General features: G+C 39.3%; 3 protein-coding genes across 46 annotated transcripts in view; 1 reads left to right on the plus strand and 2 right to left on the minus strand.

Moving 5' to 3' along the window:
- The first annotated feature begins 11533 nt into the window (after positions 1–11533).
- On the plus strand, positions 11534–70191 carry FBXL2 (F-box and leucine rich repeat protein 2). Of its 2 annotated transcripts, XM_074900714.1 has the most exons (15): positions 11534–11641; positions 27342–27403; positions 44174–44228; positions 45725–45799; positions 49271–49365; positions 52439–52507; positions 52594–52689; positions 52997–53123; positions 53319–53393; positions 56752–56882; positions 60904–60964; positions 62430–62474; positions 62752–62808; positions 67049–67261; positions 68184–70191. In XM_074900714.1, the coding sequence occupies exons 1-15, from the start codon at positions 11639–11641 to the stop codon at positions 68289–68291; spliced, it is 1272 nt and encodes a 423-aa protein (XP_074756815.1). In that variant the 5' UTR covers positions 11534–11638; the 3' UTR covers positions 68292–70191. The 2 variants fall into 2 exon arrangements, with proteins under 2 accessions (XP_074756815.1, XP_074756816.1); XM_074900715.1 differs by lacking the exons at positions 11534–11641; positions 27342–27403; positions 44174–44228; positions 45725–45799 and having other exon boundaries at positions 49272–49365; positions 52575–52689.
- A 150-nt stretch (positions 70192–70341) lies between these two features.
- Positions 70342–112346, minus strand: UBP1 (upstream binding protein 1). Of its 3 annotated transcripts, none has more exons than XM_074900712.1 (16): positions 111656–112346; positions 101844–101995; positions 94573–94649; positions 91915–92020; positions 91220–91326; positions 89367–89519; positions 89103–89213; positions 88432–88539; positions 81361–81464; positions 80493–80547; positions 80224–80314; positions 76681–76771; positions 75867–75976; positions 74368–74510; positions 73737–73788; positions 70342–72207 (listed from the first exon to the last, which is right to left on the minus strand). In XM_074900712.1, exons 1-16 carry the CDS (start codon positions 111766–111768, stop codon positions 72170–72172), a joined length of 1611 nt encoding a protein of 536 aa, XP_074756813.1. In that variant the 5' UTR covers positions 111769–112346; the 3' UTR covers positions 70342–72169. The 3 variants fall into 3 exon arrangements, with proteins under 3 accessions (XP_074756813.1, XP_074756812.1, XP_074756814.1); XM_074900711.1 differs by having other exon boundaries at positions 80224–80317; XM_074900713.1 differs by lacking the exon at positions 88432–88539 and having other exon boundaries at positions 80224–80317.
- Positions 112347–128793: 16447 nt separating this feature from the next.
- CLASP2 (cytoplasmic linker associated protein 2) overlaps positions 128794–144179 on the minus strand; it is a 166447-nt gene continuing 151061 nt past the window's right edge. For all 41 annotated transcript variants that reach the window (XM_074900721.1, XM_074900728.1, XM_074900720.1 and 38 more), the window contains 9 exons: positions 143935–144078; positions 143425–143531; positions 142468–142621; positions 141607–141835; positions 137074–137267; positions 136123–136251; positions 134138–134344; positions 132241–132357; positions 128794–131176 (listed from right to left, as the gene is read on the minus strand). In XM_074900721.1, the coding sequence (XP_074756822.1) occupies positions 131090–131176; positions 132241–132357; positions 134138–134344; positions 136123–136251; positions 137074–137267; positions 141607–141835; positions 142468–142621; positions 143425–143531; positions 143935–144078 (1368 nt within the window). In that variant the 3' untranslated portion in view covers positions 128794–131089. The remainder of the gene's footprint in view (positions 131177–132240; positions 132358–134137; positions 134345–136122; positions 136252–137073; positions 137268–141606; positions 141836–142467; positions 142622–143424; positions 143532–143934; positions 144079–144179) is intronic.

Below are 144179 nucleotides of genomic sequence, written 5' to 3' on the forward strand. Positions count from 1 at the left end.
ATATTACTAAAAAATACATTTTTAGTAGTGGAAAAATTTTAACACAGGATCTAAAGGCAATTTCACTGCTCTTCCTTCTCTGATCTTTAATTACATTGACTTTCTTCCAGCTTTTCCCACCTTATCCCCTCCTGTCATGACCCTAGTGCAGTGCTGCATTGTCCATCAAACTGTAATAGTTTCTCTTCTGGCCTTTTTCTGAGCATAGGCTTCAATTTCCTGCTTGATCTACACAGTGCCTGGAGAATTGGTTTGTTTTGAAATGAGGTTGGTTTACCACCCTGTACTGTAAATGCCACTCTAAACAGCGCAAACACATATGTTGGTTTGGCTTATCCGTGTCTTTCAAATCCCCAATGTTATGCTCCAGTAAATTTTACCACAGAATCTTTGCAACAGGCACATTCCACCCACCAAAAGCCTAATCCTCTACAAATATGCGCACGCAAACATCTTGTTTCTCAGTATCACTTTCTAGTTCATTTCCGTAGCGCAGAGTGGTCATTCTGGCTGTCAAGTGTCATTTTCATCTGAAAGGGCAAAAAGACAAGCAAAGAAAAACAAATAATTGTACAAAAATGAAGATGGATAAAGCAACTGGAGGTGATAATCATTCGTCAGTGATTTCAGATTCCACAACGTGCAACAAGGGTGTGAAATGGAGATTCTCAGACAACTTCTCAGCTCAGGAAGAACAAATGATGGGACCAAAGTGACTGCTGAGGGAAATTGTTAGGACAGTCACTACCTCACACCTGTCTCACTGAAAAAGAAGCCTGCCTCTCTTCATTCACTACAAGGGAAACACAGGCATCTTGTTTACAGACATAACGCATACGATGCATGTACTTCTGCTGCATCCATTACACAAAGGCTGCAGCTCATCTTGCAATAACCGCAGCCCTAGACTATCTCACCCTTTCTGAGAAGAAACCCCCTTTGTTCCATCCATCTGCAGTACAAGGTGGAACCTTCAGACTCTGGGACCATGTCAATAGAAGAGGTAATGGTGAGTGGAACAGGTAAAGCCAGAACAAAGTGGCATCCCCTTGGCTGGGGCACAGCTCTGTGGAAAAGACTCTGATGGTCCTGGGGGTCGGCAAGCCAAGCATCAGCCAGCAGCAAAGAACATCAGCCCTGGCAGCAAAGGCAGCCAACTGCATCCTGAGCTATATTAACAGAACACAGCCAGTAGTTGCAGAGAAGTTATCATCTCCCTCTGCTCAATGCTCATTAGTCCACATCTGGAATACTGCATACAGTTTTGGATCCCCAGTACAAAATAAATTGGATTAAGCCCAGTGAAGGGCCACCAAGATGGTTAGGGAGGGCTGGAGAGCCTGTCCTGTGGGGAGAGGCTGAGGGAGCACAACTTGTTCCGCCTGGAGAAGGGAAGACTTTGGGGGGACCTAATAGAAGCCTGCCAGTGCCCATTGGGAGGCAGTTGAGAAGATGGAGCTAGGATCTTCACACCGTGGGGCACGATGGGAGGACAAGAGACAACAAACAGGAGATGAAAGAAGAAAGGTTTTTACTGGATATTAGGAAAACCTTTTTCTCGATTAGGATAATCAGGCAGTGGAACAGGTTGCCCAGAAAGATTGTGCCACTTCCATCCTTGGAGATTTTCAAGATCAAACTGGCCAAAGCCCTGAGCCACTTGCTCTGAGCTCAGAGCCAATCCTATGCTGAGCAGCAAGTCAGACAGGATGACCACCTGAAGTCCCCTCCAAACTGAATTATTGTAATTCTAAATCATTATGTGTACTGTCCAGAAAAACAGCTGCTGGAAAAGGCAGATTTAGTTACCTCTTAAATGTTGGTTTCATCCTGTCTAAAATTCTGCACCCAGATGAATAGCGTGTTGCAGTCTGAAAGATTTTAAGCCTCGTCTAAAATCATGGCTATCTTCCCAATTGATAAGCTCTATAGAGCTGATGCTTGAGAAATGTTGAGACTTACAGTGTTTCCATTTGAATTTTTTCTTCCAGCATCCTACCTCCACACCTCAACCTCATTCTGCTGCAGTTGTCAGTGAATGCCGGGAACACAGCAGGAGGATGACTATGGATAACTCCAGTGCAACCATGTAAAATCACAGAGAAAGCATCAGGAAGAGATAATGCTGCAGAATGTTATAAAAGGTGTATTTGTGAGCAAAATGGTTTAATTGGTATGTAAAAAGCTTTCTCTACCTTCCTCACATAAGATTAGCTTGTTTGCTGTCACTTCAGGATTGATACTTTTCCTCAGAACAGAACAGAAGAATATGCTACATAAAGTCACGGTATACATCATTGGCAGTAAAGGCTTAGCATTAATCTCACACTTTAAACAACAATAACTCCTTCTGCTTCTAACTTACTATTGCTTCACCCAGCTGTCACCACTCCTCTGTATAACATTTGTTATTCATCCATCCTCACTCTTCTTCAGATTCTGACTTTTCTCCCCCTAGTTTCAGAGATCCCAAGCCTGCTTATTTTCTGACTGGTTTCTGCCTTCAGTGTTAGCCAGACTGTGTCTCACAGGAAGAGGAAACACGTAAGGCCACTCACCCTGCTGCAGAAAACATACACAATAGATGCAAAAAATACAAAGGCTTGGTAATACTCCTATAGGCGAACAACACAGGAGCTAAGGCATGCTCCAGCAAGTGACCTTAAATAATACATTAATCGGTGTAAGAAAGGAGACACTGCACTTGAATTGACTAGCTGTAAGAATGTGAGACCTGGCACCAAACATTCACGTCCATGGATGCCACTCGCAAATATGCTTCCCCAACTGGCAAGTGATGTTCAAGCTCTTCAAGGAACAACCTGGAGGACTTCTGTTTGATTTCTCCCAGCCATGGGACCTTCATCACTGCAATCATCACGGCAATGTCAGATGGGACCAACAGCAGCTATTCAAGAGGTAAGGGCCTCTCCACACACAAGGTACATGTTTCTATGCCACTTAGCACTGAATGCAAAATGCTCACGGACTTCTGAGAAAATCTTAAACCAGATCTTGATCCACTGATGTCAGTGTCATTTTTCCAATGGACTTAATGAAATTGGGGCCTTGCCCCTGAACTAATTAGTTGTCCCATTCTGTATCTTTTAAAGACTTGCTCTGTTTGAGGTACACTGCGTGTGTATTTGTTGTAATTCTAGAAACTATTTATTCCTGCGAAGAGTCTATCCTCCAGATAATTAAAACAGCATAATACAGGTACCAAAGAAGTATGTATTGCAATGGAATTTTTCTTTCTCTATGAAAGCAGATAGCATTTCACTGACAATTTCTAGAAATCCCTTGGGATTCCTTGACTGTTTCTATTTTTCTGTATAAAGTATAATTAAAAGAAAAGAATAAGTGAAATTCACAGTATGAATTCTTGAACTAATTTCATTGATGTCAGTAGAATTACAGTGGAGATTAATTTAGTTCTGTGACTGTCAAGGAAATAAGCTGTTAAAATCAAGTGATGGATTTTATAAATAATATAAAATATTTTATATTTTTTATATTTATTTTATATTATAATTTATATTTTATATTATTTATATTTATAATATAAAGTAATTATATGTATAAATAAATAAAAATAAAGCGCACCTTTATTTTTCTGGTAATGAAAGGACACAAAAATATGTTCTGTATAGATCCATATATTGTCTTAATAACATATCTGGTCTGAAATAAGTGTGATTTCCCCTTCGTAATTTATTATTCTTCTCACTAATATGCTTATTACAACAGATAGTTGAAGGGCTGCCATTAGGATTTTGTCACCAAATGGAAAGATATTTTTAGATCTCATGTATTCAATGTTTAAAATATATTTCCTACATATAAATGCAGAGATTATGGAAATTCTTTAGAAATAGGGTCTTGGCCTTGTTTTTGCATGTTTTTCTATGTTATTGCACACTTTTTTGGATATGTTATGGTATTTCCAATCAGCCATTAGTAATAGGTTTAGCAGTTGCTTCAACCTCCCTCGAAATTCTTGTTCTCATTTTTATTCCATAGAAGGCAATTTAGGGATCCATCTGCAAACACTTGCTATCCAAAGCAGTGCGTGCTACCATTAACAGTCCTTGTGAAATCAAAGCAGCAAGTACTCTACCTGGTAATGGGAATCTGGAGGATTGGAGCCTAGGCTGCAAATGTTCATTTCATTTTCAGAGGACATTCAGGCAACCCATGTTTCTCTCTACAAGTGCATACCATGGTCTGTAACTCCTGCTTTCTATTTCCAGCACTGCTTCTGACCAGCTGTATGTACTTGAACATAGGCCATACTGTGTCCATGCTTCAGTTTACCTGGACTTAGAATAGGAACAAAAACTGCCCTGTGGCATTTGGGAACACTGTGCTTCATAGGTAATCTGAGAACTAATTGTGCCACTGACAGAAGTACACTGAGGTCTTCAGTGGCAATGAGGCCTTCTGAAGTCCATGAAAGGCAAAATTTTCAGAAAGATCTTACCTTGCTCTTTATTTCTATGTGGGCATCACATCTGTAACTCCCTGATAAGATCCTGATAACGTTAATACTTATGCTTCACTTTGTCCATATAACTGTGTTTACATCTTGAGGCACTTAACTTCAGGCCCCCTAGGCAGTCAGCAGGGAGCAGGTAGATTCTTAACTTCTCATGGGTCATTATAAAGGGAATCTGTTCTTCTAGTTTAAGCAGCTAATTTAGATGCCTAAAACTCAGCTGCGTCCAAAACTGCATTGAAGCAACTGAATACAAGCAAAACAAAAGCCTCAGGCATCTAGTTCAAAGTGGTAATTTGGGAAGGATTTCTCACTGAAAGGAGCAATGACTCTAAAGGAACCAGAAGACTGTATAAAATAGGTATCTATGATATCTCTTTGTCTAAGTTCTCTACCGGGCTCCAGCCTTTTGTTGATGAGCCAGATGAGAAGGACCTCTCTGCATTTAAGTCTAATCCAAAGTCCAATGTTTCACAGTGTTTGCTTTTTCAAAGAATCAAGTACATTTTTTATATTTAAGAAATCACTAATAAGAAAAATGTGATAATGGAAATGGCAGGGGCATGAACTATCTGTTCTGTTAACCAACAGCACGGATTTCAAGTTTAGAGAAAGCAGACACGCTGTCAAGGCATTTGGTCACAATCATTTTCCTTCTCCATTTAAAATTCTAGCATTTCTCTTCTCTCCTGCTTTTATCCAATAAAACTCCATTCGGGTTTCTTTTTGATAAGACAACACAGATGCAATGATTTTTAGATTAACAACTAACTACATTCAAAGGCTTTTATTCACAGTTGCAAACTAACAGTATTAGAAAATTCCAAGACACAATGCACAACGTAGAACAGGTTTACCAAACATAACTTCCAAACTGCAGAATTGTTGGATGCTACCACACACTTAACCTAAATTCAGATTAGGTCTACTACACTTTAACAGTAATTTGAGTGCAACAACTCGAAATTTTTTGTCTGTTGCTTTTATGCAAATAAATATACATACATTCCCCAAAACACAAAGCTCAAGCAAAAATCTTTGCAAAATATCTTTAAGAGTTCGCATTTGTACCTGTTAGTGAGGGGCTTACAAATGTCCAGAAGAAAAAAGCAAAAACCAGAGCAGCACAGTTCATGAGCAAAGGACTTTATCACACTTTGTATAAGGTACATTGATGAATATCCTATTCCATCACTGCTTCTGTCATTCTAATGTTTCATATGAATGCAACAAATGGGAACTCATTCAAAGAAGTATTAAACAGTAAGTTTTATTGAAATTTATTTTGACACAGACAGAAGATTAAGACAGGCAATAAAATACCACTCTACTGGTGAACCCAAGTTTTATTTTTGTTTGCAAGCACACAAATCTTACTACAGTGAATTTTTATTCCTCTAATTTTGACTTCAGCTTTCTGAACATAGCTCTAAATCAAATATACTAGGCTACTGGGGAAGCTATACATGGTCAAACTGCTACCACAAGTCTGTACCGCATGGAAAGTTAGTCTGTATCTGTGAACTGTTGATAGATATACGCAACAGCAGTTAAACATATGTACTATGTCCTTGTCAGGAACGTAAGTCAACTTTCCAAACTTTTATCAAAATAGTTTTCCCAAACAAATATCTTCCAAGGGCAAATGTGATACGAATTTCAACACTTCTTACTTAAACTGGAAATTTCAACACTTCTTGTTTAAACTAGAAAGTGAAACACCATAGCAGAGATCCTTCTGCGTGGCAAATGAAAGTGTGCTCTGAAATGCACTTTAAATGTACCATGTTAGGAGAAGTACATATAGAGAAAATTCTGGAGCTGGATACAGAGGAACATCTATAGCAGCTCTCTGGTTTTGTGCTTACTGAACTACTTCAGCAGGTGAGGATAACCAACCACATAACCACTTACAGGACTGGTGCCATGGCTTATCAAAGTCTCACACACAGATAATAATTATCAGACATTGCCAACTCATTATTATTTGAGTGACTGTGATTAAGTTCAAAGACTTTTACCTGGTTGAATCTTTGTGCTTGCTTTGTATCAAGTAATTCACTGCCACAAAGGTTCACTAATACAGAATTGAGTTTAAAAAGCACCTCCTTGAATTTTTCTAAATGGGAAAATAAAGGAAGGACTAACCATGACCTCTCAAAACGAGGAAAGGTGGGTGTTATGGGAAAGTCTTAGATACAAAGCTGCCACACCTTCTCTTTTTTTTCCTGACTGAAAATACTGTCCAGTTAACTCTCAGAAGAATTCCTTATTTGTCTGTGATATCCTGATCTATGGCAGCATGAGCACAGCCACTGTACAGGGACTACAACCAGGCTGCCATGCGTGAAGATGACCTGGGACATACCCACAGACCTGCACATGCACAGAAGTTGGTGACTTCTGGAAGACACTGGACTAACTGCACAGACATGACAGTCCATGTATGCCCAACTGCTGAGGCATCTCTAAGCTTCCATATATTGCCTGCTTGCTGAACTTGAAGGAGGCCGATTCTTCTCCTGCACTTCCAGTGGCTCCATTTGAAATTCCCCATGTATATATTTCTGCCAATCAATTTTACACATTAGAATTGACAGAATAATAAAAGTTGGTAGAGACGTCCAAAGGTCATCTAGACCAGCTTTCTGTTCAAAGCAGAGCTAACTTGAAGTAAGAGCAGGTTACTCATGGCCTTTTCCCATCACGTTTCAAAGATCTCCAGCAGTGGAGAAAACCACTGTCTCTCTGAGCCCTGTTCTAGTGCTCAGCCGCTCTCATTGCCACGAATCTTCTCCTTGTATCCAACTGGAAATTCCCTTGTTGCAACCTGTGACCATTGTCTCTTATTCTTTCACAAGACATCCTCAAGGAGAGTCTGGCTTCATCTTCTCTACAATCCCTCTTTTAGGCAGTAGGAAATTGCAATTAGATCCCACCTGGTCTCTTTCTCTGGACTAAACAAACACCCAGTCTCTCTTTGCTTGGCATATGCTGCAGCCCTCAAACACTATAGTGCTCCTCTAGTGGACTCTCTCCATTTTGTCAACATCTCTCTGATGATCAGGACCCAAAACTGCTCACAGTACTTCAGATGCAGTCTCACAAGTCTTGAATACAGGGCTATAGTCACTTCCCTCAACCTCCAAGTACTCTCTCGCTAATGCAGTTTTTGTTGCTGCCAGGACACACTTCTGACTCATGTTCAGCTCATTGTTCACCAGGACCCCCAGGTCCTTTTCTACAGAGCTGCTTTCTAGCCAGCCAGCCCCCAGCCTGTGATGCTGCATCCCAGATGCAGGACTCTGAGTCTTTGCTATGTGTCCTGAGATTCCCATCAGCTCATTTCTGCAGCTTGCCAAGGTGCCTCTGAATGACTGCCCTGCCTGGCAGCACCTTACACGCTTCTCACCATCCAAGAATGAGGTGGCTGAGGATGGACTATGTCAGTTTGCCAGGTTGCTGGGTTGGACCCCCACAAATTATTTGGGTAGGGCAGGATATTCCCAACCTATGGTATGTGCACTACCAGTGGTATAAAAGCAACCTCTGAAAAGGCAACGGCACCACAGAAGTACAAATCCTGGCAGAAAGCTAGCATATGCTGGGGCCAAGCTCAGGGAAGAGAAACAGTTGGGGAAGTCTTGGTCTGTCAATACTTACAGGGCAGTACATGAAAAGCTGCGTCAGACATTAAAACATCACCTGCTTATGCTTTAATGTGAACATGTACAGCATACCAGAAAAGTATCCAGAAACAAGATAAACTCCCTTGACCATTTGCACTCATAAAGGCAATTAACAGATGCAGACCTTCTTGTCACAATCATTTAACTTAAGGAAAGATGAGCTCCTTCAGATCCAGTACAGTAGCTTAAAAAGTTAACTACCTACAACCATTTCCCTGCATGCCTGTAGTCAAAGTCCTTCACAGCTGAGCTGTGTTTAACACGATCAGTCTCGGTGCAGGTTAGCTTGAAGCTTACCACCAAATAAGCATCATGAGTCTCTGCTAATGCTGTGGAAGAAAGAGCTATAATAAACAGCTGGGAGTTGTAGCATCCTAAATTTATTGTGCCTGTTCTCTGGGATGTACTTTTGCATAAGCGGGCTTGCATAAAGGGAGATGGGGAAAAGGGAAGGAAAGATCTAACAATTAGCTTGTTTCAAAATGAATCCCTTGAAGTTCCTGGAAATATTTATATGTAGATTTATAAGCACATGTCCACTACTAAGAATACTAACCCACTTTTAGACTCAAGGAAGTTCAACAATCAGAGGACCACTGTAGAGGAAGCTACTACACTGCAAGTTTCCTCCTGCGCTGAAAAGGTTCAGTTACTGCAGCCTGGCAGGGTTCAGAAACGACATATATGGGGAAATCTTCACTGGTTATGGAGTGAAGCTGGGGAAGGCATGAATGGCTGGAATCCAGAAACAAAATTCCTGTCACAAGACTGGGACAGCTTTCTGGAATCTTCTGGGCTGTAGGACCTAACAGCCCAGAGGCCCTGAAGCTGCAGTTTAGCAACAGCAAAGACCTCCATAATCACACTACTAACCCACCCACCTCATGAGTGGCACTTGTGCATTTCCTCTGACAGGTACTTCAACTATTTTTCATTTTTTCAAAGTTTGGTAAAAAGGTAAGTAAGAAGGGAATTGGGTCAGCATTCAGCGGGAGTCTAAAACTATTAGGAGGAACTTCAGACAGTCAAGTTAAAAGGTCAAGCTGTTGAATGTAGCTCTGCAGCTTACAAAATATAAAAAATCATCAGTAATAACTTAATCAGTCATTCTAAAGTGACCAGTGCAAAGGCACTGTCTAAAAACCTAATGATTTTAAAAGAATGCTAAAATTAAAGCTAGCTCGGAATTTTTGGATGGAAATATTTTCATTGTACAATACTGCTGTGGATTGGCTGAAAACGGGACACTAAACATGGATATATTCTCTTAACACTTCAGATGTATATACTGAGACATTCCACAGATAAGAAATGGAGAAGACACACCAGGACGTATACACTGCTGTACACACATTTCTGAAGTCTTATTTCCACAACTGATTGTTTATTTGACAAAACTCAAGCCAATCCGGAGGGTTTTCTTGAGTAAGCTTTTCTTGAATTTTCAAGTGATACCACAACATAGACAAAAAGGCGTCCAGAAAATCAGTAGTGCAGTGCTGTAACATCATTAGCTGGTCCAGATCCAAAGACACGGATTTCAGTCTCTCACATCCTAAACAAATACACAGGTGGCAAATATATGGCTGTCTTTTACTTCTTGGGAGATGAAACGAGGAGCTTTCTTTCCCACAGTCTTTCTATTCATAAAATATTGATTCAAATCTATTCTGTAGTGTTCCTCTTCTGACAGTTTTCAAATGAGAGCTGATGTTAGACCATGGAGGGTCTACTTGCACATTTGTCTTCTGTCTTGCCTCCCTTGCACAAACAGATCCCAGCTGGGCCAATTATCCCAATCTCTCTTCATCAAACATGCTTATTATTTTGCAGTGTCCCTTCTTTTTGAAAAATCTGGTATTTTTTTCTTTGTCTTCAGGTCACTGCAACTTGAACTGATTCTACCTCCCTAAATTTCTTACTTTGCACTGTAGTTACAGGAAACTCTATCACTATCTTTATAATACAGTCCAGAGATTTGCATTGAACTAAAAAAAAAAAAAAAGTATAATGTGATAATCATATATTTTTTTTAATGTGAACCGATAGAATTTAGAATCTGTTAGTCTGGGCCTTCTGCAATTCAGCTGTACATGTCTAGATTGTTTATACATATTTCACATTTCTGAGGCCTTCTTCCCGACTATACAAACCAGATCAACTGTATAAACCAGGTTATTCTCCAAAATCTGGAGAGTAGAAGACAGCAGATTCAGAGATGTGCCAATGAATGGTATGTGCATGTACCAACTATTTCCGTGCGGGTTCTGAGAAAGGATACTTTCGTAAGAAACTATTTTTTACTGTTAATCAAACCAGAATGTTTTCATTCCTTAAAGGAATGAACGCAGCCCATTCCAAATAGCAGACTCATTATTCTACAATGGCCACTTACGCTTCTTAGAAATCTGAAGGACTGAATCAACATAAAACAATACCTGCTGGGATAATTTTTTCTCCCCAATTTTCCCCTTCTCCTGAGTTTTGCATGTGGTATTGTGACTGCTGAACAGATGTAACCTGTAAGTGCGCTATTAACAATATTGTATTTGGCTTTGACAGCGGTTTTACACAGAGGGTTTGCAGAAGCAAGCCGTGCTCTTACTGAGAGCACGCATCGCTTTTAACGTGCTTGGCTCTGACAGACAAGCTTTTGTGGATTTTTCCGTAGCAGTTTAAGATGTTATCATCCCCGGTTATCTCCAGTCGTGGTTGCAATAGCAGTGACGGCACGCTCTGGTCGCAGCCCCTCCCGTTCACCAGGCACCATGTCGCCCGCGGCCGTTCTGCCCCACGTGCCCGGCTGCACCTGGAGGAGCCGGGGGCAGCTACACCCGCGCCAGCAGCACCCAGCAGACCCGGAGGAGAGCACGCAGCTGGGACCGGGGCTGTCTGGCAGCTGCGCCGGCCCCTCCTACGAGCACACGGGCTACTCCAAATCCCAAGGGCCGGCTCCTGCGGGCTCCCAGCGCCTTCCCACAGGGAAGGAAAGCCGCGGGAGCGGCCGGGCCAGGGCGACAGCCCTCCCTCACCGACCTGACAGGCTCGGGACACACCAGGACCAGCGGCCAGGCCGGCCCGCCCGAGGCCGGCTCCCCTTCCCGCCGCTGGCAGCCCCCGGAGATCAGCGCACACCGCACCCGGCCGCCATGTCGCCGTCCTGTCCCCCCGGCGCCACCTGAGGCGGGGGGGCGTGTCCGGCAGCCTCGGGGGCGTGTCCGGTAGCCTCGGGGGCGTGGTCAGGCAGCCGCGGGGGCGGGCCCAGCAGCCGCTGGGGCGGGGCGCCCCGGGCCCACCGCGCAGGGGAGGTGCCGGTCACGTGTTCCGGCGGCGGCCCCGCCCCGCCCCGGCTCCGGCAGCGGCAGCGGCGGCGCGCGCAGGCGTTGCACCTGGCGCCCTCTTCGGGGCTCCCCGTCGCCAGGACAACCGGCCTCGCCGCGGCGCCTCTGCCATGGTGAGCCCGCGGCCCGGCCCGGCCCGGCCCGGCCCGCCGACCCCCGCCGGGCGTGAGGGGGCTGGCCCGGCCGCTCGGGGCCCAAGGGCGGGGAGCGGCGGCGAGGTGGGGCGGGCAGGTGGCGGGGCGGGCGGTGCCGCCGCCGCCATGGGGAGTGAGTGCCGGCCGGGTCGTGTGGAGGGGCCGGGCGGCAGGCGGGCCCCTCACCCCGAGGGGAGGAGGGTGGCGGCCGGGGCAGGCGTAACGTCTGCGCTTGGCGGGCGGGGGGTATGCGGGGTGCGGGCAAGCGGGCGTGCACCGTGGCGGTGCGGCTGTGGTGCTGGGCGTGCGGCCCGGCCCGCCGCGGGGAGCGGGAATGAGGCGGCGGGGCGGGGGGGGGGGGGCTGTGCCGCTCCCCCCTGTAACGGCGGGGAAGAGAGAGTGTGTGTGTGTGTGTGTGTGTGTCTGGCCAGAGCAGGTGGGGCTGAGTGGTCCCTCGGCATAGACCGGCGGGGCGGGGATGTGCCTGCGTGTCTGTGGGTGAGGTGTGGCGGGTGTCTACCGCCGGAGCAGCCATGGCTGGAGCCTTCCCGTGTGCAGGGCGGGTCGGGTGTGGCGGGGGTGTGTTGTCCCCCTCTGTAGCGCAGGAGAGATAACGCGTGTGTGGGGGTGTGTAGGGCGGCCGGGGTGTAACAGAGGTGTGCGGTCCCCATGTATCAAGTCGGGAGGGACCTAACGTGTGTGTTAGTGCCCGGAGCAGACGCGAGGTGCTCCAGTGTGGGTGCAGTGGGGTGCTGGGGTGGGGCACTGGGCTGTATGCTCATGCATGGGCGGTAAACCCGGGTGTGGCCTGGGATGTGTGTGTATAGCAGATGTGCGGTAGGACAGGAGCATAATAATGTGCCTCTGTGCCAGCGTGCGTGTGTGTGTGTGTCTGCTGCGATTTGGGCTTCGGATGTGCGTGTGTTTGTGTCGTGGCGGAGCTGTGACATTATGTGCAGGGACGTGACATGGCATCGTACGTACGTAGTTGTGTCTGTATACTGCTGTCTGCTGTGGGCTTGTGTCTGTGGTGTGCATATGTAGTGAATATTGGGTGTGGCATCATACGTGGATATTTTTATAGGCATGTGTGCTGTGGGTGTGGCAAGGATTATCTGTACTTTTATAGGTGTGTAGCAGATACGGTATGGTATTTTGTGTGTAGAGTGGCTGTTGCTTGTATGTGTAAGTGTGCGTAGCTGTGATGGTTTACTGTGTATCCACAGTTGCATTTATAATAGATTTGTGGCGTGTGTGTGGCGGGCACAAGGTTTACATCTGTACGTAAAGGTGGTGTGTCATGGAGCGTATGTGTGCAGAGGAGGGTGCAGCAAAGGAGGAAGAGTGGTTGAGGTTTGCTCTGTGGGGAGAGCATGTGGGGATGTGATAATAGTGCGTGTATGCAGCGAGTGGCAGGGGAGATGTCCTCTTCCTTTCACAAACATAAATGCACAAGACGAGTAAGGGGGAGAGAGTAGGGACTGGCACGGCATGTTTGGAAAGGGCATTGTTATGATCACTGTTTTCAGCTACAACTTAAGAGTCCGGTACCTTACTGCTTCGCAGTGATAGTTGCACACAGGAAGAAGGGACAGTTGCTAGCCTTTCACATGTGGGGAAATGCAGTGTTTTAAGGCAGAAAATCCTTTCTGTGTATATTTATGTGTGTGTAATGATAGCAGGTTTCCTTTAGCCAGTTCTGGGGAAGGAGCGTTCAGCCTCGCAACAGGAAGGAGCGTATCCCTGTGGTGTAACTTTTCCTCCTTTGCATAAAGACTTGTCCGTACTCCTTCTCTTTCTCCTCTTGCACTTTGCCTTCTGTTCCTTCCTGATTCTAGCCTGTGTGTTTTGAACCTGAGCAAAACAGCCTTGAAAACAATGTGTGGTGGATTAAAAATATGGATAAACTGCAGAATTGCAGTGTGTTTCTAAGTAAAATCATGTTGGATTTGATTTGCAAAGGTTTTAGGATGTATCTGTTGCTATAAGGAGGAGTAAATATCAGTGAATGAGGCTGTGGATGGTGTAGTATGAAGTAAGATGCGACTTAATGACATGTTCTACTTCACATTAGTATTACATCACACATCTTACTCCACTATGAGAGAAGATACAGTATCTTAAATCCATTTTATTCAAGTGACTTTTATCTCATGTTCCAAACTTAGGAAAAATTACAGACAAAAATAATAAAATATTTACAAACTGTTTCACAATATAAGTAAATATAATATTTCCATTTAACAAACTCCAGGTACGGAGTTTTCCTTCATGGTCTATTTTGGCACTTCTGATTAGATGGATACCTTTAGCCGTCTAAACTCAGCAAGACGTAGACTGCAAAGAAGTATTGGATTGTTGCTGTAACTGCACAGATTAAACCTCAGAAATTATACCGGAAAAGCTTTACTGCTCTTCAAATTCTTATATTGGGCAGCTTCTTAATTGCACTGATGAAATAGCGTATTTTTTTTATACTTTTTATATTTTTCAGATATTTTATTCAATGAATGCTTATACTTGAATTGCTCTCTGTTATAGGGTTAGTCCTGTTTAGGTTGTTCTTTCCTTCTTAATAGCTGCATAGTTTAAAATTCAAGAAGGGTGCGGAAGGGATTAATTTTGACCAGTTAAAACCAGACTATTTAGTATAGGGAATACCAGTGTTCCTAAAAATCAGAAGGACCATTAACTTTATTGCTTGCTTATTTTGACAATAGACTGGAATATTTAGTCATCTTCATTAAAGTTAGAGATAACATGGGGCTCGCAGATATGGAAAGTTTAAAAGAAAAGTCAGAATTTCACTGAAGCATGGCAACTATTTTTAGGTTAGTGTAGAAAAGTAGTACTAATCTTGGCACTGTGACAGTATCGATCTGAATGCCAGCAGAAGGCTACACAGTACTTCAGCTGGTTTGTCAATTAGAGATCAGAATAACTGGACTAATTTTATATAAATTGTTACCCTTGTGTAATAGTTCTGGTAGCATTTCTACAGAATCAGGAGTACACATAGATGCGATAATGCTAAGTAGGACAAAACAAGATGAAATTGTGAAACCCAAGAGTTCCCCCTCACAGTTCAGACAGTAGCCTCGAGCTAGTTTAGACAATAGCCACAACATTCACTTGCATTCTTTCTACTAACCTTTTTAGGATCTGTATACTCCATAGATTTCTTCATTTTTTCCCTCTTTATGTTTTAGTGCAATGCAAAACTGTTACAGTTTCTGAACATACTTGAGCCATGTATTTTGGGTGACAGGATTTGAATGTGATAGGGTTGGAGTCCAGCTGTCTGAGCTTTTACAAAACGGCTTTCCCACTTTAACAGGGGGTGGGATATTCCAATTGTAAAGCTTCTGAGAAGGAAGATTGTAAACACAGAATAACCTCTAAATGATGAAAGTCAGAATTGCATTCTTAAAAATGCAGGAAGTCTTAATCCATTGTTACAACAGAAAAAGGTACAAAAGGCATTAAAAGCGTATAATGATGGACTTAAAGTTCACAACATAGGGGTTTCTTCTCTGTCAATTCCATGTTTATTTTTCTGGATTGGGAAACTACTTGTATATCTCTCTTTAAATTTAAACTAGTTATTCTTGAGATTGAAGATTTTTTATTTTTTTTTTACTAGAAGTTTGTGAAGGTCAAACTTTTCTCTTGGGCTAATTTTTCAAAAAATGCATACTGTGCTATGAATGTCTGAAAATCTGTGTCTGTAGTGTGATTCTACAAGACTGCATGAAACCAGATGGATTGTTTTTGTGATGAGATTAATTTCAATTTGAGTACAATCCCTGTGAAATGCTGTGGTGGAAGCTGCCTTAGGTTCTATTTCAGTATGTCTGTGTAGTCTCAAAGTTACTTCAGTGGTCAAAGGGAAGTACATTTCTCAGGTGTTTTGAACTTGGGCTTTTGAAAATTTGAGGATGTACCTAGGGCAGGATTTGTTATTTACCTGGTCAAGAAAAAGAAAGCACAGAATCTGTAAGATGCATGACTTCTGCTGAGTCTAGTGACCTCCCTCCTATCTCTACCTGGTTGTTGTGTTCTGTAGTTCCCCATCCCCTCAAAAAAAACCCAAAGCAAAGCTGCAGTATAAATTTCAGTGTTTAAATGGACTGAAATAATTTCTGTTGGGTACAGTGAGGTAATGGATATACAACAATAGCTGCATTGTTTAAAATACAAGGGCACTTCAGCTGATACAATCAACTACAGCCAGTCTCTTGAGTGATTCCCTCTGGGTTGTTATCTTTGCCTTGGAGGGAACCACTGCACTTGTGGTAGAGGAGGACTGAAACTGGAAATGTGCCATTTTCTGGGCTTGCACATTTATGACTTCTTGGAACCACAAGCTGCTGCTGCGTAGCCCACAAGAAAGTACTTAAAATTTGATATCAAGCTGCTACCCTTAAAATATTGGCCATACTTCATGGTATACTCTCTTTTTGTATCCCAGTGTTTTCCTGTGTTCTCCTTCAGGCAGAAGGAAATTAAGTAAACTCTGTTTTCATTGGATTTGATTGCTGTTCAACTGGTTAACCGGTATGTTCTGTAAATTCAAATCAATAAGGAGACAAGACATCATCAAATCTGCATAAATGTGAAACTCTACCAGTATGTCACGTTTCAAGTCTTCAGAGGTTGAAATTGAGGTCAGAGCTTCACAGAGGAAAGGTATTTCCATATTATAACTTGATGTTATGTAATAGTTATCTAAATAGTAAGGGGCAAAATGTCTGAGTGTACTTGTAGTTCTGAAAATTGTCTATATGTAGTTCTGAAAATTGTCTATATGTAGTTCTGAAAATTGTCTATATGTAGTTCTGAAAATTGTCTATATGTAGTTCTGAAAATTGTCTATATGTAGTTCTGAAAATTGTCTATATGTAGTTCTGAAAATTGTCTATAATCTACTACTTAAGCAAAAGTATCAAGGTTATTTCTGCAGAAATACAAGAACCATACGTTTTGGCAAATACTAACGATTGAGTGTCCAGTTTCTCTTCTAAATCTCAACCTCTTACCTCTCTTGGAACAGTTTGAAAAAGATGGTTTGAAAATGCTACTATGATGCTGTTTCCTTTGAATTAATTTAAAATTGCTGGTTGTAATCATGAAGAGGTACCTAATTTTTGTTTCTTATAACTGAAATCTTTTATTAATTATACACTACATCTATGGTGCGTGCAGCCGCAACACAGATTTTTGTCTTTTTTTTTTTTCTGGTTCATTCTCTAGGGAGATTGCCTTGCAGAGAAGGTTTGCTCTTCATAACAAAAAATTTCACACTTTCTTACTACTAGGAAAAACAGCACTTCCGACACAGTGTTTATGATGCAGATCAAGCACTGCTTTGAAATGGCTTTGTAGAAGCTATAGAGTCGTTTCTGTAATGAACTATGCCTTTTAAGTTTCAAATATATTATTGAAAAGTAGTGTGGGGGGGAGAATTTTTGTTTTGCAGGTCTTTAGATGAAGGGATTCTGCTTCAACCATGCAGTCAGGACTTAACTCTGTAATTTCATTTACAGTTTGGGCTAAGTACAGTAAGAAAAAAAATTGACTTTCTGGATTGCGTGACTAGAGGGAGGACTCTGTCAGTCCAGATTAGAATGTTGCAAACTCCTGGGGAAATGGTCCTGCAGAAGAATCTCCGTGTGCACGTTCTGGGAGGATTTCAAGTCTCCATTGTTGTGCCATTAGTGTGTTAGCTTGCATGCTAATATTGGAGACTGGGAATAAAACTTAGACATATGTCTGGCAGTAAAAACAACTATATGCAGAAGTGATGATTCAGAGGAGGAGTTTTGAAAGGTGTACTCCTAAGGGCTCTTAGGATGAATCTGTGACATGGATTAAATTTGGATGGCTGAGACTGAACATCTATCCCTGACCAGATATTGCTGCATTAAAACAAACAGGAGACCAGTTTCTCTCTCAGACTCATTTTTCAGAAACGTGTCATGCTCTGAATGCTTGACAATGTGTATTATATAGCACAATTCTACAAGACTGCATGAAACCAAATGGATTATTTTTGTGATGAAACAAATTGTAATTTGAGCACAGAGTCCCTGTGAATGATGTGATGGAAGCTGCCTTAGAATCTATTCCACTGTTACTGCTTAGAGTCTCAAAGTTACTTGAGTGGTCAAAGGAAAGTACCTTTCTCAGGTGTTTTGATCTTAGGCTTTTGCAAATTACATTTGAGTCTCTGCTTGATGCTTAAGGAGGGATTTATTTACTTGGTCAAGAAAAAGGGCACAGAATCTGTATGTTACTTAATCTATCATTGTGGTGGGCTGCAGTCAACAACTGCTTCATCCATTTGATTTTCATTTTCTGCCACAGGTCTGTTGATCTCCAGGCCCATAAAGTAGATGATAGGGGTTTCCTTATGTTCCACTTTAAAGTGATTTGTAGATTTGACTGCTAATTAAATGCTTTATTTTGTTGGTTTTTTTTTAAGAATAATGTCTAAATTCTTCATCAGGTATTGTTTTTATTTGGAAGTGCATAATCTTAAAAGAGGCATAATGGATAAATACCCAAGGAAGGAAATATTCAGTCATTAAAATTACCTTTTTTTAAAAAAAAAAAAGAAAACAAACTGAGGAAAAGATTTACCGCTCAATATATGACTAAGAGATGATGAGGATAAAACACTGTCAAACCTGTTTTTTCAGGTGTCTCTTCATGTTTACAGAATATACAGGGATACAATTAACAGCTTTTTTCCAAATTTCTCAGTGTTTAAACAGTAGTTGTTGGATGTTTTTTTAAACACTAGATGTTGGGTGGAGCTGAACCAGTCTCTAGGCATGAAAGGTTAGGTAAGGGGTAGTTTATTTTTCCAGATTTGTTTTGCCCCTCTCTGGTAGTGGTTAGAACAACAAGCTTTAAAAGACAAAGTGTGAACTAGGTGGATCATAACCTGAATGGAGGCTTATTCTTTCATGTAGCTCCTATCTCAAAGGAACATGGGGGAAGCAGAACTTGCAAACCTTTTTTGCAAATAATAGTGCAATGCCTGTTTCTTTTGGTTAGGTATTGGATTGAACCTAATGTTTTCTATCATGCAGGCTACAAAGCGTCAGTTATGTGATAGCAAGTATTGATAAAATGCTGTCTTGCAACTGAATTTTAGGCCTGCAGAGTAATTAGGTCAATCACAAATTCTACAAACCACTGGATTTCTCCTTCAGAATTTTTAACAAGTTAACGTGGGAACTGTCCCACTCAAGTCAGTCTGAAGTGCTGACATGGTACAGAAAAATTTATGCAACTTTGAGTTTGCTCTGTGCATCTTTGGCTTGTATCAGAATTTACAAAGAATTAAATGTTGAAATAAATCCGTGTCACAGCACCCTTAACAGTGCTGGTAAGACAGCAGTTTGTGAAAGTGTGCTTAATGTGTGGGGCTAGTTCAGAGTATTGCTGTCTCTTTGACTTTGTAGGAGATGAGGTTAAGTTCTGCATTAAAGGAAGAACAGCTCAGCTAACAGGTCAAGCTAACCTGTTGGGCTTTAATATCCTGGCTGCTTGCATAATTAAGATATACTGTTGAAAAGGCTTGATGGTGATTTCCAAATATGCTGTTGGCAGTAGGTGACTGCCCTTCTGAAAAACACACAGGAAAGGGTGATACGAGCTATTTGTTCCACTGAGAATGAGCTGGTGTGCTTGAGACAGCAGGCAAGGCAACCTCCGAGCACCTCCCGCTCCACGCCAAGAGGCAGTTGAGTACAACAACCAAAGGCCTTGAGATAGAGTTGTGCAGCTACGGACATCAGCTCTGAAGTTCACAAATGACCTTGATCTATCACCCAGTGAGAACAGGGCCTTGCAGAGCCAGGCTGATGCCCTCCGGTAAAATGTGAATGATGTATGAATGGCAGTGCTGGCAAAACAAGAACGATGGCTCTTCTGGAAGAAAATCAAGGAGCAAAGTGGGCAGTGTGGCCAGCTGCTTCTGCCTGGCAGGTTTTTTTTATACTGGACAGTTGTCACTGGGGAAACTTTACAAGCAAAATGGCCCTATAAGGCCGTAAGTTCAGGCAGCCCTAGGTCAGTGGAAGGCGTTATGGAAAGACAGATGTTCCCAGCTGTATTCGAGCTTGTTCTCTGAAGGTGAACCTTAACTGTTGGAGATGACCAACACAGTAAGAACAAAAGGCTTTCATATGAGGTGTTGGTTGCTTTTGATCAGTCAGTTTGTCACAGCCCTGGAAGAGAAAAGATCCTGAGGAAAGACCAGTGCAAAAGGGTATCTGGCAGCGATGAGGAAGCTATAAGCCTACTAAAGGCAATGCTCTGGTAGAGGGTGTCCAAGGAAAAAAAAGAAGGTAGCAACCATAGCAGATCAGGATGTCTGGGCACAAAGTCAAAGCCTGAGACGAAGCACGGTGAGCAGCTGGAGCATAAGAGTGAGAGCCTGGAGGGCAGATAGTGTCAGTGTGTTGAAATAAAAGACTTTGCCAGTCTGTCTCTACTGTAGACAAGCTTGATTTGAGTTGGGATCACCTTTCAAGGTTCACTTTGGTGTGTTGTAATTTTATTGATTATACAGAAAGCTCTACCATGGGTTCTAATTTAACACCAGTCCTGTGCCATCAGTTGTTGTGTCTTCAGTTCTGTTGGCAATGCATATCCCTTGCCTGTCTAACACTCCTTTTGTTGCCTAGATACAGTTACATTTTGCTACTTGCACGGTGTTAAATGATTCTGTTTGTCTAATGCATTAATTGTACGTTTCTGGAGGGAGCACCAGCATAGCAGCAATGCTCCGACCGTTAGAGAGCACTCTGTAGTGTAACGTGAGATAATATGAAATTTATTGTTAAAGAGGATTGTTTTCCTATCTTCCTCCTTCATTTTTCCGCTGTATTTAAATAGAGAGCTTTTTAGGATGCCATTTATTACTTTAGTGTGCCTGTGAACTGCTTTAGGTGGCAAAGCTGATCTGCTGGCTTTCCTGCCCCTATAGCAAAGGGCAGTTTCAGTAGCATGATGAAGGGGAAATTGCACAGACAACAATTAGGTGTCTTCACTGAGGAAGAGAGATGTGCAGCAAGTTGGTGGGTTTTGTGTTTGGTAACAAAAATCTGCATATCAGGGGAACTGAATAAAACTTTAATTTTGTCAGGATTTTCCTTTAAAACATCTTGTTCTTATGATGCTTATTACTGCGTAAATAATACTAAATAAATACTGTTCTTGCCAGTGAAAACCTGAAAGACTGATGCTTTTTGCATATGCCAATATTTACAGTTTAACTAGGACATTTGTTCTGCCAGCCGTAGAAGGGAAATGTATAGTTTTGATTCTAAACTACTGTCTCCTTTGGTGACGATGACTGAACATTGGGTTTTATTCCTTACTTGATAAATAATTCACCCTTGTTTTCAGTATATATTTATCATCTTGTTTTGCTGATGTTCTTTGGGGTCTCTCAGACTTCATCTTCCCTCTTTCCCAAATCTACATTTACCCATAATTACTTGCTTTAGCACACTACTAAGCAAGGCTATTTTTGAGAGTCTGGGTTTTAATAACTTCTGATTTGAAAAGTTGACATGTTGAAATTCCTTATCTACTCTAATTTCAGTGGAAATTAGATACATAAATATCTCTGTGGAACAGAGCCATAATGGCTGAGCTGCTAACAAAACTGTTTCATCTGTAAAGAAAACAATCCTCTTCAATAGAAGACTGAATGACAACCAAAATTGCATCATTAAAAAACCCTGAGGACTATCAACAAAATTACTGGTATAACCTTATTTTGATCTTGAAATACCAGTTGAAGGGAATTTCTAAATGTTTTAGATAAGCATGATAAACCAGGATGAATATTCCTTTGTTTCTTTGTAGAGAAAAATGAACTTTTTGGAGCATATTACAATTCTTTTTACAGCCAGACTGTGTACAAAACCAGAAATGCACAACTCCATCAGAAAAGATTTCTTCAGCTCAGTAATTCTGGTGAAAACAGGAGAGCTTTATCACTAACTGTTAGACCAGAAGAGGATAATACATGGTGCTTTTAATGGTGGCAAGTTCATTGTGGTGTATGAAGAAGTCATGTTCTAGGACTAGTGGCAATTAGTATGTTTAATAATATGGAAGGGGAAGCAAAATAGGGAGGTTATTCTTTTGGATTTGACAGATTTGCGTAACAGTTACTTTATACAATAAAGAGAGGAGAAAAAAAAAGTGTCGTTGCTGAAGAAATTAAATGTAAGCAAGTAAGTTATTTTTTTGAGGAAATACTCCCTTTTTAGCCCATTATAACCCATCTTTCAAAAGTACATTGAAGATGCTACCAAGAGAGGCCAGTTAAGAAATGTAAGAAATGGCTCAAAATTCAAGTAATAAATACAGTTTTCACTCATGGGTTTTGTTTTGTTTGTTCTTGCAGTTCCTTTAAGAAGGTAGAGATTTTCTGTATCTCCTCTTAAGTTTACAGGAAACTTAGAGCTGGTTTTGGAGTTACATTTATTACATATGTTCAGTTTCACCTATGCTTTTTCCTTGTGCAGAGATTTGTCTGTTGTACTTTGGGCTTTTATATAGTTAAACCCACACTTTTCTAGAGTTTGAATATATCCTGTCACTAACACAGTCAAAATTATTACCAAATGCAAAATCAAGGAAAGAAGAAATATTCTTTCTACATCCCCAGTTTCTTGTTACTTTGTATTATTGTATACAGGTATTTTGAAGGCAAGTCATTGTCAGCACTATCTGTAACTGAAGAAAAATAAATCATGTGAAAATATTATTAGAATATTTCTCACAGCAGTTGAACACTTCCTTGACTGATTGTTTTTGGTGATTTTTTTTTTTTTTTTTATAAATGGAAACAGAGAACTAGAAGTTATGTGATAAAAATCAAGTAAAAATAAAAAGGCTGGCACCGGTTACTTCAGAGAGGTGATACATAAATGTACTCGGGGTATTTATTTCATTAATGGAAGTTTTAAATTATCAGGAAATGTTCAAAGAATAAATATATTATGCTGTTTGCACCTTCTCTTTTTCCTCTCCGCTTGTGCACATTCAAAATCATGTTACAGATCCTCATCTAGAAGATGAGTACTCCAGTCATCTCATGCCTGTTCTTTATTTGGGGGAAAACTAGTATTGAAGAACCTTTGAAGAAGTCCCTCTCTTCTGAGATGCAAATGCAGTATGACTCTAGAGGCTAATATACTTTTTTTCAGAGTAAAAGAATACTTTAAAGAGATGCTTTCATTTCTCTAAGTATTCTTACTCTGTAAGAATAATACTTTATGATAATTATAGCTGATGTGTACAAGAACAGATAAAACTTACTGTTTGAGGGAAAGCAGCTTTGAATCTTTTTGTAGTCTCATCTGTGACTTGCATAGCAGGCATGGTACTTTGGCGGGGCAAGTCGCACACTTCTCATACTCAGTAGTAAAAACTGTATTTGAATTTTTTTTCAATTTTAGCTGTGATCCCTAAATGCAACCATATTGGTCGTATCAGCTGTCATGCATACAAAACAGTTTGTTTAAACTTTGACTTAAAAGTCTAAAGGTATCTCACATAAACATACAGAGATTATAAACTCTTTTCCCGTAAGAGTTTCAAGTTTGGTTGTGGGTTTAGATTTGCAGCTTGACCTCAGTAGAAAAATACTTACTATTCCCAAAAATCTGTGCTATGCTTTGGAGTAATTTGGCCTTTTAATGCAAGAGTTGATGAGTAGTTGGAAATACTCAAGTCTTGAGCATGCACTGTAGCTGTTTGTATTAAATAGTAACTTGCTTATACCTTACTAACTTAAAAGCTGTGTAACCTTCACATGGACATATATATATCCATGTTACTCTACATCTGGGAATCTATGGTGTAAAGAAAGATTGGATGATAACATCCTTTGTACTAACAGAGAGATGGCACACATGTAAACTAGTAGCAGTCTGAAAAGTAGCTTTATTTTAAAATACATACTTACGAATATAAGTGGGAAGTGTATGCTAGGTGATGTAACTTTTAAGGAATTATCTGCAACTATAGAATTATTAAGTTAAAAGAGAATTTTTAGTGGCCTGTGATACTGAATGTTCAGATTCTGGACCAGAATTAATGAGATCTAAGTTCACTTGTCTGTTTTACCACAGACCTTGTGTGCTCTCATGGAGGTAACTTCCTTCTTTGCAATTTTTTTTTTAAACCTGTAATACACAAGAATATTTCCCCACTTTGCTCTTTAGTGATCTTAAGTTCTGTGAGGATGGCATATGTATCTCCTTCTGAATGAGTGCTGCAATAAACAGAATTAGGCCTATGTTTTTGCTGTTCTAAAAAACTATCCCAATATGTACTATTGCTTTCAAGCTATAAAGTGTAAACAGTGAGTAGTGCATAACATTAAAATGGAATACGTGCAGAAAATTCATAAATGTCTGAACTGCCAAGCTCAGAAGCAGTCAACCAGTTCTATAACAGCTGACTGGAAAAGGGGAAACATAACTCTAATTTTTAAAAAGGGAAATAAAGAAGACCCAGGGTATACAGGCCAGTCAGTCTTACCTCTGTGCTTGGCAAGATCGTGGAGTGGGTCCTCCTGAAAACCATGCTGGGGCACATGGAAAATAAGAAGGTGATTGGTGACAGCCAACATGGATTCACTAAGGGCAAATCATGCCTGATGAATTTGTTGGCCTTCTACAATGGGGTTAGAGTATTGATGGATAAGGGAAGAGCAACTGATGTCATCTACCTGGACTAGTGCAAAGTATTTGACACTGTCCCACATGATACCTATCTTTGGATTGGAAAGACATGGGTTTGATGGATGGACCACTTGGTGGATGAGGAATTGGCTGTGTGGTCACACTCAAAGAGTTACAGTCAACAGCTCAATGTTTGAGTGGAGAGCAGTGACAAGTGCCGTTCCTCAGGGGTCGGTGTTGGGACCAGCGCTGTATAACATCTTTGTTGGAGACGTGGACAGTGGGAGTGAGTGCACCCTCAGCAAGTTTACTGATGACGCCAAGCTGTGTGGTGCAGTCGACACACTAGAGGGAAGGGATGTGCCACCCAGAGGGACCTGGACAGGCTGGAGAGGTGGGACCGTGCAAACCTCATGGAGTTCAACAAGGCCAAGTGCAAGGTCCTGAACATGGGTCAATCCCAAGCACAAATACAGGCTGGGTGATGAGTGGATTGAGAGTGGCCCTGAGGAGAAGGACTTGGGAGTATAAATGGACGGAAAACTGACTGTGAGCCAGCAATGTGCTCTCATAGCTCAGAAAGCCAATCGCATCCTGGGCTGCACCAAGAGAAGTGTGGCCAGCAGGTCGAGGGAGGGGATTTTTCCCCTCTACTCTGCTCTCACGAGACCTCACCTGCAGTGTTGTGTCCAGCTCTGGGGCCCCCAACGAAAGAAGGACACGGACCTGCTCGAGCGGGTCCAGAGGAGGCCGCGGAGATGATCAGGGGCTGGAGCACCTTCCCTGTGAGGACAGGCTGAGAGAGTTGGGGTTGTTCAGCCTGGAGAAGAGAAGGCTCTGGGGAGACCTTATTGCGGCCTTCCAGTACTTAGAGGGGGCTACAGGAAAGATGGGGAGGGAGTGTGGTGATAGGATGAGAGGTAACAGTTGAAAACTGAAAGAGGGTGGATTTAGATTAGGTATAAGGAAGAAATTCTTCCCTGTGAGGGTGGTGAGGCCCTGGCACAGGTTTCCCAGAGAAGCTGTGGCTGCCCCCTCCCTGGCAGGGTTCAAGGCCAGGTTGGACGGGGCTTTGGGCAACCTGGGCTAGTGGAAGGTGACCCTGCCCGTGGCGGGGGAGTTGGAACTAGATGGTCTGTGAGGTCCCTTCCAACCCAAACCATTCTGAAACAAATGTTGAAGTACATAGTGTATTTCAGTTTAGAGGCTGAAAATACCGACAGCCATGGGTATTGGATGTAAAGCAGCACCAGAGCAAAGCTGAACCTGTGGTCAGCCATGTGGAACTGCTGAAAGCCAAGAATGTCTCTCTTCTGAAGGAACTAGAATTGTCCTATTGAAATATACATGCGTAGGTGTTTTACACTTTGAATATCTGCAGTCACCAGTCCATGAATAATTGTGCTGCTCCAGTTGCATGAAAAGGAAGTTTGATTAAACTCAGTCCTATTAAAAGTTGTCAGTTTTATCATTCTTGTATATGTGGATAACTGTGCACAGAGATGGTGATTGCAGAAAGTGGCTTTCACTGTTGTGTCAAAGTTGTGAAATGGTAGTATGCAGTTAGACCTGAAATCAGCCTAGGATATAACCAGAAGAGAAAAAAAGGTTCTTGATGGCAGTCAGAAGGACATTTGTGTTTTCTAATCTTACAGTATTTTTTAGAGGGTTATTTTCAGAATTCCCAGATGTGTATTTCTGCTGTCTCCTTTTTTTTTATGAAGACAGCGCCAAGCTTATATTCAGCTTTTTTTCATTCTTTGTTTGATGTACGTTTTTTCAGAACCACTTCTTGTTGAGCTGCTTTTTTTTTTTTTTGACCAAGAAGCAAAGCAAATAGTTACCAAATATGTGATGTGTTGATGGTAGAATGGACAAGGGGGTAATCACCTGATGCTTGAGTCAGGAATAGCATATTCTTAGTGAAGGACAGGGGAGAGATTTCTTCCACATGTTTTTCATGTTTCTGTTTTGTGTGGTTTTCATATTTACCTTTTAGCATGCAGAAAACTCTAGGCTATTTTGGATCTCTTTTTCTAGCTTTTGTTTCTGGTAGTGTGGACAGCAAATGGACTCCATAAAGGTCTTCTGTTTACAGTGGAAGTGATTGCATGTGACTTCCTCCAGTCTATGCTATGGTTCCTTAAATTCTGGTTCACTTTGTTTTTTTTATTGCTGTGTTCCTCTGGCAAAATTTCTGAAACCTAAATATTTACAATAGGCTGTAAGTCTGGTCAATATCTCCATTGTTTAGTTTTTCTATTTAACTGTAATCCTTGTCTCCTTTTGCAGAAATGTTTTCCTATATAGTCTTAGTATTGCCTGCTTTTTTCCTTAGGCATTTTCTTTCAGTCTCTCCACTTTCTTTTTCTTAGGAGATATGGTAGTAATATGGAGTTCTGAGAGAGATGTATTTCCAGTTTTTCTTGCAGCATTTCTTGAGGTGATTCTGTCACATCTGTGGCAGTAAATTCTTTAAATCTTTAGGTTGTTATTTTTTATCCATTTTCACATACCTGGGCCAGAGTATTTACACTGTAGACAGTGAAGGAAGGAATTTGAATAACTGGAAAATGTCCAGTTTGTTTTCTGTCATGGCACAATTTTAGGACTGTGCAACTAGCATGTGTTTGTATCTTGCAGTTGTTAGAAGTTTCACCACTGCCTAAAATACTTATTTATGGGGTGTAAGTGTGGCTTCTGACTGCTTGATTATTAAGTTGCTCCACAATTTTTGTGCAGTTAAATCTTAGCACTAAGGAAGAACAGGTGTATGTGTGGGTGTGGCACTGTTGTGTGTTTTGAAATAATTCTATAGTATTACCAACTAGCATGTGGAAAACTTGACATTAACAGTAATTTAAAAGGATTAAGCACCTAAGTAGAAGATAAAAAGAATCTAAAAGCTCTTTTTCTTGTTGGTCTTTTTAAACAATGTTTTTTCTTTCTGTTTCTAGGTTTTCTCAAATAATGATGAAGCCCTTATTAACAAAAAACTACCCAAAGAACTTCTGTTAAGGTAATTCTACCTAATGTGTTAAGGAGTAAAGACTTGAGGATCATACGCTGCTTATGTGGCTTACAGGCTATCAAGTGCTATTCATTTTTTCTTAAATCTGTTTTGAAACAAATAGTAACATATCTGACTGAATTCTTGTACTTGTCTTTTGGTTAGTCTTGATTTGTTTCAGTGTGTTCAAATGAAAGTGAAAAATGTCATTTAATAGTGATCTTTTCCTTGCATATCAGAAAAAGAAGTGAAATAAAATGTCCAAAAAGCTTTGGTGTACAGAGTAGTCAGCTTTTCCACACTGCACAATGTTTTATCTGTCTGAAGAGCCTATAATCCTTTCTCTAATGTAGTTCACACTCTTCATGTCATGAACTTTGTTATAACAAAATAAAATGTAAATTCAACTTCAAAGCTTTCAAAGAGTCACTGCAGTGAAAAGCGCTGCCTGTTACCATTATTGCCAGTCTGTGTTACATAAGGTAGAACAAACAGGAGGATTTTTCTTAGTGTAGTCACTCGGCTAGTCATAAATTTCATCAGCTTGCTGGTGTGTGAGTAGATCACCTTTGCAGGAGTTGGCTATGACACCAAGACTGGTAAGTTCATCCCATGGTTGAGACATTGATGGATATCTTCATGCTCTCATCTTGTTAAAAGCTGATTTCAGGCAGTGTAAACTGCCAAATGTGGAGATACTGCTTGACTGGGTGTGACCAGAGCTGGAACTGAACCAGCTCAGCCACATCTCTACCTGCATATAGGTTTTGTTACAGCTCACTCTTTTGGAGTGGAGGTGTTCACTTATAATGGTGCACTTACAGCTTATAATGGTGCACTTACAGTGATGGTGCTATTAAAACTGAGCTGCTGATTTTTTCTTAACATACTAAAGAGATGTTTGGGTTAGCTTGTATGTATGTCATTGCTTCTAGTTTAACTTGAAGTGGAAGAATGTCTTAAGTAATGGTATTTTGCATCTTTATCTGAAGAAGGTGCTCGTAAAATATTATGACTTCTTTTAGTGTCTGTACTATCACAGTGCTCTCTTGGTGGTATTAAAGAAGCAGTCTGTTGTTAAAGGAATTGAATTTTAAAAGGGTTTTCATTTTTCTTAAGAAATTTCATATGATGACAGTGTAGTAAGTTAGGCTCATAGAACTGTTTAGAAAATGTGATTAAAAGAGATGTGTCACTGAATGATGCCCTGAACAGAAATTCTAATAACTTTTCTTTGTTGCACTCAATGCCACACATGAACCTCAAGATAAAAGCCAATTTAATATGCTGCCTCCTTAGCAAAGAATCATAACCTGCAAGCACTTCTTTTCTAGCAGTAGGGCACTCCAAATATCTGTGGAAATGACTGTCCTTTTCACTGTTATGGGTGTTAAGTATCTCATTTGTGTAATTCAACATAATTTATTGATGTGCTTTAGACAGTGAAAAGTATCATGTACTGAGATAGTAAAGACATTGTCTTTTGAAAGGACTTGTTGATTATATAGTATGCCTCAGTTTTCACTGTAGAATGAAAATATCTGTGAAACTATACAGATACTAAATTCCTAGATGGTTGTCTATATGTTAATTACATGAGTAGCATCTATAAAATTAATGTATGGAGGTTTACTGTGGGAATTCCTGCATTTAATGTCTAGGTATCAGTTTTTTGAATTGCGTGTTCCCACACCAAATTTGGTAAGTTCTTTAAAATGTTATATAGGAAGTAGTTTATTTGTTTCATTGAGCAGTATGCTTATTCCAACATATATACTATACAGGACATTTTCAGGAACTCAGCAGGAAAAAACCCCATGTGCAAGTAATTGAACAGTGCCAGTAGCTTACCTGTTAGCTCTTGTATTCAGGTTAACTTCTTACAGAGCGACTCAGAGGATATATAGGCTCACCTTGGATTCGACCAGCTGAGAAGGTGATGGAGTTAGGCACTCCCACTATACTATCGTGGCAGTGTTTAGAAAAGCCTTTTGCATGGTTAAAGGATTTCCTGAAGCTGGAATGACACAATAAAATAGCCCAGGCCAAGCATACACAGAACTGATTCAGCCAACCATTTAATTCTTGTGTATGTATATCCTTTTTGTAATTGCACAGTGATCTACCAAAGCAGAATTGCAGCTGTAGCCAGAAGAGTTGATGATCTGAGAAACTGAATTGGGACAAGTCAGCTTTCTCAGTAAAGATCATGACGATCTCATGCTGATTGCTGGGACTTGGGTAATGGTCTGTCCATAACCATAGAGAAATAAAGTCCACATTTCATAACACCCACAGTGCTGTGCTGACCATCAGGGCTTTGGAATGGAGAGGAAGGGGTTGGGTGGGAGAGATGCACTGTAAACCTCCCTTTGAATTTGTGCTGCTGCCGAGACATTCACAAGGCCAGAGGCTGAGCATGTTAGTGGGATGATGGGATGTGGGTCTGAGTTCTCATCCCTACAGAGATAGGGAAATATAGGGGTGCAAACTTGGCTGTCTAAAGGATTTTCCGTAGGGAATTTATGTTCCTGCGCATAAATGCTTTTGTAAGACTAAGCCTGAATGTCTTTCAACACCTAAAACAGTTTATGCTCTTGCTACAACATGTTTTAAAATTGTCTCGCTGTATGGTTATGACATGAGAGATTAAATATTGCTGCACTGAGTGTAATTAATATCCTAATTATTTTTTATATATTAACTATGCAGTCTACCTTTTAATTAAAAGGAGAGTAAACCAGTTGCAGTGGAAACATTTTGCTCACAGTGCCAGAACTGAATAGTAAATACTGTTGAAAATGTCATCAAATGCACTTAGTTTGTTGCTTGCTTATATTGGGTAAGCATGAAACTCTTGGAAAACACTACAGCCCTTTAAAAAAACAAAACAAAACACAAAACCAACATAAAATTTGATGCTTGGAAACAGGGTGGTCAACATCTTGTTACAGATACCTGGAAATTAAATGTAAACACAATTCCTTCTATTGCAAGAATTAGTCTTACTCTCATTTGCATCAAGTATTTAAACTTCTGTAATCTGACTATAACAAGCAATCCATTTTTTTTCCCTCAAATTGAGTAGGTTTTTTCTGATGATAGACTTAGGAAATACTACCACTCTAAAATTTATTGATTTGTTGCTGTATCTGCATACTTTGAAGTTGAACAGAGTAAGCCCTTGGTCTTATACTGCAGTTCTTACCCTTTCTAATTATTATTATTATTAATCTAAACCCAGAATTAGATTGGTAGGTTTAAAGGGCAGTGTCATGTCTCTTGCACATTTTCTACAGAATATCTGCTACACTTGCAAATAAATGACTGAAACCCGTGGCTTCTCCGGCAAGAAGCTCATTTGAAAGGGTACAAAACCAGAGATTATTTGTTCCTTCTCAAGTAGACTCAGATAACTGGGCAGAGGAGGAAGAGGATATCTGACTAATATGGACAGTGGTGGTTTTGAAGAAGACTGGTTATGCTTTGAGGTAGGTAGAATAGCTTGGATGGAGAGAGGGAGGAGTTTCATTTGTAATGGGCATTTATTTCTATTTGTGAAATTGTAGTTTGTATTTTTTTTTCCTGTGGAAGAAATAAGATGCTTCTAAAAACTTCAAACTAAAAGAAAAATGATCACCCCTGTTAGCTGTTGCAGTGCTATTAGTTTGCCAGTTGGCAAGGAACGCTCTTCCCCTCTGCTCCTATATATTACAAGTGAAAGGTTGAGTAAGAATCCTGCAGAGGTATTATAAATCATGTCATTTAAACAAAGTTTTCAAACAACTGTAGCTTTTTTTTTTTTTCTTAGTGTATGCGTTTATGGAAAAGCATCATTTAATTATACAGTACATTAGTTGTGGATTTGCATTGGTGTCTGAAGCTAATAAATTCATATCTATCATCAGAAGAATCAGAAATCAATTCAGAGATAGACTATTGTAATTTTAATGGTAACAACTTTTCCAGTAAGATGTCACAGCCTTGAAGATTATAACATTTTTCTTTTTTTCCTTGTAAATTGCTGGAAAAAATGGATTTTTAAAGTTACAGTATGATTTTGAAGAGCATTGGAAACAAAAATCTTAAGTTTTCAACAACTTCCAACAGCTTCCAAAAAAATTTTTTTGTGTTTTGTGCTTGATAAAAAGTAATAATACATGTTTGCAAATAGAGGGTATAGCAGTACTTTAGACGTGTAGGACAGATGATACCATTTGTTCATTTGTATTTTAACTGTTAACATTCTGTGCTATATGTTTTTTCACAAAAATGGCAAGCTTCAGAAACAGATGTTTCTTCCTTTCAGCCACTTGAACCATTTTCAGTTCCTTTCTGCCTACAAAGTACCAACTTCATAAATTATACCAGAAATGTAGAAGCTATTATGAGTTCTTCTATAAACCATACTTATTGGGTACATGTACTTGAATAATAGACCTTACTCATCAGGCTCAAAGTTTGAGTGTTCAATTGAATTTGAAAGAGGATAAGCAAAGTTTTGGAACTTGAATTGGGAGAGGAACCCAGGAGTTGTGTTCCAGCAGGAGCTTTTCTTGTATGCAAGAATATGCAGCTTGCAAGTTGGCTAATGAAGTATTGTGTATGTTTTCATGTTTCTGCTTTTATTACTGCACACTGCTTTTTACTCAGCTTTTAGTGTGCTCATTATTGTAGAGAAGATGAATTAGTGGAATTAGTGAAGTCAAACAGTATTTGATATATTTGAAGTCATGCTTTACCATCTGTATACTTAGTTGTAGGGGAAATAGAAGAGGAATATAGCAAAGATTACAACAAGAAATTGTCATAATTCCCATGGTATTTCTTAGCTAGGTGCTGTATGTACTTAAATGGCCCACAGCTGCTGTAAAATTTGGCTGCTGTATGCTGTAGCATACGAAGTATTGACTAGTGAGTCAAAGAAATGAAAAATATAAACTTGTGTCTGGAACTGTTCTTAGTTGGTAAGAATTTTGTAAGCAGACAAACAGTTGCAATTATTTTTGAAGGGAGGGAGAAATTCTATCATCTCAGACATGATTAATTTTCCCCCCTTCAAGGATTTGTATAATTAAATAGGGCAGTATTTCACCCTGAGTAGCAAAGACTGCTGTTCAGTGTTTGACAATCTCAGGAAAACATTACAGTTTTATAATGCACATGCAGTCTTTTATTTTGATTTTGGACCATGTTTTGCATCTCTTTGAAGTCGTCTACAGTAGTCTGCCAAGCAATTACAATATGGCTATTTAGAATCAGAAACAACCACATTGATACAAGTACATGAACTGCATTCATACATATTATGAACCAAATTGATTGTATAGAAGTTGCTTATGCAAGTAAAACTTACTTCCTTTTCGCCTATTTACACAAATCTATGGTTTCTGTAAAGGGAAGTCTAATAGTGCCTTGTACAACTTCCATTAAGCAAGTCCTTTGATTTAGCATGCCTGAAATACATCCGTTCAAAGAATTAGTGCAGAGCAGCTACAACACTCCAGTCTCACGCTGACTACTCAGTATAGAAAACTCCTTTGTATAAGAATAAGGGAAACATAGTTTTTAATAAGAAATATGGAGACAATGTTTAAGGAAGCAAGTAAGAACAATGGGACTGATAACAGCATAATATCAAATCCAGACTCATGCCTGTGGAGTCATATGCTCATTTCCAGTGATCCTTCCCTCCAAAAAAGCGATCAGAAAACCAACCAAGCAAGTGATCAGAATGAACCACAGGCACAGTTCACGGCCAAGATAAAGCCTCTGAAAGGTAATTAAATATTTTGATCTTTAACCAGGGAAATAACAGAATTATAATTCCTTAGGACTATTTAAGACTTGGTGGGTGTTTTCAGAATTCTTATGTGCTTTAGCATCGATTGATAAATAACATCACACTACTATTTTCATTCGTCTTAACATGATTTACCCAATGTTAAAATGGATAGTCTTTTAGTTTCCCTGTACCTTCAGCCTTCAAGGTAGTGTATCTAACCTCAAATATACACTGAGAATACAAGAAGTTGCAGTTTTCTGATTAATCAGTTTTTATCAGAAAATTTTCCAATTATTCTGAAGTGGAACTAGGTTTTAAAACTTTACAGTGATTTATCTCAAGTTCAGAACAGAACCTGTGCTCTGATAAAACTAAAGACTCAATAACTTGGTGGTCAGCGTACCCCCTTCAGAATATGGAAGACGTCTCATGTTGACCTTTTTTTTTTTTTTTTTATACTGCTACATGTATTGTTTGCCTGCTTATGAAATTCTTACCAAGATCAACTCCAGATGCAACTTCATATTTTTCAGTACTTTGTCTCACCAGTCAGCACTTCATACGCATTTTCTGGCTTCTTTTTATGAGATGTTGAACATTTGCAAATGATTATATGATCAATTAAGTTTGGCCTTTTGAAATTGGAGGAGGTAGCTGCCATCCTCTATTTAAGATGTTTAAGTGATTTGGTTTTGTTAACCAACAAATAAATGCAAGAGTAAGCTTAAAGCTTAATGTTTTGGGCAGAGAGGTTTCAGATGGAATTCCTTTAAAAATGGGAGAGGCTGCTATAAGAACAGAAGCAGCAAATTGCATGCTGGTGCTCTTGTACACGGTGTTAATGAGGAAGGGGAGATACAGGAATGAAAGGGTTTTTTTTGTCAAGGTGCTGAATAAATCTTTAATGTTTCTGCTTGAACAGTTGGGACTTTGTTATAAATGGGGTGCTTCAGCATTACCTGATTCAAGTATGGACATTATCTCTCAGTAAGAACATGCTTGTGACAAAGGATTAGTCATACTGGAGCAAACAAAAGTAAATAGCAAGCATTTGAAGCAGGAGTAACAGCTAAAGGGGATATAGAAATGACTTACACAATTCTTGGAATCGCATGTTACCATTTATTTTGTTTCATTGTTTTATTTGCTATTAAGCTTCTCGTTAGAATCTGTTCTTTAACTAATGAGGACTTAATTCCATTTAGAACCTTATTTACCTTGAAACTGGAATCTTATTTAAACTCCGGCTCTTGATTAACAAATTCTCAAAGCCAAATGTTCAGAAGTATCAGTGACATAAAGAAGTCATGCTTTTTATATGAAATTTTGGGAGGCAGAGAGGAAAATGTTCTTCCTCATTTCCAGGCAAAAGCTGCCATCAAAACATAAAGACAATTCAAAAGATACTCTAACTCCCTACAAATAAGAACATTTTTCATTTTGTCAAAATATTGATACTAGACAGTTTAAATAAGAATACCAAATACTTACACCTTTTTTTTGCCTGTAACTCTTGGAAGTATTTACAGAAGAGATGAGCTTTCTTATCTGTGTCTTCCTGAGGCAGACACAGGCATCAGGAAGAGAAGTCTTTTGTTCCGAGTCAATCTCCAGGCCAGTAGCAGAGCTACAGGCTAGAGCAAGTCTGCCAAATCTTGGTCCAGCAACTAACCAAAGTTTCCATAACCTTTATGGCTGTAGTGGTCATGGAGCATTCCTAGGCTGCATACCACTAGTGCACTGTGTTATTTTTCCACATCTCTACCTAGCCACTAGTATGCAGGGTGGGTATAGTTGATTTTTTTATTGTTTGGTGCCCAGACTATATAATCCCTTCACTTGTTGGGAAAAAACAGACCACAGGATGGTTGAAATGGCCAGCAGGTTGGATTGAGACACTGGACTGCAAGTTAAACCACTCTGAACTAATTACTAGGCTAACTGCTTTTATTTAGTAAGATGTGTTATATAAGTTGCCAAATCTGAACTTCATAAAATTGCATCACAAAAATAAAATCTATATTCAAAAAATTATGAAAAAGCTGAGGTTGGAAGTAAACTCTGGAGATCTAGTCCAGCTTCCCTGCTGAAAGAAGGGTCAGCTGGAGCAAGGTTGTTCTTGGCATTGTCCAGTGGAGTTTTGAATATCTCAAAGCATAGAGACTTGATGAACTCTCTAAGTCAGCCTGGTCTGATGTTTGACAACACTCTCAGGAAAAAAAAAAAAAAAAGTTCTAAGTGGAATTTCTGTATTTCAGTTTATGTTCATTGCTTCTTTTCTGTCACTGGACACTACTGAGAAGAGCCTATCCTCTTTAGTCCCTCCCATTGGATATTTCTACACACTGATAAGTTCCCCCCCCAGTCTTCTCTTTGGAGGCATGTTCAGTGTGGTGCTCGCCAGAACCCCCAAGTCCTTTTCTGCAAAGCTGCCTTTGAGTCATTCAGCCCCCAGCCTGTATGGGTGCATGAGGTATCTTCCCCAGGCTCTGTCTCCTTTCATGGATTCCTGTCTGCCCATAAGTAGTAATTAATTTCTCATTTATCAGGTGCTCTTCTGTAAATTAGAAATCTTCTGCTGAGCTGCATTTTTCTTTACAGCATTCTGTATGTTGGCTGATGCCCCACCTTCCCCTGCCTCGGCCTCTGCTCTAGATAAGAGCATCTCTAGCTAAAACTTCAATAAAAATCCTGCTAATTCAGCTAGGGAGTCATGAGCTGCAACATGTAGGCTTCAAGAAATTATGGAACGTTGTAGCACATGCAGCACTTATAAGAAGTGATTAAACTGGACAATCCATAGGGCTTTTAAAGTTAGAAATCTAGATTATCCCCCTCTGTAAATACTCCAATTTAGGAAGTCATGAAGGATGTTGTGGAAACATTGATGGGCGTGACAGATGAGTTTGGGGGTGTTGACAGTCCTCTTAGCATACCACCACTTCATTTCTAGGTAAAGCACATGGCATGCCTCATCTTTTTGTTTGAAAGATAGGATTTGGTCTTTAATGAATATTGTCTTGGGAAAGGAAAAAGATGATTTTTGTTTAAAAAAGACAGCAAACTCATAGTAAAGAAAGGATTCTGAAACTTTCTACTTCAGCTTCCCTTTTGAAAGCATCACAGTGAGATTCCAAACTGGTATTATTAAAGATTTAATGATGTTAAATATTAAGATTCTTTTCTTGTAAGAGTTGTTACAGTTTTTCTGCTTAAAATTCTTGTGTCTTGCTATTGTATGAATCGGCATAACCAGTGCAATGAGGCGATTGCTCAAAATTGTTAGGTCACCAGCCATTTTGAGTGAAACAGAGCTAAGCAAGGACGCCGAAACTGATTCTAGCATATATATGAACTTTTGTGAAACATTAGATAAAACCTGTTTCATGGGTTGAACTTTTCTTGGACGCTTACTGTATGTAAGTTTTGTGTTTGGGTCTTTAACTTGACTTCTTAAAGGTTACAAAAACATGACCTTTTAAGCTCCATTACACATCCATAATATCTGAGTAAATATAAATCAGAGGTGCAACAGGGATATATTCATGTGCTGTCTTCTGGATTTCACTTTCAGACTAAAGTTACTCTATGGTTTGTATAATGTAGCTACATCTATCAGCTACGTAAATGACCCTGCAAAACAAATTACCTTGTAATGTAGTTACATACATTCTTTATGTTTGATGGTAAATTAAACAGACCTGGCCCTTCTTGAATTTATTGTTGGGCATTTTGTTTCAAATACTAAAAGAATTAGGTACTGAAAATTTTGCTGTTGTTACCTATGTTCATACTTTACAAATCAGCAATATTATTTTTTAAGGAGTAATATTAAAGTAGTGTATAGGCCATAAAAAGTTAGATGCTGCCCTGTAACTATAAAATGAATTCAGCAGAGCTGATTGTAGAAAAAGCTGACTTCTTTTTCAAATCAAATAGATGTTAGGCATCCTGTAGACAGCTTGTGCTTTTGCAATTGCTAATATTTATGTAAGGATTGTGTAGCAATAAGCATCTTGGCAAAAGAAAAGGAGGTTTGGCTTGTAAAGAAATGCTTTTTGGTGCCATGTTTCTTATTGAAAGACTTGCTATGTCGTTCTGCTGAGAAAGGCATCTTAGACTGAGTAGTTTACAAGTAGAAATTGCAGGGGCAAAAGTTACTGGAAAATTTCGGAGTGTCTCGCACAGTTTCTAGTTTAAGTGCTTTACTTCATGAAGTAGCACTTCCCTAGTAAAAAGGGATTTATTTTAATAATTGACCTGGAAGATCAAGCATTTAATGAGTCAATGAATGTGTGCTTCATGTAGAAAGTGGTGTTTGTGACATGCTACTGAAAACAAACCTGACAGAAATGGGCTAAAAGATACTTTTTTTCTTAATAGAAAATAGTCATACTCCTTAGGCTTTTAATATGCCTCAGTATTTACATTTCCAAGACAAGTATTATTATGTGTTTTTATTGAATAAGGTATTACTGGAATTTACCAATGGAGCAGGTTCCTACCTGCAAAGTTGGTGAAGTTTGGAAGTACACCAACACTCGTATTGTTAATTGAATCATACAGATCTAAATCTATGCATGCAAAATTCTACTTTTGCAGATTACAGCTGTGAATTATTCAGCTTATCTGTGTGTTTTCTAGCCTACATATTTTACTGTAGTGTTTGTACATACTGCTGGACTACAGTTATCAGTGAGATGCCTCATACCTCAGTAGGGTGTTTAGTAAAATGAGGGATGAAGGGAGAAGAGAAACCTTCCACATATAAAGAATTGTAATAAAGTTTTGTATTTACTGAACAGGATGTTTTAGAATAAATACAAGACAGCTTCTACGGTGGTTCTGAGACTTTGCAACTGCATGCATTCAAATGTTACGTGTTCTGAGAGTGGCTAATGCTCTTTTCCCCTGTCACTTGTTAACAGAGTATGCTTGGGCATTCTTCCAGAAAATTCTGAGAAAAACCTACTAAAAGAAGAAAATAAAATCTGTGAATGCTGTACTTTGTCTCTCTGTGATACTTTTTCATGTGTGTAGGCTTTGCTCTTCCGTATTGCATTTCCATTCTAATAGAATGTAAAGGACTTTCATGAGAGTGGGTTTTCTATGCAAGGAATTGTACAAATCAATAATTTAGTCCCTTCCTTAAGAAGTTCATAGTCTAGAATGGGGAAGACATGACAAATTTGTCGTGTGCTTTTTTTGTAACAACTGGAGGGTGTGGTAAAGTTGAAAGGATCTTCTGAGCAGATGGGATGATGGGATGTCTTCAGTCAGGCATTTCACATCCTTATTATTTTGTTTTTCATTCTGATACAGTTTGTCGCCATTCTTTGTGTGCAAAATCACTATAAATATAAGACGTCAAAAATCAAAGTTCTGAAATATTACTGACTTGTGAATGAAATTCTTAAAAAAAACTCTTAACTTACGAAACATTTTAGAAATTATCAGGCATTTATGTCATACCAAATTTTGGGGTTTGGGCCAAAAATTCCAGAAGTCACAGTATATGTGTGTGGTCCTTTATGTATTTTGTTATCCACTTATATCTATCCATATAGTATTGTCACGTCCCGCTCAGATGAGGGGGACAAGTGACTCAGATTCGTAAATCCCCAATTGGAACGGACAACAAGTCTCCAAGTTCAAGCATTTATTAACTACCTACGGTGTACTAATTGAACACATGATAATTGGCTAAGTACAGAGCAAGTTGTGGCAAGCAATATAATATGCTTTGCATTTCTTAATAGAAAAAGGAAAAGAGGGAGATAGAGGGAATGGGGGGAATACAGATCACCGGTCTGGGTTCCTGCGCTGATCCCGCCGGCAAGGGTTCCAGGAGACAGCTGTCTTTTTTGCTGGCATCCATCTTCGCTTCACTGCTCTCTCCAGACGGCCGGGGGGGGGGGGGGGGGCGTGTGCCAGGGAGAGGGGGTCAGAGAGAGAGCGAGTCCTTTCTTCTCCCCTTTGATTTATACCCACTTTCCTTGGGTCCGTCCCCTAGGTCGACCCACAGACCTACGTATCCCATGTACGGGGAGGGGTAAGGTGTTTCATGGGATGATGTAATTAGCATGATCATGTTAGCCCTCGTTAGCATATTGAGGGGCGTTAACTTTAATATGCATTTCATGGATAGTGAAGCAAAGTTCATTCACCGGACACATGGCCCTTGAAATTTGCCCAGGTGCCCCAGAGGAGAGCCGTCCTGTCTCCACAGGGCTCTGTCCCCCAGCTACATCAGGCAGTGTTATCAGCTTTGGCCTCCACAGAATGCACCCTGTGACTCAGAGTTTTGTCTTGCGAGTGTTTGAGGCATTTCTTCAATCAGTCTCAACTTTTGCTTTTCCAGGCTGTTTGTCTTAGTTTCTCACAGGCCTGGTTTCTCGTCTCTCACAAGTATTTTATCAAAATACTTAAAATGAGTAGTTGCCAGGCCATTACGCAAAAGCTTGTTCCTTATGGGATCAAATTTGGAAGGACTTTACAAAGGTGAGAGAGAAGCAGTTTGACTCTTGCATCACTGCGTAGGTGATATACGGTACAATGCTGGGGACTTGAGAGATAGCTGTTTCTTTCCGTGGCTCCATGGGGAGGGACACAAAATATTAAGAGTTCGCCATCTCAGCGTTTGGAAAGACACAGGACAGTATGTTCATAGCACGCAGAAATAATGAAGCGTGTGTGGAAATACATGGGAAGATGATGGAGACTGTAGATCATCACTTTTTGTAGTTGGCACGACCATATAAATTACAGTGAAAATGCCTTAAAATGGTGCTTTAGGAGGTCTGTGGCCCTCTTATGCTAAGTTTTGGTGAGTCTTGGGTATCAAGAAAATTCCAGAAGACTAGAAGAATACAAAACCCGACTGCAACACTTAACAAGGCAAGGGAGAGATGACCAGAAATATCAGCCTCATATTCAGTATGCAGTGGAAAAACTCACCATAGATTTGTTTGATAGAAAATCGAGAGGGAGGAATATAACTGAAAGTTGTTGTGGTTTTCTGGAAAATAAGTGATTGGACAGTATCATTCCTTGAGGATTAAACAATCAAATGGCTTTACCAACCAAAATTGTATGTTTAACTGAAGCATTTGAATTTTAAAATGAAAATGTCAAATGTTAAAGTAGCACCCTGTGTGTGTGCAGTATATGAATGCATGTTAAAGGGATTCAGGATTGGTTAACAGCTGTTGCAACAATCGACAGGTAGGCCAGTAGGCTTTTAATTTAATGCTTTGGAAGTCACTGGAGATAGAAGTTAAAGATGACAGCAAAAGACCTGTAGCTGAAAACTACTGGGAAGAAAAAGCACTCATAAGGAAGTCCAAATAACATGATAAACTGGGATGTTTTCAGTCAAGATTAATTTTACAGATTAATTTTATCTAGATAGATATACAGGACTAGGTAATGCTACAGAAAGAGCTGTGTTCTGGAGCGTGTACTCTCAGAAGAGGATGTGAGTGTGAAATGGGTAAGATAGTGTAAGATTTTTGTCTGGTGCTGTGTCAAAAAGGCTGTTAACGGTGGCCTGAAATGGTTCTGAAAATGCGGGTAGTGGAATCGTACTTTATGTCTGTGTAGAGCTTTGTTGATACAAACAAATTTTTTAACGCTGCACATGTTTCTGATGTCATGAAGAAACATACTGGAAAAATGAAGAATGTGCAGGGGAAATGAGATTGAAAGAACTAAAGTTGTTAAAAAGAGGAATTAAAGATGACATGATAAGTGGCTTTAAAACTTGATGAGGAGAAAGTACTAACTGCTAAAGCACTCTTTAATTTGGTGAAGAAAAGTAGGAAAAAGCATAAAGCTGGAAGTTCGCCTTATTTCCAAGGTGAATGTCTGACATTTTAACAGAGTGATTAACCAGTGGAACAAACTAGCAGAGAAGGTGATGATTTTCCATCTCCTGAAGGTTTTCAAATCAAGAATAGATGCTTTTCTGGAAGTCAGGCTTTAGCCAAATGCAAGTTTACTATAGAGGAGTTGAGGAACTGTGAGCTTGTACAACCCTTTGTGCCTCTGGTATGAAGCTCATGTATTGCTGCGGGTACTGTTAACTTTGAAAGATCTCCAAGGCCAAACTCATGAGGCCTCTGTCCAGAGTGGTATGTGCCATGGGATGAAAAGTCTCAAAGAGCTCTGATTGTTGGTAAGTGGATTCTCCTTCTTAAGCTTGATACAGGATTACTATGGAGAATTTAATAGCTTGGGGTACCAGAAATCAGAATAGATGATCCTAAACTTTACTGTGGTTCTACTAACTTAATTTCCAGTTTCCCTGTAGTAATCCCTGCCAAAGACTTAAGTGGAAATTAATCCTGCTGCTGGCTACATTAGCTTCCATCTATGTAGCTATGGTCATAGAGGATAGAAGTGCTATACAACCATCAGCTGATGTTCGTGGTAGCTTTTTCCACTTCTTAAAATTACAAGTGCCTGTCTCTTGAAGACTTTAAAGTCTTTTAAATACTTTAAATTACTTTAGAGTCTTGTGTCTTGTTGGCTAGTTTCCCTGACTGGGAAGTATTTGCTAGTAGCTCTGTGGGACTGCAAGGAGAGAAGCAAGTGTGTGTTAGTGGTGTGCACAGAAGACTGTACTATAGAGGGTAAATAAATAGAAAAGCATAGAAAAAATGTTTTCAAGCAAGTTGGCAAAATGACTCTTCAGAATTGTAAGAGAATTTACTGGCATCTCTTACCTATCATAGTATTTATTTGCATAATAATCATTCTCATTTTGCTGGGTTATAGAGCATCCTAATGTCGTTATCTATTTTGGTAGGGACAACTTGAGCTGCCTTGCAAGAAAGTTTCTTTTTTAGATCAAAGATTAAGACCTAAAAGCATCATGAATGTTTACACTTAGTAAAATACTTCTCCTTTTAACATAAAATGACCACCTTCAGTTTTGATTTTTTTTTAAAAAGTCACTTAGTACAGAATGGAGTAAAAATGCATACATCTGTTCTGCATTTGATTTTAATTTACTTTTTTAGAAGAAATCATGCATCAACATAAATCTCTTAACAGCAATAAACAATCAAACATGAAGACAGACTGCCAGACATCTCGGAATAGTGGGGGTGTATAAAATACACTTTCTTCAACATCTTATAATTTCTTCTGTTGTTTCTTATTTCAGTAGAACTTTGATACATCACTTCTGAAGCATGTCACGTTCTTCATTTAGGCAAGAGTATTGTATCATGAAATGGTTTTGTCACAGCCCTTCCTTTCTTCATTACAAATAATTTAGAAATCTGTCTTTTGTGCTTCACCTTCTATGAATCTGAGATAACCCTCTGATTCCACTCCTACACTGGTGCTATGAGGAAGCTTCTGCAAGCCAAGAAGCTTTTGCAGCAATCGAGCATAATCTCCACACCCTCATCTTCTGCCCTTTGCCTCATAGCGGGTGGGAAAGGTGACTTCAGGAGAAGGGTTCATGGTGGGTCATTGGTATAAACGCTGCTCTTGAGAGAGAATGCAGCGCTCATCCGAATGGTCCCGTAATCTTGCTGAGCACATTGTGTGCTTTGTGCATAAAATGCTGCTAAGTCTCTTAAAGTGGGCAGGCCTCAGAATGGATGTTCAAATGGCAAAATAGATGCTATCAAAATAAATGCTATCACCAGGGTTTTATAAGTTGTTTCATAGTTTCTGAGAATGTCTGTCCTTCTGTTTGCATGGCTAATAGTTTTTTTGAGAAAATGTATTACTGTACAGCAAAAAAGAGAAAGTATTTTCATGGGTTAATGAAATACTGGAAAACTGATATCTGAAGTGATCATAATAAACATAACAGCCTTCTGGACATTTAAGAAGTACTTTTATTGACTTACATTTTTTGACTCTTACACAGCTAAAAATCACAGCGCCTAAGATGTAGGCATTCATTTTGAGCTCTTGCTTTAGATTTCCACTTGGAAAACAGTAACCAGAATTTTACATGATTAAATTAAGCATATCTTACCAGTTGTTTGCTCTTCAGTGTTAACATCTCACTATTTGATGAAATTATTACTACTGTTCATTTTTCTGATGACTGAAAAAGTCCATTGGCGAGCAGGTAACAGTTTATAAATGAGTTACAGTAACATCTTTCATATCTTTCATTCTCTGTAATAGAAAATTATTCTGGAATAGGATCTATGTTTTCTGCTTAAGCTAATTATTGATTTTTATTTTTTTTTTCTGAGAACATCCTTTGAACCAATTTCATTGTTGTTTGGAAACAGTATTTAGCGAAATTCTTTTTGACAGTGAAAAATTTCTTTCACAAAACTGTTAAAGAGTTGGCAGCCTTGAGGAATTGGTTCCATGATCAGAATAGTAATGCTAAATTTTTGATGGTAGTTTTTTCCTTGTAGAGTAAATTAAAACAAAATTAAAAACAGATAGTGACTGTGTTAAACTTCGTAGTCACTGTGAAACTCCTTTAGAAATTTGAGTCTTTGTTCTTTGTGTTAGTACTTAGATTCTTGAACTCGAATTTATCTATGTACTTTTTATCTATATTTTATCTATATATTATCTATATATTTTCATTTCTTACTCTTTTCCAGCCTCTAAAATCTTCACCTGTATTTGTGTAAGTTATTTATTTGATTGTAGCACAATTAAAGGTATATAAGCTAGTTTCTCTGAATTAAAAAGAAGAAAAAAGTTTGTTATCATTCATACACATTTGGGTAGTAAGGAGGGGGAAACAGAAAATAGGAGGAAACAGAAAATAGGAGAAGCACCTGCTAGTTCTAATATGTTGGTGTTGACTGTATTAAATCATAGCTATGATACTATTCCGTGAGTCTCAGTAAGCGAAATAATTTGGTAAAACACTCATACTGCATTTAACTTGCCTCTTGTATAACTGGTGTCTTTACATAGTACTACATACTGTGAATCCCTGTATTAGTCTGAATTTATAATAAAACATTTTAATTGTCATTCTTTTCCTTTCTTCCCAGAGTATTTTCTTTCTTGGACATAGTTACTTTGTGTCGATGTGCACAAGTTTCCAAGGTATGTATTTCTGCTGGGATTTTTTTTGTTCTTTGGGATGGTATTCTCTTAATTACATGCAAATCATGGGCTTTTGTACAATCTGCTTTGTGTTGAAAAAAAAATCCAATAGTTCTCTCAGTCTCTGTTTATTAAAACAAATAAGCAGTGGGTCCAGTTTTGCAATCAGGTGCGGACTTAGTTGCTATGTACTGGACTTCTGTTTAAAAGCTATGGAAAAGATATCCAGTCGTGTATGCTCTGTATCTGGAGAAAGGATTAAGCCCAGTTTGGCATGATGGCATTTGCTTTTTATAAAGCATGTGCTGTATAACACTATTTCAGACACATTTTCTGCTTAAAATTCCATGTAGCTCGGTTAATGTGCACCATGTGTCTAAGTAGTACATCAATCACTTGCCAAGTACAAAAGGTGTTAAGTAGATGGACTACTAGTAGAGGAAAAAGACACATAGAAGATAATAGAGAAAGCATGCTAAGTAAGCTTTAACATTTAGCTCGTCTTGATTTTTTTCTTGAATTTAAATGAATAATATTCTGTTCCTACATCAGGTGTGCACAATAAAGTATCTTCTTACACAGCATGAATGAACTTTCTTATTTCATTCTTCCTTCCATTAATGAAGATTGGGTTTTGTTGTTGTTTTTTTTTTTTTTAATTGCAGTTTGTTGGTTTTAATGTATATTTAAGTGTGTAATTATTTCATTCCTATGCCCACATCACTGTGGCCTGCAGCTTCAGTAAGTTTTGTGAGTCAACTAACATCAGGTTTTGGTAGAACCTTCAGCTGAAGCCTAGAAAACAGTGGAAGAAAACCAAAGTCACTAAGTTGTATTTTTGTCTCAGAACTACCTGTCAGTTGGATGTGGTATTCTTTTTTCCATTTTTCTGTGTATATTTGTGTTTCTCTGGCTCTTTTATTTTGTTTTACTTTGAACAACTATTGCTTCGACAGTGAAGGACAAATTCTCAAACACGTACATGTAACTTAGCACGTGTAAAGGAAAGGCCTGATTCTAACAGTGGAAAGTCAGCAGTTTTCTGAAAGATTTCTGTTCCTCTCGGAATAGTAACTAGTGAGGTTGAGGAACTGTGGTTTTATTGGAAGGAATCTCATCTGCAGCTACTTTTCTCTACATAGATCTGGTAAAAGTAACTTAATAGACAAATTTACAAAAGCTTTTTTAAAAATGCAGGGCTAAATATGGCTGTGTCCCTGTATGTACTTCACATTCAATTTCTTGCTCTTCTGCATTTTATGGGTGTAAGTGTAATCCATTTAGGGGATCTGAGATTCATTTCCACAAATTCCAGTTTTAACTAGTTGATATTTTAGGACTACTAATACCTACCATTATATATATATATATATATATATATATATATATTTAAATGCTGCCTGAAATTGTGGATTTTGTTATATTTGAGTTGCTGAAATTAAAATGAAGGGTACAGGCAGTGGAGGTAATAAATAAACTGTATTTGTTTTCTGTAGGCATGGAATGTTTTAGCTCTGGATGGAAGCAATTGGCAAAAGATAGACCTCTTTAACTTTCAAACGGATATAGAGGTTAGTGTCTTTTGGGGTTTTTTCATCCCTATGGTGATGTTTGAGAGTGTAGTCCATTTTGAGGATCCCATAGACTGTGCTTGTGTTCATGCATTTTAAAGGCTGAAGTTGAAGATGATAATACTGTGACGGAGCAAATGGAGAACAACTCTGGTTTTGCCTTCTTTTTACACTGGATGAGTATTTCAATTTCGGTTGCCAGCTATGTATCAGATAATTTGCATATATCATACACCTACAGGGCTCTAGAAATTCAAAGCTGCTCATTTCCAGAAAGGGAAGGTATAAATGGTGCCTCTGGAGAGAGCAAGATCCTCGGAATCACTTTCAGGATCCAGAGGATAATTTTGTGGCTGGTCCCGAGCCTCTCTGTGAGGGTGCCATCTAGTGCTGAAAGCTCTCTGAACGCTTGGCTATAAGACTTGGAGACTTGAACAATAAAATGCTGAACAACTTTCCTTACTGCTGGCTTGCCTAGATTTGATTTGGTGTGTATCTGATTACCATTTTATGAACATTTGTTTTATAAGGTTTGAACCTTGTCTGAAATGCTGGTACATGTGGATTAAAGTCCTTTTCATCATATAATGAAAGGATTAGGCCAGTCTTCTCTTCCATAAGAAAAACACGTCTGTATTAATGCTATCACAGATGTGCATAAGAAAATGAAATATGACGTCTGAAAGTGAAGGCAAAAATCCACACGGAAATACAATTCCTTAATTGAATCTGAGCTGCTCTATTATTTGCTGTTTGATAATACAAAATAAATTTAGAATAAAATCATGAGTTTGCTTCTGGGTTTTATGTTTTAGCTTCTTAGTTGCATGAATAAAATCCAGATGGGTTTCATTTGGTATATTTTGCCAGCTGTGGTTCAAACTGTTTCTAAGGCTTTACAGTAATATATAGGGTAAAATTTTTTCACCACTTTTTTAAGATTTTATTGTCAACTCCTCTACTATACCGATGTTAAACATGAGGATCTTACAGAGGTAGGAGAAAGATTTTGGCATCTGCCTCTGTTGAAATGTTTCTAAGAAGACTTGGAGCTTTAATGTCATCTTCTCAGTTGCCTTTAAAAAAGGTTGTGTTACTCATTTGCTAGGAATTAATAAAGAAAACTCCACAGGTTGGTGGTCCCTCAGTTGGTAGGCCTTTTTTGTGTCTGAAACCTTTGTGCTATTTTGAAACAGAGTATTAGATTTTTATGTTTTCACCATGTTTTATGTTGTACCTAGTGGTGTTGCCCTTTGAGATGCTGTGTTTATAGCATGGGGTTCAGGAGAAGGAATTAAATTATCATCCTCTTTTGCTATAAGAAGCTATTGTGGCTTGGAGCAATTCAGTTACTTCGGTATATTATATTTCAGTACGGTTATAATATAAAGCCTTAGATGTATTCATAAGAGTATGTTAAACCAGCAATTAATACATAAAATAGTTTTGAACAAGATACACTTTCACATCCAGTGTCTAAGAACTCTTGTTTTTTTCTTCAGCTGTTTTAGTAACATTTTTTTTGCCTATAGATTCAGGACAGGTAGAAGCTGCTAATTGTATTTGGCATCTTTTTGCTCAGTCGGACTTACTGTTTGGTGATGTTTCACATAGCATTAAGCAGTAATTGGTATGAGAGTATCAGCTAATGAAAAATCAAGTTTTGCAGAATTTTCTGTATTTAAGACCTCGTGGTAAAGAATAAAGTGAGGAGAAAAGACTATAAACGGAAAATGTTTCTTCTCTATCACAAAGATCTTTGAAGATCTTGAAGTTAAATGTGCCTAGGATTTCTTGGTGTGTGGAACCAAATGTAAGGAGCGTTAATTTGAAGAACTAGGTTTTTTGAGTGGCATTGAATTATTGAAACAGCTAAACACATTTGAATCACTTTGTGGGGTTTGTTACATGCTTAAAGAAATAAATGGCTTTGGGAAAACTTACTATTTCTATTTTCTTTGAATAGTGAATTAGAGTTTGGCTTTTCAATATAGATTGAACTTGTGCTATATGTTATTCATTGAAAACTTTATCCTTACAGTAAAGGTATTTGGCCTCTGCTGAGAAATAATTCTGACTAATCAGAAAGCTTTAAAAAATACATAATTTGTTTATATAATGATTTTCAGTTTGTTTGTTTTGGTGTAAATTCTTCTGAGCGATAAGATAAACAATGTTACTTATGGACTAAGAAACAAGCTCTGATAAGAAAATAATTTCACATAGTGCAATCCAGGACTTTGGTTTTAGAGGTGAACAACAAAATGTAAACAACATTTTACTGTTTCAGTAGAATTGTTACCATCCTTCATAGAGAGGAAAACAAAAAAAAACCCCACTGACCTGTTATTTTATAATTTTTCCTTCTTTAAAAAAAAAAAAAAAGAGAGAGTAGAAAATAAAAGGTGCTGTTAGGTGTTAGTCCTGTTTCTTAAATGATCAATGTTGATTTCTTTACCTTCCCTCCCTAAAATTAGACACAGTGGGATGGCTAGTCAGTTTTTGCAGTGTTCATCTTCTTTTTGCTATTTTATCTTGTTTTCCCTACCAAAAAAAAACCCAACCCAGAAAATCTATTTTTATTGTAGTTTAAATAACATTTTTTCATAATGCTACTTTCAGATTGAATATTAGAAGTACTGTGCAATTCTGCTTACTCCTAATGTGTAGCAGAATGCAATTTGTACTGTGTAAATTAAAAGCATTTTGTAGCAAATGAGGGGTCAAGTAGGAAGTTTTGTTTGTAAACTGTGCTTCAGCTTGTGACAAATAACGAGGCATAAAGTCTGTAAGCTTCACAGTGCGAGAAGTTCTTTGGCATTCCCAAGTGTTGTGCTCAGACACCCAAATATATATATATATATATATATATGTATGTATGACACTGAAGACTAGCAGGTGGGCTCCAGCAAATCTTCTGGAGGCAACTGAAGTGACTGGTCCCACCAAGGTGTTGAGCACCTTTCAGTTGCAGAGGTAACCATCCCTAAAGCAGGGACTGCAAAGCAGGACTTAGCAGAGGCTGTAGTTCAGTGACGTGCTAGCCTAAGCATTTCTTTGTGGGTGATTTAAACTTACATGCTGTAGTAGTAACTGTGATCCTTGAGAAACGGGCATGCCTCCCATTCCGCCTCTGGGGCAGTTTTTCAGGTTCCCTACACATCTGACAAAACTTGAAGATTGCTTTAGCATTCTTAAGGGGTAGGTTGTGCTGAGACAAAAAATTGAGCCATGTGTGATAGACTTGAATAAAAAGGAAGAGACAACTAAAAGATTGAATTGAACAGCACTTCAGTGGGAGTGAAGATTCTCAACAGGTAACTTTTTTCTTAAAGTAGCAAAAGAAATTAGAAGAGGTGTAGTTCTGGTGGGGTGTAGCTGGGACTGGTCTTCCCTCCCAGCATTTTTAATTTGCTCAGAATGATATGTGAGAATAAAACTCAACAAAATCTTCCTTTTATTTGGTTTAAGGGTCGTGTTGTGGAAAATATATCGAAAAGGTGTGGTGGGTTCCTGAGACAACTTAGTCTGAGAGGATGTCTTGGTGTTGGAGACTCCTCTTTAAAGTAAGTAAAGTCCTAGATTGAGATATCACTTATTTCCTAATGTCCGGACCAAAAGCAATTACTGTTACATTTGTTTGGATTTCTAAGTACTGGCTAATGACCAGAATGGGATACTTAAGTACTAAGTACCCTAATAATGGCTAAATGAGATGTCAGTTTGAGATCAAAGTATAGCTACTGTTATTTTCTGGAAATGAACTAAGAAATGAGAACTGTGCTTTTCAGAAATGTGTCCTTTTCCTTCATTAGTATTATGTTGTTATCTCTCCATTTTGAAGCAGTTAAAATGTTTTCAGACCTATACTCTGGAGCCCTACAATATTAATTTCATCAAGATGAGTGGTCAGTCAGTTTACAGTTTATTTTCTAGTCTGGACAAGAGGTGACCCTAGCAACAGGAGAAAGCGCAAAGACTGATGAGTGCCTACAAAGTTGGGAAAGGCCTGGGATGCTCTTCCTGCTCTAATATAAGAACAGGCAGGCAACAGGAACATCTCAGAAGTCTCTAAATAGAGACAGTGCCCCTTCTTTACACAGGACATAAATTGAACTTTGCAGTTCCCAAAAGATCGTTGGAATCCATGTAAGCTTTTTCTATATGCAGACTATTTAGCCATATTCCTCTGTGAGTATTTAAACCCAAAGATCCTGCCTCCAGCTGAAGAGTCCTTAAGCCACAAGTACTTTAGGGCTCAAAGAATATTCGGAGGAAGTGTTGGGGTATGGCTTTTTGCAGTTATGCTTTCCTCTGCTATCACAGGAGACTGGGCTTGGATGGTGTTCAGTCTCGTGTAACGTGGCTATTCTTAGGTGGAAAATACAAAGACAAAGGTTTTGTTAAGCAGTGGGCATTAAGTTAGTGTCTTGTGACCTTTAGCTCCGTCTAGAATTTATAAGTAAGTCTAATTCACTGATTTTTGTCTTTAGAGTAAGTTCATACAGCAACTAGTTGAGCAATAGATTGCTTTAGTAACCCAGATGGGCATTGTAGCTTCAGACCCAGAGATTTCCGCAGCTTTCTGTGCCTCTAGGCCATCTCCCTAACTGCTCCGTGGTGTCTCTCCACCTTCAGGCAGTCTTGCCTCCTCAGGGAAAAGTGCGTATTATTACCATCTCCCAGATTACTGGCAACTGCTGTCCAAAAAGAAGTAGCCCCAACCAGAGGTAACTTTTTGCAGTGCTCCTCCAAGTTCCCAGAGCATTCACCAAGAGGCCCCTGTGTCCTCAGTAGGGGAGGGCAGGCTCCGAGAGAGGTAGCAACTGCCATGGGGAGGATGTAGCAGAGAAGGTGGTGGGAAGGGTGTAGGAAGAAAGAGTCAGGATAGTAGGTAAGAGTTTTCCCCCCAGTAACTCCATTTTCACATTTGGTTTAGGCTCCCAGCTGTCCTTTTCAGGACTCTAAGGCTACGGGACTGCAGAGAGGGTTGTGAATAGGACTGAAAATTGTCAGTGGGTTCAGGTATTAGGGGCATTTGAGAAGAGGGGGAGGGCTGGAGATGGGATATTTTGCCCTAGTGATATATTTAGTAAACAGGTACTTAGAATAAGCATAGAGCAGATCAGTGCATAGCATGTGTATGTTGTAGGGATGACACAGCTAGCTGTGCTAGCAGGTTTAGCTACCAGAGTGTTACCAGTATTCCCATGTGCATCCGTAAAAACTTACTGGTGCAGATGGTGGTGTCTAAGGCACTTTAGGAAAGAAGATGGTCACCTCTGAAATAGAAGCAAGTTATGCTGAAATTAACAAACAATAAATGCATGAGCTTTAAGACTTCCCAAAAGGTTAGCGTGAGAAAGGTGGCATTAGTTTTCAGATACTTGTTCTGAAAGCAACTTTTCCTATCAGGCTCTTTTGTGTTGAATTGTTTTCAGATCCATTAGTTTTGTGGGTGATCTTAATTTCTCTATTTATCCTTATTCTACATCAAATTTTGTTTAATAATAGCCGGTTATCGAAGTGGGTATTGGCTATGCAAGTACTGAATGTTTGTGGCAGCTCTCTCAGGACATGCCCCATGCTTGAATCTCAGAGGCAAAGTTTGCTGTTCCTCCAGAGTGTAGAGTCTTTCCAAGTGATTTGAAGAGTGTCCCGATTGTAAATCTCCCTCCAGTACATGAATTTTGAAATAGCTGTTATGAGAATTCAAGTGGAAACTCTCACCAGTATAACCGCTTTCTGGGGTTTTTTCCATTGTTTTCAATCCACACTGGAGAGCCAGGAAGTTGTTACCGGCTGAGTGTGTAGTCGGATCCGTTAACCACGGCAAGCCTCCAGACAAAACTGTTTTTGTGTGTTTCCTCCACCCCTGCCAATAAAATCCATGCAGTTGGAGGAAACATGGGCATAAAAACAGTGTTCTGAAATGCAACACAGCTGTAAATATTACTCTGCAGAGATGAAAAGAAAGTTTATGTAGTTCTTCTGGGTAATTAGTATAATGATACATACAGGCTTTTAGCAGTATAATAGCTCCAATCATCCTTAGAGTTCATACCCAGTAGTGCACACAGATCCATTTTAATTTTTAAAATAATAAATAATTAATTTGCAGTCCACAGGGCTTTCCATTGGTAGTCCAATAGGCTTAGGTCCCGCTTCTGTATTGTGCAAGGTACATTTCTTTTCATTCAATGTGGGTGCAAGTCCCTTAAGACCTACAAAAGGCTTCAGTAATGACATGTGCAAAAACTTTCCCCGGCAGCTTAATATTGAATTGATGCGATATTTAAACCTTTCTGTTTATGCTGTTTATGTTTTTAGTTAAGGCACCTGAAGCAAGTCAGTTCTGGGTTATATTTGCATGACAAATAAACTCCTTGCTCAAGTGGTATTTGAGAGAGAAACACTTGGTTTCAGGAGTAACCCAAGACAGAAACTTGCACTAGCTAAAGTAAGAAGCAACCACTGAGACAGATGTATTTGAAGGGTGCTTTGTGCTTCAAGCTCGGTGGCTTGAAGATTAAGCTTTTTGACTGAGGTGGAAGGAGGTAGGGGACAGAGCGCACTCTAGTGACTGTATTACAGTTTGTGACATTGTATTAATTCTCCAGCTTTTTGTTGCTGTTTTAGGACCTTTGCACAGAACTGTAGAAACATTGAACACTTAAATCTAAATGGGTGCACAAAAATCACTGACAGGTAAGTCAAAGGGGTTTTTTGTTTGATGGGAAAATTTGGAAAAAGAAGTAGCTGAAGGTATTTTTAGTGTGTCTGCTGTTTTGCAGCACGTGTTACAGTCTTAGCAGATTCTGTTCCAAGCTGAAACATCTGGATCTGACATCTTGCGTAGCCATCACAAACAGCTCTTTGAAAGGCTTAAGGTAAGAAGATTCGGTGTTTTGTGTGAAAGAAAAGCTTTTAAATAGCTGTTCAGCATTTAATAAAGTTAAAAGAAGTCAGTGCTGAACCTTAATACTAGTATCAGCACTGGCTGTATCCTGTATCTAGGACTTCTTGGGTGTAGAGCATCATGTTTGTGTGTGGTCTTGTCTCATGACTTTTCTGTGGAGGCCTGGCACAGTCCACTGGCTATCATTAATTTCTAACAGTGTGTTTAATTTGGGTTTCCCACTGTTATGACTATTTGAAGGCTGGATTTAACTTTATGTATTTTTTTAATTCTCCCAGTGAGGGTTGCAGAAATCTGGAACATTTGAATCTTTCCTGGTGTGATCAGATTACGAAGGATGGTATTGAAGCACTGGTGAAAGGGTGTAGTGGACTAAAAGCTCTGTTTCTTAGAGGTTGCACACAGGTACATAACTGCTTGGGTGATCCTTTAGGAATAAAATTTTATTTTGGGTTTTTGAAATCTCCATGAATTAAATAATACCCTTTTTGTTATAGTCTTTTGTTCAATATTACAAGATGTGTACATTCTTTGGGCTGCTTTGCTGTGCTTTTAATTTCTTGTTTCTTTTCCTGTGTCTGATTTAATTGCCAAATACAGTTAGAAGATGAAGCATTGAAACACATTCAAAATCACTGTCATGAACTTGTAATCCTGAATTTGCAATCCTGTACAGTAAGTATTTGAAGCTTCAAAAAATCTCTAAGAATCATAAATCATTTTTGAATGCTAATGAATTGAACTGCTACACACCTAAATAATTCAAGTAGTATCTCTCTGCAGTTTACAGAATTTTGTGTGGAACAGAGGTCTTAAATGAGCTGGCTGTTTCTACAGCTGAGTGTGGGTTTGGAGTGTTTGTTGTTTGTTTTTTTTTTTTCCCCTCATTACATCTTTTAACTGTAGCAAGCTCTATAGAGTAAGAATTAACTGCATTCGTTCAAATCTCATGAACTGTGTATGCACTAAACCATGCAGTTTTACAGGTGTAGTTCTTGTTCTCCCATCCATTAAGATCAAACATTTTGGTCTGTTCATAATTTCAAGTTTTCTAATTGAGCAAAAGCCATATTCTGGACTACATAATTGAGAATAAAATGTAATGGCACCATAATTGAAGATGACTCAGAACCATCTAGGTAGCAGGAGATGGGCATGCTTTTTCAGTAGTAATGGAAGAACACATTAATTTATAATGAAATGGCTGGGAATCATTCATGTACTTTTAATTCTACTTATTAAATTTGCTGTGTTTTTATATTTGCTGCTTTTTTGTTGTTTCTCACGTGACTTTTTAGGAACGGTAAAGATCTCCTTTTAGATTTTAGATATATTTAAGTCATTCTTTGTCTGTAAATAAGCCTTAGAAAACACCGAAATAAGTTAGAATTTTGGTGTTTCATTCATGCAAATTTGAATGATGAAGTTAGATTACTTTTTCTGCTTTTGGAAAGTTTTCTACAGTTTTCCTGCTAGAAGGTGTCATAAAATCTGCTTGGGCTAAAACTTTCAAATCTGTTTTACACATTCTTGAATGATTGTGGCATGGGACCTTTTTTTATTAAGATTGGATGACAATTTTTGGACCTAATAGATTTCTTTAAAGTGTTGAACATGTTTGAGTGTTAGGGATTATTAAAAATTGCAAAAACTAAAAACAATATGAATACAAAGTTTGAGCTTCCATGAGCCAGATGTTCAGTGAAAGAGAGAGAATTTTCAGATTTTTCAATCTGAATTTAGCTGTCCACTGAAGTTGGGTACCTAAAGGTAACAGGAATGAAAGGCAGTTCCTTCTTTTGGTCAGAACTACACTTAAATAAGTAAAGCCAGTACATAATTTCCTCCCTTTTCAGTCATCCTTTTGCTGTCCTCCTTTTCCAAAGTTCTTTTTCTGCTGTGTTTTACCTGAGACTAACGAGATATATCAAGGCCAGCCTTTTCTGATTGTTTTTCTGGAAGGCCATCAAGAGGTCTAATGATAATCAGTTAGGATCTTTCCGGCTTAAAAGGGGCATTGGCATAGAAGTATACCAGAGTTTTCCCTTGGCCAGTATGTTTGTTGTCGTGTAGGTATTAAGTGCAAACAAAAAACCCCTCATGAGTATTTTTCCCTTTGAATTGTTTTAGTTGATAGTCTCTATGTCCTACCTAGTTTCCGTAGGTGTTAAAGCTTTATTCACTGGAGATGTGTCCTGCTTGCTACAGCTTAGAAGCATGCTTCCAGAAGAGCCAGGCTCTTTGACCAAAGGGCTAGCAGTGATTTTTACACAGCAGGTCATCTTATGCTTTATATGATCCACACTTTAATTCTAGTGATTGTTTTTTAAGGACCTTGTAAAATGCCAGGCCAGCTCCAGCAGCTGTGGAATGAACTGATACTAACTCTGGAAACTGCATATCTGAAAGGTTCCACCTTTGAAGAAAGGTTTTAGAAACTGGGGACTTGCAGGCATTTTTTGAGCGCTTTTCTTCCCGGAGAGGGATGTAGGCATTGAAATCACAAGCAATTTCAGAATGGAAAAATTTCATATATAACTTTGAGGGTTTTGTCCATCTCCAATAGCAGTATAAAATTTACACAGTTCTTACTTCTGAAATAGTTCCTTTTCCCAATAGTAGTGTCATAAGTATCTCTCAAAGGAAACAAAACAGTTTCAGAAAATAATGTGTCTTTGGAGAGTCAACTCCAGAAATACCTGGCTGATGGACTTCTAATTTAAAAAAAAAAAAAAAAAAAAAAAAAAAAAAAAAGCTTATCTCTATAGATGATGCAAATCCTTTTGGATTTACAAAATTAATACAAAACTTCTAGTTTTCCGTCTAGAATAATTTTTATTTGACAGAACAAAGTGCAAATACAAAGTTGTGATATTAAAAGGTGCTGGATTGGGACGGGGGCTGCTCTAAGGTGATCTCCCTTTGTGCTGAGCTACTGCTATCTCTCATCCTGTTTTCATCTATGAAAGGTAATGTTTGTGATAAATAGCCTTAGAAATACACTATAGTAGTATTAGTGTACCTCGATGAGTGGCTTATAAAAGGAGTATGTATTTTCAGTTTAAAATACAGCAGAGGTCTTTGTTATTAGTTGAAGAATAATCTTAGGTCAGGAAATAAAATAACCTGGTTCTCTTCCACCATGAAGGATTAGTTATTCAGGAGAAAAATTAAATTCTTGGAGTTAGGAGTGAAAGGAGGAGAGAATACTTTTTCCAGAATAGAAGAACTGTAAACAAAATAGTATTTGTACACAGACCCGATAACCTAGTTCCTGTTGCTGTTTTGTGTGCTGTTGCATTGGGGCTATTTCTTATATTTCCCGTTTCAGAGAGAAAACTTTTCATATTCCAAACTTTTTTCAGAATTTCTAGTACAAAACAATTTTGAGAAATGAAAACCCCTCTTTTGAGTTTAATCTTTCAGCTAAAGACAACTACATAGGGTAAGGCTTTTACATTTGTCTTCTCTAAAGAACACGTTATATGTAATTGTTTACCTGTAACTCTTGCTTTGAAAATTATCTGAAGGTGAGAGATTTTTACCCTTGGGTCTTTCTGCTCCAGTTCAAAATAGGTAGTTAGCTCTCCTACTGTCGAACTTTAAGCTCTCTTTTGCACTGTTCCTGAGCTCACAGTGTCACTGAAACAAAAGACCTGAACTCTGCAAACATATAAGCAAGCTATTTCACACAATGACGACTACAATTTAAAAAAAAAAAAAGTGAAAATTATAAAGCAAAAGCAAAGTGAAAGAGGAAGACAACAAACAGCTCTCCCATTGTGCTTCATACTGCCTTTGAGCACTACTTGAAATCTGTGGAAAAACACATATATAAGTAGGAATTGTGTGTGTTGTTTGTCTTCAGTGTTATCAATGAAGATGGTTTTACCATGGTATTTTTTGGTTGAAAATCCACAGGTTGCCATGGTTATGTACAATGTAACCCTGGCAGTTCAGTAATATGACTTGATTTTTGTTCTTAGCTGATTAACTGATAACAGATTAACTTCAACTTTCTTCTGTGTTGCAGCAAATTTCAGATGAAGGCATTGTAAAAATCTGTAGAGGATGCCATAGACTTCAGTCACTCTGTGTTTCAGGCTGTAGCAACCTTACAGATGCTTCTCTCACAGCACTTGGTTTAAACTGTCCAAGGTTGAAGTGAGTATGTCATGAGCATGTCGTGAGTATATCATGTTGTTACTGGCCTGATCTAAGAAATTAACTTCTGGAGGTAATCAGCTGATACCCACAGGTTTGTGTTGTCTGCATTACCTTTGCAATCAAAACATTGTTAGAATTGCCAGCTGAACATAAACTTGAGGGCTGATCCTCTGTAGCTATCGTGTGAATGTTGTCTACTGTATATTAGCAAAATAAGAACTAACACATGACAAATAAACCATGTTGAACCTAGCAGTTCCATTCTGTGCTTCTAGCTAAATATTTTAGGTACTAATTACAAGTCAGAAGAAAAGAAGATATAAAGCCCATTATTTTTTTGAAAGGTAAAAATATCTGTAGTTGTGTTGTCTTGTGATGTTTGTACTCTGATGTGATTTTATGCAGTTGTCTTTAAAAAAACCCAGCTAAATCATACCTGAGTACTATATTTACAGATTTTACTATAAATATGTTTTTAATATGCTCTGCAGTACATCCTGGCATTTTTAAACTCTGATATGGAGTGTGTTCATGTCTCTGCAAGCACTGAGGACTGATATTTATGGGATATGTTTTGAGTAATAGGGGCTCATCAGTTAAAAAAAATATAAACTTTTACATTGGTGTAATTTTTGCTAACATGTATGTTATGGTGGTGTTCTCGGGCGTGAGGACTTCAGCTTTAACAATGAAGCTCAGTCATGCAGCAGCTCTCTGGTTGCGGAGACATGTAATTCTTCTTGTAAGGTCTAATTTTAATGTAAATTAAATCAAAACAAAAGATTTTTGGATAACACCAAATAGCCATTTATGAAAGGAACTTGCAGCAGTTGCAACTTGTTACACTTCAATCACAGATAAATGGAGGAAAGCTTAGGTCGTAAAAATTAGGGCAAGCTACATTCACATGCCAGTGTGCAGTATGCTGACACACAGTGTTCCTTTAGGTGATTGAGTGAAAAAGGGCTTTTGTTACTGTAGAAAACCTGTCCTTAAGACAATTCCAGAGTGACAAGTCCCTTCATGTAACTGCTCCTACTTACAAGAGCTTATGTGTGCCAGTTGTTAGGGGCTTAGGAGTCTTCTGACACACTTAACTGAGTTCCTTAGAAAGCTGTGCTGTTATTACTAGTTTTTTTCTACAATTTCTCGTGTTCTCTCAATTCACTGCTCAGACTGAAAATAAAAGGAGGCCTAAAGTGCTACTAGTTGTGCAGTTCTTTCCAAGGGCAGTACGACTGTAGCAGGAATTGTTTTGACGTTGGTAGATAAACTGTTAGCCTCTGTCTGCCACGAGGGGGAAGGCGTCTGCCGTTCTTCTGTAATGAGGAACATCATAAGGAAAACAAATCACCTTTTGCAGTGATGACTGCAGAAGGACAGATGACACAGCTGGCTAAATCTAGACTTTTGGGATCATGTATGGAAAGTACTTGATGAAAATTAGTTGGAAAACAAAGGGAAATGTAATTCCACACTTGGTCATACCTTCTGAATATTTCAGTGTTGAAATATCAAAGAAAACTCTCCTGTCTCTGTTGGCCATGCTGGACCTGTTAGGAAGCTTTTGAGTATTTTCTGTGCTGTGCTACTCTCTGTTCACTTCAGGGCCTTGCATGCCGTACTCTGCTGCTTCCACGACAGCGCTGTGTTCTGCAGCTGTTACCACTCACAAATGACATCTCCTTGAAACAAAATCCCAAGCTTGACCAGTTGCCTTCAGCTGTTTTCCCCCCCCAACCCTACATCAAGATATAGCTGTCTCTTTTTTTATATCTGCTCATTTAAGTGCTTGATACCTTCTCTGTTTGTTTTTTTTTTTTTCTTTTTTAGTGCTTTTTAGTGTTAAAATACTGGTAAGTGTTTTGGTGAGGCTTTTTGAGAAAAGCACCTGTGAACCATGAATGTCTTTGTCTAGGTGGGGCTGTGACATTTGGGATCATATTGCCTTTAACCCCACTAATGTTCTCTCCCACCTGCTGCTAATTCACCAGGAGTGGGGGGGAGCTGTGTGCAGAGGTGTGCCCAAAGGACATCTGTTGGCAATGGGAGGTCTGTCTCAGAGAACATTGCTTTACAAGAGTGGGGAAGCTGCTCTGGGGTATCATTTTGCCTCATCAGCTCCTACACTAGGTACACATGAATCACTGGAGGGCAAATAAATGTCAGCTGTATCAGGAAGAAAGAGCAGCCCTCTGTAATTAAGTACAATCACTAAACCAAAGCAAAAATTAGCACTTTGCTCATTTTCATGCTGACCAGTGTCTTCCCACCTGTTTCTTGTACTGGGACCTGATTGATGCAGTATGTGTGTATATAACTCTCCTGTTCTGCTGCTCTGACTGACTGCACTCCCAATTTCAGGGAGGATAGAGCTGCTAGTCTGCTGGTTTCTTACCTCTCTGTTTCCATGTTCTTCTTTTCAATCAGTTGGGCAGTAAGTAGCATCATTACTATTTTGCACACTGCAGGTGTAATTTCTTTCCCCCTTTAAGTCAGAAATGTAAGGGGGTTGGGGGATCCAACGGTTGTAAGTGCAGGTAGGGTTGAAGGTGAGTAATTGATGAAAGGATTAAGAAGGGTAGTAAATGTGACCTGAATCATGGATTTTTGTGGTGGTGGTGGTGATGATAGGATTTTCTCTTCCTGCTTGGTATTGTAGGTAATTTTCAGAGTAGCTGAGAGTATTTTATGATAGGGCTAACTGCCCTTGATGGAAAGGCACAAAGTTCCCAAATGTGAGCCTGGAAAGAAAAGGCGGAGGTGTTACAGCCCTCCATTTGGGAAGTCGTACCTGTCTTGCACCTCTCTGTTGGCCATTCTTGAGTTTCCATCATACTTCTGAACCTTGTTGAAGACTTAACACACTGGAAATTATTTCCAAAGGTGTATCCTGTGGGGCTGCTTACCTCTAAACTCAGGTGTGCTCTTGCTTTTGCCTTGGAAGAGACTGATCCAGCAAAGTCACAGTCAGAGCCCCACATCCTGCGCTCTGGTGGGGTTGTATTTTTCTCGTGCACGCAGCATGGCATTTCCCTTCGCATTTCTCTATAGAGATTTTTCTAATGACCTCCTAAACCAGTGGAAGGGCCTAGATCCCTCCCAGTGTTACAGCAGCAAGAGGCTCCTTTGTCCATCTTTTCCTGCCTCCTCCCCACTGACCCCAGTACAGAGGTAGTTTTTGCTGTGGTGAGTGGGCAGGTTGCACTTAGGTTGTGCCACTCATTAGGTGGTGCTGTGGTTTCTCCTTACTCATCTTGATACTTATTCCACGTGCAGAGTAAAAGGCGTTCATTAAAAAGAAGAAGAAAACAAAGATGACAGAACATTAAAGGGATAGAGGCCTGTTCTGTGTACTAGTGGTGCTGTTTGGGGCAGTTAACTTTTTTTTTTTTTTTTTTGTCAGTACTGCTTCCCAGTGCCTCTGGAAAGAGTGTTAGGTTTATCTTTCCAAAGCACTGTTTTATTTTCTTTAAGGTTGTGTTGGTGTAGTTTATTGTTTTTACTGTGGGCTTGGAGAATTTAAGTTCCTTGCTTTCTGGTAACTTGCTTCACTGTGCTTTGTGCACAGCCTCTGACTGAATTTCTAGTAAGCAGTTTCTCAGTTTTGTGGCTTCCCAACATCCTGTGTTTAGATAACAGGTTTTCATCTGCATTTTCCTTAAGTCAGGGTTTATTCTCCCATATCTTTCCTCAAATAACACATGAGAAAACTTGAACATTATGCTGTCTTACTGAAACAGGAGGTCAAAATGCCTGTAATTATGTATAATTTTTTTCCACTAAATGCTGAGAAGATTTGAGGATTGAACTTAAGCTGCTCTATGACTATTAGAGTCTTCTGATAAGCCGCATCAAAGGTCTGCCTAGTGCTTTTTAATTGCAAATTACTGTGAAAAATAAGCCTATGTATAAGTTTGCTGTTGAGAGTTTTAAGTTGCAGAAGACAGATTTGTATCTCAAATGCATTTGCTTTTCTCTATATTAATGTTTTCTTTAACATTTAAAACTTTTCTAGGATTTTGGAAGCTGCAAGATGTTCACATCTTACAGATGCTGGTTTTACCCTTTTAGCACGGGTAAGGATCATTTCAGAAGGTCAGGCCTCGCCTTGTTTTCACTGCTGCTGGGCAGCTGTGAATTGATGTAGCCTTGCTGGGAAGAAATACGAGAAGAAGAAAAATAAAGTAGGAAGAACCCAGTGGAGGAGGGGACTAAAAAAATGATTTTTTTATTCTTGGATTATACGTAGAGCTGCAGCTTGATCTATTTTGCTATCTATCATTGCATTTTTCACTTTTTTCCGCTTTTTTTTTTTTTTTTTTTAGTATCTTCCAACAAAATTTATTACGCTTAACATAATTATAAACTTGTCTTAGGTATTCTAGCCAAATTTCCCCTATTAAGACGATGCGCACTCTTGTGACATTTACACCCCCAAAATCACCATAATACATTCTGAGCATACCTTTAAATTGCAAAAATACTTACATTATACATTATAAACTATAGACACTTGTGACCCAATTCATGCTGTAAATATATAAAGTAATCATGTTGATGGTATCAAATGCTTCAGGTAAGACTTGTATGCTTGCTGGTTTAGGAAATCTGAAAACAAAAATAATACTCTGTAAATGGGATTCATGTATGCTGCTGGTATGTGATAACGTGAATAAAAGTGGTTTTTTTTCTAGCCACAGTGGTTAAACAGTGGTTTTCTAAGCATTCAGCACTACAGCCTGGGGCTTTTGGTAGTCACCTCAAGCCTGCTTTTGGGAGCTGCAAGTTAAACCATTTCTTTCTATGCTCATAAAAAATGGGTTGGGGTTTGGGCTGAGCCGTGGCACCATGTGGTCTGCTGCGAGGTCACAAGGTTGCATAATTTTCTTGAAACTGGTCATGATCAGATATTGAAAGCACTTTGAAAAGCTTGCTAGGGATCTCTCAGAATATTGGGGAAATTGCTTGTATAAATGTGAAGTGCAGCTTTTTCCAAGCTGGACCCTATTTTAATATTTTCAGCATTCATTAGCAAAGCAAATGGTTTTTAAGGCTTCTTTCTAATGTGTGATGGTGAAGAGAGATGTTCCGTGGGCTTAAGTGTGTTTCAGTTAGTCTGGTGCGGGTCTGTACGCAGAAGTTGGATTCATCTGTTTGCTGGTTAGGAAGCCTTAGTGCACAGGCTCTAGGTGCCATAGGTTTGATTTGAAGTTGACTCCAAAAGGGGAAAGGGAAGCAGGGGAGAGGGAGTGCTGATACATATTGTTCAAACCTCACAGGGCAAGGAGACATTTCACTTACTAAGAGAAAGGCTGAAGTGTCGAGGTTTGAGAGGGAGGTGGTCTGTTGTTTGTGGATTTTTAAATATTTTTTTTACCAATTTTTGTATTTTGATGGTGGTCAAATACTTGAAGGGATTTAGCTCACAATTTCCACTTGGAAGCTGTGCTATCCCATATCACCAGCCCTGTGTGTGATTTTATGTCTGTGTGTTGTTTTATTTCATCTTTTGTTTATCTATTTGTTTTTTGTTTGTTTTAGAATTGCCATGAGCTGGAGAAGATGGACTTAGAAGAGTGTGTTTTGGTGAGATTTAATATGAAAAGGAATATTGAACATTTAGTGTAAGAATTAGGACTTTCAATTAGATGTGCTTTCTTTTTTGTTAATAGTGATGTGTTTATGATAATAAATAAAAATAATCATTGGAAAATTCTATACAGTGGAAAAACTTGAGGAGTTATTAGGTGATTGGGTATTTTCCAGAAATAACAGAACCTTCCTCTGGTAGAGAAAAGTTACCTTATTTGAGGGTTGACTCTCCTGCTGTCTGTTGCTTATGGTTGGTTTCTTTTATTTCTAGATAACTGACAGCACATTGATACAACTTTCTATACACTGTCCTAAGCTACAAGCATTGGTAAGTTTAACTCTTTGTGAACTTTAATACATCCCCCCAAACCACACACGTACACAACTCCTGCAATACAAAACCAGGCCATTCACTCTGTATCTAGAAAAAGTTCCCGTTCCTGACATAGCAAAATGCTGTGCAAAATACATGCAAGTTTCATAAGTGTTCTAAAAGAAGCAGATTACTCCTAAAATATTTACGTGCGTTGTGTGATTAAAAAAAATATTACCAAATGAGTGAGGAATAACCAGAAAGCTTACGGGTTTTTATGGTTAACAAAACATTTTATGGTTAACCTTTAACATTTTATGGTTAGCATCCTTCATATTTGATTAGTTAGTTCAACTTACAGTACTCAGATCCTTTAGAGATACTCTTTAAGTGTTCGCTAATGTTTTTCTTAGGGAGTATGACACTTGACATCAAATATTGAGTAAACAAAACAACCCAGTGAAGATAAATGTAATCACTCTGTAATCAAATCAATTTTGCATGCAAGCAGTTTTTCTCAAGGACTACATTTACATATTAAATTATGGAAGGTTTTTTTGACCTAGACTTTTGAATGTAATTGAAGAGGATTGAGATGGGGTACACCAGTTACTGTATTTCAGAGAACTGTGTTCTAGGGAGGGGTTGCTCAGATCTTTCAGAACATCAAAAACAATTTTGGGTGTCATATATTTGGCTGCTCTTCTGTCAAGGTACTCCAAAATTTAACTAGACTGTCCTTACAGTAGCGGTTCCTGTATGTAGGGCCAGTTGTTCCCTAAGTGTAGATTTGTTATATACTACTTCAGATGTACGTGAGAGAACATGTATCCTTATAAGCTGTTCCTAGACAGGATTAAAGGGGGGTTTGCTGCTTCATTAATTAAATTGTGTTATGATTAGTTAGTGTTACTCACTCAGTGTTACTAAGGTAGCGCCGTGAGGAGAGATAGCTTTTAAAAAGGAACTTGTTCACTACTTTTTACTGTTGTTGGTTTTTATTTTTCCTTTTTAGTTGTTCAACCTAATTTCTGTACCATAATTCTTAATGTGAAACCAGAGTTGTCAGGAGATGTGGAGCCATCTATATGGGACACTTTCTCTTCTTATGCAGCAGATATGTTTTTGTATTGTAATCCCAATTGGAACCAGTACTCACAAGAGACCTTTTGTACCAGTTCTGCCAGTGCTTCACCAGAGATACTATAAAACATCGTAATTTCCAAGTATTCTAGAACCTGCTGTTTGCCTTCGTGTGTCAGCCCACAGACAGGGAGGTTTGGCATTGGCAAACTAACATGCCTTTTGTAAGAGAACGAGAAAAACTGATTTTTGTTGTTGTTGTGTATATCCTGTGTGTAGGAAGGATACCTGCTCAAAGATTGTGAGAGAACAGTGATGGCTGAGAATTACAGGGGAAAAAAAAACAGACTAGCAGGTGCCAAATACCCTACGTGAACTAACCTTGATACTTCAAATGTGAAATCGTATAGATGGTTCTGTAAACTGTGGTGTAGCTGTGCTTTAGCATATGTTTAGGTATATTTCCATTTTAAACAAGTATTTTGAAGTTGCAGCATCCACTTTGAATTTGTTTGTTGGTGTTTGGAGACTCAGTAGAAGTGGAAATAAGCAAAAGCCTGTTAAACCAAATATAACAAACTATTGATCAGAGTATATAATTGCTTACTTACTGGACTTCAGTAATTTCTGGTGAAAGTGTTTAATAATTGTACGTGCCAATTATTAGAGAAACTGAAATACTCATGATATTGCTGGAGTGAGAAGACAATTGAGTTCTTCAGTTAAGCTGATCATACTGTTTCTTACTGCCACAGTACATCATGCTGTATTTGATTTACACACAGCATTTAGAATATATTAACAAAAAGAATTTCACCATATCTCTTTGTTCTAAGGATTTCAAGCAATTCTTGAAAGCAATTCTTGTCTTCGTAAAATTTCACATTATTAACGCTTTCTACTAGGCTTATGAAGTCTGAAGAATGATGTGGTTTAATTTGAAGTATGTATCATTTGGCATATTTGTTTTACGAAGTTCTACGAACTCAGCTGTACATCCTGTATTGTCCTGTCAGTACCAAATACAATGTCTCAGGAAAGCTGATTTTATAAGCTGCTTACTTCCTGGGATGGAAAACTCTTAATTAGCCAGCAGACCGCTGCCATAGCCAACAGCTTCACATAACCTCCCGTCCTTCCTTGAAGCAGCATGTCTATTATAAATGTTCTTTAACCCTGCAACTGCTGATTGTTTCCAGGCTGTGAGCCAATTCCAGTGCTCAGAAACGTACATAAAGAAAGTAGGTACAGGAGAGAACTTACTTAAACGTTTAAAGTGTTGATAGGTTTGCAGAATGTAAGCATGTCATAAGATAAAACAGTGGTGATGGGGGCAAGCTCTTCATTTCTGTTTTCTTTTGGAGACAGTATGCACCAGTTGTGGTGCTGCTTGGAGTCCCTGCCAGCTGCTCACACTTGGGGAGTGCATAGAACTGGACCTGCTGGAGCTGAAGGGAAACTGCCAGGGTGGCTCCCTGCCAGGCTCGAGGGGGGTTGCAGAGCTGTCCCCCAGCCTCTTCTCTAGTTACTTTTTCATCCTGTTGAGGAAAGAAGAAAAAAAAGTTGAGGGGCAAGTTGTTCTAAAGGGCAGGACGAACCCCATGTGTCTGGTAGCAGGCAAGAAATGCTCATGACTCTAGCTGAGGTTAGGTAAGGGGTAGGGGTTGGTGGTCCTCAGGCTTCAATAAAAGAAGGTAGATGTGATGTACTGAGAGGAGGAAAGGGTTACACGTTTGATTCACGAAAAAAGCACAAGGTGCTGTTGAGTGCTAGTTAACTTGCGCCAAGTTAAAAAACATTTTTGGATTACTGCAAGCATTTCTTCATCAGTTGCTGTCTGAATAAAAAACTTGTGGCAAGGAAATGCTACTTCAAAACCAGTTACCGTTAGACTTAGATACAAGTACAGGCAAGACACAGGGCTCAGCATGAAGCAAGAAACTAGCCCAGAGCGAGCAGAGTAAGAGTTCCTGGGTCCTGTACATTTTTAATGCAGAAGACCTGAAGAGCCTTCCTTTCACTGGTGATAAAAAGTGGGTTTTAAGCCTCCTCCGAGGAGAGTCTGTTTCCTGTTGTTGTGATTGTTGCTTCTCAAAAGTCATGAATTCCCTAAAGGAACCAGGAAACTGCTTTATGTGCTGTTACTGCCTGAGATGCAACTTTTTCCATGCTCTTGAAATTCAAGGAAGTAAAAAAATATGTTGACGGGGAGCAGAGTGTTTTTGTTTATTATGCTGACTGCTGCAGAAAAGACCTGCTCCTGCAGCTGTGCATGATGTTTATTACTCCTTACATGTACAGGCTGAAGTGCTAAGTGCTCACGGTGTTCCTGAAATCATTATTTGGCAAATCAGTCCAGTCTGACTGTTCTTTATCTGTGCAGACTTGCATAGGCTTGGTCCTAGTGGTTTGTGTGAAAACCTGATAGCTGTGAACAGTAACTCCTGTCTGTAGATCCTCATCTATTCCTGTCTGTTCTTGATCATCCTTTAAGGTTGTCTCTGCTTTCTGGCGTGGCTCACGCGCTGTTTGCACCCATCAGCAATGGAGGTGTGTGACAATTGGGACAGATTTCCCACGGTTGTAGAAGCAAAGGGGCCTGAGGAGAGTTTGCCAGTGATGCGTGTTTTGGGGCTCTAACTCATTTTCAAGCAAAGTTTAAGTAGAGCCTTTCTTTCATTGAGTAAAGTTGTTTCTTTCATTACTCTTCTGGATTTCACAGAATCATCAAGGTTGGAAAAGACCTTGTAGAGCATCCATTGACATGTTCTCAACTACACCATATCCCTAAGCACTTTTTTTGGCTGTTGGGTTTTTTTTGTCTTTTTGTTTTTTTACTTGATAATATTTTTATTAAGATAATCCATTGCTAAACATCTGAGAGAATAAAACAATAGAGCATCTTCATACACTTTAGACACTAAACACAGTTGTCATGAATCTTTAGGTTTAAAGAAAGCAAACCCTGGATTTTTGTCTTGATTCTGTAGGACACTTTGAAGAGCTAACTTTTCAAAATCAATTAGAAAGACACATATTTTCAGCTGTCTACTCTTTGTAAGTGTTTAACCACTAGGATGAAGGAGGTCGAAGAGGACTTCTGATGTTTGGAGGATGGAGTGAGTAACTTAGGACTGAGTGATGGTGTTAACTGTTTGCCTCTCTGTTCTAGAGCTTATCTCACTGTGAATTGATCACCGACGATGGGATTCTTCATCTGAGCAACAGTACGTGTGGTCATGAGAAGCTGCAGGTACTGGAGCTTGATAACTGTCTTCTCATCACCGACGTGACTCTGGAACACCTGGAGAACTGCCACAACTTGGAAAGAATTGAGCTGTATGACTGTCAGCAGGTCACACGAGCTGGAATCAAACGGATCAGAGTAGGTGTTTGCTGACTTGTCCCGGTGGGAATGCCTGAGCTCTTGGTGCTTCTTGAGATTGTATGAACCCTGCAGATGGCCCAGGCGAGGGAGGATGGAAAAACAGTCTGAATATCATTGTGAGGTCCCCACCTCTAGGGACTAAACGTAGATTTTCTATGTGGGCAGCAATAATTGTCTAATTTTGCTTATAATTAATGACATGCTTGCTGTTGGAATGATGAGTGCTTGTCTTCTGCTTATGTGTTTTTTCAAGTACAGGCTTCTATGTTTTAGAATTGTGTAGTGGTGTTCTTTAACTCTCCTGAAATACATGTTAACATATAGAGCCAATAGCAAAACACCTGCACAGAGATTTCAGTTACTGGGTGGTTGTAGGGCTGTTAGGCCCTGGTGTCCAGCCACAAACTTCTCCCCTGTGTGCCTCCCCCAGGAGGCCAGGGACCGCCTACCTCGGGGGGCAGCGTTTTAGCTTTGCTGTTAAACCTGGCTGCAGCTTCGTATCCCAGATTTTGCAATTAGATACCTCATCCCTGAGAGTGACTAACGAGGGCAGATGTTTAGAAGAACCAAGTTCTATTCCATGCTGCTTTCTAGGATGAGAGAAGCAGGGAGTAGGGGAAACAAGATACAGACAAGTCTGTCTCCAGTAGCCAGGCTGCACCTCTGCCCTGCAGTAGAGCCGGTGCCTCTCCGGGCTGCTCGGTGCTAAGGGGAGTGCTGTGTGTGAGCGTGCCTTAGCTGGCTGGGACACGAGAATTCCACGTCAGAAGACAGCTTGGGTAGCATCCAGGGTGTAGATGCTTTCTTTTTAGCTAACCGACCTCAGCGAGAGCCCGCTTGTTGGCAGGAAGGGAGGTGTCCTGCTTCTTTTTTGCAAGTTCTTTCTCTCCCATTGTAATGCAGACTTTTTTCCTCACAGGCTCATCTACCTCACGTGAAAGTTCATGCTTACTTTGCTCCGGTAACTCCCCCTCCTTCGGTAGGAGGGAGCGGACAGCGCCTCTGCAGATGCTGTATTATTCTCTGACAGTAAGTGCAACCACAAAGAAAATTTTGTTGTTGTTGTTGAAGAAAAGAATGGGACTGCAAGTCAGTGGAAGGGGTCGGTTTCCTGACAGTCCTAGTGGTGGTATTTGGTCATCCAGTTTTGTGACAAGAAAAGCATTTTTTTCCAGGTAAAAATCTTAACGTAATGTGCAGCTGTGGATTAAGTTGGTGATGCTTCGGTTTGTATTAGTAACTCCTTCCTTCTGTTGGCATGAGAACTGAAGTACCGTGTACAATGTGCGGGCGTTTCAGCATAGCAGCTACTTGGTGAAAGTTCACTGAACTTGGAAGTGAATTTGTGTTTGTAAGCACTATACGCGGTGTGAAGTTCTAACTTAACGTGGGGCTCAAGTCCATCACACCCAGGAACTGAACCTGCTGTCCTGTACTATACATGACAGATTAAATACCAGGTTTAAGGACAAATCAGCTTTAGCAGATGTTGACCAAAAAACGCAAGGTAATCATGAGCTCTTACAGCAAAACAGCTTGTACTTTTTCATGATTCAGCTTCATATTTAATTACATTACAGGACATAATAGGTAATGTCAAAAGGTTAGATAGTACCTCAAGCTAACTGTATAAATAGAAACACTTTCCAAGTTTTGGAACTTGGTTCAGTTGAACTAGGTGTTAGTATAAGGCTTGCCTGTCACTGAAGCACATTTTATGCCTGATGCCATCGGCCTTTAAAAAGGGTAAGAAACCCCCTGGGGTAGAGCTCCTGGACTCGGCCATAGTGGGCTGCCACGAGCAGAGGTGGTGCTTCCTGTAACGCCGTTCCTGCCTGTCCTCAGTGACCTCCTCCCTCTGTAGGGACAGGAGGCAGTGGTTCTAGGATGAGGAGTGTGTTACTCAGGCTTTTCTGCAGCTGGAGAATGGAAACCAGGCTCAGCTACTGGCACTAGGCTGGAGCGAGGAATCTGGTTCCAGCCCTTTGTGCCACCCGCTTTAGGGACACAGCAAGCAGACGGGCAAACAAAGCTGTAGGCAGGAGGTGAACCAAACCTGTGGTTTTCAAGTGTAGAAAGCCAGACTCTTCACATTTGGGTTATTTAAGAAGCTGTCAACTTCTGAATGATAATAATAAAATCTATGTATTAACTCTTAAGGCCATGCTTTTCATCCTTAGATTTCAGTGCTAGAGGGTTAGAAAAAATAAACTTTTTTATATTAAGCAACTTAATTATCTGAGATAACTCAACAGTTCAGAAAGCTTTTTTGTGTAAGATTGGTTGTGTGTGTGTGTATGTTTTAAGAGTTCAGGGCCTGTGTGTTTACTGAAAACTAATAGAAACCCTGGCTTATAAAGCAGTTGGAGAAGCTAGTACTGCAATTTCCCCCCAAAACTTTACGCTGCTCTTTAAAAGAAGTGTGAATATTAAGGGACTTTTGTGGATAACAACGGCTGGGTTGTGTTTGTGCTTCACAGATGATGGGGACGGTAAAGCAAGACCTCAATTTGGGAGGTTAAATTACAGATTAGTGTGCAGTACGTGGATTTCTTTGCTACTACAAAATAAGCCAATCAGGGCTTGTTTTGCACCATAGTGGAGGAGTGTTGTTAACAATTGTACTTCGAGTTCCATTAAGATACTGCAGTAATGGAGAGTTTTAAGCAGATTTTATTCTCAACTGTACCAGGAAAATCATTGGTACCAGTATGTCAAGATGTGTTGCCTTTTGTTGGCTCATTTTTTTCTAAGAACATAATGAACCTTGTAAGTCTATTGCATTGAAGATGTACAGAAACAAATGGAACCTACTCTGATATAGGACACTTAAATAAACAGTCAGCTGATGTCAAATTTGGATTTGTTTCAATTATTTCAAATTTAACCAAGTTTTCTATTAGAAGCAGAAGATGAACGTGTGTGTGTTGGGCGCAGGATAAAGGACCAAGCTGGTTTGCTTCCATTACTTACGTTTACCTGCCAGTGGTGCTAGGGTAGGTCGTGCAGTTAATCTGAACACCAAAAGTATCTCGTGTGGGCAGGAAGTAAACAGAAAGAAAAGCACATTTACAAAATTATTGAAAAACATTTATTATACTTAAATTGAAATGTGTACATCTTATTAAAAAACAAAAGCAATTTGCTGGTGCCATAATTTAATTCCAATTTCAAGTGAGCTGGACAAACTACTGTGCAACTTTTGATCTTTAAAATTAGGTATTTGGATACTTTCCAATTAAGGATTTTTCCACCTTTTTATAAAACATTTGGATCTGAATATGGTGTGAGCTGAAAAGACACAAGTGTCAGTTCAAGAAAATACTAGGACCAAACAATACCCAAAGATGAACAACTTACTTATAGGCAGAAATGTTTTAAGTACATAAAATTTTACTTTCAGTGCAGAAAAAGTAAAAATAGGAAGAAAACTCTAGCTTTGATGAATTTAAATTCTCAAAATGCTACAGCTTTAAGAAGCTTTTCTGCTAAGCACTTAAGCCAGTTATGAGAAGAGGGAATGAAAAAAATCAAAGTTGCTTTTTTACATGCTGTAGTAGTTGTTTACATTGAACACTGCAGCATCAGAGGCAAACTATTCCCAAGCTTTTACGCCAGAGATCAGGGTGGAACTTTTGAAAGGCACAAGGACAGCTCAGAAACTGTCACTTCATACCTTTTGAAGGATCCCCCTCTAAGTACCTAACCAGTTGAAACTTAACATAAGAGATGCTGTGCTGTGTCTTTACAAGAAATACCCAAAATATTGAAAAAGCACATTGCCTGTTTCAAAGAAAAGTAAATATTTGGTGATATGGAAGAGGCACTGTAACAGCTGTACAGTATAGAGCAGAGGGCAAAGAAAGGTCAACAGAGAAGGGTAAGGTACTTGTCCATAACAGCAACTACAGCAAGGCCTTGACCTGCTGGGAAGGAGACTTAAAGGGTGTATATTTAGTGTTTCTTAAGCAATTTATTTGATGTTGCTGAAAGCTATGAAAGCCCTGTGGTGCCAGTGGGTCATCTTCCCTCATCAGCGTAATTCCACAAAGTCTTAAAAGCCACCCCTCACTGCCAGTATTTTTAAACCCACAATTGTACAAGCAAAGAGTTAAAATGCAGCAGTGCTCTGCAGAGAACCTAGGAAACTAAACATAAAGGATGCATAGGCAATTTTTTTTCCATTAAATTTGTTAAAGCAAAACACAATTACTTGGTACCCCACAGGATTTATATTAATCCCTCCAATAAGGTACTGTTGCTAATGCAGTTTGCTGCATGCATATATTGCATCTGTCGAGGGCTTCTTACAAGCCCTGTTCTGGCATTTACACTTCTTACATACACTCTTATACACAATTTACACGGGAAGCTGTTTTGACAGCTTTACTCTCAAAGACCCAACAACCTGATCACTATCAGCTTAACTATTCATCTCCACACAGATTAATATGTGCTCTGCTAACATCAAAAAATAAAACCAGCATAAGGTACAAGCAAGTAATAGACAAACTGGCACAGAAAGGTAAATGCCCCAAAATAAGTTTACATTCATCTCCAACTGGATACAGGTAATAGAAAAGCACCAGTGCTTGGCTTCTAGAAACTGTATCTACTGGCCATAAGTTGCCTTATTTCAGTAAAGGGCAAGCACCTTTGCTTACATTGTCTTCCATGCCTGTACGTAAGCTGTCATGGCATTATACCTCTCATGAGGACACTTAGCTATGGCAGTGATAAGAAAGTTGACCTATCAAACAGCTCATTAGAAAGGTCATTTTGTGTTTTCAATATGAAACATCTTATACGGTGAAGTTAGATCCTAAGGTTTCGGATGATCTTCATAATCTTTAGGCAGGACTTCATTCGGTGTTGGAGTATCAGTCTAGCAATCGTGTGACATCGTCACTTCAAAATTATATGGAAGCCTTCACCATTTTCAGCTGAAAAAGAAAAAAAAACCCCCACACACATCAGTCTTCCATAAACAGAACCATAAATGTGCTAGGCAACGCACCAAAACACCAGAGCATGGACTTGGTTTTTACTGTGTAGAAGGGGTTCATTACTACTATGAAATATTCAACTTGAAACGTGAAGTAACTTGCTATTCAGACAAAACACTTGAAGAACAACTAGCTTTTTAAAATCTCACTGCTTTGCAATTACTTCTGAACTCTTCCTATTACATATTAAACCCACCTCCTCTGACAGTGACAGTATGGCTGAAGTGAGCTTCTGCAAGACCAATGTAAATCCCTAGTGTATATTTTTAAGCATCAATTTTGTGATGCTCAGCCTTAAACCAGAAAGCCAAATGGAAATGGTGAAAAAAAACACCCCTGTAGTTTTGATGCCAGCAGTACCCTCAGAAGGCTTAACAATGCAGACAAGCAGGCCTCTAACAGTCACTAACCATGGGGGCAGGTTTTATACACAGAACAGTAAGTTTCAAGCTAGGATGCTTGAAAAGTTAGGATGATAAAGTGAAGCACGCATTAAAAATTACAGCCTAGCTACAGCAAAAACACAGCTTTAACAGTTTTCTACAAAACTGTTATGATTAATTATTTGTAATTGCATCTGCAAAGCTGGGACAGTTTCTGTAGGTAAAATTTGCATGAGTCAGACTTGTCCACTGCTGGTAACAATTTCCTGGCACCTTTTACTAGAAATAAACTGGACTCCTCAGAGAGCAGGATTCATCTGAAACACCGGGTGTTTAAGAGGGAGACTCACAACACCCACCGAGGAAACCTGACAGCCATCTTTGTGGAGGAGGGCTGGCTGCAGTCCCCTCTAACTGCACCTGTGTGACAGCACAGGGGCTGGGGGGAGCTTGTTCTGGAAACGTTCCCGTTCGAGTCTACCAGTTGATGCTAACCAGCAGCACGGCAAGAGTCCCTGCCAGGCAGAGGAAGCACACTGTAGCCTTCCCACCAAAGTGGCCACGTCCTGCCAACAGCAACAACCTACGGAAGGTGATTATTCACTAGCAAAGAACAGAAATCTACCTGCAGGACACAGGTGGTTTCTGAACTTCAGAGGTACTTCTGCCAGGATTTTTATTTAATTATTGTGAAACTTCACCATTTGCAACAATTATTGATTGTTGACCACGACAGCAAGCACTGTTTGGTGACGGTCAACTGAATTTTAAATGAGGTTTGTTACCGAGTGCTGCACTGGTTCTGAACTGCAAGCTTGGAGAAAAGACAGGTGCTGTGCCAAGGCTGAAAGGTCTGGCTCAGAGGAGGAACTCTTGCATATTTTCTGTCACTACTGTACACAGATTTCCTGGGGTTTTTTTGTTCTTTTTTTGGTTTTTTTTTTTTTTTTTTTGCAAGTCAGCCTTCACTAGAACCGCCGCTACTCTCTGCTTGGAGAAGATTTTCTAGAATAGCATTCTGCTTTAAAGAAGGCTGGTAGAATAAACCAGTTACGTTTTAGACTGTCAGAAAAGACACTGTACCTTTTATTGTGGTGAATAAGAAACAACTCTCATCTTGAAAGTTTTGAACCATCTACAAAAAAAGCAGAAAAAGTTCTGAAACCCTCCCGAGTATGACCAGTGCAAAAAATAAATACATCAGATATTAAACACAGCCTTTTATAAGCAATTGTGTATTTTTTGTTTTATTCAGCAAGGGGCAAGCACATACCAAATTAAATTAAAATACATTACTATCAAAATGCCACTTGTTAATCATGTGACAACCAGTTGGGAGCCTGCTGCTGCTGGCTGTGGTTTTGGACCTCTAAATGGGTGTAACAGATGCTTGAATAAGCCAAGTTCAACAGTATTTACATGCTCCCTGCCTTTGGGTATGTTCAAAATAAACACATACTAAGTAATTATTGCAGCATCTCAGAATTATAGACCAGTTGCCTTTCTCTTCTCATAACTTAGAATTTATTCAGGTAGAGGAAGAGAGATATTTCAGCGATCCTTCTGCTTATTTTAATGTAAAGGAAATACCACTCTGAATGTCAGAGAATACTAGGTTGCATTATCAAACAGAAAAAGCAGTAATAAAGAAGAAATTCCTCCATTCTATTTAATTCATAAATAAAATGTGTCAAGAAAATAAGATTTCCGTTACCTGATCACTAACAAGGATGTGGATACCTGTGGGACCCTGTCTGTAAACCTGGTTGATCTGATGCAAAGGAATATTAAATGCCAAAGCAAGCTTGCGTGTGACTTCTGAGGCTGCCATTTCTTCTAAGTAGATTGCATGATAAACTACAAGAAAAAAAATGTACATAAACATGGTACTAGTTGATAACAAATAACTATAAGAAAAAAATCTGAATTGCTAAAACCCTTTCCTTTACTCTCCCCCTGTTCTCACGAAGAAGCATGAGCTGCCATGACTTTTCTTTCAAGATAAAGTCGTGAATGCTCCTCTCTGATGCAGGGGAGGCTTCTATTTGCTCTGCTACTGAAAGCAACTTGCACATTTTTCCCTGTATCCTGCACAAAAAGGCAACCATCATGTCAAACAGACTTGAATGGATCTTTAGAGAGTCACCTAAAGATGACTTTGGAAGTAGTTTTGGACCATCTCAAAAGAAGCAGGTAATACATCTGATTTATACTACTACACTGTTGCTTTAAATAGGGATGTATATTATTTTTTTGGTAAAGAAAGCCTTTTTCCACTGAATAATTTTCCTACAGATCATCTCAGAGCTGAAGGGTGGCAGAGGGGAAATACAACACAGCAAACAAACAGACCAGGAAGACAAAGTAGCTCTTCAGTTTGATGCTGTATCTACAGCTCTGTCACTTTGTTTAGTAGTTCTAGAAGCCCTCAGCACATTCTTCCATCCCAAAGACTGAAGATATCCAGAGGGAAAGTAGGTATTTGACAGAGCTGGTTTCCTATTTACAGATCCTCCTCTACTTCAGTTCTTGCATGGAAAACACATGACTACTATTACAGCAGGAGCCTGTACAGGTTTCAGGTGGTTGGTGAGGGAGGTCTCTTCACTCAAAGCCAAGAGCAAGAAAAGAATCACTTCAAATAGCTCCATCTCCTCACTGTAAGATTGACATGAATTTATAGTTAAATATTAAGTTCCCATCTGTGTTGAAACAACAGCTATCTATCAGGAGAATAATGCTAAAATCGTGAGCCTGTAACATCGTTTGGCTGGTTTTCCTCATTCGAGCTTTACCAGTTTTTGTTCGGTTGCACCAAAACCGACAGCAAAACCAAACAGAAAATGGGAAGGAATCTAAGTGTTTTGTTTGCACATGGCTTTTACACACACCTGCGTTTATCTGGTTAATACCTTATCTGTAACAACATAGCACAGTAATTTTGAGAGCTCCTTAATTAATGACCATGTAACTACAATTAGTTTTATCAATGGACTGAAAAAAATCAGTGATTAACTTTCAGAGGTTTTCAGGTTCTGTTCATCCCGCGCAGTGTTAAAACAGCAACATCGCTGTGAATACCACTTCCTGTGGTTTCTCTGTACACCAGAAACAGAAATTCAGCCTCTTCGCTATTCTTTTTTCCTTCCCGTCTACTTTTAGACTTTTTAAGACAGAGAAGCGGCGTGCCGAGCGACCCGCGCTGCGCCATACCGTATATTGCACCATTGCTGCTGTCGCCGTTGCCTGCATCTTGTCTTTCCAGTTGAATGCTCCTTAATGGCTCCTGACAGACGTAGATTGTTAAACGGGGCCTAACAGACCTGCAATTCAAAGAAATCGCACATCGGAGAAGAGGTTACTTGCCCTGGAAATACAGAAACTGATATGCTACGAATGTAGATTTGTTGTGCTAACAGTTTACTTGAAATGTTTTCCTTCACAGAGAAAAAAAGGCCCAAAAATTAATATACCAAAAAAACCCCAAATTAATATAATGGTACATGGTCTCTCAGACACTACTGCATTTAAACGACATTTCAATCAGTTCAGAGTTCATCAAGATGCTGCTTGTTGGAATCCTGGGACGTAACTACTGAGTAACAACAACAGTTCTTACAAAAGTCAGTGGTAACAAATGTCCGTTTCGGTCAGAATTGGACACAGCAAGAGGGGTTTGTGTGCTTGACGACGGTCACCTCAAAAAGCCTCAAGTTGTTCTTAGCTCCCCTAAGTGAGAAGTTTTGTGTCTTGGCAACAAATCCATCTGTTTCCAAGAAATGGGCAGTCCCCAGGTGCATTGGTACCAGTCTCACAGCTGCCCTCTGAACTCGTTGGTGCCTGCATCTCATCTGGGGCCTGCCCCCAAGGTGTCAGGAGGCTCTTTTTAAACATATTGCTGCCAGTTCCCGAGACAGCTCACACAGGCATCGAGGCCCATCCTAAGCCTGACTTCCCCATTCTAAGGACAAGGGATTCTAGTAAATGGCAGAACAAAACCCACTTGAGCTCACATTCACCATATTACCTGGATTTCAGTGCATTATATAGCCGAATTCCATCGGCTGGACCACAGATTTGTACCAGATCTTCTCTCGTCAGCTTTAATAAATCAGCACCTGGAGAAATACATGGGGATTTTATGAACATTATTTCAGAACATTTATACTTTTTAAAATAAATTGTTTGTTCATTTAAAATAATAACAACAAACTTCACTGTTATAAAAATGGAATCCTGCAAACACAAACAAGCAAGTAAAATTCAGAATAGGCACTAGATAGCACTAAGAAAAAGAGACCGATTTTCCAAGGGTGATTAGATTCACTTGATGGCGTTCACATCGCTGAAAAAGTACAAAGTCTGCAAGGCACAGAACTTCTGTAGAAACTTCTATATCCAGACAATGGCTTAAATGACTCAGTTTTAACTGACACCCAAGTTAGTGTATTTTGAACACATACAAAATACAGAGCAAAGGTATCTGATGGTTTCTCACTCAATGAGTCATCCCAGGCATTCAGCTAATACGTCATATCCTATACGCACTTAAGTTAATGCACTCATTTATAAAAGATAGTGCTAAAGGCTAGATTAACTAAACCAGTGTGGTCAAATCAGTACCACCAGCAGCTACGGGGTGAATCCAGGTTGTGGGATACTTCCATACAAAAGTTTCAGGGGTTTTTTTTTAATGATCCTGGTGATCATAAGTGATCTGTGACAACAACTGTTTCCCAGAACATTTACTTGAGAAAAGGGAGCCTCAATAAAAGATACTGAGCAGATCGAAACATAAAATGGAAGGAACGATCCTTCTGAGTGACAGCATGGGTGTCAACAAAGAAAACAACTGTCTGAAAAATCAGTCCTTGTAATAGATGAGTGGGAGGACAGGGAAAAAAAAAAAAAGTCTCCATTCATGAAAATACTCCACAGACTATCTAGGAATGCATAGGTAAAAGCCAGCAAAAATAATTTGTCCTAATAGCCCTGAAACACTATAATAAAAAAAACCAACACACCTGAAGTATAACAAAAGCTACATACAGAACACCTCTTGCTTCAGAGTAAATCTATCAGCCAGCTAGCATTTTAACTTCTATAAACATATAAAAAATAACAATAAAAAATAACTGCTTTAAAAGTTTTCCAAGAGTCTTTGTCAGATATTTGGGACTAAAGTTTACTGAGAAAGCTTAGCTATCGTTAATACAAGAAGCACACATCAAAAATTAACCACCAGCAGAAGAATAAATACTTAGTTTCCAGCACTGCAAGGGTTGATGACAAAATATTATGCTTTCCCATTAAGTCCATGGTACGTAAATCATCATGTGACTGGATTTACTGAGGAGCCTTTAGCGCATCAGCACTGATGAGCTGGTAGATGCTGCCGGTCCCAGGGCCTGGCCAATGCACAAGGACAGGTTGCTTTGCCGGAGGCCACGCTGAGCAGGGAAACCCAGGCAGCACCAATTCATTGCCGAGATCGCTAGTAGCACCAGGTTGTTCTTCTTAAACATTATCTATGTCATTTGGGGTTTTATTCCTCAAGGAAATCATGTTCTTAAGTGCCAAAAGCTGCAGTTTTTCCAGAGGCCTCACTACCATCTCACGGTCTAGTCAGTTTTTGTTTGGAGAAGTCATATTGCCTGTGCATAGCAAAACATTGTGGACCCCTGGGGTCTCCAAATTTTAATTATTTTTTAACGTATTGCTTTAGTATTGTTAGCAGTAGTTTACAAAATTTTAGTTATTGCTGCCCATAGAATGTTACCACAGCTATACATAATTTTTATCAACACCGTGTTTCCGTACTGCTTGCTGAGGAAGGTACTGCAAAATAGTAGCTCATTCATTAGAGTGCAGAACTTCCTTTCTCAGGGCTGGATGACACCTTCACAGCTTGTTCAGAAAGGCTAAATGTTAGGTTATTTCTCAGAACCTGTATATCCTAGCAGAAAACAGTATGGATGTTAGGCAGGAAACATTAGGCAGCAGCAACAAAAATTAATTAGCGACAGAAAAGACAAAGCTTTGAGTCTTAGAGATTTCAAACACGCCACATTAGAGAATCTGTACTTTCAGGGGATTGCAGTCATTACTAGATCGAATTAGAGCAACACAATCAACCAGGGAAGATGCACGGTACAAAGGGAATTGTGGCAGAAGCTAAACTAAGAGGCAGAGAGCCGGCATCATTCCTCATATTCTCCCCATCATATGTCACCAAAGAAAACCGAGAAGGAATTTTACTCATGGTGTGTACTGTGTCATCCCACCCGTTGCAAAATTAAACAGAAGATTAAAGAACTGCAGAACATGGCCCCAGACAGCCCATCTATTGCCTCTTCTTGCTTCCATACAGACAATGGAAACTACACTGACACACATTTAAGGAAGAGCAATCAGACGTTCTGCTGAAAGTAAAGAAAATTAAATACATGTAGGAATTCTCCTGTTGCACAGCACCGAAACAGAGTGCGATAGGAAAAAGAATTTGCCATTTCTGTGAATGACTATTCACAGCTTCAGAGTTTGGAAGGATGAAAGCTTCAAACACTACAATTACATCCAACTCCTACGAAGAGAATCTAACATGGGGCAGATGTTAGCAATGTCTTGCACCTTCTTTGAGATCGCTGCATATTGGCTGTCATTAGGAAACAGCACAGCAGAACAGATAGCCTGCTAGTCTGACTCACCAGATTGTTCATTTTTCTCAAAGGACTTGTCCTGGTTTCAGCTGGGATAGAGCTAATTTTTTTTCCCTTCTTAGTAGCTAGATTAGTGCTGTGTTTCAGATTCAGTATGGGATTTGGTATGAGAAGAACGTTGATAATATACTCATGTTTTTAGTTGTTGCTAAGAAATCAAGGACTTTTCAATCTCCCGTGCCCTGCCAGCGTGCATGTGCACAAGAAGCTGAGAGGGAGCACGGCCAGAGCAATGGACCCAAGCTGGCCAAAGGGATATTCCGTATCATATAAGGTCATGCCCAGTATCTGGGTGAGGGTGGATCATGAAGCGTGCTCTCACTTCTGGGATTGTGGTTTCAGGATTCTCTCTTCACTGGGATCGCTCGCTAGGAACAGGCTGGGCCTTGGTGGCGAGCAATCACATTGCATATTACTGGTTTGTATTTTCCATTATTACTATTATTATTTTTTTTCTTTTATTTCAATTATTAAATTGTTTTTATTGCAACCTCTGAGTCTCCTTACCCTGACCCCTCCAGTTCTCTCCCTGACTGTCCAGTGAGCAAGCGGCTGCATGGTGTGTGGACTGCTAGCCAGGTTTAAACCATGACAGGACTAATCAAGGTTAAAATGATTTTGTGAACTACTGTCAGCAAAACAAAAACCCAGCTTCACTTTTGGGCATTAGGGTGAATTTGTGCAAAAAAAACCTAGAAAAAAATGCCTTCCAGTGCAAACTGGACATTTAATAAGCAAATTAGTTACAATAAATATTGATGCCATATTGTTTTTAGAAAATTATTTTTCCACACAAAACTTGCTCACTAACACAAAGAAAGACTCTAAATAAAAAAGTAAAGTACAGATACCTGAGAAATTTGAGAATAGTCTTGTATAGGTAGAGAATCTATGCTTGAGCAACCACTGCTGAGTTTCCTGGATTGTGGCTGAAGGATGAAGCTGCTGTAAGAAACAAAATTGGATATGATAATTTGAATTCAAGAAAACCCCACAAAACCATTAAAATAATCTCCCTCAGTTAAACACTTCCTCAGTATCTATTAATATTAAGGTATGTATAAATCAAATGTTCTGACACAATTATAGCCATGATCAATATCAGAAAGCAAACACTCACATCTCCAGACCCTTGAGAAGTTCCATCTCCTTGATGATTTGGGGAGGAAGAATTGCTACAGATTAAAAAGAAAATAATAGTATTACTAAAATTTTATTAAGCAAAGTATTTAAGCACTGCTGAAAATCCCAAACCAATAAATATCACTGTTGAAAGACAAATGAAATGCTGCAAAAGTGAAACTTAAAATCAAGATCATCACACTTCAATATGCAAGTAATCTGGTTTCTATTCTGTGTATTCCTTCTCAGCTGGAGAATACTCAGCTTTACCAACACTCTCAGGAGGTTATATGGCCATTTAACTGTCTTAAAGGGTGGCTGAGGAAGAGGCAGTAAAATACAAGGCAGACAAAACAAAAGTGTATAGACCAGACAATAACCACTGTAAATCATTCCTTGATCACCCAAGTTTGATTACAGCAGTTTAATTAATGCTTCAGTACAAAATGTTTTTACTAATACAATTTCTGTTGAAAAGCTTTTAAGATTACTACTGGGTTTCTTCCTTGAAACTTATATTAACTGTGTATGAGGGGAATGAAGACTGCTCTTACTGAGAACAGCTAGTTTCCATAAACAAAGACTAAATTACAATAGTTTAAAAGTAAAGTATTTGTTAGATGACAAAGGTCAAGAAGAGTTTTCAGCAATGTATAGTAAGAGAGAAAAATGCTGAACCAGAAGTAATTACATTATAATTGAATCACATGATCCAAGTGTCAAACTCTAAAATAAATACATAGGGTCAAAACAATCTCTCATTTCCCAGTGGAACCAGGAAACAGATGCATTTACTCAGAAAATGCTTTTGAATAAGCCTAATTTTAAAACGTTATCTTTAATTAGGGTACAGAAAAGAAACCTACCTGTCTGGGACACTATAAGTATTATGTTGAGCAGAGGTAAAAGTTGGAGCAGGAGTAGGACTGTTGTTTACAAATGTTGTAGGAGTATCAGGCCATGGTGAGCACTGAAGATAAAGAATTAAAACTTAAGTTTCTCTTGACAATACATTTTTTATGGATACACACTTCTTTCATTTAAAGCTGGGCTTTTATCCACAGAGAATTTTGATTTGTAATTCCAAATCGAGATTCCCTCCATCCCACACATTACATGCAGATACTCCAGGTAAAAATCAGCTTTGGTTTGTCTTGTTTTTTCCTGAAGACTCCTATTTATACTGTCTTCTGTTAACAAAATGAAGGTATTAGTGGGGAAACTTGACAGAAGCCCTGTACAGGTTAGTCAGTTTAAAACAAACCAACCAACCCACCCCAACCCATCTGCTGAAAAAATGTATTTCATCCTAAAAGGGATGAAGAGGTTGTTTAAACTGCAGGTATCATGACTTAAGAATAGGTGTTCAGCAATAGTAAGTAAAACTATGAAGCTAGATTTCACCTTGTGGATAAATTTCATGTATCTCCCTAACAGCAATTAAATACAAATGAAATTTTCAGTAGAAATTTTGTGAATTGAAAATTTGTATTCATGTACTGCTGAACTAAAATGATGCTCACATGTACTGCTTTCTCTAAACTGCCTGGTAAACTGGAATTTTTATACACAAATTGAAGTCATCACAAGTATATGATGAGCCAGCTGTCCAATTTAAGTCAGTCTTTTTTGGATTTTTTTTAAACCATCATGATAAAGCCCTTCAAAATGAGACAAGTTTTTAGTGTTTCCAATACCATAGCAAATCCAGTATTTTAAAGAAAAATAAAAACCAAACAGATTTTGGTATGTTCAAAGACAAACAGACAGAATTAAAACAAGAAAGTGGCCCAAGATAAAGTAAGCTAAGACCATGCCTGTTAAAACAACAGAGATTTCTGATATACTTATCACGCACCAGCTAAATACCCTGTAAGGAAATTTCCAGAGTTATATCATAGCCTGGGGGGGGGGGGGGGAGAAGAGGGAGGGGAACAAGTATGACCTGATATTAATGAAAACATGTTTCCACACTTTTTAGTTGAAAGACCTTTTCACTATCTGGGGGAAACAGTAAATAAGCACAATACCAGCTGCAATCTTCTGTAAAACAGTTAACAAAGTTTCTATGCTGGACTCTTCTTCACTCATCAGTAAGACTGCAAGTTCCCCAGTATTGCACACACAATTTTAAAAGATTAGTCTTGCATGCCAGTAGCTTAACAGTTAGAAAAATTCTTCATCTGTCTGAGATTTGATTCAGATCAGTATTTTTGCTAGCTACTGTGTGCACACTGCCTTCAAATCCATAGTCAACACCACCCTTTAGACTACAGTGCCATCCCCACAAAGCATGCTCTTCTAGGACCTTCTAGCATTAGCCACTCTTCCACCTACTCTGTATATTCTCATCTGTTGTTTCTCTTCTCAAGCTCATTTTAATATTAACCTCAAAGATGTTGTATTACAACAGGTAGTTAAAAGAGGCCTTCATTCCCCAATTATGTGGTCCAAAGCCATCATTTCAAAATGAAAGCTCAACATATTAAATGTCAACTTGGTTCTTCTGAAATATTTTGAAAGCATAATTTATTTTTTTTTATTTTCTGACTCTCCCTAAATTTTCATGCAGATGTTTATCTGGACACACAGGTGCAAGCTGTACATCCTTAGCCACTATTCCATTACAAGATTCTGTTCTACGTATCTTTACAGGGGCAGGGAAGAATGCACTGGTGTCAGAGAACAGCTTTTGCACCATTCCCAAGGCATGTACTTCAGTTAATGTTTCTGTCCTTCAAGCCCAGCTGAAGTTGTTCACAACAGAACTCTGAGTTTAAACGCAGGAAGAAACACATATGAAATATTTAGAAATAGAAAATCCCAACACAAAGCAAGTAGCCTTTCTTCTCCTAGAAACACACTTTCCTAGCTTGTCTCCAAGCCTCAGTTCTTTCTTCTGTCTTACAGGTTGTGGAGGTAAAAATGAGTATTTGAGCATCAAGACACTTAATTCTGAAAGGTTCAAGGAACAAGAAAGCCTAGCATTAAAAAAAAAAAAGAAAAGAAAAGAAAAAAAACACCTCAAAAACAACCAAGGCAACAGCATATGTTCTTCAAGTGTCTTCTAGCAATTAACCCAAGCTGCTTATGCTTTCCTCATCACTCACATACACAACTCATCCACGCTTCACAAACCCATCGGGTTCAGAAACAGGATTAGACAAATTCTCGAGCATCAAAATCCATTAACACTAAGAAGACTAAGCAGTGGTGTGCTTGCTAACATCCTGAACGATGTGGTTTCCCTGAAACAGCATCTGCAGTTGCCACTGCCAGGGACAGAACACTGGACTTCACAGACTTGTGGTCTGATCAGTCAGGGTATTTCTTACATTCTTAAGCTCAACACTGAGTTAAGGATATTCAGCAAGCTAATACTAGTTCCTGGCCACTAGATGTAAAATTAAGAGAAAGATGCCACCCTGTCACAAGGAAGCATCCAACTCTGCAAAAAGCCATCACAGAACAGAAAAAACACTTTACCTGTATAATGAACAACAAATATATACTGGTGCATTTCCAAAGATGATGTTTTTAAGGTGCCAAGACTAACCGCCCTCCATTACTAGTACACTGGTACAATTCTACTGATACAACTGTACTCCAGAAATTATGTCTTATTTCCAAACATTGATTAATTCTTGAGAAGTAGAAAACTATTTTGGTTTCAAGATCTTTAATATCCTTCTTTATAGGGCATGAATGAAGTCATAAAGTATTGATGAATGATTTTACTTGAGTTCAAAGGCAAGACAGGAAATCTTTCCAAGTATGTTTTTTCAGATTCAGAATACGTATCATTTAATCTTCCTAACTTATGAAGAACTGCAAAAATTGCAAGTTATTCTAAGCCACCATTTAATGCCATTTCCCTTCCCACTACCAAACCTACCTGAATCTACCCAAAATCATGCTTTATACAAGAGAGTAAAACTGAACTTTGGCAAAGAACTCCATACTATATTCAAATAGCAAATAAACACAAAACCAAAATATACTAAGTCTAATCTGTTCTCCAAATTAGACTTACTATACTTGGGCATACAGCATCATCTCTAGAAAAGAAAGCAGCAATTTTATTATACATGGTATACAGCTTTTTCAATAAACTTATAAAACACCAGGTTCTTGCCCAAACAACAGAAGTTGTTGCTGGCAAAAGCAAAAAACTTCTGCACATATAGATCTAATTGTTATGAGAGCAGAAGGAGTTACTCCCAAAATGCGAAGTCACCCACATTACACATCCTGTATACTACTGACACTGCTGTATGAAGTACAGGTGTAAGGAGAAACAATCCAAGAAATACTATATGATTATGTTGCTAAAATAGTTTTGCTCTAGCTTCACTTTCTGACTCATATAGCCTCTAGAAGGTTTTATGTTCTAAATTTAAGCCGCTTATAGAAAATATTTAACTTCTGCACCAATTCTTCATGTCCAAAACTTAATGTTCCAATTTATTTCAGGGTCTATACCTGGAAGTCTTCTAACTTCCATGTGCCCTACAATCAGCTCTATCTTCAAAGAATGACCATTTGACCAAGTTTAATCAAATTGTACTTTTATATATTCTAGCTTGTAACATATAATACAATACAAATATAAGAATCAACCAAGATATTGCAGACAGAAAAAAGTGTGAAGACCCAACTATCATTATACAAATATGCCTGCTTTTTCAAAATCAAAGCAAGGGAAAAAATCTGGTGGGTTTTTTTTTCTCTTCATCCTTAGATAAGCTCTAGCTTCTATATAATGGGAAGTGAGAAAAAATAAAGTGGCTCTTTCATCAAATGGCCCCTGGATGAAGGTCGCTTGGACTCCCAAGGTCCAGAAGACAGTCTTGCATTAGCCTTTTATCTCTACAGAAAAAGTCAAGGCTCCATAGGAGGAAAAAGTTTTAACAAGGAGTTTAACTATGTCTATCCATTTGGAAAAGAGATAAATACTCCAGAAATTGCAGTGAATGTACCGAGTTTTGAAACATCAGGTAAATAAAAAGGAGTAATGGAAAAGCATATCTAGATGGCATTCTTATGAAAATGCATGAGAAGGAAAAGATGGGTGATGGTAATTGGGAAAAAAATCTCTGTTTTTTAGGAAAGGACAGGAGAAGAGCAGAGCAGAATGACCATTCAGAAAGGACCATTCATCAAAGTCTTTGTCAATTGCGTTAGAATCCCATACGAATTAAAATGGATGTAAGAGATATTAGATTCAATGTTTCCTGAAGGAAGCACAGTAAGAAACCAGTCTGTCCAAATCAGATTGTGGCTGAGCTGGAAGAAAGCATACAGGGGAAAATAAAAAAAAGAAACAAAATTAGAAATATCCAGCAAATAGAACAGCAGAATCTTGGAAGGGCCAAATAAAAAAGCCAACATACAAAGTGAGATGCAAAAAGCAAGGAACCAGAAAGACAGCCTATGTAATAGGTTAGATGTAGGAGGAAGAGAACTATACCCAGCTTTAAAAAGGAAGACAACCATAGATTCAATCAACCGAAATTTCTGGAATTCAAGAAAATATAACAGAAAACTATTTCTGAGCATCTAGGAAGCAGCACTGACTAAATAACAGCCAGCACTCCTGACTTCATCAAGAAAAACACACTCCAAATAATCCTGTTTTCCTTCTCTAATGGAGCTACAGTTCCTAAGACAGGCAAAGTACAAGATCCATCCTATATAAAGGCATAGTATGTGAAACAGTGTCAATTCCCATACTTAAATGTAGGGAAACAGGTCATCAGTTTTTGTGTCTAAGCCCCTCTGTGACAACTGTGCTGCACATACGGTACACCTGATATGCACACGCGAGGTAAGTGGTAACAGCCAAACCTTCTGATGGCTACATCTGGGAAGGCAGATGTAGAAACATGCATCATCCCCTGTCCATTATTTACAAGGCCCACAAGAATAAGCGTGTCTGGTGACAAGAGAAAAAGTCTGAGTTGGGCTTCGAGCTGTAGATCACATTCTTTTTCTAGATGAAGCAAACAAGTCGTACATGCAACTTACATAGTTAAAAATGGTACTTAATGACTGCTTACCAAAGTTTGACTATGAATACAGTAAAAACAGTGTTTCATGGTATTTTTTATGGGCTTGGTGATTTCTAATAGTTTTGCTAATGACAAAAATAATTGTCATGATGGAACACGTTATGTGTTAAATCTGCAGATGATACCAATTTAGCAGGGCTGAAAGCATTTCATCCTACACGAGTAAAATTCAAAATGGTCTCAAACAAACTGACCAAATGATCTCAAGAGAAAATTTTATTGAGGGCAAATTCAAAACAGGAACAGTCAGCTGCACAATTAAGACAACCGAAAAGCTGTACATAGTTGTTATTCCAAAATAGTCTGTGGGTCTCTTTCATCCCAAGCAAGAAGTGAAGACAAACACACAGACACTATCCTTTGTGTGCTTTGGGAAAGGCAGTAGAAGTCCAGTACTACCTGTCCTATCTCAATTTTTCTTCATTACAATTAAGGTAATGCTCCCATTCATAGTAGCGTAGTATTTCAAGAGATTATTCTGTTAAGAACAGGTTAGACAAGTTTCAGGTACCATTTGGCTACAGTTTGTCCTACTCTCGGCAAGAAATTTGTCATTATCTTTTAAAAATACCTTTTTCTATTAACCTTCCTATAGGCAACAATCGTTCTTATAACAATAGAAAGAGAGCAGGGGGTGAGGTGGGGGGTAAAAAAATGTAGAAATCCCTCCAAGGACCAGTTTCAAAGGATGCTTGAGACATGCTTTGTAAGTGAAAGTGATAAAATCCGAATTTCTCCGGTCTGTAATTATTGTTCCTGTCTGTACCTCCCCCCCCCGGGCCATCTGGAACAAATGAAAGAATGTCTGCACTGCCAAAGAATCCAAAACGTGCATCTTAAAAGAAAAACAATGAAGAATAGCAGACAGCAAATTCAGACAGCTCAGTGCTTTACAATAGTTTCAGGGGGCAAAAAAAAAATCCTCCAAAGAACCCATCTGACTTAATATTGCTTGTTCCCTCCCACCCAGTTACATGGTTTACAAACAACAAAAGGCACACACTTGAAATATTTTATAACCTAAACCTTATACATCACTTTCACAGATCATAAATACAGACTAAATAATGTCTGAGGGACGAGAGTCAGACAGTCAGTGCCCAAGTGCTGCTGGGAAACAGCTGTCAGCACAATATGCCTGTTCAAAGAACAGTCAAATCACTGTCTTCCATAGTCACATTATTAATTGACATTTAAACTTGCCAAATGGAAGATGTAGGATTGTTTCTCATCTGAAAAGTGTAAGGTCTCAATGATATTCACCTTAAGGAAGAGCATTTAAGAAACCTAAAATGCTAACCCTGGACAGGAAGAGTGCACAGGATGTATGTTAGATTAATCTGGGGGGGGGGGGCACATACAGGGTTAGCACACACATATCATAAAGATGTGCTGACTCTTCTGAACTTCATTAAACCTGCTTGGAGCACAATATGCAGATGGTTAAAGGAAAAAATCAGAAATTAACAATCGACCACCTGCAACGCTACAGGATGTTTTAAAAATACTGATTACATGGAAACTTATATTGAATGTAAGTACAAATACGGAACAACACACTAAATTTCACTGTTCTTACTTCCACTAATTACACACATACAGGAAAGCAAAAAGCTATTTCATTTAAAGTCGCATAAACGGAAAGCTCTTGACTTAAAAGTTACACAGTCCCTCTGCAACAGTTTAAGTGTTAGATTTAGGAAGGATTCCTTTGCTGAAAACAAACATGGAGTAATTGGTATACATAAAAGTGAGTAAAATTAAGAGCAATCAAAATATTTTTACTTTATATAATGGAAGTTTCTCCTATATCTAACACTGCACAAGGTATCTTGCACAATGAAAAGGTAAGCAGAAGTCCCTTACACTGCCTCGCTTTGCCAGAGAATCACCGTAGTCTGCTGGCAAAGTCCGCTTGCTGGACTTTTTCTGCTCATGTTCAACTGCATCTTCAATTATAGGCTCAAGCCTCATCTGGACAAACACCAAAGATGTGGATCAATTTCTTTTCATTATACAGTGAGGAAAGATCTAAAAGCCTTTTAAAAACTTGTGAAATCTTTAGAAAAGTGCATAGAACTCACTGATGTTTAAATAAAAAGAAAATGCAAAAACCTACTGAGGCTCTGGCCTTAAATCCGGTAATCTCCTAAAAACAAGACTTTGAAGCTCTAAATTGGCAGATAATTAAATTCTAGATTCCCCCCTTTTTGGTTTGTGGGGGTTTTTTTGGTTAGGTTTTTTTTTTCTTTTCAGCTACAAGGTTTTTAGATCTGTACCAAAAGACTTGCTCTAAGGTTCAGTACAGTCAGTCAAATAGTGTGTTTTAATACAAGCATCTATTGAGTATCTAAATCAAAGTTTACTGAACAAAATCTTAAAATTTAATGTTGCTTTTCACTGGAAAAGTTTGACAAACAAAAAGCTTATATTTGTGTAGAATAACTCTTCCCCAACCCTTCCAAGACTGCAGCTAAGTAATATGCTGTATCTAGGTATTTTCTCCTCAGTCAGCAGATGCAATTCTATTTTGTTACCTCTGTAAGAACTGTGGTGTCATATGAAGGCTGATACTTTTCTTTTTCATGTGCAGTTCGCTTTTCCATCTTTTCTCTGTCTGTTTTCTGTTTCCTGTCTGCTCCTTTTGGCTAAAAATGAACAGTTACATGAACAAGAACGCAAGTGGAAAATGGTTTTATAATTGAAATCTGATCTCAGAAGTCAAGCAGTAATATAAAGATGTCCCCCATCTTTATAAGAGCTTCTGAGAGACTTATTAAGGATCTGTTTTCTACTGTTACCTTAAAAACTTTGATCTGACAACTGGCTGAATGCAGATGATCTGTGTACTCTCCACTTTCAGTCTGTTTAAAAGTGTCAACCTGAATCCTAAAAGGAACTCCTTTCTCTCCTCCATGTTTGCGAGGGGTAAATTCAGTGCTGATACAATGTACCTGAAAAAAAACAACCACCAAACAGAAGGGACACTCAGAAGTATTCTAGACATGCATTTTATTATGTTCCCAGCATCATATACATTTTCTAAGGACAAGTAACAAAATTAGCCAGCCTATCCCAGGACCACACTGCGTAACTGATGTTTCATTCCTTTTCATGGCCACATGCAAATGAAGCCAAAAACACTGTACATGAGCGGACAGGGAAGAGGGGAAACAAGCAAACATGTCACCAAAATCTCTCCAAAAAGCAAAAGTCATCATAGATTTTTATTAAATGAGATCTTGTTGGATCTTAAGAAAAATGTACATGGATGACAGCTGTATCTACCATGAATACAGCACAAACATTTTCAAGATACTACTGTTCAATGCATTATAGCTAGAATAAACTTCAGAGTTACTTAAAATAAATATTACCAAAGCTATAGAAGGTCACTGACTGGAAGAGTTTTTAACCTCATGTGAAATCAGGGTATTTTCAAATATGCCCAACTTCCTGTTAAAAGTCAAGCAGACTTTTTAATCATGTAATTGCCTCATGCGCTATGTCAGAAAGAAAACTGGATTTATAAGACAGAAGTACTCCTAAAAGATATCTAAGGAGAAAACTGGTGTAACAGTTAGGATGAATCACACTGGACAGTGGTCCCAGTCTTTTTTGCTTCCTTATGGAATTTTAAGCAAGCCAAGCACCATGGACACCTTGCACTCTCGATAACTACAATACTACCTTTTTATTTCCTATGGCCATCACAACAGAGACCCACAGACTGGAAACTGAAGCTTTAAGCACATAATCAGTGCACTATACTGTGTTCTGGAGCTTTTAGAATACATGAATTACACTTGCCTAACAAGAATCAGTTCCATTTTCAGTCAGCCTGTTATCACTTCTTCTAAGGAAGTGCATAAACAAAACTATTCAATAGTTTATCTCGCACTTCTTCAAGGAGAACACATCTTCGTAATTATATGACTCTTACTAGGAAAAAATGTCTTCAGTTGTACTAGATTGAAGTTAATTTACTGACAATATGGAATTAAAACTATTGTGGCAGCCTCAGTAAGAAACACTGCTACCTCAAACTTTACACCTATACCTTTTTACAATAAAAACAGATCTGAGACATAAGTAAGCTAAAAATTCCAATATAAAACTGAACATTCTAAGTAATTTCCAAAGAAATCCCTGAATATCAAATATATAAATAATAAAAATCGTACTACAACGAAGCCTTCTGACATAGTGAGAAACATCTTTGAATGTATAATTTAAAACTTTGTAGCACATTATTTTTCACTTGGTATCCTCAATCCAAGTCTCTGCTGAAGATCGCCACTAGAAGAGTGGGCCTCTCAATGAAAAAAAACATTGTAGCAACAGTTTAGAGGGATACAAATTAATTCTAATACCCCAGATAACTAAATATTTTAACCATGCCAGCTTTCTTCAAAGAGCTTTCTGAAAGCCTTTTATTTAACTTGTTTTTAAAAGATGCTTTTATAAACCCAAATCAAGTTGAAAAACCTAATAGGGACACCTTTATAGAACTAAGAACCTGTGTTTTCACAAAGCTAATAATTAATGGCTATCCCACAAATAAGAAACAGAGAAGCTTCAGAGTGCAGGTATACTACTATTTGTGACCTGAAAGGCACCAAACACAGACATTCAGTCAAGTAAAGTTTCAAACCTGAATAAAAGCAGATGTACATTTTGTTGGATCCCACAAAAATTCAACTGCATTGAGCTGGCTTGGATTTGTCTTGATATCAATGACTCCAACAGACATTGGAATATCTATTAAAATAAGTAGTATATATTTCAAAATAATCATATTCCAAGAAAACGCTACAAATAAATTTTAACATAAGGTTACCATCAGCAAACACTGGTATGGTGGAAAAACGTGGGCTTTGGTGGCTTGACCACAAACCCAGAAACAGTTTCTTAGGACTGATCTGAAACATCTTAGCAGATTCAACATACAGAGTGCTGAGGGTTTGGGGGTGGTTTTTTGGAAAACACGCCCCCCCCTCCCAGCTTCTGCACCAAAAATGATCAAGTTATGCAACATACAGAGACCACGTTGGCACCATTTCCACAATCTACTAGAGAAAGTTACTTTTGTTTGTGTTCCAATTACTGTAACGACATTAAAGTAATCAATGAAAGGTTGTAGAGTTGCTATCTTACTTCTGTAGCACTTCAAGGTTTTAAAGAAATGTGAAAGTGGTTAAAATGTATTCAAAATACCCCGTTACGACAAAGCAACATACAGAAAACTGCTCTGTGCTTTTTCACCAGTCCTAGCATAAATGTGGCCCTGATCAATGTAAATTTAGAAATTGAATTTCATACAGTGGCAACAAATAGAAACAATTATACCTAGGTCGAGAAGTCTGTCCCCAGGGCGGTTCCACTTCCAACCTTCTAGCTGCTGGTGCTCTGTATATTGCAACCTTCTGTCATGGAACACAACTCTTATAATACTCTAACAAAGAAGAAAACAAGCATCTGATGAGCCACAAATGTTTAGAAACAGCCTGTAGATAAAGCACTCAAACATTCCAAAATAGCCACAGTGCCAATAGATATGAATTTACAGAAAAAGATTTGGCAAGCATCAGTATACCAAAATACTCCAGAACACAGAAACAGAACTGAGCAGCAGGAGATATTTGAAAACGTGGTAAAAATGCAGAAGAGAGTTACATCTGACTGCGTATTCTAAAGGTCACTGTGAATTACATGCAGTGAACCGAGCAACACAGCAAAGCATCAGCACTGTGTAGGCAACACCAACTTACTTTAGAAAACAAACACAAAAGACTTCATTTATTCTGAAAAACAGTGAATATAGTTCAACCATTTTTTTCACTGAGAATTCTGTGAATTTTTGGTGAAAGTTTTAAGGCAGAAAATTAATAGAAAATTCCCTTCTAGTATTTATAAGCATATTTACAACAAAGCTATGATTTTTAATTAATAGCAAGTAGTAATAAAACAACTGCCAAACTATTCTAGCTGAAATATTAATCTAAACATATATGACACGATTAACTTTATTCAGCTAGAAGCAATTATGCAACAATCCCTATTTTTGTGACCAGTTCTGATACAATTGTGTGCTTACTCACACTCTGCTGCATGAATGCACGTACAAAGCGATTTGTTATACAGAGGGGAAAAATACTGTGCACATTAATTGCTGCTGAACGAACAAAACAGACAAATTTGCATTGTTTTTTTCCATTAATCTACAGTCTTACTTGTATTAACAGTGGATAAAGTGTCCAAAAAACCCAAGAACTTTTAAATGAAGTGCCTCTTCAAGATACATTGCATTTCCTTGGTTTTATTTCAAAGATAACAGAAAGCACATGTGCATGTGTGCATACTTGCACACACACAAACATACCACGCCTTTTTCACTGCAAACTAGCAAGTTTGGAACTTGGAAATATCTGCAGCCATCTTCACCAACATGAAATGCCTTCTCTGTTAAAGTACTGGGATTCCAGTATTCAAGTGTTCCAAATGGGAAGTTTGTTGATCGAACATTACAACAGCTTGCTATGATAAAAATTACTTTTTTAAACTTTTACACTGCTTTGGTTCTACCTACCAAATTGCTCATCACCAGTATATGAACCTGTAAGATTAGAGCAGAGATACCCCAAGGCTACAAGGAAATAGCACCTAAGGAGGCAAATAGTCAACATGCTTACTACAGCAAGCCAACGTGCCAGGTTGTATAAGGTTTAATTACAGACCTCACAGATCCCAGTTTTATGCTTGTGCTTAACACATCCTGAAATTCTCTCTGAACAAGCATCCCACAGACAAATCAGATCAAGGCACAGGACCATACAAGCCAAAGTTAACAAATGACTTAGCCCTAAGTTGACAGGTAAAGACTCAGCCTCCCGCAGGCACACTGTTCTGGTGTATTCATCAGTACCACTTTCAAAGTGACCTCAACTGAAGTTTTTCTCTTCTTTCCCAATATTTAAATAAGATGAATCTGATTAAATTGGTAGATGCTTAGAAGAAAAATCCAAACCCCGCCCCTCCGTCAGTTCTTTTAATTGGGCATTTTTCAGTCCACCTCATTCTTACGCATCATGCAATACCTGAGATCCACAGTACCTTCTGCTAACATTAAAGCACAAAGAGATGAATCTGGAAATAGGAGCTCAGCTGTGGAACAAACTGCTCAATGAGCAGTAAAATTCAAAAGATCTGTTTTCTTATGGATGTATCTCCCATATCCCACTGTTGCAATAATCACAAGCTGGTTTCATGTGTTTTCCCTAACTCCTACTAAGAAACATGCTCATAACACCTTCACTTCCTTCTAAATGATCCTCTAGCTTCCTTCTACAACTGATCACTTGAAATGGACAATGAAACAGCTCAGAAGATGTTGGATACAAATCTAGACAGCTAGGTATCTTAAGCTTCGCATAAAATAATTTAGTCTTCAGCACACACAAGTACTCAATGCACTGGGTATTTACATTCATACTTTATTTGTAAACATCACCAGTCCACGGTCATTCCGAGTAAGTATCTCATGACAGCAGAAAAAAGAGAAATCCATAAAAAGTTCGGTCTCTAGATTACATTTCTCTCACCTAACTTTAGATACCTAAATACAAGATCACTTTTACCACAGCTTCCTTTTACTCAGCACAAAGACATGGGCACAGGTGGTGGAGATTCACCTCATCTTAAAACAGAGGAGACTGCAGACCTCATAAAGGGTACCTGAAGTGATTAGTTCACCTTTAGTTATCTAAAGCTACAGGAAATGAACCCATTCATAAATGGGGAAAGGCATACATGTATATTCTTTTAATCTGGAATAAACCTGAAATAACAAACCTATGCATTATGTTCCACTGTGCCTATTTTCTTTATTGGTCAGATCAGCTGGTCGACCCCCCTCCATGAAAGAGTACAATAAAAGGTTAAGAACTACTCTTTTCGTATGCAAGCAGCAAAGGTTTGTTAGTAGCTATGCAGAGAACTTCAATTCACCTTCACCAGTTTTCCATTGATCTCTGGTATGTCTCCAGCTTTCCGATTATCTAGCATCCGTATCTCATAGGACTGACCTTTAAAGAGAAGAAAAATCTGTGTCAATAGAAGAGTCAGAGCACAAAAGTATTTTGTGTTTAATGCACTTGAATTAGCTTTTGGTTCACAGTACACAAGAACACCAAAACTTCTGTTTAAGAGGTTTTTATAACAAGGTTCACTTCACGGCATGGGAATTAATGGAACAAAATTAAACTTTTTGGTCCCTTTAAAACGATACATACTTTCAAAGTTAAGTGTTTCACTTTACATGAAGTGTAGTGCTTATTTTTTTTTCGAAGAAAAATTTTTGAAAGCTTAATTCCTTAATTTTTGAAACTGAAGAAAGGTAACACATTGAGAACCACAGACTGGTCTTCCAATTACAGAGTTTCTATACTCTTCATACAACATACATACTTCTCTCCCATGTTTATTTTTGCCCATGTACCTGTTGCCTTTGTACGATTTTTAGGCTTTGTATGATTTCAGAAATAAGCCTTTTAAAAAGAAACAGTTACTGTTTTTTCCTAACAGGTACAAGCACACCTATCTTTCCAGTGAATCTGATGAACTGTTGTGCTTCAAAAGAGACAAAGCTTGAAGTAATTTATTTGAGCTACAGGGTTTTTTTTTCTTCCAAGGTGAGCAACATGTATTCATCTGCAAAATCACATTTCCCTAATTGAAACATAGGACAAAATGGGTTTCAAGAGGTTCACTAAGATCAAGTGCAGTAAATTCATTACCTTCTACATTACCCTCCAAACTACCTTTACACTCTAGTGTATACTAGATTTACAAGGCAGTTACTGACTTGCCCTACAAGGTGAAACTTCAGCTGTCATACCCCTGTGAATAAGCAAACAATTTCTTCAACTCTTTTCACAGCTTCATAAACTGAAGTCACCTCCAATTAAGGACTTTTTTTTTTTTTTCTGTAATGCAATTAGCACATTTTTATATATACACTCTACACATATACAGGCTTTCTTTACCCCAAAAGCATTTGATCATTGATATAATTGATGACTGATCCATATAAAAATTACATTAGCCTAGTGTAGCTGGAGTAAAGCAATAGATCTTTTCTCCTCCTATATTTAACAGGAGGTAACTTTTTTCCTGTTAGTGTAATCTGTTCAATTACCAGAGTTATTTTACTCACTGATTTAACTTCTGCAGTCTATCTGCATTTACAGACTTTTTTTTTTTTTTTTTCAATCTAGCACAATTAATAAAACTTTTGCCAGTATTTCTCTGTTTGCTCTCATCACTGTGGGCAGGAAGAAAAAAAAATTCTGATTGCTTGCTCAAGAAGTGTTGTTAACCTTTTGCAGGTACAAAATAATAAGACTAAAGATTTGATTAAAGCAAAATTCAAGGAATACCTGACTCAAAAATTGAAAAATAGCATGGGAATTTTTCAAGACAAGCGGACAGATATGTTCCATTCCAGAGTTTTGGACGTGTAGCTGCTCTGAAAATATGAAAAGCACCACAGCACTCAGCCACCTCTGTATGAGAGCTATAGATGCTACTTTCTCTGCTCTTTCCTGGCGAGTAGCCACATAAGCAAGGTGACATAGGGTGCTAGGAACTTTAACTGTCCACTGATTAACACAAACTGTAGTACTGTCTTTCACAAAAACCTCAGAATGGTCAAGTTCGGAAGGGACTTCTGGAGGTCCTCTTGCCCAGTCCCCCACTCACACAGGGCCACCTAGAGGCAGTTGCTCAGGACCAAGCATGGCTGCTTCTGAGCATCTCCAAGGATGCTCATCCAGCCCCTGTTTTATTAGATTCTCTGTAATGATCTTATGAAATAAAATAGCAAAAGCCTAACTGAAGACGATGACTTGTAAATAATATCCACTGCCCTCCCCTTATCTACCAAGCTAGCCATTTCATTATAGAAGTTTATCAAGTCAGTCACCATGATTATTCAAAGACTACTGAATAGAGTGGCCTCACAATTACACCTGCCAGCCCCCTCAACACTCATGGGCGCATCCCACAGATTTAAGTATGTCCAGTCTGCTTAAGTATTCCCTGACCTGTCCCTCTTCTACCAGGTGTACATATTCCTTGCTCCAGACCTGCCCCCTGATCTCTAGGGCCTGGCATTCCTGGAGACCAGTGATGTTAGAAAAGACCGAGGTGAAGAAGGCATTCAGTACCTCAACCTTTTCCATGTCCTGTGTCACCATGGCCCTGTCCTATTCAGCAGGGGGCCCACATCTTCCAGTCTTCCTTTTGCCACTTAAGTACTTGGAGAAAACCATCTCATTGCCTTTGACATCACTCGCCAGATTCAGTTCCAGGAAGGCTTTAGCTTTCCTGACTGCATCTCTGCGTGCTTGGATGATGTCTTTGTATTCCTCCCAGGGTACCTGTCCTGGCTTCCACCTTCTGCATGCCTACTTTCTGTGTCTAAGTTTTGCCAGGAGTTCCTTGCCCATCCATGCAGGCCTCCTGACATTTTTGCCCAAATTCCTGCTCACTGGGATCCACTGCTCGAGGCTGAAGGAAGTGATCCTTGAATATTATCCAGATTTCTTGGGCCCCTCTTCCCTCTAGGGCCTCATTCCATGGGACTCTAACAAGACGATCACTGAGGGGGCCAGAGCCTTCTCTCCTAAAGTTCAGTAATATGATCTTGCTTTCTGCCCTGCTTCTTCCTCTCAGGATCCTGAACATTCACATCCCCAGTGAGCCCTTTCTTGTTGTATGAGGTGCAGTGCACCTCTCCTCGCTGGCTCCTCTATCACTTGGGTCAGGAAGTTGTCAGCCGATGCTCTCCAGGAACCTCCTGGATTTCTCACACCCTGCTGTGGTCTCTCCAGCAGACATCAGGGTGCTTGAAGTGCTCCTGTGAGGACCATGGCCTGTGAATGTGAGGCGATTTCTAGCTTTTTGCAGAAGGCCTCATCCACTTGTTCTGGTCAGGTGGCCTATAGCAGACATCCACATTGTTAGGCTCTTTAACCCTTACCCATAAACTCTCAGCTGGCTCATCACCCATCCCTAGGCAGAGCTCCAGGCACTCCAGCTGCTCTCCCCACATAAAGGGTAACTCCTCTTCCTCATCTTCTTGCCCTGCCTTTCCTAAAGGGCCAGTATTCCCCCACTGCAACACTCCACTTACACAAGTCATCCCATCATGTCTCCATGATCCCAACAAGATCACAGCCCTACCACTGCATACAGATGTCAATTCCTCGTGGTTACTTCCCATGCTGCTTGTATTCATGTACGTGCACTTCAGAGAGGCACCCCACCATGCTCAGTTCCCAGAAAAGTTTTAGCGTTTCCTCGTAATGGCGCTTTATAGGCACGCACTTGCTTACATCCAAAAGATGGAGATGGCCCTGTTTGAGCCTCCTTTTGTTGATTTTGTGTTCCCTTTCATGCACATCACTCCAGGCCCTTAGTTTGTCAACCACGTTCATCACTCCCTCACACTGCTGCTGGTCACTCTGTCCTGCCCCTGTCATACCCTACTTCAAAGCCTTCCTCACCAGGTCAGCCACACTGCTGGCAAAGATACCTTTGCCCCGCTTACTGAGGTGGATCTCATCTCTCCCAAGCAGTTCTCTACATTCACAGAACTACAAGTCTAGCTGCACTGTATAAACCAACCTAATGCTTACCCTTTAAAAGCAGTTATCTTCCATACCACTTCTGCTATTCAACGTACGTCTAGCTGAACAGCAGTCAACTCAAAACACTGTCCTACAGCTCTGATATGCAGTCTCAATGGACTCATTTCACAGATTTTATTGGTAAGAACCCTGCAAATCCCTGAACAACCAACCATCATCTCTCCAAGATCTGAACTTCAGGAATCCGCTTCAGCTGAAAACCTAATCGCTTCAAATATTCCATTAGCTCAGAGAATCACAGAATATCTCAAGCTGGAAAGGACCCATAAGGATCAAATCCAACTCCCTGCTCCTCATAGGACTACTTAAAATTAACCATAGTACTAAGAGCATCATCCAGATGCTCCCCGAACTCTCAACAACACTCTTAACTATTCCAATTAAAATACTGACATAGGGTGGAGTCAGGGCTTGCTTCCTATTGCCTTAAGAAATGTCACCATATCTTAACACACAGGGCAAATCTTCTAATTGCTTCTGGTATTCCCAATCCAGTAAACTACAAGAACTGCTGATGAAATTAAAGAGGGTATTCGTTCTCTATGGTATGCCCTAGTCACAATCTTCTTGAAAATGACTTAAGGCAAGACACTGCCTGATAACAGGGCCAAACAAGAAACCAGATAACTTAAGTGACCGGGATTAAAATTATTTCTGGAAGACTCAATCCAACCTGTTACACAAATATATGTACTGGTACAACTCAGTGTTGCAAAGTGATCCTTATTTCAAACTGGCTTCACTATGAAAGATGTCGTATCTCAAAACTATCCCAAAATTTTATTTTTACATATGTACAAATATATATACTAACAGTTAATTGAGAAATTTTTAGGAAAAAGTCTTAACCTAGGCAGCAAATACACTGTCTGACGTATTATCACAGAAGGGAAGTTGACCAACTGGGGTTTTTTCCCATATTTATTTAGAAAAAGGATATACCAATGCCTTCATTTTTCAACAACAGGAAGTTACCTAGAACACTGGAAAATAGCAAAAGTTCTTTGCAAAAGAAATCTTTATGTTAAAAGAGATCTTCAAGGGCAGATGAAACATTTAGTCATTTCAGATGCTGTCCCTTAAATGGCGAGCTCTTCTCAGAGGCAAGATAGCAAGCACTTTCTTCCTTCAGCTTCCCGCCTCATGCTGGTTCCCCAGCACACCGAGCTAACCTTCAAGCTTTGTGTTTTGTCAGGAAGGCTGGAACCCAGCACCAAAGAAAAAGTTTATTTCTCCGAGTTTAAAGTTCATAAAACTTCACAGTGCAAAGCATCTTGCTGGTCCAGTATACTGCTGCAATTTTACCATTTTCTCCTGAAGAGAGCACTTGGGGTACAAAAAGTGGTAAAAAATGAAGTAAACCTGACTAAAAAAAATGGCTGAACTATGCAATCACATGTTTGTAAGACACTAGAAATCACCTAAAGAACTTCCATTATTCTCATTTAGTAGAGGAGTCAAACAACATTTAAAGCATATTTAGACAGACTGGATACTGCATAGTAAAGCATGCAACAACTTTATTCACATGGAAAGCTGAAAATGATGCTTTGGCACCATGACAGTATCAAATGAGATACAATCTGCTCTCATGGACTTCAGGGCCCCAGTACACAGTGGAACACTTCCACGTATGAAATACATCACCAAAGTTCACACTACTAGAAGCATTTCAACTTGAGCAGATAGGATAACCTATCAAGAAAACATACATGTAAAATATACAAATTCTATAACCTAGTAAAGCAATTACTAAGTAAAATAGCTCCCAAAGATCAAGGTAAATTCACCAATACATATTTTAACCTGTGTCCTCCTAACTGCACAGTAAAGAAGCACATGAGCTAAAAAGATTAATTGTACCAAAACATGGTAGGATACAGAAATGGTGAATGTAATTTTTAAAAAATTGGTTTTATTTTTCAAATCATCCTGTGGGAGTGTCTTCTAATTGCAGTTCTGCCTATTGAATAATTTTGGGTTCAAGTCCACAAAGAAAAGAAAAAGCAAAACTGAGTCTAGGAACGGTGATCCTAGACCATTAGAGCCAGGGGAGGGAGGAGTGGGAGAGTACAAAGACATTGATATGGTCCAAAACAAATAATAAATATTTTTTTGAGTTCAGAATAACAGCTGAATAAACTTATGACACCAATGTCATTTCCAGAGGTGAGGGAGGTTTTTTTCACATGGCAATGACTACATTCAGATCATTTTACCCAGTAGTCAGTGCCCTCTGTAGAAGGAAAACCCAGTTTTCATGGAAACCAACCCCTGGCTATGAGAAAAAAAATGCAAGATTCATATGAAGTATTTATCTAGTTAATTTCTGATAAATGTAGACAGCCAATAATGAAATATATACTAACTACAAAAGTAATTACAAAGGTAGCTGCACTTGCGTTTTTGTTTCAAACATAATACTGTTCTGGGCAGGTATGTATAGCTAATTTGAGAACAATTACAGTGGCCTCTGTTGGGCAACACTTGTTGCTTAGGGATTGACATTTTAACATTCATTATGATTTTTGGGAGGTATTTGTGTATACCTTTTATTGTATCCAATTAACTTGCTATTATGAATCAAGTTTAAACTGGAATGCAAAACTAGTCTTGTATTTTAAGATATTACTACCTGAAGTTACAGAATCACAGAATCAACTAGGTTGGAGAGTACCTTGAAGATCATCCAGTCCAGCCGTTAACCTAGCACTGACAGTTCCCAACTACACCAGATCCCTCAGCGTTAAGTCGACCCGACTCTTAAACCCCTCCAGGGATGGGGACTCCACCACCTTCCTGGGCAGCCCATTCCAATGCCTAACAACCCATTCGGTAAAGAAATACTTCTTGACAACTAGCCTAAACTTTCCCTGGCACAACTTAAGGCCATTACCTCTTCTCCTGAAGCTTACTACTAGGTTAAAGAGGCTCATTCCCAGCTCTCTGCACCCTCCTTTCAGGTAGCTGTAGAGAGTGATGAAGCCTCCCCTCAGCCTCCTCTTCTCCAGACTAAACACCCCCAGTTCCCTCAGCCGCTCCCCGTATGACCTGTGCTCCAGACCCTGCACCAGCTTCGTTGCCCTTCTCTGGACATGCTCGAGTCATTCAATGTCCTTGTAGACAATTCAGTGTGAGGGGCCCAAAACTGAACCTGGTAATCAAGGTGTGGCCTCACCAGTGCTGAGTACAGTGGTAAGATCCCTTCCCTGTCCCTGCTGGCCACGCTATTGCTGATAGAAGCCAGGATGCCATTGGCAAGTTTGTCTCCTAAAAGCTCTGTTGGGTTGATTTTTATTGGGGGAGGTGGGGGGATGGAGAGGGGTAACACACAGAGCAGAAAAACAAAAAACCCCTGACTCCAAAGGGGAAGTAATGACAGACTATAGCTATAAGTCTGCAAGTCGAACAAAGAAAGACTAATAGTAAGATATCCAACCTCATTTTCAACATGCATTTACTCTGGATGTACCCACATGTATGAAAACATGAAATACAATTTCAGTTTTAGACTTGCACCACAAGCTGCATTCACTATAGTTATGCCTGCAACATACATATACCAACCTTGATTCAAGTATGTAAGAGTTTCATCATATAATTTTACTGCTGGAGATGTTGCAGCACACATAACATACTGGAAGGGTGGATGTTTGGTCTCATTTTCTTGGGGAAGGCTGGAATCTTCCTGTTTGAAAATAGGCAGTGCCAAAACATCACTGAAAAGAACAAACAAATAACTTTGTGAGACTGTTGGCCCTGTTTTGCCTGAAGTTAAAGAAAAAAGAAAAGTTATTTGTGACTTAAAATAGTGGAATACATACAGAATTGCATCACTCAGTTTATTAGTGAAACCAATGCAAGCAGTATCCAAAATATTTTCCTCCAAAATTTTAGGCTAGGATACATAAGCAATGCTCTAGGACGTAAGCAGACTATAAAGTTGTGCTGATCCTCTGGAAATTTAATCTTCAGTTCTTGTCTCCACTGAAAAAATCCAGTTTACTCTTTTCATCTGTCCACATAGGCAAACTTGACTAACACATGCAGCTAAAAGCAATGCTTTTACTTTCTTATTTGAAATAATACACTCCCCAAAGTTAACTTACAAAGTGAAAACTTTTCCCTCATTTAGTATCACTACATCTAACCTATTAATTCTGTTGACGTTGACAATTTTTCAATATTAACTTTTATTAGGATTTAGCACACTGCACAGCACAAAAAGGATTAAGCAGCAGATGCACAAAACATAAGTTACAAAAAGTATATGCCAAGATTCACTTTACTTCTAGACATAAGACCACCAGAAAAACTTTGGAACGACAATGTTTTCTGAAGAGTAAAGAGCAATCCATGCTGTCCATGGGTAGCAGTAAAAAAGACAGCTTCACCACAACAGCAAACACACCTGCTTTCTACAGAATTAAATATTCTGTATTAACAACAGATTGGTTTTCCTACAGTATCCTTACTGTATACTACTTTATACAGTAATACTTCATAAATAAAACTTCAAAGACATTGGTAAATTCTGTTCAGATAAGTGGTTTTCTCCACTGAATTTTTGTTCATGATTAATTTATCTACAGATCCATTAAACTTCCTTCGAAAATTAGTTTCTACACTGAAATAAGATTTCTCACACCATCTCATCTGTTGATTCAGTTTTTAATCTACGTGTATCCGGTATATTTCTCTTGCACTGATCACAATCATAGATTTAATATACTTTGTAAAAGAATGACTTATCTGTATTCTACTATTATTTACACTTTGTACCCTAAAATTTTTGAAGTAACATTATTTTTTGTTGTTCCTCATTTCTGTGAGAGCTTGCTTTATTTAAAGAGAAATGTATAATTCCTCTTGAATTCTATCTCATATCTGGAGAAAAGTCAAATTACAGCCAACACTTTTGTGTCACAGGTTATAGTATAGACTTGGTCTACATAAATATTAGTTATGAGGAGTACAGCTGGGGCACCCCAACTTTTCTTTCAAAGCGTGTGCCGCACACAGCAATGTAAGGCCAGCCACATCACATTCCACTCCCCTGGCTACCTGGAAGAAGATATATTGACCTGAAAGACAAAATACTCACCAACAGTGAAAAAGTCTAAGAAGTTTGTCCATACAGTAGAGACTGTACAGTTTGTCCCCAAACTAAGAACTGGAATTTAAACAAAGACCAAAAAGACACCCACACGCAGGTTCCTTTCCACTAACAAGAAACCACAGGAGATGCTACAAGCAGGCATGAAAGCAGTTTACTTAATATAGACAAAAGTAGCATCACATCCAGAGGTAAGCCAAAAGATTTCATAGATTGGTGGACTGCTACTTGAGGATGACTCAGAAGGAACAACTAGATGCTTCATGCCTTGATGTCAGACAAAAGCACAGCATGAGCAGAAGGCAGCCCGACGCAAGAGGGAGTACTGCAACAGGGAGAAGCATCGTCCCAAGACAGGATTTCTACACCAGCAACCCACGCTCGTCATGCACTTTGACACACAAAACACTAGTTAAGTGTTTTTATACAGGGGAACTTTAAAACTGAGAGAACACGGAAACAATTACAATGTTTAAAATACACACGTAAGAGCCCAAGTGCAGGAAAGAAGGCATGCGAAGTATCACATCAAATAAATAACCTGTAATTCCCAACTAAGTTCTGCAGCACTTGCTTCCATGTAACATGCAAGATAAAAAGACAAGTCTTTTGTGTATTTCTGAAAAATATCATTCAAACCTTCATTTTCCACCCACAATTTAAAGATAAAAATGCATCTGGTCTGGCTGAAGAACCATGTTACCCTGTACCATGATTAACAAACCAGATAAATTAACAGACAAAGCATTGGAAGCCAACAAATACAAATGAAATACAAATTTAGCCAGCTTTAAACCTGCTTTTGCTAATGCTCACAAAGTGGTAACGACTACCTGCCACTAATGAAGAAAACAAAAGACATCCAACTCCTCAACCCTACAATTAATTTAGTTTTAAAGAGCGTTAACGCACATCCTTAAATGCCACCATTCCAAAAAAACACTCCAGCAAACGGCACGAGGCAAGTGTAAGAATCTTCATTTATTTTCCCAGATAAAAACATGTATTTTTCTTATAAAAGGGTCTTCTGGGTACTAGCATATTCCAAAGGAAAAGAGAAGCCAATACAATTTAAAACTGCTTCCTAGACCATCTTTAAATAAATATAATTTAAATAGTATTTTTAGTTGTTCACTCAAAGAATGAAATATCAGTGCTTTCACATCTAAACATACACTTGTTCCCATCTAAAAACAGATAAAAGCTGCAGGCAATTAAGAGTCAAGAAGGTATGAATAAAGCATTTCAAATTAAGATTTTAAAGTGTCAGTGGTAAAGAATCTTTAACTGATTTAGAACCAACTATTAATTCCTCTTAAAAAAAGTGATGTATCTTCCCTGACTTTCAACAAGGAAGCTGCTATGAAGTGACTGGTCTATCTGTCAGTCACTGCTGTACAGGCACAGAGGATGACCCTTTTTATTCCATACCTGTGAGCCTACGGCTCAGCAACACAAAAGCTCTTCTGGGCAGTAGGTGACATAAAGAATGTCTGCCACAAGAGCTGGTCCATCCCTACCCTTCCCCTCTACACACCATTTTTCTGGGCTAGGTTGGGATCTCCCTCAGGTCATAGCACAGCCCAACACACACTACACAACTGAGGGTAGTAAAAGCAGGGGATAAAAAAAAGCAGGGGATAAAAATCTTACTGTAGAGAAACCCCCATCCTACCAAACATAACTAGAGATACAGAGGCAGAATGAGTTAAGCCCATTTCCCTCCTCATGACCGGCAGTTAGAAAGATACTGGAATCAGGGAATAAACTGCTAATGTCTACATTTACCTGGGAAATCATATAGGAACATGCATACAAAGAGCACGCCTCCCAGTTCTCTGAGGCCAAAATCCCTTGTTGTTTATCCTTACATTAGTTCAAATAGGGACCATCTAAATTTCACAGTGACAAGCTTCTACTACAAAATAAAATTCATTGCTCACACAGCACAGCTGAAGACAAGATGCAAGGGGTACTGACAATTCAGAGAAGGAAACCAAAGGGAAACAGAAATTTAGTATTTTTAATAGTCCTCTTCATTTAGACTGAAAAATATCTTGTGATTGCGTATCATATATTCTATTATGTAGATCACATTCCTAAAAACTACAGAGAGCCTAAATGACAGACTTTTTCCCACTTCTAATTTTATACTGATTCTATTCTAAGACCCAACAAAAAAACCTAGGAAAGCAGGTCAGTCCTCTTAGTTCCAGCTTCTTTTCCCCTCAGACCCCAGATACAATTTCTGAATTTATAAGGAGCCAACAGCCTGGCAGTGCAAATTATCTGCCCCCCAGTAAATCACTGGCAGCCTCTATGTTTACATACACTTCAGCATTCTTCAGTCATTTTCCTACTCATCTGGTGAAACTTGATTTCTGCTGGCTTCATGCAGACTCATGACAAGCACTTTTACTGCCAGCTTTGCTCAGGTTATTTAACATGGCAAACAACCTCTTACCTAAACTGAAGCACCCACTGGCAGAGTTGCCCACATGGAAGAAAAATAACTTTTCCAAAATAGCTACTGTTGAAATTACTTCAGGCTACAGGGGAAAAGAGCTTTAAGAGACCAACTCTGTTCTTTTTCTGCCACTGGTTAACTTTTGATCCTGTGAGTAAAAGACTAATTTATTTCACTTGTCTCACCTACATTGGACTGCTATGAGCACGCTGAGGTATAAACAGATAGCAATGCTTTGAAGAAGCAGCATCTTTTGTTAGACTTCTTGATATCATTTGAAAAAACAGATCTACCAAGGTTTATTCTCCTGATGGAACTCTGAGACCAAATTTTTGAAACTATTTGCTCCAGTAAGAAAAGTCTTAACTCAGTCCCTCACATTCAACTGAAAGCATTCTTTCTTCCTAGAGGGAAGAGAAAATTTTCCCAGAAAAACAGAAACAGTCTTCATTACACACCAAAAGCAGGCAGTAAACACACCTGCAAACCACTACCTTAGCTAACTATGCTACAGAAGAAGGGTATAAATTAAACTTCACCATACAGAAGTAGGGAGGGTTAGAAGAGGAAGCAAGGTGCATGTTAACACTTGAACCAAAGCACCCAGTGGGAAGGGTCACGTATAAGCTATCCTGTGTAATGTAGCCTACGTGAGCATGACCAACAAAAAAGTAAGACCAAGAAAAATTTAAGTTATCCTCCCATGCTTGTGAAATGTGTTTGTCAGCCACAAAATCACCCTCCTTCCAAATTTAAAATCCTCTTTTCAACACTTTTTCTGAAGTGAAGCTAAAATAAACAACTACCCTGCCTAATAATAATAGGGTCACAAAATAAAGGAAGAACCTCCTGTCCTTACAAGAACAGGAACTAGGATGGATGTCCTCAAAATTCAAAGTGACATTCCATCAATCATCTGCCTTATCTGTCTTTTGGATTGTATACTTTTGGGCGTGAGTACTAAAGCATCCAAGAACACGGAGGGCTTTTGAAACTTTAAAGGATGGTTTACAAGGACAAATACCTTAAGAAAAATGTTTCTCAAGCGGTATTTGAATTAGAGTTATGATCTCAAAGGCAAGTTCCACACTGTTAAGAAGTCTGAACAAGCCATATGAAAATGTAAGGGAACGGGAGAGTTGATACTTCCTAAGGCTTCCCTGTGTCCACCACAGCAAGTTTGATGTGAGACAAGACCCCTGGAAGCAGTTGCTGGGAAACAACTTTCTCCAAAGCAGTTGTCAAGAAGCACATGAATCAGAAAACAGGTGCAAATGTAATGCTGTTCAGGGAATCCTACAAGCCATCACACAGAAACTCAGCTGGTTAAAGGCCTCAACTTCTGGGGAGTCTGGCACAAAACGCAAAAAACAACCAATCAAAGAACAAAAATTCCACCACCAAAACCTGTGTCTTCCTAAACTCCTGAAGGTATCAAGGAAAAGCTGTAAGAACAGTATTTGTTCACAATTACAAATCCTCAGCCCTCCATCCACTCCTCCAGCACACGGAGGGGTCAGCAGCTGCTCCAATTTGCAGCAACTTGCTCCTAATCAGCCATAACATATAAAGCATAACTGAGGGTAGACTTGCTGCCCTGCTCTCAATCCCACATGTCCATTCACAGTGAGAGGTGACAGGGGAACACAGAAGGTAGTTAAGGAAAAGACTCTTCAGGCTGCTTAAGAGTTAAATGGTCTCCTGGATTTTTTGAAATGTATTCACACATTCAACTGGGAAGAAAAAACCAAAACAAAACCCAGTGTCAGTGATCTAGAACATGAGGTTTATCTTTCAGCGTGTTTTATCTGCAATAACAAAGTGGAGGCTTAGGTTTGTGACTTCACTTCTGCTCAAGTGTCTACTCCCTAGCAGGTATTTACATAATTTGTGTGCCTGTGTAAAGAATCAAACTCCAATTCTATTCAGTACATAAAATTTTATTTCAGAGTCCAGATGTCGGCAAAAATTATTTTTTCTACAGTGTAATACATAAAAATAGAACAGACCACTGCACAGAAGCTTTTTAATGTATTCTGCAGAAAATACTGTGTACATCTTGAAAAGAAAAAAATTTCAGGATACCTTCAGTAAACACTCCTCTTAAAAGCCAACATGACCAGCAACAGTCTCAAAAGAGTGGGAGGCGTTAGGGGAAGCATAAACACTAATTTTTTCTATCAGAAATTAACAGCAGCCACAAGGAAAACAGGGCCTGAATAACTCCTTTTTAAAAAATTTTTGCACAGTGACTATAAAATTAAGACAGTAACTGTCATGATCCAATCATGTTAATCAGAAGGCAAAAAAAGGATGTCAGGGACCCAAAAGCTGTTAGAAGACAACACCCTCCCTCCCTCTCTTCTCCACCTGAAAACAAAGCTCTAAGTTCTAAGACAATGGTCCCCCAAACCCCTACAGACCACCTTAATGATTACTTTAGCCTAAGCCTTGGAGGAGAGTTGATCCACAAAGTTCTCTCACTTGGGATCCATCCAAGGCTCTCCACAGCACAGTATGGAAGCAAGACTGACTGCAGTTAGGTTTCTGTTCTTTTCAACCAAGGCAGCAGCCAGCTCCATTCTCCAAAGACTCTCCAAGTATTTGGGAGATGCAGCAAACTGTCTCGATTCTCCACAGAGGACTGTCTGGATATAGTTTCATACAGTGTTTTGTATAGCCCTTCCCATCGCAGAACTAAGAGCTATTTTTTTTTCAATTTAGTTTAATAAACGTCAGGTTTTAATCTAGAAACATATACCAAAATAGCTGCTCCTGAAACAATCAAGTTCCCCATTGACAGGCCTCAATTTTAGAACTACAAATACCATTGGAGTTGCAAGCATGGAAATAAATCCATACACTAGGCTTCCAAATTACACATAAAAACATCAGCCATTAAGATACTTGTCCTTATGTTAATGTCCATTTAACTTAATTTAAATCTATTCATTAATCAAATAATTCATTACATGAAAAATGGAATTGTGCTAGAGAAGTGGCAGGCAGTTCCTGAAACTTAACTCTTCAATGAAATAGTCCCCATTTTTTTATCAGTCCACAGCAATGATCAGTGTTCCCCAAAATTACACAATTCTTGCTGCGTTACGATGGATATTATGATGGATTTGCAAGAAATCACTGAGAGTCTTAAATCTATACAATAGTGTCACTACCAACTGAAGTTAACAGAAAGACTCAAAACTCACTATCACTAAAGGCACCACATTTTTATACAGGTTTATGAGTTATTTGACATATTTTACAACTAATATCAACTGAATTGAATTTTCTGTTTATAGGCAGTTTCTTATTGCACGAGAAGACATGAGAATCAGAAAAACTGGGTTTCGAGAGTTTAAGGAAATTATGAGAACTATTTAAAACCACATGACTCTTCAGAGAAACTTTGTCCAGTTAGCTTCCTTTTAAAAAACCCTACAGTTACTGCTCAGTGGACACCATCAGTTTTCTTAAGAATAAACAGAGGAGTAATGCCACATATTCTACTTCAGAGCACTGACTAATCATCAACTCAAGGAAGCATCAACTACATTATATACAAGCCTAAGAGGTAAAAGGGTTATGTGCAGGTCTTCCTAGCAAAATGCAGGGACATATAGCTTGAAGAGTTATCCCAGTATTCTCTTGTAGAAAATATTTATTTTTTTCTTCTACCATCTTCTTTTGTAAGGAAGTAACAGGTGATTAGCTTCTACTGGCACTGTACAGAAGAGTGACAAGAGTAATATCTTCACTCTTCATGCTATGTCGCTTCTCTTAGTTTTCCCCTCTGACTTAACAGGACGTGATCTCCCTAAAGTAGAAGCCTAAGCAAGACATAAAATAACATACTTGCTGAAATTACTCTGAATCCAGCAAACACTAATTACAATTAGGTGATCCCTTTAACTATGTGTTCAGAGATAAAAGTGACAAATAATATTAGCCTGTGTTCCAAAAATCCTTGCACCTCATCACAAACATAAAAGCGTGCAACAAAATTTAAGACTCCTCTAATAGCTTCACCTGTGCAATTACTTTTTAAGAGCTGTTTTTAACTGCTACAACTCTTTGTTGTAATTCAAAATATCCTAATAGGCAGGTATGTAACTAAAAAACCACTTAGGACTGCTGCCCACCATAAAAGGATGGTAAGAACAGAAGAAAATCTACGTGACAAGTAGTAAAGATTAAAATTCTTAAAGTTTCAAGAAACTAAACAGTGTACGTTACTGGGAGGAGAAATGAAGTCTACAAAGAAAAGGAAGTCTTTAAAAAGCCATTCCAGTCAAAACTCAAGACTTAATCCTAAGAAATCCTAGAAAGAACTGTATCACAACAGAGAAGGAAAAAGTTCTTGAACAGGGGTGCATGCATTACCCATAGGTGTGTGCACAAGGAAAAGATAACCAGAAACCAAATGCTGAGAAGCCATCCACGCAACTGCCACACAGCTGCCCACAAAAAGTGGCACAAAAACGCACACCGCTTTGTAGGGTCAGCGTTCACTTGACAAAGACAGAAATGGGAGAGAGGCAGAATAAAATCCAGACAAGCTGAATACAAAGCCAGGAGTATTCTCATAAAGAGAAGTGAATCACCTTGTTCTCTGTCCTGGCAAGTTCTCAAAGTTATTTTTAATTAAGAAAACCCCCTCAAACCCCACACAATACAAAAACCCCATCAAATCTATATCTCACCATAAACCTGCTGAACTCCCAGTCTCAAGTTCTAGCAAAAGGGTCCTCATTTCTACTCAGCTAAAGCCCTTTACGACTTTGAACAAAGACACTGCAGTACCTACACTTTCCCTGGGAAGTACTGCCTTAAAACACATACAATAGCTCAAAGTTGTGGTGGCCTCCAAGTTTCAGGTAACCGAGACAGAACACATCTTCCATACAGGCTCTTCCATCAAAACTCTCAAATGCCAGTAGTCTTACTGCCCCAGACTCTCAAAATACTGACTAATCCTGTTGAAAACCTTAAACTAAAATGTCTCCCAGCGTCTCCAAAGCTGTTTCCCTTTTTCACTCTAATATGCCACTCGGGAAGTCCACGTTTTGCCCTTAACTGAAATAAACCGTTCTTATTTCAAACACAGTTTTATCTTAACTCTGAAAAAGCACACCCAAACGCTATTTAAACACTTTCACTGTAAAACAATCTAAAGGTAAAGAAACTGCCAAGTTGATTAAGAGCGGAAAGAGCTTCATAACAAGGAAAAAAAAGATATCACTAAAGACGTATACTACACAGAAACACAGAAGACTCAGACTGATTACAGTACAACCATTGCTAGCCTATTAACTACCAGAACGTTTACTTGCTCGAGAAAAAACATTTTAAACGTTAAGAGAAAACAGCTACCGCTTATTATGAACCAGAATTACATTGGCCGAGTGCAAGATGATAATCTCCAGAAACACGGGGTGTAGTTACGCAGCCAGGAGACAGAAAAATGCCATTTTTACAGCAGAGATAATAAATATAGGGCAGAGCATCTCGGCCCAAGCGAAAGGCGCTGTGCCCGGGGGAGGGGGGGGACCCGCGGGGCAGCCCCTCGCGCCGTGCAGAGCACACGGCAGCCAGTACCGGGCAAGGAGGCGGCGGCAGCGGCTACCAGGAGCCACCGGGCCGGCCTCCGCCACGTGCCCGCTTCTCGGGAAAAGCCTCTAAGAACCGAAAGAAGGGGGAAAAAAAAAAAAAATAGAAGGGAAAAGCGGAGGGGAAGCCCCAGGTCCTTCCCCCGCGGGCAGGGCAGGGCGGCCCGGAGCGCCGGCACTGCGTTACCTCATGCTGTAGGCACCGGCTCCCAGCTCCTGCCCGATGCCGGAGAGGCTGGCGTCGAAGTCGTGCACCAACCCGGACTCGATCACTTCATCCATCTTCAGCACCCACGCCATCTTCCACCGCCCGCCGCGCTCCCGCGGGAGGAGCCGGACGGGGAGGAGCCGCTCAGCCCCGGAGCCGCCGCCGCTGCTGCTCCGCCGGGAGGCGGCGTCTCGGCGGGCGGCGCCGGGAGGGAGCGAGGGGCTGGGGCAGGCGGGCGGGGGGAGTGTGTGTGTGGGGTGGGGTGGGAAACGCGTGCAGGGCGGGGGGAAGGGGGAGTCCGCGTTCAGCCCCGGGGGGGCCCTTTCCCCGCGGCGCAACCAGGGCGCGGGGTCGCTCTCAGCATCCTGCGCTCGCCCGGCCGCCGCGGGGGGCTGGGGACCGGGCGGCCGCCGCCTCCTCCTCCGCCGCCGCCACCGCGCTCTTCCCCGCCGCCTCCGACCGGACGCTGCCCAGGACCGCCGCCGCTTCTGCCACCGTCCGAGCTCCGACCCAGCCCAGCGGCGCCTCCCGCCGCATCATTCACACGGGGGAGGCGGCGGCGGCAGCAGCAGTGCGGGCACCCGCCGCCACGACAGCCCCGCCGGGGAGCTGCCGCCGCCCGCCCGCGCGGCTGTGACGGCCGCCCCCGGGGGCTCCCCGCCGCGCCCCACCCCCCCTCCCCCCCGCTGCCGCCGCCGGAGCCGCGCGCCGCTCCGGCGTAGCCCCGCTCGCGCGCAGCGCCGCCGCTCACGCCAACATGGCGACGACTTCCACCCCCGAGCGGCTGCCGGGGCAGGGCCTTCCAGCTCCCGGGGCCGCCCATTGGCTGGCCTCCGCCATAGGGACCAATCAGAGGAGGGCGGAGAGGAGGAGAGGGCGAATTTCAGCCAATAAGCGCACACTTCCTCACGCCAGTCGACGTCACCGGGTGACGAGCCCCGGAGCCCCGCCCCAGAGGCGGGGGCCCCGTCGCGTCGTGTTGCAGCGCGCTTCCGCCCTCCCGCCGCCGCGCGGCATGCTGGGCGCGCCCGCCCCGGAAGCGGAAGAGCGGGGTGGGCGGGAAGTGGCGCAAGGGCCGCGCGGGCGAGGGGGGCGGCCGCCGTCCTGACCCACTGCTCCGAGCGGCGGCTCCTCGGCCCCGGGCCGGGCCCCGTAACAACCCAGTTTGTTCCCCCGCCTCCGAGGTGGCAACTGCTGGGTGGGGGCGGTTTGCCCCAGCGCGACCCGCTTCCTCCTGAGCCGTCACGGCAGCCGGAGCCTGTGTAACGGCCGCGGACGCTGTCACAGCCGGCTGAGCAGACGCTCGGAGGCAGAGGGGCGATCCCTGGGAGCGCCTGAGGCACGAGGGAGGCCCAGGTAACAGCAGTCGCCATCGCTCTTAGAGCCCTGTGCCCTCCTTCGGTCTGTCAAACCCGTAAGGCAGATTTTTTTACATCCTAGTAAGTCAAGTTCCCATTCGTGGAAGAGTAAAGGTGATCGGAAGGTGGCTGCTTGGCCTTGTCTTGACCTACAGCGTTTTCAAAAGAACAGAGGAGCCTGCCCAAAAGAATCCAAATGCATCACAATCTGAAAGTCTAACACTTTCCAATACTAAGGGAAAATAGAAGAACGAAAAAAGAGTATCTGCAAACATTCAAGGCAGAAAAATATCTCACGAACTATTCAACTTACACTATAAATACACAATTTGAAGAATGAAATCTCCCCCCCCCCCTGCATCCTGGAGTCAGAAGTCTCCAGCTTCTTAAAAGTGTTGAAGAACATAAAGGCTCCCATGGTGCCTGCAGGCAGGGCTAACTCAGAAATGAGGAGCTCAGAGGAACTGGAAGGAAGCACCTGTAAATGGACATAGACCAAGGAGATAGAGCTGTTGGCATCTGCAGGTAAAACTGCATCCACCTGTGGTGAGGTGAAAAGTGCAGTACCTAGAAAGAATTGTCTTGGCTTAGTATTCATTCGCTCTGTTTCTATCTGGCCTTTCATTTGTTTCTTGGCCTATTTTAAAGCAAGTCCATTCTGTAGGTTTTTAGCAGCATTAAGACTACCTTTCTCTCCTTCAAGAGGCCAATCTGAGCAAAATCCAGGTGTATTCAAGCAGCATCAGATTTGTCATTCTGGGATATGAATTTGTATTTTGTAAAAATTGCTGAAACATCTTGATATTATGCTGTTATTAAAATTGATTAATTTGCATTCGCCAAGGAAAGGATCCAGGAAGCAGCTAAACTTTTAATAAATAATTCTTACTGATTATAATGGCCTGGCTGTTGGAGAGGACTAGGAGGAATGCAAGAAAGAACTGGAACTGCCAGAGGTTTAGATTATAATCCTGTCCCCTCTGCTCATAAAATACTTAGCCCAGTGAGGAGATGCCAACAGGGTAAGTAACTCACGATTTCATGTAAAGAAGAGTTCCCCAAAATCTCAAATGTCAATAATTCAGAAGATAGTTAAATAATTTTGTGAGAAGTGTCATTAGAATGCTAGATCCAGTGAGCAAGGTACAGAAAAGTACAGAGACTGTAAAATGCACTTTGATCATATAGTTCCATGCTTTAAGTACAATCACACAAGTTTTTCAAAAGATACAAGTTGGGAAGGCCCTAAGTTCATTAATAATTAACGAAATACTAGCCGTTGTTCAAAACATACACCCTCAAAGAGAAGCACACAGACCATGATTTATGATTTTTAAAGGCAATTTGCAAAATAAGATACAACTGCCAGCTTCTCCAGAAAATCGTACTGGTGCTTCTGCTGCTGTATTTGATGCAAGAGTTCTCTGCCTGTCTATGGATGTATGAACAATTCATTTGCATATAAGAGGAAACTTAAAAAAGGGAAATTCATTAAGAGGGCAGGGGCTCATGGACAAGTCACTAGCATAGGCACTAGATACCAAGTTACAGCTTTTAATGAGAAGAATTGAAATCACCACAGACAAAATACCTCTTTTTGAAGCCTGACAAGATGACAGCAATACCTTGAATTCATTGATTTATTATTATGATGGAAATATTTGTTAGCACTTACGAAGACTGTAACAACCCAAATGATGGCATTAATTAATTTCAGTGACTGTTATGGGATGTTTATGGTCCAGTTAATAAATTAGTAGGCATTTTTCAGTGTACAACAGTTGAGTATTCATTATTCAGCATAAAAAGTTAGCTTAAACTCCTGTCATTAAAGAATTACATTGCTGAGAACTCAAACCTTATCCTAAGCAGACATTTGTAGATCTAAAGTGGACTTTGTAAAAGAAAGGTAGCAAAAATAACACAAAAAAACACTTTTGCAAGGGATAAAAGAGAAAGTGGTGGTTTGTGGAAAACTAGGAGTGCACTTTCTATCTCTGACAGTCAGAGAGGTAAGACAGGATCAAAGACCAGAGAAGCCAGATACAGATATGATTTATGCATAGCAAAACTGGTTTATCTGCTTACTTTACTTACATTAACATAGCTACATAGCAGTTACAAGATCATAAATTTATGATTTTTATAATGGGAATTTTTTTTCTTCTGACATAAATTCCAAATCTCTAGTGAGGGTATCTTCAGTGGATAGAGTAAGACCCATCCTCTTGCAGTTCAGTCTTTAACAACTGAGTAGAGCTTACCCATGATAAACAAACTGATTTTGTATTTCTGAAGATGTTCTCTTTAGCTATTTTAGGGCACAAACTGTCCTTTTTCTGTTAAAATATGAATATTAAAGTACATACATTTTTTCTTTAGCATTATTTATATCCCTGGCTAATTTACAGCAAGTTTTCTCTAGAGGTTTGTGGCGTGTGTTTTTCGTGTTTTTAAAGTGCAGGCCTGTGATATGTTTGTTTCTTTGGGGCAGGTCCCTTGGTCAGTCCTGTCTCAGATCATCTGCTGCGGATCAGCAGTGCACACAAGCACTGCTTTCCAGCCAGATCGAGCCAGCTCCAACCTATAGATTTACAGCTTCAGTGCAAATCTACCCAAGTACTCAACCTAAATCTCTACTTTTTGCAATTATGATGCAGCATTCTCCACTTTTGCCAAAAGAGTTTGAAAACATCTTTAGGCAGATAGTGATTACAAACAGAAACCTTGAAAACAAAAATTTTCTATTTATTTCTCAGTTCTTACGCTAGCGTTGTGATTTTTTTAATGCCTACAGTTGATGGTCTGCGTATTGCATGAATGGTAGCAGCTTCCCTATCTTTTTTAAAATTTTCAATCCTACTCTTTCTGTTAGTCTTCCCATAATTTAACTTTTGGGATGATTTGTTGCTGAACTTACATATATGCCTTACACTTATGGAGAGTACAGTCAAGTGCAAGCTATTTTAAAGACTAAGCAAATAAAGAATACAGATTTCTATTGCAAAAGTAAAGTTGTTCTTTATGAGAAACAAACGGTCTTTGTAGAACCATGGAGTGGTTTGGGTTGGAAGGGATCTTACAGACCATCTAGTTCCAACTCCCCCGCCACGGGCAGGGTCACCTTCCACTAGCCCAGGTTGCCCAAAGCCCCGTCCAACCTGGCCTTGAACACTGCCAGGGAGGGGGCAGCCACAGCTTCTCTGGGAAACCTGTGCCAGGGCCTCACCACCCTCACAGGGAAGAACTTCTTCCTTATACCTAATCTAAATCCACCCTCTTTCAGTTTTCAACTGTTACCCCTCATCCTGTCACTACACTCCCTCCCCATCTTTCCTGTAGCCCCTTTAAGTACTGGAAGGCCGCAATAAGGTCTCCCCGGAGCCTTCTCTTCTCCAGGCTGAACAACCCCAACTCTCTCAGCCTGTCCTCACAGGGGAGGTGCTTCAGCCCCTGATCATCTTCGTGTCCTCCTCTGGACCCGCTCGAGCAGGTCCATGTCCTCCTTCTGTTGGTGCCCCCAGAGCTGCAGGACACAGCACTGCAGGGGGGTCTCATGAGAGTGGAGGGGGAGAATCCCCTCCCTCACCGTGCTGGCCACACTGCTCTGGATGCAGCCCAGGATGTGGGTGGTCTTGACTAGAAAAACTGTCATGCTTTTGATGCTGTCTGTATTCCACAGAAGACTAGAGTGGGTCTAAGCAAATAGGAACCACTGAAAATGCACATATGGTACATTTTTTATGCCCTTTTCCTAATAAAATTCCTGTTCTGCAACATAGACAATGTAAGACCCACGCAGAATCCCACAAGTTTAGCACATGAGCCTGTTTTGAGGATGAGATTGGAGAATTTGGGCCTAAATGTTAAATACTTATCAATAAAGCTGAGAGCAGAGGCTATGGGACAGGGAAGACCCTCTATACTTTATAGAACGATGCTACTTTCCTCCTGGCTCCCTCTCAAGCTTTGCCTACAAGAAAAACATTCAGAACTTTCTACCTGCCTGGTAGAGTTGTCTAAAACTGGAGTTAAGCATTCTGAGATCTCGCATTGCTTCTCTAACCCTCTGAGCAGGCCAAACCTTCAAGCCTAACTTGTCAGAGGTGACATTCCCTGTGGCCCTGCCATTTCATTTCTGCATGTCCCTGTCACCAGACCCACTAACTGGAATTGGAGACTTGATATAACAGAGAGCAAACGTGTGCAGCGCGAGCCCAATTTTGCAAATATATCTGCATAAAGGCATTCTAAGTACAGTTCTACTGGGATGTGGGAGAAGGGATCCTGGGACACTCCTTTCTCCATCTGCTCTTCACTGATGCTGGCTGGCATCCTGCCCTGACGTCAACTGCTGTCTCTGTATAAGCCTTGCTGATGTCCAATGCAGGGCTGAAGGATGCTGCTTCGCTAAGGGTGAAACACTCAGGACAGAGCCAAGAAACCTGGTGATTATGATCAGACTGAAGCCTAGTGCCTGATCTAGTTTGTATTTCTGCTGAGGGTAGTCGGTCTCAAGGGCCAATGTGGTTAGCTCCTGTATACAACCCTTAATTTATGGAAGACTCCCTCCCCCCCCCCCCCCCCGCCTTACATTTCAATGCCAAAACATTGATGCATGCTGCCATACCAACCTAAAGGCAGGTGCTCAAAAGTGTGTGGGAAGAGTAACTTCAGAGGGACTCTTAGATAAGGGTGAGAAAACAGAAGAAAATACAGGGAAGCGATGAAGAAAGACAAGGACGTGGTGAAAACGGGCCTTGAGAGAGCACGGCCCTGAGAACAGCGAGGAGGGGATGCACCTCCTCTAGGCTGAGCAGAGGCCAAAGAAGGGGGGACTGGAGGTGTCAGTGGACATCCTCACTTTCCCTTGCTGTTTGGTTCCTTCTGCACTGGGAACTGTGCACATCACAGGATTGCATCAGGGAACTCCAGCACCCATTCTTCGTTTGTGGTTCACTGTCTGGGTCAATAGGAACAGCACTCTTTGCTCTACATACTTGTGTCAGCCAGCCTAAATTTCAAATCACCCTGACCCTTGTATTGAAATGGATTGATTTTATAACACTCCACTGCAGTTTCATTAATTTCACACTTCAGAACCCAAATACAGCCTCAATTCTTTTTTTTTTTTTTTTTAAACCCCCAAACTTAACACATTTCTAATAAAAACACGCTACTCAACAATTCTACCAGTGCAGAAGTAATGTAATACAGCAATAGGTGTGAGACTGCCGACAAACAAAAAGCTGTGTCAAGGTAGATCATTAAACACTGCCAGGTTTACATACATTGTATTTAGCCCAAAAGTGATAAGCTAAAGATTAATACAGAGAGTGAACCACATTATAAATTGAAAATCAATTAACATCAACATTATCTGGAATCTATGAGCCTAGCTCTTGTCAAAGCACAATCATTTTTAATTACAAGAAAAATCTGAATGCTGTACATGACTAATATTTTAGTCATGAAGAGGTAAAGTAGGCTCACGGATCACAGAAATATGCTGATGCAATAAGCTATATAATGCATCAGAATTTCAATGCCAAGTGTTTAGCCAGTGTGCCTGGACTGATACGACAAGCAGCCCACAGTCCTGATCTGCAAATCAGCTGAGCTTTGGCAGAAAATCAAAGCCGACGTGAAACATCAAGGTATTTCTAAGTCTGTATTACTTCATCTACACAGACTTTTATCTACAGAGTGCAAATGTAATTTTGAAAAAAACCAAAAAATTAAGACACCTGGGACTATCATATTAAGCAGTAAACAGTCCTATACTGTTATTAGCACACACATATGGTGCCGTGGTTTGTAAAAATTGTAAAGTTGTAGTAAAGTAGCTCTCCACTATGTTGACTGTCCTGCTCAAACTGTTCTCAAAGGGTCTGCGATCACCCGCTCTATTTGAAGGCTTGTAGATTAGCAATGGCTGTGAAGTCTGCATTCTTGTGTGTTATAGCATTATAATAATCATTATTAAAAATCACCCCTGTTCATTTCTTACCGCAGGTAGCTGCTGTTACTGGCAGGATACTGGTGATGGTGGTAATGTTCAGGCTGGCTGTGCCAGAAGAGCATTTTGGGATGAGATGAAGCGTTGTGCTCAGCTAAGAGGTGGTCACTGCAGTGACGAGAGGGAAGAAAAAACAGATAGACACATTCTGGTTAAAGTTGCAGTTGTGTTCTTCTCGACCTTTCCATTCAGCTGCTGCCAGTGAGTTTGCTGGTGTCACACTCTCCACAGAGGCAGGCAAAGGAAGAGGCTAGGTGCTGCCTAGCTGCGAGGCTTTATTACTAGTGATGTGACATCTAGTGCAGCTCAGACCTCACCAGCATCCCCACTGACCTCGTCCCCTCCCTCCACACTGCCAGGGTGCCACCGAGCAGAACTGTGTGTTACAGAGCCAGGAGAAAGAGCAATCCCATAGCACTTCTGCCTTAGAGACGTACAGTTCCCTCTTTACACACTCTGCTCAGCATACCTGAACCTCCATAGGCATGAGTGACTGAAGAGAAAAAGAAAAAAGTGGAATATACAATCACCTCTTTAAGGCAAGCAAGAAACACTCAGTACTGTTTCCTGTATCCCTTTGACCTGTTCATTTTGTATGTGTTCCAGTGGCAGGCTACTACAGAGTACAACTTTATAGTTACCTTCTTACCATTTAAAAATATTTAAAAAAAGAAAAAAATGAAAACACTGTCAGGAAAAATATTTATTCCAACACCCACCCACACCACCCCTCACACACACACTCTAGGGAAAAATCGTATTTGGATGCAAAACATCTGCTTGGTGCACTCATGTCTCAGTTCCATTTGCTTGCCTGGGTTTGCAGCCAGGATTGTAAAATCTACATTAAAACACACTAAACAGTACTGCTCCATCGTGCTAAGACCTTGGCACTCAGAAATAGAAAGGGGCACACGTCCAAAAACCTCATCTGAAAATAGTTACCTGCAGAGGGCACCCATTCTGCTTGAAATGGGAAGGACTACTGATAAACAGTAGTAGCTCACTGGGGTTTTTAGTGGTTTTAGTGCTGGCGTTTTTTTAAATACCACCCTCACACAAGCACACATTGCTTGTTCCCTACAGCTCATTCTATAAAAATATACTTTTAAATGGTATTGCAATCTTGTGACAACATGCAGCCTATGAAAAATCAGAGTATCAAAGAGCAAGGTTCTGGAAAACAAAAAGGAATTATTTCTTAATAGAGTGCTAGCAATACACAGCAGTCAAAATAACTTCATATAAACAACATCGTTGGTTATTATTTTTCATAGTATGAGGCAGTTCTCCTTTAACTTACCGTTCTTATTCAACATCAAACACCACAAACAAAGAAGCAAAGGGCAGAATAATAACAGGAAAGGAACTTTAAATATGGGAAGAGAAGGAACACCCACATGTGACACTGTCCAGAAAAGCAGACAAGAAATGAGACTGCTGGCTTAGTGATCCCACGAGATAATTCTCTTCCACGAGGCACTTAGGTACCCCAAGGAGGGTTGTCCTTAACACAGACATGCTTGTGCACACAAATTGATCTTTGCTCCTGCTGGAGAATTCTTTTCAAGGTTATTTTTCCCACTTACAGGTCTATCTGTAACTGCCTACTCTTAATAAGCACCCTTCTAGCAGGCTGCAGGAGTCTCAGTGATCACTGCTGCATTTTTAAAATAATTGATTATGGTGACCATAGAAAAAGAATATGTATCCAGAAAAAAAATAAAAATAAAAAAAAAAAAAATCACTCTGTCCCCTCTGTCTCCAACCCTAGATTTAGGCAAAGATGTTAAATGTGTACAGTGCGTTGTATTTGGAAGTCCCATTTCCCTTTGCACTGATTATTCTCAAGAAAAGGACTACACATCCCTCAAACCACTTTCACAATCTTCCCTTGGGGATGACATGAGCTTCCCAAATAGGGGGTAGGCATCTATTTTATTCTGTGACTTGTATTTCTATTAAATGTAAAGAACAGAAGCACAGATTCCCCTTAACTTGAAGAGCTTTCGGTTCCTAGCACAGAATGGCTCCCACACTATGTGTATCCCACAGAGGTCCTGTGGCTTTAAATCATCTGGCACTTTTTTATCACCCCAAAATAGCCTGTTGCTTTTGACAGATGCTGGTTTGTCAAAATGCAGGTGGGAACACTGCAGTTTTGATCAGTCTTTTTTTTTGTGAAGTCCAGGTGAGCAAAAGCAATAGAGATTCCCAGACTAATCAGGAACCGATTGTATTTTTTATATATCTATATACACAGATATACATCTACATATGTATACTATACCAAAAAATCTGGACTCTTTCATCTTTAGCACAGTAGGCTTTGTTACTTTTAGAATTAATTTTGGTATTTTTAAGTAACACAAGCACAACACATCCAAAGTCCTAGATTTGTTCTTCTGTCAAGAAAGATAACTTGCTGTCATTGAAAATAACCACCCCAGGGGAGTCCAGGCCAGAAGCCTAATCTGCAACTGCTTGCCTGGACTTTACCCCGTATGTTTTGAGCATGGATAGGGAGCAAGAGCTGTTAGGCCTAGGTACTTCAGTTCTCTGGTTTCAGCCCTCTCTGTCATTAGCTTGCCCAGCTGTTAACAAACCTTTGACTCTACTGACCGCAGTAGTAGGCCATAATAAAACACAGGAGCATCACCGAAATGTGCCCATTCAGTCTTTTGCCTTCATTTGATTTTTCAAGTATTATGCTTATGCAGAACAAAACTACCCAAGTCATTCGGTTATATCAAATAAGCTACTACCTTGACAAGATCAGGTGTTTATTAGTAGAGGAGGGTGAAATGATGAGGGCTATTCTGATCTCAGTTTCTAAATACCTGCGGCTTCTGTTCGAGGTCTGTGTTACAGGTACCCCTCATGGTACACAAACAATTTCAAACTTGAGAGTGGGGCCACAACAGATGCTGCTACAAATCATCATATCCCACTGCGACCGCTGTTCCTGATGGTGTGAGAGAAGCAAAGCAGAACCGATATTGTGGACTTCCATGCAAACATGCAAAAGCACTGTGGAAGGGGAAAACTTGCCTTTTTTTTTTTTTTTTTTTCCCCCCCCTCTCCAAGGGTTGACAAGGTGCTTGACTTAAGCACTCATAGCAGTATTGACTTCCTTGTACAGAAAGTACTAGAGAGAACATTTAGGAAAGATGTTATTATTCAAACTGAAATTAAACACTACCAAATAACAATCAGTATTTATTTTCTTTCTTCTCTTTACAGTCTTGTGTTTTGACTGATCTTTGTTGCTAACAGCATATGGGTAAAACTTTGAGTACAGCTTAGTTTTTTAAATCAGGATGAACTTCCCAGGTTATATTTAATTCTGGTATTTTGCCTCATGAAGCACTGTATATTCCCCACACCCACACCTGCTGCCCTTGACTAACCTCTAGACATAAAGGTATGTGGTTAAACAGTCTTGCAAGTTTGGGGACAAATAAGGTGAGTTTTTTATCTTGCGCTGTTTATTGTTTAAGGGGCTATTTTTGTTTCTTGCTTTATGATTTGCCCAGTAAGTACTAAAACAGATCTCAGCAAAGGAGCATTGTATACACAAACAACAAGACATTATTTATTTAAAACATCTCTTGCTCTAAGGCATGTGTATGGCATGCAAAGGCCAACCTGAAATTTAAGGTGGGGAAGCTAATGTTTTGCTAATGGGTGGATCTGTGCTGAAGTTCTTTCCCATATGGAGCCTGAAAACTTCGTTGGATTTTTCCATGAGCAGCATCCAAAATGATGAGGTCACCTAAGGCATCATTCAATTTGCTAATCTTTTTTATAGTGATCAGACTCCTCAATTCATTTTCTGATTGCCTTTCTGAGAACAACAAATGACCTTAAACACCAGTATTGTAACATACAGAATGCCATTGCTCTTTGCTTTTAGCAACTAAAAATTATTCTACAGACAATATATGGAAAAACTCAATCAGGTACCACATTAAGACATTGTAAATTCACTATATATTCTAAAGATTTTATTTAAAGGAAGTTTTTGCTGTCTAGTGAGGATTTTCAGTTGTGCTTAAAATACTAGGTCAGTTTAAAATCAGAAGACATATTTATGCAGGAACAATCCCTACACACTTCAGCCCCAGAACAGAGTATAGAGGAGAAAGTATTGTTACTTTGATGCATCCCGTTCAGTTGCTGGACGCTTTTTGGTTGTCAAACGCAGGGAAACTCTGGAATGAAAACACCTGTCAAAGCAGACACTGGTGACCCCGTTCACCTAAATCACTCCATAAATGAGGTATTCACATTGATATGACACTTCCCTGCTTGGATGTGCTATGAATCCATCAAACGCGTATGTGAAAGGTGCTGAAACATATTTCTAGCCCCTCTTTCTACTCTTGAATACACAGCCTTCCCGTCTCTCCTATATACATTGTTAGTGGGACTGTATCCATTGCCGCTACTACAAATGAGTGTAAACACTAACAGGTAACAATCACAGGCAAGAAAAACTCCTGCATGTGACCCACCGCTGCACTGATTTACAGTTCTCCACATGTCTCCTGAGGCATTGAGAGCTGACTCAGCCATGTCTGCTGCCATGTCTGGTCACTGAAGGTGGCAGAAGGACACAGTCAATGCCCACAGATGGCCTCTGAACAGCAATGAACCGTCTGGCTGCTGCAGTTTAGGATAAGCAGCGATGCCTGCATATCCTCCATATCCACCTGATGGCTTTATTCTGGATCGCTGGGTGCTTTTGGACATCCTAATCTGGGCCTGCTTAATGCTGAAGCACTGTAAGGACTGCTGCATTTACCAGTCCTTCCTCTGTGATACAGAACTCTCAAGAAGCAGGGCTGCCAACAAAAAGGGGAAATGGGAAAAAACATAGAAAACATTTTTGGTAGACCTCCTAAATTCCAGCAGAAATCTCAAAACACCATCAGCAGAGACATGGCAACACATCATGGGGTATGTGACCAGAATGGCACTCTGCTTGACGCGCAACAGCGCTGAGCACACTGAACACTCCAACAGCTCCTCCTGATCACCTTGATGATGTACATTAGATAGGCAGCAGACCCTATGCTTGGGCTTCAGTGTCTCCTTGATATGAGGCACTGTGAGAACTAACTTTATAGGTAAAGGAGAAAAATGGATTGTTCTAATGCTCAAGGGTCAGTTTACAAAAACCGTAGGTTTGGCTTTTTCTGAAGAATGCTGGGTATGCTCCTTTCCTCTTGGGATCTAGTCCCTTTTTAAAGTCTGAGTCTCCATTGCTCTGTGGTTTATTCCTCCACAGACCTACTCCTCACATAACCTACTTTGAATCTAAGAGGATGTGATTAAGTTGTTGAGGTATGAACTGACGAATAAATGTCTTACTGACTTCACATCTCATGAGACAGAGGCACGAGATGCATTACCTTTGCTTTCTTCTGCTGTCTTTTAGGAAGACTTGGAAAGCCTGCAAAGGAACCTACCATATGGAGATCATTTGTGTGCACAGAGATTTAAACAGCAACATTGCCCAGATAAAATTTTCATTTAACCCATCACATCATACCGAAATCAAAACTTAGAAGATAGCAAGTTTTTATGGCTATGACAAAGGATGGAGTTTGTTTGGGATTTTAAAGATTCAGGAGTCTGTAAAGGTGGACAAGTTCAAGTGTTTGTTTTTCTGCTATTCTACACCTGCTGTGCACCTGCTTTGTAGCCTAAAAATCAGCATTTGGACTCCCAGACTCCTGCAGCAATGTAGGCTTCCTGCGTGCTCTGACACAGGAAAGACAGGTCAGTTCCTTCTCATTCCGAATGGACAGAGTCCCTTTTACCTGAGGCTCTGAGGCAGCTCTGGTACCTTGCCAGTTGGAACATTTTCAAGCATTGGGCTGTCTTGGCTTTATGGAGAAAATCCTCCAACATCAGTGTTTTCCTCTGAATGCCCAATGCAGACATCAAAAAATGCCGTATTGCAAAAAAACCCCCTTCCTGAAAACAAATCACATGGGATTTTAAAGTTTTTTAAGAACAAGAGCTGCAACTTACAGGGGATTAACTATATACACCCTGTCTCACTTCTCATACTCTGCAACAGGGCAAATACCTCCTTCCTTATGTGGTTCAAGAAGCAGTAGCTCATTAACAGACTTCTGAGAAAAAGCAGCCTCTGATGACACCAGCAGCTACTTCTGAGTGTGGTTTTTAAACGTTTCATTTGACAATTTCTGAACAATCAGGTAACATCCAATTAAGATTTCACCTCTAGGGCAAATACAGGCTTTATAAATAACAATGCATGAAAACTCCTTTCAGAAAACAGATTGTTTCATCTGGATAAAACAGTTCAATTGATTAGTTGGCCAACATGGTCACCGCTGTCATTTGAAAGATCAAACACCCTATCAAATACTTCAAATTCTCTACATAAAATACAACCATCTATGATTACATTTAGTATGGTGTAAAAATGCTTTACTACATCAGTTTATGCTGAAAGGACAAAAATATAACAGGACAGAAATCACTACTTTACCAGATTAGAGGCTTTCTGCACTTGCATACCGTTAGTTACATTGGAAGTTTAAGCCAAGAGGAAATCTGTTTCCTTGTCTTCCTGTCTCCTTGTCAAGAAACAAGACCTATTTCCTTGTCTTCAATTTTCAGAAAAAAAACACCCCAAATTCTGAATATTACATTGTCCCTTTGAAAATCATCATAAAAGAGAAAATAATCTTGAGGAACAAACCTGTTGAATCACGCTGCAGTTACTCCCTATGACAGGCTGCTGAGAATGGTTCAACTGGGTGTAGTAACTTCTGCTGTGTCAGGTTGGCACTTAGCAAACACAGAGAGCACAATAAACATAAATATGATAGGGATAAATGGGCAGTCTGGGAACTGGAGGATTATCAGGAGAAAGCAAGCTGATGTCTTCTCCCAATTAAACCAGTAAACTGTCAGTTTTGCAGGGGCAGCCTAGTTCCAGGTAAGATGAAAATCAGCATTCATATTACATTCTATACAGAAAACCTGTTACATTTCCCCCTTACATGTTGTGGTTAAATCTTCCAACTCTTTAAAAACATGTACTTTAAATATTTGCTTTGTATATTATAAATATTCTCTTGAACAAATTAAAATTTATCTTTTTGATTAAAACAAGATTTTCAGTGGCAAGTATGAAAAACTAATTGTGCTCATCTGACAACTGAAAAAAAGAAATCAAACTTCAGTTACTGTTTTTCTATATTGTGTATGTTTCTATACTTAAGTATATTCTGAGATCTCAGGGTTCCCAAGCTGTGCAGTTTGGATGATCCCAGTTAAAGAAGTTTACTCATCTGCTGACTGGATTTTAGGATAATAAGCGCATTTACCGAGAAACTCCCAATGGAGGAAAGTTTGCTAATGGGTTATTTCTGCCAGGACAGAATCACAACTGTTTGTAAATTGCTGTTTAACTCTTGGAAACTTCAAAATGGTGTTTTGCAAGCAATTTCGAATATTGTATTGTTTCTTTCAAGTAAAACCAAAAAATCTGTAACTCTTGATGTATTTTAGGAAGATGCAAGTGATCCTAATGAAGCACATTTTGAGGCAGTAAGGTGGGAAAAAATGCTAGATAGCGAAACATGGAAAGTATCTTTCTTTGGTGGAAAAAGCTACGTACCTGCACGTAACTGGTTGATGTCCAGACTTGTTACCACTGGCAGTAGGTAGAAAAAAACCTAAACTTTATCTTGGGCATCAAAGTTTTTGCAAGTTTCCCATTTCAGCGTGCTTCCTTTCCTAGATCATGATACTGTTTACCAATGCAAATCTTTGAACCCCCTGTAAACTCATGCTAAAATCAGTACTGCAGTCAGTTCTGTTAACTCTATGTCAGGCTAGATTCAGCGGTCTATCCAAGGAAGATATATATGCCAGTAAAAATCAGACACATAGATTTAAGTTATGCAGTAGAGAGACATTCTCAAAAGTCAGCTAGATTGGTTATTCCCTCACCATCTAGTCATCCCTGCCCACAGCAGAGCCAACACTGTACCTCGTAGGAGCTCCCTTACTCTATTCCAGATAAACTAGACTAGGGCACAATCTCAGACTGGTCCTCCAGCAGCGCACTGGGATCAGAAACTTCTGCCAGAGATGCTGACAAAAGTGAATGAACATCTGTCCTGGGCTTTGAGGGTCTTGCCTGTATTGGGGGGGGATGGGGGGGGTGTGTGGAATACAAAACGCCATTTCTTAGTGGAGTTTGGTTAGCGTGTTAAAATACTGTGAGCAGTTTGGGCCTGCCTTCTCAATAGGCTTTTTACCTGGGTATGTTTGTGAATTTACTCAAATGTTTAAATATTCATAGAAACTACTAAGAATACGTAAGTGTTTCAGGAGACAAGTGTTTGTTCTTTCTGCTCTGGAACTCAGACCGCAAATAATAAACACAACTCAATCTCTTCCAACCTTTATCTTCAAAACCAAACAAGCAACTCAACTCAGGACAAATTACATAATCAGCTCCCCTTTCAATTTACATGTACTATCCCAACTTTCTTGCTAAGAGCTGAACATAATGCGTTACTCAAAATTATTTAAAGCAAATGACATCCAAGTCAAGCATTTCCTATCCTGATTTTGCATGTAGCTTTCTTTCCTTCTTCCTCTTTTTTTAGGCCCAAACCTAACCTTTAAAAATTACATTTCAGTATTCAAATGATTGCAATGACCCATCTTTACAGGTAGTACAAAGATCATAAAGAAACCCTTTCTGAAAGAACAGCAACTTGTAACTGTCCTAATTTTTCCTTGATCTTTATGCTAATCCAATAGAGAAACCACCTCCAGCAGAAACATAAGGCATGACTAATCACTGTTTGAATTTAACCGAGCTAATGGCTATTTATAATATAGGAAATGAGGGCAAAAAGCAATGCAGTGAATCTGGTAACTGGCTGCAGTGGAAGTAACTCTGTTGCAAATTCTTACATTTTGATGGCTCCATGTAATATTAAGAGATTCTATCCACTACAGCAGCCCCATATTTGTTGAAAACAGAACTAGTCATATCATAAGTAAAATATTCATTTAAATATATTGCATTTAGATTTTTAATACATGGGATATCCACATTTAGAACATTTAAAGATGGCTTAGAAGGAAAACTGATGGACAAACTTGGTGTAAATATCTTCCTCCCCCACCACCTGGAGCAAAATTTTTCAGTCACATATGGAATAAACCCCATTTCTTTCTTACCGACGTTTGTTTACACATAAAAAAATTAGGTTCATCCAGAATATATACTGTATGTTTCAATAACTTATTTTTTTCAGTATGAAATACCATCTTCAAAAAGATGACAAACAGCAGTCATCTTGAAATGATCCTCTGAAAATAATTACCATCTGTAAAAAAAGCAGGAATAATATATGGGACTATTAAGCTTAGAATTTGTGCAATTTTTGACCTTTTGTATAATCAAAATGTAAACTACAAGATTGCAGACTGAAAAATATTTTTTAAAATATTAAAAAAATAAAATGCAAACAAATGTATAATGTACAAATAAATGAAACAATAAACAAGAAACCTGCCTAGATGAAGGGAATTGGGTGTTGATAAAGATTCTATTCCATTTCCAGAAAACATTTTTGTCTAGCATACCTATATTCACAGCATGTTCTCAAATGCCAAGTTAGATTTAGTAACAAGAGTATATAAAGAAGCATCATTTGGACACACAAAACTTGAAGATTAAGATAAATTTTTTTAACCAATGTTGTATCAATCACATTTATAATTTTTCTTATAGCATATGATCAAATAAAACAGAAAACCAGAATGTATACATTGCTAACTTTTAAAGTAATGTTATGTACATTTTATTGCCAGTATATGCACAATGGTAAGCATAGAACTATAAATACACAATGTAGTTAAACAGTAGAAAACAACAAGGATGTTACACATAACAAAGGAAAGAAAGAGGAAATACTATTTTCTTGATGTAGCTTCTAAAAAGGGCTAGCGACAAATTATGACAGTCTTGGTTTTAAGTCTTTACATATATTTCTACATCTTTCCCTCCAAATAAATCTCTGCAATGGCGTTGCTTCTTTAACAACCACATCTTAGCTTCTTCTATTGCATTCACTTCAAACTAAAGTGAAAACAACCTTTCATGTAACTACAAGCATCTGACTTAATTTTTATTCAGTTTTGCTTTTCAGGGTTCCTAGCAAGTAAAGTGTATAAGTAGTTTCTTACAATATTTGGCTGTAATGTTGAAGAATAAGAGTTCTGAATACACATTAAGCAATAATTTTGGAAAAAAAAAGAAAAAAAGAAGAGTATTTTCTGTAGATAGTTCTTCCACCGGGTGCTATATGCAGCAGCTCAGTCAAAAATTAGTCACCCTGAAGAGGTAGAGAGAATTTTAGCCTAGCGTAGATCATCATCCTTGGCACCGCTATTTTCTCTCTTATCAGGATACACTTCCTACAACTAGACAACATCACAGTCAAAGGGAAAAAAAGTCATGGGGAAAAAAAAAGTTCCACCATTCCTGGGAAGGGCACTGTTCCATCCCAGTTCTTAGTTAATCAGCTTGCTGCTTATATCCAAGACCAAAAAAAAAAAAAAAAAAAAAAAAAAAAGAAGAAAAAAAAAAAAAGACAACATTTAGGGACACATTTACTTGATCTTTGTTCTCTTTCCATTAACAAGTGCATAAATACAAAGAACCATTATTCACAATAAACTAACTCTTTTTAAAAAATGGAAAAACAAACCCTGGAAACATTTCCACACCTTAATCCAGATGGGTCTTGAGGATGCTATTCAAGAAAACCATGCAAATAATTTGGTGCAGCTTTCCCAACTCATCCAAAATATATTTCATTTTTTTTAAATTAAAAGGTGGCAAGATCCATAGCATTTGTGACTATTCCCCCTCCCTCCCCATTTAAATTCAGTGCAGAAAATCTTGGTGCTTTTAAGAAGGTAACGAATAAATAGTTTTCTGCACTGTTGTCATAAAATCCCATGTGAGTTACAATACAAGACTACTTGTTCCAGCAATTAGGTTGAGAGGAAACATTCTAGTGATAAAGATAAAATACATACTGAGCATGCTTGGGCAGAGCACTCCATTCTGAAGCATCCTGCTTGAAGAACGAAAGGTGACAAGGATGGTTCACGTCCATCAAGTGACCATTAACTCTGCTGCTAAAAGCAGACTGCCACACTATCACCAGGTCGGCAATGCTACCCTGAAAGGGCTGTCTTCCACATTAAGAGGTACTGGTTGTACCAGTCCTCTACTGCGCACACTAAATTCTTATTTATGCAACAAACATACAACCAATGAACAATATCACTTTTACAGAACTGGATCAATCCAGCTTTTTTTTTATAGGCTTATTTCTCAATCTCCAGAATATCCCAAACAAGCTGTAAATAAGATGATGAACCACCACCACCACAGTGAGCAAGTCTCACTGCAGTTCAGACTAGTTCAGCCTTGTTTCACATCACTTCTTGTTTCTAGTGAAGGATATGATACTCAAACAAAATAGCAATAAAAAAAGTAATGTTATCTGCAGCTGAATAAAAGCAACAGAATTTATAAATTTTAACTTCTGAAGCTTAAAGCATACCTTTTTAATTAGCATTAAAAAAATCTTTTCTTTTAATACAATAACACTGGCAAAAGTTAATGGGAAGACACAGAGGTTTGTGAACAGGATAACTGATGGATTAGATTATTTTTAGATTTTATTCTGCTTTGATCAACTGATGTTAATACTGTTTCTCCTTGAATTTGAAGTAATTCTATCGCAACAGTCACATGCAGGCTGAGGACAGCCATTGGTTAAAGAAAAAAACCCAAACAAACAGAAAACAAACAAACAACAAAAGAAAGGGGGGAAAAAAAAAACCAAACAAGAAAAAAGTTCCAAAAGTTGTATGTAAGGATTTTCCTTTCACTGAAGAGGGCCTCGCCCTTGCTTTAGGAGACATGGTTAACTCTTGTCAGCTTTATTAGCTTTGTCCAGACATATCTGCTGTTGTATCCCCTGGTCCAGAGACTGTTTGTGCACGTTTGATGTAAAGGTTCAATAATTTCATCTGCAAATTTAAGCCAGAAATTCACTCGGTTTAGTATTTACACACTGTACAGACTACAGGCATGGTATAATAAAGGAGACAAAAGGAGACATTACACCGTTTTCTTTTCCCCAAAAGCAAATTTGTATTTTACACAGTTGATTCAAAGGTAACATACTTACAAATGAAAACATCAAACACAGCAAAATTTGTCACAAGGAAACTGCTCAAGCTTCTTTAAGGATGTAAAGAAGAGAATGATCTAAGGTAGCTAGATTTAGATGGAATATTTTCCTCAAATTACAATGCTGTTCTAAATAAGGTAGAGTGGGGTTTTTTTCAAGTTAATATTGAGGTTTTAAGTCTCTAGTTAAAAGTTGTTGATGCTGGTACTTACTAAATCTTTAAATCCTGTCTAGAATCACATTCAACACAATCACTGCCATAGACTATTTTTAAGATATAACTGTCTTATTCAAAGATATACAAAATTAATTGTCCTGTTTTATTCTCAAGGACAAAGAGATTCACAATTAACATGCTGGTTTTTGCATGCAAACAGCTGTATATAAGAGATGTCAATAAAATCATAAGTATCCTGAACCAAAAAGGACCGCAGGCTGATTACTATTATTATTATTTCAAATCAGAGGTACTGACAGGACTAATGAAAGCAAGATAACAAGGTGGTGAATAAATAAAACTGCTGTATGTAACATCTACATATTTATTGCTTTCCAGTCTGAACTCGCATGAAAAACAAGACAAGAAATACTGATAGGAAAAGCCATTATCCCTACTACTGGGGATACAGCCAGTAACTAAATCCATTAAACAGCAGTAAGAAAAATAATTTCATATTTACCTTAATGCTGAGGTTTGTACACTTGCATAAATAAGGGTCTATGGATTTTCAGTTTGAACATTTTATGATGAAGTTATATTAATCCTCGGAGGGATCAGCAGCCCTGATATTCTCATTCAAGCATATACTTTTATGGAACTTTCTGGCAATTACAACCAAAATGCAAATGCATACGTGCAATTAGGAACCAAGATTTCTTTAAATGGTATCTTTTACTTACTTTACTGCCAGTGAGCTGACTGAGATGTGGTTTCAGTTCATCACCAATTACTGCATGAATGGCTACAAGGCAGAAAACACATGCCTTACGAACACTGCTCTCTGAATTATCATAACCCTAGAAAGCAATAAAATTAACATTAATACCTTATCAGTTAATGATTAAAAGCCTCAGAAAGCTATTTACTTATTTACTATAATAAACACATAGAAGTCTACAGCAAATTAATGCTAGTGTAGCCCAGTGAAGCATTCCAACAAAAAAACAAACATGCAAATACAGAGCACGCACTTGAAAAGCAGGCTTGCTTATTAATCACCACTGATAATCATTTTCCAGACCGAAATGAAAACCTACACAATCCTGTTCATAAGTTACACTGAAAACAGAGCTGCTGTCATGCAATAAGGGAGTATATAAGAGAAACTGTTCTAGATTATAGAGATGTTTACTTATAGCAGAAGACCACTCCATTTCGAGCTTACTCTGAAAGAAGTATTCTCTTAACAGCTGAAGAATCTTTTATTAACTCCCATCTTATTCCTTAAGGATCTTTGCTTCTTCTGCCACTCTGCTAGTACCACATGCCTGGCTGTCTCTCTCACACCTTGAAATGCTGGGGCTTCAACCCCAAGCCCCAGATTAAGGTTGACATATGGGTGATTCCCACAGCCCTTCCCAAAGGGGGGGTGAGTTTGCCTTTAGGCTTCCCTCCAGGGTGGGTCCGGCCTTGCAGACAGAGCCATTGGGTAAAAGAGCCCCAGGTGTCTGCATTCAGTAAGCAAAGGTCAGGTGTCCCACTGAGGGATAAAAGCTGGGACCACTTGCAGGCAGGGGCAGTGTCTGTCTGTGAGGTGGATGCCCTGTGCAGAGTTCCCTGTTGGGGAAGGACCTCCCGCCTCCCTGGGACTGGGCTCCAGTCAGGTCTGGCCTTTGTAAACCCGAGCTGTGTAGAGATTCAGTATGTGGCTTCCTTGGTCTTATGTGTTTGGCTTGTTGACTCGGTTGTCTCCCGTCCCTTCTACGGGAGACTATTTCACCATTTATTCCACCCATTGTTGGTCGTGTGGTGTCATTGTTGGGGTCAGTGGGATCGATGTTGATTATGTATAATCTGACTGACTTGTTTGTACCCCCAGTGCTCACCCATGTACTGACCCTTTTGTATCAAATACAATTTGGTTATTGGTTCATCTTTATGCTGGCTGTGTCCTTTATGCTAGGCCTAATAACTGGCAAAACACACCTCCTTCTCAGAGGGGCCCTTCTCTGCTGCTGCCTTCCTGCAGATGTATGACCGAATCCCACCCATTAAAGAAAGGAATCTGCAGAATGCAGCTGTCAGACTCTGAAAAGTCCTTAACCATTACGTGCAAATTAATTTATCTTGGTTCTTGATGAGGTGTGAAAGAATTTATTTTTAAAGACAAAGGAAGAGAAACCTCTCATATACTTCCTGTTTTATTAAACTTTCCCCAATCACCTGCTTCTTTCCTCTTGCCTCCCCTAAATCCCAATTGACAAAAATCTACAATTACACAGAATAAAAAACACGGACAATTTCAGACCAAATGATTACAACTTAGAAAAAGATACAAACAAGAAAAAAATATAACTAAAATTATCTACCAAGCTTAACTATAACTAGTACTCTTTATAGCCTACCAAGATTTCCTTTGAGTTCTAACCACAGTTACAATTTAGCTACCAGCCAATCACAGAGTTTGTTCCCACTATCTGAGTTATGTCGGGTCAAAGCAGCTATCAGACAAATAAAATCCTTCATGAGAGCCAAGTGATGTTATTTTTAAAAAGTCTTTGCAATTCTTATATATACAGTTGCTTTTTGTTTGTTGTGGTTTTGTGCTTTTTCTCCTTTTCTTTCTTCTCTCCTTACCTGTATTAGACCTGGCACAATCTCTGGTAAAAGCTGAGTAAGGGTTTCTTTAGATACTCTTTCTATGACTTTTGTCTGCATTTTGATTGCAGCCAGATTAATGGGATAATCTGCAGTTTGGATAATTGGACAAAGAACTTTGATGCACTGATCTGGGCTAATAGAAGTGGCCAGCATGGAAGCAGCTTCTTCAGCCGATCTCACCACCTATTGAAAGAATAAGCAAAAGATGTGGAAAAACTATTTACAAGAGACTGTTACTAGTCTGTTTTCTGGCAGTAATGGTCTTGAGCATAAAAATTTCCTACCAAGAGCTCTACCACACTGTAGGAATATGTGAATGAAGAGTCCTTTGAAAATGACAACATAAGGTGGATGTACTCTCCTAAAACCAACTCATCATTCTGTGGCTAATCTATGTCCTTGGCAATATGTGTATCAGTTTTTTAAACCTCCTTGTTGAATCAGGTCTGAAATTTCTCTGTTCCGCAATATCCGCCAACTACACACTGAAGTATCACCACCTCTGTAAATCTGTAATTTCTTGTGTTGTCATTTGTTACTCCTTGTTAGGTCAGTGATCACTGACAAGACACGTTTTCACATTCATCTGAAAACCATGTTCAGTGGCATGCTTAGACTGCTCCTTCCAGAAGTCAATCTAGCTGGTTTTCCTCCCCTCCCAGTTTGAAAGAAACTGTGACGAGAGTACTTCAATCCTGAAGAATACGCAGAACGAATAGAACCAGAGTCATTAGGTAGGAAGTCAATAGGTACAGAAGCTCAGGATACCACACAGGCACAACAGAGAAAATTCACATCTGATCTTCATGTTAGTGCAGCTGTTGTGTCCGTCACCTAACAAGACAAACTTGCTGTACAAAATCAGCAGTTTGTACATCCGTGATGTACAAAAATCTCCATACTTTCTCACTCATAGACATGAAACCAGGAGAGAGGAAAACCGAATAACAGACAAGGGAAGATGGGGACAAGACACTGCAGTAAACAAAAAATATGAAACAAGTCAAGAGAAAGGAGTTATCAGATGAGTGACAAAATAATTGGCTGGGGTAGAGTGAATTTTCATCTCCCCCCACATCCCTGGGGAGGGGAGGAGCGAGCAGCCATGTGGTGCTTAGTTGCCAGCTGGGTTGTTAAACCCCACAGTCAGGAACTGCAGTCAAACTTCAAAACCTGGAACTTCACAGTAAGTTCCATACAGTGTAAGTGCCCTTGAACTGGGGGCAGGATGATGTTACAGAAAAGATGTATTCATTTCCTAATAAACCTGAATTCTTTCCACAGCATCAGTGACACTGATGTGAACTGTTTACTACTGGGGTGGTTACTGTATTTATGTTTTTAATACCTACATGCATTATCCCTTTTTGTGTCGCATGCAGCACAACTGCTTCTGAGCAAGATTAGTTATCCTTTTACTTCTGAATCCCCTCACTGGTCTCGGCCACAACCAGCTCCTCCCTTTGATATGTCCCTTTGCATTCTCCCCTAACAACATTCAAATCTGTGCTCTTAAGTGGCCCCGAGCTGACTGAAAATGGAAAGGGTTGACAATTCCATGCCACGTTCAGACCCATGTCTCAACCATGAAACTTAATGAAATCCAAAAGCTTGATGTAGTGCTCTAGGACACCTGTATTTGGCTTCAGATGTCATACAATGAAAAAAACCTCCTCAGTTATTCCTTGAAGAGCTGTAACAACACATCATTCGTTACTATGTCCTCTTGGACAGCACCCAAGACAATTGTTATTATGGCTAATATTCAGCATTTGAGAGCTTATAAAACTGCAGGTCTTTTTTTCCTTGCATACCCATGTTAACTAATAACAGGTGAATGTTTGATTATTAAATGAATTACTTCCTCAGTAGGATCTGACTAATTTTTCATTTTTTGGACAGCTGTTTCATTTTGTAATAATTTGTTATAACCTCAAACAAACAGAATAATGGTTACTAACCTCTTTATGAGGATCCTTATGTGCTTCTAATGTCTTCATGATTGTGAGCTCTGCGTAATTCTTAAACCTTGCTGGCTGGTTTCTTAGAATTTCTCTTAGAACTTTCAGTGCCAAAGCTCTAATTGCATGCTAAAGATTTAATATTAAAATAAATGAGTTATATATCATCTTTAAGCAGTCATATGTTTTGACATTTGTTCAGCAGCTGGAAGAGTCTTTGATAAGGGAAAAATATCAGATTATGCTCTACTCATATATACTGTACAAACCTAGTGTTAACAAATAAAGCTAGGAAAAAATCTTCAGTGTCTCACTCTTCTCGATCTCTCTTTTTGCAGATAATTCAGGTGGCATATCATAACCATGTTGCTAACCTAATTGAGTTACCTACACTACCCAGAAGTTAAATTGCGATTTTACCCTTCACAAGTGCCAATAAAACACTGAGCATCACATCATGCAAGTACACTTTTGAAAAATTTTTTACATTTTTTTTTTTTTTTAATAAAAACCTAATATGTCTTTTTGATCCTCGGTAAATTCAAAAACATGGCTCTTGTAGACAACAATTACCTAGAACTCAGTCTCTTCACAACAATCATTACTGTACTTTAGAAATACATTTTTAAATGCTTTGCCCCACACACTGTTTTGATTTTCTAGATTCTACTAGGGGCTACTAACAGATTATCTCTGAATCCCACTGAAAAATGTTTCATTTCATCTGTCCTGTGAGAACTGACAAATATGAATACTTGAGGAGGTAAGTATTACTGATGCCCTTTTCACCATCAGGGCATTCAGACTTCATGACATTTTTCTATTTCCAGAATTTGTTTTTCAAGACTAACTGGAATTTGTGCCCTTCCTACAACCCATATAAATTTCAAAGACACTGAAAGTAAACCAAGTGCTTTGTTAACTTTCTTAGCTGGATTAATCTGAGTTTACCTCTTTATCTCCAAGTGTTTCAAGCAGCAAAAGTAGTATTGTTTTGAAGTGCTCATCCCAAACACCGAAAGACTCTTCCTGAGTTAACCTCATGAGCTCGTACAGGGCAGCCTTTCTCTCCTCAACTCTCTCATTATGGTTTGATAACTCTTTCAGTAACTCTGCAACCAGATCAGAATGGTCCATAGGAGGCTCTGTCAAAAAGGAACACACAAATACAGTTCTCAGATCACTGTAAATAAATGTTTGTGCCTGCTGTACAACTGAAGGGTATTTTCTAGGATGACTAGCTGGCTTCCTAGCATGCTTTTATTCCTCCCCCTGTCTCCTTTGATTTGTCTGCAATAATTGCAGTTTGGCTACTACATTTTCAGTGCAGCCAACACTGCTAAACAAGCTTACCATCACCAAAAAACCCCAACAATGATACTGCAAAAAACCTCTGTATGCTAGCTTACTGCAACAGTTTTTATGCTCCAATACCCAAAGTGGTAAGTCCTCTGCGTCATTTTAAATCTGATCTATACACAAAGTGCCACCTTTCCCACATGACCCTTCTATCCAAGATGAAAAATTTGTCTTTTCCCCATTAGTATTACAGAACTGCTTAGACTTTTGTAAGCCATGGTTCCACAGCAATAGCTGGGCCATTAACACAGCCAGTCATTACAAGATGGCTCTGTATTTTAGTTTTGATTAGAGAGGATTCCATTATGATGGAAACATGCATTAGTAACACAACCCATATTTGTAAACACCAGACTGCAAACAGTCAAAAAACTTAAAATGGTCTTAATGAAAATTAAATATCAAATAGTTGCCTTTATTCCATCATCAAGACGCATTTAGCTTTTAAGAGAAAAGTGTATAGCTTCCATTTTTGCACTGAGACTTTTAGATCCATAGAAACACCTTTTTTTTTTTCTGGAAAAAGGTTTAAAGTATTGGCCTAACATGGAAATGTGCCTGCATTGCATGTTTCCTAAAATTATTCCATTTATTAACACATGAAATACATTCTCTGTTACAAATTTATTACATCATAGACTGAGAAAGCACAGCCCCCTCAACATCTTGTATTGCTGTATTCAATATTTACACAAGTAACTTATAAATGCTGTACAAAGCACATGTACAATGAAACAAAAGCTGAATATCATGTATCAAGTATCTTAAAATCACACATCAGTTACCTTAAAAATCACACTGGTTTAGAACCCAACATTCCTATTGGCATTCTGTTTTGCATGAATAATCAGGAGCACCTGAAAGCAGAACTTTTTGCAAGCCCTTCTACTACCTCTATATTAATATAATATAATATAATATAATATAATATAATATAATATAATATAATATAATATAATATAACTTTGCAGACTCTCTAACTGGATCGTTAATGCCTGCCTAAAGGACAGACTGAAACTGCATTAAGCAAATTATTGATTGGTACAGATGAGCAGAATGGTCAATCACTTTTACAAAAGCAAGATCATTACTTTTATTACCAGAACTATTACACTTGTTCTACCAAACTGTGAGGATTACAGCCACAGTAAATCCTATTTTGGGGAATGCATATTGACACATAATTAGTAAAACTACCCATATCTGTTTGAATAAAGTTATTTTCACTGTGGAAGTATCAGAATGAAAGAACTGGTAACTTGAACATATGGAGGGAAGCGGAAAAGATGGGAGGAGGTAGCAGCCATCTCAAGGCAGGAATCAGGGGAGGAAAGAAGCTCCATTATTGGAAGAAAGAGCTGGAATTCCTGAAAAACATGAAGACAACCAAAAGGGAGGTGCCTTCACAGCCTATATCTTCCATTCCCCTTTATGACTTAGCACCCAGTGTTTCACTTCCAAACACTCTTCAGGTAAGAATGGAGAAGCATAAGTGTTGTGATACTCAAAGTCTACTCTCAAAATTTCTTTTTCAGAAAGAAATCAAAGCACAAATCAGGAGGAGCAGATCCAACTTCTTAATTTGAATTAGTTAAAATATGCATTAGAGATATAAATATTGGGTAAAAAACAGCTCTACACAAAACAATGATAATATCCTTTTGACGGTATAAACATTGTAGGGGTTAAAAGGGAACATGCAGGTATGTCCTGAATTTAGTAAAGATTCTCCTACTGTCACCCACAGTATGTTAATACAGAATCTGTGCAAATACAGTGACCAAAAAAGCCAACGAAGAGGGTGCGGAACTTGATGAATTGCTTGGAGGGTGACTGAACTATAAATAGCTTTCTATTAATAATCTAGGAAGACACAAGTAATGTCCCTGCTCAGGTCTATGCAGAGTCTGGTTCTACTTGATGCTTTTGTTAATGTTATCGATGGAACAGGGAGACCACTTATAAAATCTGCAGATGACATCAATTTAAGAACAGTTGCAATCATTCTGGAGAACAGGATAAAACCTGAAAATTATCATGACATATCAGAGCAATGGTCTGACAGAAAAAGACGGTACGTGTAGGGCAAGACACAGAAGCAGAAATCTTAAGCCCATATACAAAATGGCAGGTAAAAAGGAAGATGTTTGGAGAACACAATCCATTAGAGTAAGCTGAAATAAATAAGCTTCTCTGGAGAGGAACACTGTTTTTCAACAAGTGACTGTAGTCTGGAAATGACTTAGAAAGCCAGGTTTCCCTACGCTTTGGATAAAGAGCATCTCCCTCAGGAAAAAAATTGCCAGTGTTTGGAAGATGCAGGCTGCTACTCTGAAAACCTCTTTACTGTGAGAGGCAAAACACTCCAACGGCCACGTGAGGTACACTGTGGTACATCCTCCACTGGAAAATTTCAACTGCTAAACAAATTGTCTGCAGAATACACATTCGTGCCCCAGTGCTACTGGCAGGATTTAAGAGCAGCTAAGGTTTTCCCACCTAGCCCTGTATTGCCACATCTTTCTCCCAGTAACACATGAAAGGATAAGCAGGGAGTCCAGTAAAAACAGGACTTTGTGTCATTAATAGGTAGCAATTCTGTGGAGTTTCTGAAAATGAAAATCTAACATCCAATGAGCGCTTCACGTTTATGGGAAAAGCATGTAACTCCTAACTAGACAAATTGTAGGCATAAATTATTTTGCTGAATTTATCTTTTTCATGCAGTCTTTTTCAAAGTTATCTTAGAATAAATTCTGAAAGCATCACACAAATGACAGAATCCACATAGTATAAGTAAATACTAAGAGTGAACACAGGAATGAATGCAAGTATTTGTTAAGATCCATTACAGAGCAGACCTAAATAATGCATTGTACTATTCCTCTACCCAGGACAACCTAATACTGGATGGGGACGCTTCACTCTAGCCAGTCATGAGTTTTTACAAATTCAAAACATACTGGGGCAGCACAGACTGTATTTGGTTTAATGCAATATCCAGAAATACGTTGTCAGAAAGCATGAAGAAGCTTATCCCCATGTAAAACAGAATTCTTGTAACACAGAATCTCAATCATAAACTGGCTCTGTATGTGGATGGCAAACGTATTTAATTACTGATATTTACATGACATGATTTGTAAAAATTTGCTTTCCCCTCAATCCTTTCCAGAGATAAAAATGGGCCATATGCCTTTTCACTAAATAGAAAACAAAGAGAAATGCATCTTTCTTGGATTTGTTTTTAATTTAATGCAAAATTAAAGCCAACTTATAGAATACCGTGTCAGAAAAGAGCTTTGTTTTTCAACAGTTTCTATAACACATCTTTGCTGAATGACAGAAGCAAAACAGTCAGAAGAAGAAAGATCCATCTGTCTCTCAATATTAAGAAATTTGTTTCCTTAAAAACTGATTTTAATCTGTAACTGAATATGAAATATCAGCAAGAATGAATACCAGATTATGAAAACCACCTACTACTTTTTAAAAATAATGACAGTAGTGATATTCTGGAACCTTTCCAACACTTAGATATAAAAAATTATCCAAAGATATAATATAATATATTAAAAAGAAGCTCTAGAAGCTTACAAAACAACAGCCCAAGTTCTTAGATTTACATGGGCTAAACAAACCATCTTCCTGGTAAAAGCTGGTTTGTTTTGTTTTGTTTTTCCCAAAATAATGTTTAGTCAATAGAAAATGCCAATGCCATGTTTCAAATATAAATATATTACTAAAAAAATACTTAATCATTCACCTAATTCCCAAACCGGTTTGATCCAGTTTTACTTTCCTGCTGTAAATCTTTTTTTTCCCTTTAACATAAAGCAATCTGAGAATTTATATTGACAATACTGCTACAGGATATGCTACCAGATGTATACAACATAGTTCAGTATTTACCTAATTTTTACTCTTGTCTCTACAAATATTAGGTAATCCAACAATGTCACTCAAAACAATTACTGACAAATAAACTAATTTGAAATACAGCATTTGTAAAAAAAATCTCTCAAAGAAGTGGCACTGTTGGTAGATGTGTTGCTAATAATACATTTGGAAACTGAACTAAAAGCACCATGTTTCTTCTAGCACAGAATACAATCTGAAGCTTACCATCAGGAAATTGCTCTGCATCATCATCAAACATGGCTTCTTTCAGAGCAGATTTATTAAATGAACTGATACCATCAGAATAATTGTATGGGTTATAATCTCGTGAACGTGGTGAAGAGTGGGGAGGCATTGTGTTGAGTAATGATGTTTTGTTATCAAGAGCGGTTCGGCCTATATCGCTCACACCACTTCCTGCTCGTAGGTCTACTATTCCAGAAGCACTGCAAATCTGCAGGAAAAGAAATATCATACCAGCACATGAGATACACACTCACATGTTTCAAGTAACTAAATTACTAATTCATCTGTGTAGCAAACAACTTGCAAATTTAAAAAAGTTTAGAAATTAAAAAAAGGGAAGTGTACATAGTTCAAAACTAATGAACTATAAACAGCTGTCAGTATTTATCTCAGAAGTTTGATGATAAGTAATTAATATACATATTTGGCAAGCTCAACAAATCTGAAAGCCAAAGTTCCACAGAAACAGAAATTTTAAAACACTGCATGCAGCACTGAAAAACCCACAGATTTTGTATAGAATAAAATAAAGCCCTTGGAAAAGCACATATTACCTCTCAAAAACTGAACTCCGTCTGTTTTGCAAGAGTCTATTATTAAATAGCTAACATTTTAAATAAACAAACAACTAGTGCTACTTAGGATGAGCATTTACATTTCCAAAATGTAGTTCAAGACTAGGAACATATTTTTCTAAATCTCTGAAGTAGTTTAGGAGAAATGTCCCATTTCAGAAGTCATAACACATACACCTAAAGGAAAAGATGGTTTATCATCTGTAAAAAATCAGTCATTAGCTTGCTTCGCTGATACCAAGATGTGCCAAGTTTAAACACTCACCGAATCACCATCATCTTTTTTGGAATCTCGTTTTACAGGCTCATTCATATCTTCCTGACTGCGAAAACTGAAATTCTGAATGGCTTCAGTGACTCCACGAAGAGAGCTGTAAATATCTTCAGAATTCATATTTTCAGTGTCATAGTCAAATGCACTGTGGGCCATGGAGGAGGACATAGGAATTAAGATGACCACTTATTTTTAAATAACATTAGCATAGAACTATAGAGACTCAAGAAATATTAATAGAATTACTATTTTTCTTGAAACACATTAAGGAAGAAAACTGGCTCTCCACGCAACAAAACTGCATTATGGTACATCTTAATGAAGTGTGATACCACTGACAGACAGCACTGGGAGTAACTAGCTAAGGGAAGGGCTACATTGCACAGCAACATTCTGCATGAAGAAACAAATTTTTCTTTGTTTTACAAACATGAAACAACTGGGATTTTTATACCATTCTCTCTTTCTGAAAAAAGTTCCAAAGTAAGGAGGACTGATAAAACTCAACACAGTTTTCACAGTAAATTGATTGCTAAAAGCAACATTACAAAGTCCGCTTTGCTGGCAACATTGGTACCTCAAAAAAAAAGACCAGAACATTTATGAACTACTACTTTTTCAGTCTCCCCAATAATAAATCTGGTTTGATGACCCAGCTGACCTAACACATGTGAGAGATGAACACTTCTGTTCTTTCTCTTACTAATCCACCTGCACTCCAAGGTGCACAGCTCTTCCCACCTCAGGCCAGCCCTGGCACTTGTCAGACCCTTCAGGGAGGCTAAGCGGTTCACTGTACTTTTGTTCTGTGGAGCGAGGAGAATTATTTTTCAGCATCTGTCACTTAGTGCAAAATTCATTTCATGCCTTCATTGCTGGGGTTACAATTTTGGACAACATGTAACGATGCCTTAGATGCAGAACTGTAGCAACACCAACCTACGTTACCTTGGTGATAAAGTGTTCTGTGATGTATTGGTTGGGGAAGTAAGAGGACTTGACCAACTTGCTGGGGAGCGTGGAGTAGGTCTTGTTAAAGGACTTCCCACTGATCCCTGGAGGAGGAGAGGCAAGAAGAGATACTCCAGTTGGACTACAGCTTCCCTTTTAATTTATTACTGTATTTATTGTGCCCAGAAACACTTAAAGAGCTTCTAACCAATTATTAATAACTCCAGTCAGGTATAACTTTGAAATGAGTAAAAGATAAACTACTTTAAAAAACACCTTCAAACTTAAGTCATTTGGAAGCAACATAGAAAGTTATCATTCTCTGGAGGAAAAAGAAAAGGCATTCCATAAAGAGTGATACCTGCTCCTATGACAGACTCTACATAGGATTTGGCTTGCCTCCCCTCCTCTACCAACCTTCTTGCTCTCAAAAATAACTCTGCTGAAATGAACTTACATTCAAAACACCAGTAAGTTCAGAAAGAATAATAAAAGAGGCATAGATACCTGACCACTGTTGCCTGTATTCCGGAGATGATTATGGAGAAGCTTTGTGGCTCCATCCTGAAATGTTTTTGGTAAAGCACCCAACAGCATTGTAAACTCTGGAGTGTTGAGTTCAAAAAGAGAAATCAGCACTGACTGTGCAGCCTAGAAGAAGAAAATATAGATTTAAGATATTAATTTGAGCTTCTAAAGTGATTTTATCAGCAAGATATAATGAGTGGTAATCATAAAACATGATGTAAGTC

The sequence above is a fragment of the Athene noctua genome, chromosome 2, assembly GCF_965140245.1.
Source record: "Athene noctua chromosome 2, bAthNoc1.hap1.1, whole genome shotgun sequence".
In the NCBI taxonomy this organism is placed as follows: domain Eukaryota; kingdom Metazoa; phylum Chordata; class Aves; order Strigiformes; family Strigidae; genus Athene; species Athene noctua.

Coding starts and splice junctions, on each gene's coding strand:
- FBXL2 (XM_074900714.1), top strand. Junction 45,800..49,270: donor ACTTTCAAACGGATATAGAG/GTTAGTGTCTTT, acceptor ATTTGGTTTAAG/GGTCGTGTTGTGGAAAATAT. Junction 60,965..62,429: donor GTTTTACCCTTTTAGCACGG/GTAAGGATCATT, acceptor TGTTTGTTTTAG/AATTGCCATGAGCTGGAGAA.
- UBP1 (XM_074900711.1), bottom strand. CDS start 111,768: ATGGCGTGGGTGCTGAAGATGGATGAAGTGATCGAGTCCGGGTTGGTG. Junction 80,548..81,360: donor ACTTATAGTGTCCCAGACAG/GTAGGTTTCTTT, acceptor TTTAATCTGTAG/CAATTCTTCCTCCCCAAATC. Junction 80,318..80,492: donor CTTCTCAAGGGTCTGGAGAT/GTGAGTGTTTGC, acceptor TGTTTCTTACAG/CAGCTTCATCCTTCAGCCAC.